Source organism: Bactrocera tryoni, chromosome 3 (assembly GCF_016617805.1).
Source record: "Bactrocera tryoni isolate S06 chromosome 3, CSIRO_BtryS06_freeze2, whole genome shotgun sequence".
In the NCBI taxonomy this organism is placed as follows: domain Eukaryota; kingdom Metazoa; phylum Arthropoda; class Insecta; order Diptera; family Tephritidae; genus Bactrocera; species Bactrocera tryoni.
In genome coordinates this window covers 35,066,547-35,210,725 of record NC_052501.1, presented here as the reverse complement: position 1 = coordinate 35,210,725, position 144,179 = coordinate 35,066,547, and the positions used below count along the sequence as shown (strand labels likewise).

Here is a 144,179-nt window from a genome sequence, read left to right as displayed (position 1 = left end):
GAAATCAAAAAAATTATGTTTATTAAGCTGCGCCACATTAAAAAAATGTAGAAAAATCGAAAATAAATAATTTTCGACACAATAAAATTTCAACTTTTTTTCATTTCAAAGCATGTAATTTCACGCAGGACAACGGCTGCGGGGTCAGCTAGTTGTATATAACTTTCTTTGAACTCGAAATTCAAATAATTCAAATTACAAAACTGTAATTATCTCCGTTCACTGCTTAGGAAGTCAATAATAACACTCAGCGACAATTTCAGTGCTAAAGTGTGAATATTGCTGTATTTGATCTTCTTAAGTAAATTTGCAAATATTCTAAATGTACGCTCTTCTAATAGCATATCATATGATCAAATTTGACTCGGACTAGTTCATTTAAACGGCGCGCAAACCGAATCATTAAAATTTTCTTTGGATTTTTTTGTCTCGTCAGACGTGGATTTATGAATATGACTTCGAATATGTCCAACAACCTCGCGAATGCCGTTCAAAAAATGAGCAGAAACCACGTCAAAGTCGGTCAAAAATGATTTTGATGCACCATCAATTCCTGCCACAGAACCAAATAGTTAATAAAAAATGCCACTTGGTCCTTTTGAGGAAGCGTTTTTTTTGTAAAAAAAAAATCGGATTAAAGGGCAGAAATATTGATTTTTCACCCCGATAGTGCGTTCTTTGTGCCTGACTGTTTGGTTAACCACGAATCGAAAGTTATCTTTCAGCCGCCGTATCCGGTTTGGCTCCCTGTAACTTTTTTTCTGTTTTCGAAGCTGAAAATCCGCTTCGGGGAACGCACATGAGGAGGCTCTGAAACCCATCCCAACCGACGCTAAGGAAAGTGAAGTGGAAAATTGTGTTAAGCGTTAAATATGTCTATTTAGTCGTGAGTCTATTTTAAAAATTTAAAATAAAATGCGAGAAATATTGGTTATTTTTGACAGTCCGGATTATGCTTAACAAGTTGGTACGTATGTATAGATGGACAATGGGCGTGACACTGCCCATTATCATCGTATATCTCAAAAACAATTTCACCAATTTTAGCACTATTTGGTGTGCGAGTTATACAAACATTTTTGTTGTACGCTATGAAGACGCCACGCCTACTTTAGTGATGCTTTCCCTTTACAGATCAAACATGAATGAAGTTATGAGTAACACTTTGCACAAAGAGTTATATATGTGTGTGATATCTCATCGTACGACCAAAAATTGTCGAAATCGAACTATAACATATCGCTTTGACATTAGCGTTGACCTTTGCAAATTGCTAGTGTACGAAATGTTCAGTCATACCCGAACTTAGCACTTCCGTACATGTTTCTTGTTGAATTTAATTTTTGGGGCCCCCTAGACAAATTACACTTTTCTCGCTCGTAATCCCACGCAAAGATTTATTTACATATACTGTTTTGTTATCAATATTTTATGAAGGCGTTTCTATTTTATAAATTTTCATTTACAGTACTTTTATTGTCTTCTGTCAGCCAAATGGATAATCATTATTTATTACACTCACCTACAGTAATGCTTTTGAGATTTTTCCGCATTTTTTACGCGCAAGCCTTCTTTTTATTTATTTTGTGTTCGCACTTCAACATTCTTGCCGATTACATTGGTGCGAAAACATAATTCCCAACTATCGATTTCATTTAACCACCTCACCAACATGTCAATTTACTTAGAATTGCTACTATTGATGTGATTATTTATACTTTCGAAGCTCGTTAGCTGCCAACTATTCGTATTCGTATTCGTAAAAGTGTTCGCAGAGAAGTATATTTAATGTAACGTAAATGCTCTCTTTACGAATCTTAAATGCAAATATCTATCGAATAATTTTTTTTTATACTCTTGTAACCTGTTTCTACAGAGTATTATAGTTTTGTTCGCCTAACGATTATATGTATCACCCAAAACTTATCAAGGTAGATATACGGATATACAATGTTGTATATATATAAATGATCAGATTGAAGAGAAAGATTGAAATCCGGGTGACTGTCTATTTGTCCGTCCGTCCGTCCGTGCAAGCTGTAACTTCAGTAAAAATTGAGATATCTTGATGAAACTGATACGCCAGTTCCTTAGTACAAAAAAAATTACGAGTTCGTAGATGAGCGTAATCGGACTACTGCCACGCCCACAAAAAGCCATTAACTGAAAACTATGAACTGCCATAACTAAGGACTAAATTAAGATATGTAAATGTAATTTGGCACTATGGGTGAAAAATTTTGAAAAAGTGGGTGTTGCCCCACCCTCTAATAAGTTGAATGCCAAATACGAATATCCCCTAACTACTAAAGCTACAACAACTAAATTTGCTGCGCTCGAATATTTTAAGAAGTCCTATCGACAGTGTTAAAATGGAGGAACCCGAAAGATAACCCCTCAGTAGATCGGAATCGATCTTCAGTAGTCGAATTCGAAAAAAATCGATTCTTGACATTCGAAAAATCGATTATTTTACGAGAAAACTCGATTTTCCTGTAGAATCGGAATCGAGTTTACCATCCCTACTGGCAGCCATCGCGTGCACATAGAATAACCTCCGCACAATAACCACCACAAAAAAATGATTTTTTCCCATGTAATTTATATGGAAAACAGAAAATTTGAAATAGGCACCTCTTAATATTAATATTAAGAGCACATCTTTTGAGTGACTTTCTTTTTCACATTTTCGAAAGTTTTTAGCCTGTTTTTCAGTTGAAAAAAAAGGTTGCCTCAGAATGACACACCCTAATGTATATATAAAATTGCTTGGATTCCGATTCTCTGGTTGACGTTTTGCACCTTAAAGAATTTCAATGGCCTTGATTGTTGCAAATTGCAAATAAAATATAGAGTATCGAAATGCAATCAAAGTTACATTAATATTTCACGACCAACGAATGTTTTTTTAAAGAAATTATGAAATTGGAGGAACACTTATATTTATTACACGGTATTGATATCAGACAAAAGCCGATTATATGAGATAAGGGATTGATTTCTTGTGTAATCGTTAGATTATTAATACAAGATTAAACTGGTCTATATGAAATATTAAAATCAAGACATAAGTGGGAAAACTAGGAGAAGATAGTCACGTTTACTTTTGATTATGAATGAAACTCGAAAAAATGTATTATTTGTGTATTTATTATGATTTGAGAACTTTATACAACTTTCTAGCCGGCAGATATGCGTTCGAATATTTTCGTAAAATGGTTATATATACCCAAGAGCTATTATATCTCAGAAGATATCAATGACATTGTGTTTTATAATAGATAATAAGATAAAAGAAGGATCTCTTTCAGTTTAAATGAGTTTATTTATGACATAAATGTTTTCACAAAGCACTATTGCCTTTTTCTGAATTAAAGTCGTTAAAACAAAAAATCACATTAAATTTGAATAATAAGCTACATCTTGGGGTGAAGTCGGAGAAATTGTCCGAAGACACCATTGCAGAAATTTTTTTCTAAAAATTGATAAATGTGGTAAACATCAGACTGTTGAAAATTTAGTACGAATAGTAAAAGCAAAACCAGATTCAAGAGCTGTACAAATACCAAAAGATATGACGGAGACTTCGGATCAGAAAAACCTTGCACAGAAGCAGTCTGCATGGACGAATCTCATGCAAAGACTTTTTTGTTCTGCAAAAACTTCTGTAAAAGCATTTTGTATACAGATGAAAGCAAATTCGAAATATTTGTATCGAAAAAAGCCCTTAAAATTTGGCTATCCAAACATGTATTCTTTGATGATAAATGTGTTACCAACGCCGTAAGGCACAGTGGAGAGTCGGGAATGGTCTGAGTCCACGATAAAAAAAAATTTGAATTATTTAAGCATTTCGAAAAATAATGTTGCTTCTGGCATTGAAAACTTAGGGGATTTGGATCTTTCAACATAACAACGGCCGAAACTTTTTTCATTTGACGAGATATTTTAAGGAAAGTGGGCTTGAAATATTTTCTAAGAAATTGTGCAGATCTCTATAGTAGGCACACAAACTGAACGATCGGAATTCTGTTTGTAAGGAGTCTGTTTTATTTGTGTAGTTGATTATAGCTTCGGTGCAATCGTAGTTAACGTTTTACATTTGATAATCAGTGAAAGGAATAAATTCAGTTTTTCCTCGGCATTTAATTTCGTATTGCAATTCATCAACAAAGTATCCGTTCATTAAAAAACTTAAGAAAACAGCAATCAGTATCGCTTCGGGTTTTCGTTATTTGGCAATATTCGTATATAAATTTACCATACATATGATCAAATATCCGTATTCTTATAAATTTTCAATATTCGTGTTCGGTTTCGATTTCGTTTACATAGCACTAACAATATGATACACATACGCATACAATATGATTCCATACGAATGATGCATTGCTCATTTCTTATCGCCAGTAACAGTCACTTGTTTACAAGTCACTCCACTCACAGCCCCCAAGCACTTAACTATTTCTACACTTGTGCTGCTACGCATCTCCAGTATACAGTGGCGTCCCTAGGGTGGGCGAAAGGGGCCGTCGCCTCAGGCGCAACGTCTTGGCAAAATGGTATTTGAAAACTACAATTCGGGCAAAAATTCCTGCAAATTGTGTCAAAAGTGTACAAGATATAGGGCGAAAATGGGTTTTTTCTATGGCTTTTAATAAGATGTCTTATAAATTTACTATCAATTTTCTCAAAAACCGTATTGTGAGAAGTTTGGAACTTCAGAATTTGCGTGGCTTCTAGTTCCTAAATTTGATATACTTAATATCGAAGGTATTTTGCAAAAATTCACTTTCGTTCGAACCACCTCATGAAACTTGTAGGTAGATAGATAAAGGGGGGTGGCAAAACATCCTTGGCCCCGCGCGCCCGAAGTTGTAGCTACGCCACTGCCAGCATAGCAGAGCTCATCCCACAAATGCTATTGTTCATATGCTTCCTTCGCAGCTACTTAAAACTTCTCTGATTTCGTGGTGTCCAAAACATGAATTACACACTCGGTCGCAAAAAAAAATCCAACTGACCGACCGACGTACAGGCGTACAGACGTCCACCCATCGGCAATAGCATCATTCATCTTTCGCATACAGATTGCCAGTCGAGTTGACAATTTACAAGCGCTTGCTGACCTGCAAAAAAGGAAAAAATACTATTTTAACAGCAACCGTAGTAGCCGTGTTAAATAAACGCGAAATCTCAGCGTCATGCCAAAAAACATAGAGAGGCTTACAATTATTTTTATAACTTTGTGCCCACTACTGAATATGCCTGCCACATATTTATTTAGCGACTCATTGTTTGCTTGCGAAGAAAAGCAACAATTTTCATTCTCGCCAATATGTCTTAGCCGCGCTTGTGCGATGGCCTTGAAAATGAGTTATGTGCGCAATTAATATCAACACTATCGCCATTTCAGCATTTTTTATTATGCTTACTTCGCTTGAAACTTTTTTCCACACGCACTTAAAAAAGCTGCTGTGTGCTTTGAGAATATCAAAAGTGTATTAAAAATTTTATTTGGCTATTTCGCGCAAATATAAAGGCAATCATCAACTTTTACTATTTGCAAAGCAAATCACTTTTATTATTTCACGATAACCCTGTTACTTCTCTAAATGCACTCTATTATACATACATACATATATTCTTTTAAATCATGTAAACATTTTTTTTTATTTCTTTGCGTGTCTTTTACGTTGAATAAGAGAGAAAGTAGAATGCGTGCTAAATAAAGATTGTTGACATCTTAGAGTTCTTGCGATTGATATTTTCCCATCATCTGCTCTCACCTTTAATTGTTTGAGGTTTATTTTTTGCTTTAACTTATCGTACCTGCCAGCCAAGGAAAGTGAGTCACACAAAGATTTCGATCGTCTAATAGAACGCGAATTGAAAAATGAACACGCTCCTATAATCATGTTAACACTTTGTCACTAAGATAAAATCACCGATCAGTTACCAGCGCGTAGTACCGAAGACGAAATTAATATTTAGAATTGAGTAAATACAGATGCCCGCCGCGTCTATGGAAGTCGTCTTCTTCTTCTTCATCTTTACTGGCGTAGACACCACTTAAGCGGTTAAAGCCGAGTTAACAATAGCGCGCCAGCCGTTTCTTCCTTTCGCTATTTGTCAAGTGCAGCCAGGTGCTTCTCCACTTGATCTCTGCAACGGAGTGGAGGACTTCTTCTTCCTTTGCTTCCACCGGCGGGTAATCGCAAACTTTTAAAGTTTTCATCCGCACAACACAACTTAGCCAGCGCAGCCGCTGTCTCTTGATTCGCTGAACTATGTCAATGTCGCCGTATATCTCGGGCAGCTCATCGTTCCATGATGACGGCGCAGCTGTTGAGGCCAATGATATCGATGACATCGGCGTACGTCAGCAATTGTAAACTCTTATAGAAGATAGTGCTTGCACGATAAAGTTCTGCAGCTCCAAGAGAAGATAGAAGAAGTCGCACAAAAGGGAGTCGCCTTGACTGAAACCTCGTTTGGCATCTAACGGCTCAGAAAGGTCCTTCCCGATCCTGATGAAGCTTTTGGTATTGTTCAACGTCAGCTTACACAGCCGTATTAGCTTTGCGCGGATACCACGTTGAGACATATCGGCAAAGAGACAATTAATTCCCTGTCGTGCAGACGAAGGTGGCTTTAAAATCGAAGAATAGATGGTGTGTGCCGTTGTTCCTTTCTTGGTTCGGATCTTTTCCCTGATTTGGCGTACGGTAAAGTCTAGTCGATGGTACATTTTCCAGGCGCAGACTGTGGTGTCCCCCATTTTTTTTGGATTGGGCAGAGCACACTTGGGTTCCAATCGTCAGGCATGCTTTCATCCGACCATATCGTACAAAGAAGCTTGAATCCCTCGGCCCCTGCTGCATTGTTGTTCTTCTCGCGGGTAATTCCTATTCAAACCTCATCATAGTCGAGCAATGTAACATCGATTGGGGAATCAGGTTCGGTATCTAAGGATATTACACTTTCACTGGAGTTCAGCAGGCTGGATAGTGTTCCCTCCATAACTACAGTATCCTCTGAGCATCTGGCACTAACTCAAGAGTATGTTCCGATATTGAAACCTTCCGTTAGTCGCCACATCTTTTTGTAGGGTTCTTAAGGTCTTCATATTTCCGCATCTCGGCCTATTTCTTTATTTGCGCCTCGCTTTCCTCTTCAGCTCTCGATATCTATCCCACCCCGCTCTTGTTGTAGTCGATCGCAACATAGGGAGGTAGGTTGTCCACTTTTTTCCACTGCGACACGACAATCCGCATCGTACCAGCTGTTCTTTCGACCTCTACGAAAACCAATGGTTTTGCTTCTAGCTGTACGTAAGGAGATTGAAATGCCGTCCCACCGTTCTCTTATACCGATGACTGCTCTCAGAGAGCAGGAGTGCAAGTCGAGTAGAAACCGTTTAGTTGTCGGTTGTGATTGTAGCTTCTTGACGTCGTACCTTTCCTGTGTTTGGTGACGAGCGTGCTTTGCTGTACAGAAGCGGGCGCGTTTCTTAGCTAAAACAAGTAAGATGGTCCGAGTCAATGTTAGATCCTCGAAGAATATCGATCGGGTTTTGAACCTTCGATCCGGAGACAGCCAAGTAGCTCGATAAATTTTATTGGAGAGGTTTCGTCATGTAGGCAGAATTTTCCAACTGTTGTAATAATGATGCCTTCTTTGCTCACTCTTGTGTTAAAATTGCCAAGCACAATTTTCCCATCCTGGTGAGCAGTCATTATAAACGTGTTCCAACCGCTCCTAAAGGCATCCTTCTCTTCCGTCGAGGCGGGAGCGCAAATCTGTGTTATGCTGAAAAGTTTTGCAGTGATGGACAAGGACCTCATTTGGGAGTGGTTTCTACATGGTGGGTCCTAAACCCTGCGCACAACCCCGCTAGGCTAGTAATGTAAAGTTTTATACACAATAAGATTTCAAATAATCCTTAAACAGAATATGTTGGAGTGACTCTGCTGAAGCTTCAGGCTCCACAGGGGTTGCTACATCTAACAAAAGGGTTGCTCACACTTCAAGGTGTAGACAAATAGGTGTGTTGAGATAAAAAAATACTTACTGGACATGTTAAGGTATACCACTTAATGGCCTCAGCGGAAAATACATAATCCATATAGCAAGTTAGGCAATTGCCTAAATCTCAAGATTTTTAAGGCAGAATTTTAACAAAGTTTCTTTACATACATACATATGTTATTTACTTTTATAGTCTTGCAAAATATTGTCACAGCTATACTCTGTTTTGTTCACCTATGTTATTTGTATCACCTAAAGCTTATCAAGATAGATAACGAGTTATGTATATACAAGTATAACTTATGACGAGAAGAGTTGAATTTCTAGTGACTGTCTGTGTATCTCAAAAAAACTTGGTACGAACCACTGCCACGATCACAAAATGGCACTAATCGAAAACCAATAAATTTTCATAACTAAGCTCCGCAATCAGATAAAAGACTCAACAAACAAACGTTTCCAAATTCCACAAATTAATCATGAAAACCCATTACATTCACCTAAATTGACAGTTTGGTGTGGTTTTTGATCTGGTGGAATCATCACTTAGAACTTCTTTCGAAATGAAACAGGTTACACCGTTGCTGTCAATAGAGAGCGGTATAGATCGCTGATAACAAACTTTTTATCGCCGGAATTGGAACAAGTTGATCTTGACAGCAACTGATTCCAACAAGACGGGGCTACCTGCCACACAGCATGTGCAACAAACTAATTATTGCGAAATAGATTTGGAGATTCGATTATTTCAAGAAATTGTGACATTGAATGGCCTCCAAGAAGTTGTGAATTAACATTTTCGAAGTCATTGGTCTTTGGCAATAAACCAGATTCTCTCCAAGCTTTAAAAGTCAATATTACATATGCTACTCATGACATATGACTTGATTTAACGGAAAAAGAACTCGAAAATTAGGTTGATCGAATTCGCTCCTACAAAAGAAGTCGAGAAGGCCATTTGAATGATGTTATATTCAGAACTTAATTGTATCGATTGTACTTTATATTAAATAAAAAACATTTGAATTCCCTTAACATAAGCGTGTTTTTTTAAGAAAGCACATCACTCGTATTGGAATAAATACAAATGGTTAAGGGATCGTGTCAGTGTGACCCTCCCAAAACTCACTGATTTTTTTATACTGCAATTAACTCATCAGTCCGATTTTATTTATAAATAAATACTTTTAAAACAAATAGATTTCTCGAAAATTTCACACTGAAACCATCCCTTAAGAATAAATTGCGAGACTTATCAAAACACATATTCCATATTCTGTCAAAAGTATCACTACGCATTATCGTGGTGAAGTAATATGTCTTCGGGCGTTGGTTTTTTGATTTCTTGGAAGACAACTGGCAAACAATTGGTTGTATACCACTCATAATTTACTGTTCTGTCTTGTTTTTCCCCCCCCAAAAATAGGCAACCATTTGCTGGCAAGTGCTTCGTGCGCGAATAACTTTTGTTGACTTCGGCTCATCTCTAAAAACTTATGCAGGCTCTTCACTTTAGGGCTCATACACAAACATCTACGATTCATCATCTTCATGATGTCATGGACGTGTTTTGAAGCATCGCTATCGTTTTTTTTTATTTATCCCGACTAATGGACACGAGCCTTTTTTTATTACCGATTAGTTATCTCATTTTAATGATGAGGTCACATGACGCACCTGCAATATTAGTCTGCCCACAGCAATAGTTCCCGGAACAACAACTGATTTTGGACGACCTTTACGAAATTCATCTTGGAGTGATCTACGACCTCGATTGAATTCACTATACCCTTGATCAAAAAGTACCTTAATGGAGCTTCTTAGCCAAAGAATTAATTAAGTTCATCGCATCGGACTGCTGCTAAGTTCATCTTCGTCTCAAGTTGTAAAGAAAAATCGCCGCAAATGTACGCGATTCAATTCCCTTTTTTCGCCGAGACGAATTTTTCAAGTTACTGTAAACAACATAAATAACGCTCTTATGTCAAAATATTCTGAGTATGCACAATATCAAAAATGTCATACGAAAAAGTTTTGAGTTGCCAAATTGCAACACTAGGGTGGCAAAAGCACGAAATATAAAAGGCGACCTACGTCTCTATTACAGATAATCAAATCGGAGGTTTGCAAATAGCTAAGCCGAAGATTACACTGATGAAAGGCACTTGTTGCTTGAAAATTTTTAAACGTTGGGCGAAATCGGAAAAGAACCACATCTACTTTCCATATAACAAAATTTTAAGTTCCATATGATTCTTTGATCGAGGTAATACTTTGCATGAATATTGTCTTTAAGATGTGCCACCTTATGACCAAAAATTGTCAAAATCGGATTACAACTATTCAAGCCGCCAGATAGCGAACATGTGTCCCATATGTCGAATATGGGTATAATGTGATCAATTTTCCCTTAGCCTTTTTTAGTACTCGTACTTATATAAATTAATTCCCGGGATTCACTATTGCAAGTTGCAAGATTATAAAATAATCGGTTACACCCGAACTTAGCTCTTCCTTACTTCCTTCCTCTTATATGTAGTTTCAAGCAAAAAAGGGCCGATCAAACTAGCTAACAGGATATGCGTACCGAATTGGTCTTAGTCACCATTCACGAAAAGCCCAAAGGTTATATTAACAATGGACACGGTAATATTGTGCAATAATCAATGATTGGACGAAGCCAGCCAAGAATCATCCAAGGTTTTCATGAATTTCACAAAATTGAATGTGACTCGTCACTCCTTTCGCAGTCATTTAATTCAACAAACTATTTATAAATGAGAGCGAAAAGAGGTACTGACTCAGAAGAAGACATCACAACATATGTTTGTACCATATGTTATATGCAAAAAAGCCGAAAGGGCGTTCAGTGACCCCAAACCAAACCAGATGAGTTAAAAAGCAACAGTAGCGAATAAAGTTAATGAAAAACGAAATATATAATAACAATACAACAACAAATTGAGAATGTCAGTGTCAACTTTGGTGGTAAAAATCCAGCGCACAGTAGAAAATTACAAACTAAAAACGGAAGTTGATGAATCAATAAAAACGCGACGATATTGTGGTCGGAAAATAAAAGCCGAAGACAAAACAAATGAAAATAAAAGTATCGAAATGCCTATTTAAGCCTTTAAAGGTAAACCGGTATGCAGTGGCCACAAGGTAAATAACTAAACCTAGATTTTTGGACAGCAAAGTACTAGTCTGCGTATGTACTAACGTAGGCGTGTGGTATGTGACAGTGAATTCAGCCAAATTTCGTGCGACAAGTCATGTGCTTGAATTGAAGAAGTAATCACTTTTAAAGACGGCTTAATTTTTTTTTACCAATACCTGAGTCTTAAGATATATTAATGATACTTAAATTACTAGACGCCAGGCTTTGCGAAATTTAATGAATCATTTCTTCTCTTTACCAACCATGGAAAAGACAACAATGATGCAACAAAAACAGCAAATGTATGTATCCCGCAATTATTTACTTAGTTTTGATTTTATTTACTCATTTACTCATTAAATTACACAGTAAGGCATAAACATAATTGAATAGAATTAAGGCATTGAAGAAAATACTATGACGCCCAAGCTTGTAACATGTCAACGACTTGATAGAAAAAATGTGGCAGCGAACGATTCGGCAGTAACCCAACAACAATAACGCCAAAAGCAAATAGTCTAATGTCAATTTAAACTCAATCAAATACTATTGGCAGCAAACAGTAGTCGCAGTCACCCGTTGAACCTTGCCGCCGGTCAAGATAAACGTACTCGTATGAGCACAAGCAAATTACGACAAGTGCACACACAGCCAAACCACTTCGGCGAAGGAAGTTCATTATTTGCTACAGCTCTGCCAAGTAGCGAAGCATTGTACCCACTATTTTGTACTTTGTATTAACGACAAGAATTTGTACAACTAATGAATATTATATATGTACGTACTTAAACGTATGTATGTATGTAAAAGTAGTGCATTGATTATTTAATCAATTTAATTAGTAACTTGCGTGTTTCACGAAGAAATTTCCAAATTCTGTTCTATAATGCAGCGGTTATAAAAGTAAGAACTAGTGTGTGAGAGACTAGAAAATGACTGCAGAAATATTGACGAGGCTTCAGCATTACTTGAGTCTCTAATTTAGAATTCAATTGTTTTGATGTCGAAGTTTTTAGCGCAACTGTATAAAGCACACATGGTTTCCTATCTTTGTACTACATATGTCTATACAAACTGTTTCGTTTGTAATTAATGTATATCGCTAATTTCACAATTATTTTGGGAATTTTCGACAGTATTTCAAATGCGAAATTGAAACATTCCCCAGCGGAGGCACGTAATTCATCAGTTGCACTATTCCATTGTAAAACTCACATATGTTTGAACTATTTCAGTTTAGTTATGTGCATATGTGAAATACTTAGCTTTGGCCTCTTCGACTGTCGGCCGCTTGCACGAATACACGAATACACGAAATTGGTTATTCACCTCATTCACCAACAGTAGCTTGCGTATGTCAAACTGACCACCAATTAAACACCACATTTATTGGACGGCATACATATGTTAGTGTGTGAATGACTGCATACTCGACTATTTATATATGCATAGTTCACGGGGTATCCGTTTGTCTGTCTGTCCGTTTGGTGACCTTAAGCTTAACGCTACACTTTACAACATCGACCAATTGGCCACGCAAATTTAACCAATTCATGCGTATTAATTGCCAAAGCGCCATTGACTGTGCACACAATCATCAAAATATAGCAACAACAACAACAAGCTAATGCTTCTAGTTACGAAGGTTTTAGACTTTTATTAAACAATTTTGTTTAGTATGTTTTTGTTGTAAATAGCAGCAATTCAAATTCACAACAACAATATTTGTGGAGAAAACGTGAGCAGCAAAACAAACGCTCTTAGATACATGGGTACTATATACACATACCCATGTAATATAACTTGCAAACCAGAGTTGATTTATTTCTTAGACAACTTCTCTCACTAGCTGTTACACAGTGCACTTAATTAGAGCGGGACAGTTTTCATGACTTTTTCACCAAACTCATGGAATAAAATGTTATTTCTTACTTTCTATCATGGCAAGTATACTTATAATAAGGCAGTATTTATTGTGATGCTTGCACACGAGAGCAGCTAAGTCCACGCTTTGAGCGCTCAGACTTTATGCGAGCACCATTTAAAAAGTTGTATACATACCGACCGTTTAACAATCAATCAATAACAAGAAATCAATTTTTATTATACTCTCGCAACAAAGTTGCTAAGGAGAGTATTATAGTTTTGTTCACATAACGGTTGTTTGTAAGTCCTAAAACTAAAAGAGTCAGATATAGGGTTATACATACCAAAGTGATCAGGGTGACGAGTAGAGTTGAAATCCGGATGTCTGTCTGTCCGTCCGTCCGTCCGTGCAAGCTGTAACTTGAGTAAAAATTGAGATATGATGGTTAGGTTTAGAAGGTTAAGTTCGAAGATGGGCAAATCGGCCAACTGCCACGCCCACAAAATGGCGAAAAACGAAAACCTATAAAGTGTCATAACTAAGCCATAAATAAAGATATTAAAGTGAAATTTGGCACAAATGATCGCATTAAGGAGGGGCATATTTGGACGTATTTTTTTGGAAAAGTGGGCGCGACCCCGCCCCCTACTAAGTTTTTTGTACATATCTCGGAAACTGCTATAGCTATGTCAACCAAACTCTATAGAGTCGTTTCCTTCAGGCGTTTCCATATACAGTTCAAAAATGGAAGAAATCGGATAATAACTACGCCCACCTCCCATACAAAGGTTATGTTGAAGATCACTAAAAGTGCGTTAACCGACTAACAAAAAACGTCAGAAACACTAAATTTTACGGAAAAAATGGCAGAAGGAAGTTGCACCCAGGCTTTTTTTTAAATTGAAAATGGGCGTGGCGTCGCTCACTTATAGACCAAAAACCATATCTCAGGAACTACTAATCTAATTAATTTTACAGCAAAATAAAAAAATATGTAAATGACGGATAATGAAATCTCGATTATCACTTTATCATGTGAGAGTATAATATGTTCGGTGACACTCGAACTTAGCTCTTCCTTACCTGTTTCCCATAGTTTGTTCAACCATCAGTTGTTTGTTACCTTTAAGACTTTTCGAAATATACTTATGTAGAGTTATGTATATATAAATGATCAGGGTTAAGAGTTACGTTGAATTCTGTGTGATTGTATGTGGGCAGAATCCGACCATTCCCACGCCCACAAGAGGTCCTTATAAGTAGATCAAAATCCAGGTAAAATCAACCGCCTCAGGAACTACGCAACCGATTTTTGTTGAGTCCAATTTTCGATGACTCGTTTGATTATTTCGTATGGTAACTGGCGAATGACAGGCGTGATGTTTTGTTCCCAGGCCTGAATCAACGTAGATTTGTCCGCATAGACTTTCAACATTACATATTCCTACTGGAAAAAGTCTAACGGTTTAAAATCACATAATCTTGGTGGGCAATCCAGCCCAAAACGTCACCGTCGCTTCAATTTCAGGCATCAAATAGTCAGTTATCATGGCATGAAATGGCAGCTCTTGAAATTTTTCAGGCTGCTCTTCGTCCCAAAAGCGGCAATTTTGCTTGTTTACATACCCATTGAGCCAGAAATGGGCTCGAAAACGTAGAATCTCCTTGGAACTTTTCAAGAGCTTATAGAGCGAAGCGATGTCGCTTGGGTAGGGCGAGCGGCTTCACTTCTTGCACAAGCTGTATTTTGTACTCTTTCAACTTAAGATCTTGACATAAAATGCGCCAAATCATTTCATACGTCAGTCCGACTTGCTGAGAACTGCGTCGCATCGACTGTCCACGGTCTTCGTGTACAATCTCCTCTACGGTTAATATGTATGTATATTTTCTTCACTGTGTACTGGACATGGTCTATTCGGTCGAGTGTTATGCAGTAATGAACGCTGGGCCTCAAAATGGGTGATGGGGTGCGAATAGTACCTCATTAGGACGATTATGTTGATCATAAGTTAAGCGCGCGAAACACATTCTTAACAGAACATGAACTTTCATAATTTAGTTGAACGATTTGTAAACGTTGTTGCTGGCTACTTCGATCACCTGTTATAAATCAAGAGCCAATGGGCAGGCTATCGAAATAAAACTTTGAAAACAAAGTCTATTTATCACGTCCAAAATAGTCGAAATCGTACTATAACTTTTCAAGTCCCGATATACCGAAAATATGGTCTCAATACCAAGAGATTACTTGTTACTGAAAATACTAGTCAATCTGTGAGGTACCTAAGGGAAAATCAGAGAGCGCCTTTTGCTCGAAATAATAAATCGAGTTGTCAAAAACATATCTAATAGAGATATTCTCAGACTTCTGTTTGAATGTATACCGTATATTTCACACAATGTGAGACATCTTAATAAATTAAGAGAGCGCCTTGCTCTAACAACAAAAAATATATCCAAGTATATTTCCTTTAAAAAGTTTCATGGTCCACCCTGTTGTTTCACATATCATAAATTACCGCTTTGCACTTACAAATAGCTCTGTTATGTTCATTTAAAGTTTTTTGAATATACAATTTTTGATGAATGATCTTAAGCCAAAATGTTGCGTTTTTTCTATATTTGTAATTGGCCGCCTGACCATTAGCAACGCCCCCAATCAAGGTCAAGCGTGCTTGCAAAAAATCAGCGTTTTGTCAGTTAAGTTAGCTTGGCCATTGGAGTATACCTTTCACCTTTAGTAGATACTTCGCTAAATTTGCAATAGTCTAATTGCTGATAAATAACAACTTTTAGCTGAAAAGGTTAAATTGTTCGGTTGTTCATCGATTTTTTAACACGCATAGTACGCTTTATTTGGTAATGAAGTTAACTGAAAAAGCTAATTCGGTATATTAAGTAGGCAAGTTCTTTCCAGAAAGAGTTTAATATTATTTCACATTTCCTCAATAATTAATAATCTAATACTGCTTTATTAATATTTTAATAATATAATGTTTATTAATAGTCTAAAATAGTATAATTAGTATGAAAAAATTGATAAATTAATTTTCACTTATTTAATTTTATTTGATTGAGAAAGAATATATAGGATTTTAAGACTAAAACAATTTGTATCCCTAAAGATTTGGCAGAAATAAGCTCAACCTATACAATACGATTATGATATTATACATATATTGAAAGAGATTTGTTAGAATAAACCAGATGAATAAATTGATTGCTCTAGTTCAATTAAATTAATAGAAGGGTTCCAAAATAAACAGACACTACCTCAATCTAACTTCAATTGATTATGACAGTGTTTTACATTTATACCAGTTGTTGGTTCGATTCGTCACAAAGTTTTACAAAGCTAAGACGGCTCGTATACAGTTCCCTATAAGAAGAGATTCATTTTATAAACTATTCAATTTGTCGTAAGGAAGGATAATTATACGAGTATATATAGTATATAACTAATAAACACTTCTTCCAGCCAAAGTCACATTAAAGACAATATTTGATGCACTAAAAGTATGGGGCTTTAATAAAAACTGTAATGGCAGATTCCTAAAGGCCTAACTATAATGTGCATAAGCTGCCGTATGTTACTGTCAAAAAATGAACGAAAAGCCTGTCAAATGCATAACGAACGCAGAGTAGACATTTGAATGACTATAATGTGCTTACATGCATAAGAAGAAAGTGTCAATAAGCAATTTGTGTTTTGGTTTTGTTTCGTTTGAATTTTGCAAAAATGAACAGAAAGTTAAAATATTTAAAAACAATAAAAATCCTTACGTCTGTTTTAGACGGAATACGCATATTGACAGAAATTGGTGATTACAAAAAAAAGAGTTCGGTCGTGTTCAGTGAGGGAAATAAACAGAAAGAGGAGGAAGGATGGTTTCTTTGTACGATTCCTGGAAATGAGAGAGGATTGACCACGCTGATTTTTTTATATACACGCGAATGACGCCACAAGTATATGGGCTTTTGCTTACTCTTGTTGAGCCCTTTTTACAAAAGAATTCGTTGAGGAAGCCTGTGCAACCGGGATGTCGATTAGCTTTGACATTACAGTAAGTTTGTTCATTTTAATATATTTTATTATCCTTATTTATTCATTTTTCTGTTTCTTAAAGATATTTGTCACAAGGAACTTCGTTCAATCGTTGGCATGGTCATTTCAACTGGGGAAGGAAACGGTTGGGCGCATTATTCTGGAGACAGCTGAAGTCCTTTTGGACAAAGTTAGGCGCTGTTTATGTATCTGAGCCTAATGAAGAAGATTTCAAGCAAATTTCTCAAGACTTCTGGGAACTGTGGAATATGCCCAACTGTGTTGGATCTATTGATGGGAAGCATATCGCTATTCGATGCCCACCTAAAAGCACGGTAGTCAATTTTTCTGCTACAAAAAATTTTTTTCACTATTGTATTATTAGCAGTGTGTGATCACCCCGATATCGGTTTACCTATATAGATATTGGTGCATACTTGGAAGTCAGAGTGATGTGGTGGTGAGGACTTTATAATTGTGCATTTGTATTTTTTTATTAATATTATTGTTTCTCTTTACATGTAAAAGGTATTTTTTCAAGTGAGTCGATTGGGAAAGAGGTTATTAGATCATAAACTCCCCATCCCTCCAGCAAAAAAACTTACCAAATACGCAACTAAAAACTCCACACTTCTTCGTTGGTGATGCTGCCTTTCCTTTAAGGACAAATTTAATGCGACCCATATCCTGGGAATGCTACCAAATGAAAAAGAGGTGTTTAATAAAAGGTTATCAAAAAGAGCTCGTCACACAATTGAAAACTCTTTTGGAATACTAGTAGCGCGTTGGCGAGTTTTACTAACAACATTACATTTATTTCCTGAAAATGCAGAAAAAATTGTTTTAGCGTGCGTTGCCTTACATAATTTTATTATGTTTAACAACATTAATGCATCTTCGTACAATATGTTGCAAGCAACTATGCTGATTGGGAGGACTCTAATGGTGATTTTCATGACGGTTTATGGCGTAGAGAAGTTGCAGAGTAATATCCCATCGATTATGCAATCTTCCAATTTGCATCATTACGGTGGAAGAAGTTCTTTGGAAATTAAGAAATAACTTATGCAGTTTTTTTAACACTTTTTAAAACATATTCCTACAAAATCACATATCTAACATCATTTCGAACTTGTTTTATTTCTTTTTTAATAAAACTAAATGGAGTTTTAATTAAATTCATTCAATTGTTTTTATTATAAATTAAAAGAAAAATACTTCAGGAACAATTACTCAAAAGAGTTCAGGTACATACATTTTATGCATCTTTTTATAATAAATATTTTTTGTTATTATAAATATAAAATATACTAAAAAAAATCAAGATAACTCCAAGCGTTTTTCAAAATATAAGAAATCATGTTGAATTCTTTTCAATCTCATTTTTGCCTATTTTCGCAGCGTAAGCGATATAATTCTGATATCATTTTTCTTGGAAACTGTCTTTGACCGACACTGGCGGAGTCTTGCATCAGACACAAAACCGTCGTCATAAAGGCCTCATCAGTTTCACTTCTTTCAGCCGGCGCCATATCTGCTTTTCTATGATTCCTCCAGTGTTGCGCCAAGTTCTGGTAGAGACTTTCAAGGGGAGAGACTTTTTTGTTTCTTCGGAGGTGGCGATGAAATTTCATTTACACTATCACACGTGAATGAATCAAGATAGAGTCTGCATTTTGCTTCTGCATTATCACGAGTGCTTTAGCACAATGAAAAAGTTATATTTAAAAACATTAAAATTTATACAAAGTACACCTACCGACATGCGAGATTGACGGAGTCTTTTAGAAACATCATGGGTTTTAAAAAACGCCATTCCTCTAAGTAGCTCATTCCGCTACCTGATGGAGCTTCTAACCTTTTTATTTCTTTACAGAAGCGCTCCCGGAGTAGCTTCCATCTATGTTTGCATTCTAGATCTTTTAATTGAAACAAACATAAAAAATATTTAATACAAAAATATATATTTCTATAACAGTGTTAATACATACCACTTTTACCGCATAGTTCTGCGATTGCTTTCCACGCTTTGTCTTTATTTACGCGATTGAAATAAAAGGCATTTTTTTTCTCGTACAAACATTTATATTTTTCCACACTCTCTATTAAATTTTGTATAAAACACTCGTCGTCCTCCATATTCAAATATACAATGATTTTATCTGTTGACAAAACACTCTTCTTCCTTTTCGTTTTCAAATTCAAAATGATGTATCAGTTGACAAAAAGCGAAAACAGCTAGAGGATTCCGTACGGGAAAGTGCGATCAGTTTCGCACTTTGCTTAAGCAAATGACATTTGGAAAAACTTAACGAAACTTGATGTAAAGTACATTATAGTTGCAACATACAATTTATTGTGTATTCGGACAGTTGCTTACGCTGGCTTAAGCTAGCTTATGCACATTATAGATTAGGCCTTAAGTTGTGGTAATGGTTGTCAAAAAAGTCTTGCGGTATTTTCGCTAGTTGGCGCTGAAAGCGCGTAGTTCTAGTTTTATTCGTCGCATCGGGCCATGCTATACCTTTTTGGAAAGCTCATTTTACGCGCTAACACGTGTTTGATTGATTGTCGTTTCTTGGAGCAAAATAAAGAGAAAATACGGCATATTTTACAGTATTACTACGATAAAGGCAAAAATGCATCTCAAGCCGCCAATAAAATTTGTGCTACGGCGGGATCCAATACAGTTTCAATTTCCACAGCACGACGATGGTTGCAACGTTTTCGTTCTGGTGTAGAGGTGGTCGAAGATGTGCCACGCTCCGGAAGGCCTGTCGTCGAAAATTGAGATAAAATCGCTGAATTGGTCGAAAGAGACCGGCATAGTAGCAGCCGTAGCATCGGTCAAGAGCTGGGCATGAGTCATCAAAAATTCATTTCAATTTCAATAAAAAAAATCAATAAAAATACCGCAAGACTTTTTTGACAACCCATTATTTTTGAAAATTTATACGCAAAGTATATTTCTTTAATCAGCCCCGCTTGAGTTAAACATTTTTTAACATCCACTTCCATTTGTTTTTTAAAAAACGTCGTTTAAACCAATCGCATAAACTAGAGAAACTTCAAACATTCTTGCATCCGGAAGTGTTGTTTTTTCTACACCTGAAAACACTCACGGAAGAAATCTAAAAACGAGGAGTGGGCTACAACTCTAACTGCTGCGTTTTGCGATCTTGCGATGACTAACCAAATATTTTTAGCACATGTTACGTACATACATACATGTGCTGATAATCCATCCCACAGATGAATAGCAAGAAATACTTTTCGAAAAATATTCAAACGAAAAAATCATTCACATTTCTGTCTGTTGTGTTGTAAATTGATAGGGGACTCAACATATGTTCATTTGAAAAAAAACCGCGAACTAATGTTGTTATTTTGACGGTCTTTTTTACAATTTGTTAAAACAAAAACAGCGTACGAATTTTCTTGTAGTCATGATTTTTACAATTGTCTAATCTGCATAAGATCGTGTAATTGCTCGTGTATCGGCACTAAAGCAAACAATCACATACTTAATAACTTAATTCCACTTAAAGATAATGTTCAACAATGGCACTAACAACAGCAACAAAAGCATTATTGCAAAAACAAAAGCGCGTCAGCTGCAAACACTTGTTCCGAACTGAACTTGGCTTGTGGAAATAAAGCGCCAAAGGCAAAGAAAACAATAACAACTGTAGAAAACAGTAATAAGAAATACTCTTCAGCACACTATTAGTAGTATAGTGGCAAGGTATTTAAAGGCATGAGCATTTTCGAGCCAGAAACAAATGCTCTTAAGTCTCTTCTGATTTTTGAAAATAAATCAAGAAACAGAAACGCGACGCACGACTTGTTGCAAACAATGCACTGCTGTAGAAATGGTAACAAAAATAACTGCAGAGGAGTAACAAGAGTGTAGCCGAGCCGATAGTTATGAAATCTATTCGAAATGGCGAAACAAACATAAACAAAATTGCCAAAAATAGATACATATATAGTAATTTAATGCAAAATTTTGTTGTCAGGAGAGCCATTTAACAGCATTCTTCATTTTCCCTAGTGAGGGTTATGAGAAGAAACAGAGCACATGTCTCCTCATACCAAAGGATATTCTTTCATGATCCGATTAGGATATAGTATACAGCGGGCGTAAGGTATGTAATATGTACATTATAGTATATTCTCAGTAAAGAATATTTATGGATCTATGGCACTCTATCTAAAGGTTCATATATCTGTCATGGTCTGACGCATCGTCCAGAGTTTCGCCGTCGATGACATCTTAATCGTTAGCACATAATTTATATTTTTATATGAACTTATGCAAACAAACAAATACATTATATTATATAATTATGAGCATGCATTCTAACTGAAAGACAATTACCAATTAATTTCGCCTTATAAGGGTAGCGGATTTAAAGTGTTATCCATACCCAGTGGCTGTCAGCAACTTTTCTTCTTTGGCATTTTCCAACTAACATCCACCAATATTCATTCGTTGTAATTGCTAAAGGTAATTTCTTTGAAAACGTCAAAGTTATTAAAAAACATTCGAATATTATCATATGCCCTATTCCTTACCAGGCTCCCATATGTATATTAAACTCCCATATCTATGTATGTTTAAGATTATATGTGACCTGGTCTACGAAAAGGGAGCTAACGTGCGAAAACTAGTTTTCTGGGAAACAGCTGTTAAAAATAAACAACTCGTTTCGTCAGTTTCTCGTTATCTCATTAATTGTTCTCCTTTTTTTGACACCTAAGCCCCCTTTCCGTAGACCGTAATAGACTGCATATGGAATGTACTGCCACCCGGTATCTATAGTAATATCTCCTATTATCACTGAGACCGATATCGTGATTATTTCTACTTGCAATTGGATCGCTATCAATGAATAAATGCTTTGGTGTCTCCGGCGCTAGGGCCTAGAACCGATAGTATTCTGTAAACCAGATCATTATATTTCTTGTCGGACCTCTTCTTCGCATTTGTAGCTAGGTTCCCTCAATATTAAAGCTTTTATATTGCATATGCACATAATATAAATCTGCTCGTACTCTCTAATGAGTTCAAGGTATGAGTACTAGTAGTAGTATATTATCTATTTCTAGCATTAATTTTAACAGAAAAACATATGGGAGTAAGAGCAAGCTTTCACTTAATTTTATCAAGTTTAGACACAGATACGCTATTATTTTTCTATTAGGTATGTGGGGACAGAGAGAATTCTTAATTCGACTCACCCGATTTTTCGCAAAGAGCCATATTATTATCGGATAGGAATTCTTTCTGAGATTCTATAATATATCTCACAGAATGACGGATATTTGCGATAATAAGTTCGCAATAGGAACTGGAGTCCTTATGACCTTATATCCTGGGAGCTTGTACATTTTTGGTCAAAAGCTGTTACACTTCAAATGCATTATTTGTGCAAAATTTTAGCTCAATACATATATTCGTGCTTCACTTGTATAAAAGAGGGTTACTATATGTGAGGTTATAGACCGATTTCGCCAATTTTCGGACTGCGAGATAGGAATGTCAAAAAAATTCATCTGGCCAATTTTGGTTGTTTAGATCCCGAGATATGGGTTTTCCCCTAAATGTGGGCGGTGTCACGCTCATCGATAAGCTTAAAGTTCTATTGTATGATCGCGGAAGTAAAATTTTTCGTTTCTGACGCATTTGTTTATTGATTTATCACGCTTTTAGTAGACGGGGTTATGATTCGATTTCCTCCGCATACTGTTTGTAGGAATTCGTATAGAGATTTGCATAAGCGAATTTAGTTGTTGTAGCTCTGGTGGTTTGGGAGCTATGTACATTTATTCTATTAGAGGGAGGGGTGTCCTTGCTACTGCAATCCCCTGTCCAAATTACATTCTTATACTTATCTTACTTAGTTATTGCATTTTTATTAATTTTCGATTAACAGCTTTTTGTGGTAGTGGAAGTGGTCCGATTACAGATCATTCTTGTCATAATGTACAAACTTGAGGATAAGTCCATATATAAATACGTCAGAGACATTAAAGTTCGCACCAGAAACTTGGTTCACAACATTATGTTTATATCCGTATATTACGCTGTGAGGACTAGTGAAGTCGGGCTATAACCACGCCTCCGTCCCACATTATCATAAGTTTAAGTTTCAAATAATTCTCTCATTATACCGTTTATACATTAAGAATATATCAATATGGGTATTAGAATTGAAGAAGCCCCCAAATACCGAACATATGTACCTCAAAACTATAAAAAAATGTGCCTTTATGTCAAAATCGAATCAGCGCTACCTACCTACATACCTACCCAATATACCCAATACAAGAATTTTGAATAAAATTTATTTAAAAAAACACTAAAATATACACATATCTGTTGTCTTCTAACATCGTAAAATGTAAATGGAAAGCACTCACTACATTTATATAAAATAGAGCAATTTCGCCACAAAAAAGTGCACATACATACGTAATCCGAAGCAGATATCTTCGCATCTCTACAAACACGCAAATTTTATTGCTACAGATTTAATGGTACTTATATATGTATACATTTGTAAATATTTATTGCTAGCTACCTACTGACGATTAATAAAAGGGGAATATTCTGAGGTTCAAATGACAACATTTTTGGCCGTTTTACTCCGCTCTGCGACATTTTATTTATTTGCTTTTTTGTGCAACTCGTTTTCGGGTTATGTAAATTTGGCCTATGTAAGGCGTTAGACTTAGATTCGCACACATAGAACTTAAAAACACTGTTGCTAACCGAGATCCGCTTGTGATGATAAAATCTGTCGCTACCAAAAGATTATTTCATTTGAAATGAAAAATTTAATTTTTTCTTTAAATTACAAGTGAGAATAAAAAGAAACAAAGAAATAAATTTTCTCATTACGATCATTAAATAAATTAGTGACAAACTGAAACGTATCTTGATTATGCAATCAGTCTACACCAAAAGATATATCTACTTAGTCTTGTCAAAAATTCTCTAACAAAGTGTACAATGAATACAGTGAAGGCGAATTTACAGAAAAAAGTGCCGTTATTATACTTTTACTAAATGTTAAGGGTTGTTTGCGTCATCAAAAACCAATTAAAATAGTTAGAAGTTTTGTTTATATAAAACCGTTATAAAACTTGGAAAACGGTACCTTAGCAAAAAACGAGGACGAGTTCGTAGATGGGCATAATCGGAGCACTGACGCGCACACAAAACGTCATACTACTAAATTAAGACCCAGCTGTGTGCTAAAAATGTTTACAAAATAACCAAATCGCTTAGAAGAAACTCCTTAAGTACCCTACTGAAAAATTAAAAATGGATAAAATGTAATGGTTGCTTTTATAGGAGCCGGGATCAAAATTAGTCGATGGTCGTGGCACCGCCCACATTTAAGTTAAATCCCATATCTTAAGACCTACTCCACTTATTTCAACCAAATTTGGTATGTAACATTATCTTGACATTCCTATATTCCAGGGCAAAAATGCCAAATCGGACAACAACCATGGCTACTCCTCATATAAAACAAGCTTGTATCTGAACTGCTAGTATTTGCTAGCTATCATGAAGAAGAAAACTTCAAATTATTCTCCCAAAGAGCGAAATAACGAAAGAGTTAAGAAACGATAAACTAGCAGGAAATCAAAATGTTACTTTTCACAATCTCTTCAGATCAACACTTGCAAATTAATCTATTTTTATAATTTTGCAACATATTGCTACAAAGCACCATACTTGTGCTTGTATAATAGTTTTGTTTCCTAACCGACGAGTGACTACCGTCCGTCCGTCTACGCAAGTTGTAGTTTGAGTAAGAATTGAGATATCTTAATGAAACTTGGTGCACGTATTAATTGGTCGCCATAAAACGAAAATATACAAAGTGGCATAACTTTGCACTAAATTAACATATAAACCTGTAATTTTGCAGAAGGGATCGCGGGACAGCTGTCGGCAAAAGCCTCGCCTTCTAATAGGTTTAATGTACATATCTCTTAGACCACTTGAGCTGTAATAGATAAATTTGCTCGAAACAGTGAGACTTTTACCGACAATGTGAAAATGGATGACATCGGATGATAATCCCGCCAAAAGCGCGAAAAATAGTTAACTAAATACGCCAGAGACATTAAATGTTATCGCTTAAATAAGAGGAATTTATACTAGCTTTGTCAAAATCGGACGATGGGCGTGGCACGTCATACTTTTAAGTAGAATCGCATACCTCAGGACCTGCTCGACTGATTCAATCAAATTCGGTGTGTAACATTCTTCTAACATTGTTGTAGTGCGCTTTCTTCCCATCAGAATTTTGAACTCCATTTGCATTCCTTCACTTTCTAGTATAAAAATGAAGACGCAGTCAATATCACGAGATAAAACTTTATTTCTAAAAAAATATAGGTCAATGTGTGAAACTGAAATGCAGAGCGAATTATTTCCTGATAATAGTAAATCTGTGATTTTGAATTTGGTCAATACTTTCTTTAGTCTCACATTTACCTGATATAAAAAGTTTCGAACTGCCAGGTGACTTTATACGGGATATATCAGCCAATATGTGTGCTATCTCATTGAACGACGGAGCGTGTTTTACGCATGACAGTGTATCTTTGTGCTGAAAATGGAAATAAATGGGCAAAACCTTAACCCAGCCCCCTTGTAACTACTATCAGGATGAAACTCTGGGAACGTTTTAGTTGTTAGAGGTATGTTAATAATATTTAATTTGGCAAAAATTGATAAAATCGAGTCAATAATACCCTCAACTCTCATATACTATGTATAATGATTTTCATTATATTTTCATTATTCAGAAAAGTTTTATACTGAATACGTGTCAGTAAGTATGTATGTATTATCCAAATAAAAAATTGCTTCAAAATATATTATCGAGTATATTCAATAACTGTCAAAATTAATTCGATCATTTCTTAGCCCCCAATACACTTGTATATACTTACACAGATGAACTCTCTAAATAATTAAGTTAATTAATCGCCTTAATTATATTAGGTATGACAAAAAAATGATAATTATTAAAATTTGAGAAATCAGAAAGAAATCATTAATTCTCACCATATCCCTAGCCCCAATCGTCAGGAATTATGTTTTTGAACTTAGTAAAGAAGAACATCTCTTATTTTAAAGAAAAGTTTGAAATTGATTGAAAATTCAATTATTATGCTTTAAACAGTTTTTTAATGTCCATATACATATGTCCGATAATTCGATTATGGTCTCAGAGTATTTTTCTCTGTATAAACAAAGAAGCTTTAAGGACCACCGAAATATCTAAGAACAGTTTCTTTGGCTAAACAAGCGCATATCTTCTATTCTTCTCTTGATATAATTTTTTTTGTCGTACCTTAAAAAGTGGAAAGCGCTTAGCACAGCTGAATATCTTTGGGAATTCAAGAGATCCCAAACACAACGCTTTCAAACAAATTTAGTAATTTGGTAGATTAACCAAACTATTTACACCACAAGAGCAACGCTTCAGCGCAACAACAACCAAATTATTAGGTGAAAAAATTGAAAAAAACAACAAGAACAAAATATATATAAGCAAAAAACAATCGCGGACGTGACAACTGTAATTTGCCTCTGATTGAATTTGACTCCCACACAGTTGAGAGAAATATTAATACTGAACCAAACATACAGACAAGCAAGTGCCGAACGATTCTGGGGAATTCCGTGCTTCGTCACAGATGCACAACAATGAAAGCAGCATCATAGCAAGGGGTAAGGGGACTGCAAATCAAATGCTCCAAAAAATTCACACATACTATATAGCCTGAACGCGAAAATTACTGCAAAATTAGCTAAGCTAATTAAATAAAATACAAAATGACGGCGCGGTAACATCATTGGCTTGGTCTGCGCAGAATATTTTAAATATAATTGTTGATCAAAACTCCGATGAGATCATTAATGGAAATGTAAATCGCAAACGGTCTGAAGCGACGTCAATATGAAAGAGCGTATATGCTGATTAGCTGAGAAAATAGTCAAGTGAAGATGAGCGAATAGCTGCGTGGACGCGCGTCATCAAATAAAGCAATACATGCGCTAAGAATAAACTGTCAAGGTAGGCAGGTAGGCCAAGCTCCGCTTCGCAAACTAACAAAAAATTTTATTAGAGTCACCGCACCCGCTACTCCACTTAAAATAAACTTCAAGTTGTTGTTGTGAATACTTAAAACGCTGTGCAAGAAACGTGCAGAGCGTAGCTTCGGCACGCGAGGCAGACACGAAGTGGTGCACAACAAAACAAACGAAGTAGAAGATAAATGCAAATTCATAAAAGCAAAACAAACGACATAAGAAACAAACTTGCCGTGGAGAACTATAAGCTTTTGCAGACGAGCGAACGAGAGAGCGAAGTAATACATAATTAAAATGGTAATAATTGGTAGCAGAAAATAGCAAAAACAAATATGACACACCATGTCAAAATGTAGAAGAATTCGAGCTTTATGTATTGTTGCTCTTCAAGCGTAAGCGCAGAGCTTTTCAGCCACTAACTCTACTAAGCGTTTTGCGATCAGCTGATCGTTTGGAGCGATTGGAGCGATCGAAGAGGGAATATTACTATCTATATTTGAAATAAGAAGGAGAAGTGGATTGGTAGCTCTCGCACCGGCTCTCTTGGTATACTTCAACCTTCACACTGCTTCAGCGACTCACACCATAGCGTAAATCAGAGTGCTTTGAATTCACCACAGTTGGCTTAGTGACTGGACTTTCTTGGCTCGGTTCAGATTCTACGCGGATTTGCAAGTGGTGTCTTGTACGCGAACGCACCGTTACTTTGTTAGTTAATTTTGATAGCTGTTGGCGAGCGGTTGCGCGCGCTCCACACAGGCAACAACAAGATCAGAAGCAAAACGACTTAGCTTATGACTAGCAATTAACGCTGTAGACCCCGCAACAAACAAATACTAACAGTGGGTGACAACTGAGGAAAACAATAACCAAAAAATCCGAAAACCGAAAACCGAAAATATACGTAAACAAAATTTGAACAAATAACTTGTTGATAACTAACTGTAGACGCTTGCGGCCGCGCAGTGGTAAACGCAAATATATCGATTGCGAATGCGAAAATATTTCTTATAATTGGAAAAATACTGGAAAATTTTGCAGCTGTCTCAAAAAAAAATTCAGCACAGTGTTTGTGAAAAAGTGAGTGTGAGTGATTTTTGTAAAAAATTACGAAAGCAACAATAAAGCTGAAAGCAAAGTGCTGGCCAAACTATAACTGAAACTTGGAACCCATAGTGAACTAAGACAAATTTCGTACTCAAAACTGTCGCCATTTAGACACGCAAAGTGACCACAGTAATAAAATTAGACTGTCAGCGTGCTCCACAGTGGACGTAAGTCAACAAATTTGAGACACAACAAAACCGAAAAACCAAGTTTTAGGCTGCAATATTTTTCTACGAGCAATTTCGCAAAATTATCGAAATTGGCTAAGTGCGAAGTGCGCTAAATACAAAATTTAACAATATAATTGGCGGAAACTCAAAATCAGAAGTACACTCAAACATTTTTGCAAAAAAACGCAAAAGTTCTGTGAGCATATGTTATATACATACATTTATTAAACGGCTTAGCTAAGCGTTACAAGCGCACAAAGCTACAAACAGCACAAAGTAAGTCTTACAAAAACGTATCATACTTGTATAAATTATGTCATCAGATACAATTCTGTATAATTTAATAAAAAAAGTAATAATAATATGCGAAAATACCTATTTGGAATTTATTAATTCATACTTATGGTATATTATATGAAGAATATATAGAAAACTCGTTAACAACGGCTGCACCGAGATTATACTACACCTCACAGGTACATTACTTATAGCAACTATATAAGTACCCATATAACTAAATCTGAAAACGTAACCGGCTAACGTTTTACATACAACGGAAAACATTTTGCTAGTTCCTTCTAGCCAATTTGTTTGAAATAAACAAATTTCACATCAAATTAAGGTATTTAAATTAGGAAAAAATATCGTCTATGGAGAAATTTATCTTAATTTTGATAGTCCATTTTGTATGGCAGCTACACATTGTGACAAAAAAGTACCCAGAAATTGTAATTAAAACACAAAGTATAATTATTCATCAATATTTATTTTGTCGCCTTCAAAGTAATCTTCACTAGATGTAATATACTTCTGCCAGCATCCCTCCGGAACAAATTCATGATGCACCAAACCACATATCGAAAAAAAAATTGATTTTTGAGCGGCATTGGCGTTGTTTTTTCCGGCTTTCCATTGTTTTTTTTTTCATTCATTCCGATGATTGTTGATTTTATTGCATATCAAATTCATAACTCCACGTCACATGGGCAGTTATAATGCACTTCTTGAATGTGGGATCAGAGTTCGCCCAAAGAGACCTGCTTACGATCGTAAAGAAAGAGCCATGTCTTAAACGATCTCTCAACCGTTTTCGTAGACGTGTGTTTCTGATAAAACTTAATCATTGTAAGCATTTTCTAACATTCACAACGATTCTGCACACGAAATTCAGTTAGAAATACTAAATTTTAGACAAATTCTTTGTTCGATATTTCTATCCATTGTAGAAATCGCAACGCACTACTGAGTTGCAACGGCTTAAGCAGCTGCTGTAAACTAACTGGTTGAAAGATCACTCTCGTTTCTTACATAGTAATTAAGGGCAGTCCTGACATTTTTTTGAAATATCATCTACGCGGGTAATTTAAATTACAATTTCCGGGTACGTTTTTGTCATAATATATACTACAGTGGTTCGATATATATAGATATTGAGGAAAACGTTTTAAAACTTTTCAGTACAAAATATAAAGTTTATTTTTAGTAACAAATTAGCATGTATATTATTTTTTTTTTATGAAATGAACTAGATGTGATAGTTTATATTTCAGGAGAATTTTTACAATAACATACCTAAAACAGCCCTCACTCTTATTTTTTGCCAGCACCTCTTCTCAAATTAAAGTCATTAATAAGTTTACATAGAGTGCGAAACAAATTCTTGTTTGCCTTTCACTTTTTCTTTTTATTTCAATCAGAGCGTTCGATTGAATTTGATATAAAATGGACCACCACCACCAAGTGTCGCATGGTGTCACCTAAAAACCCAGTAAGCCACTGTATGTGCTTTGAATTTGATTAAGAAAGAAGAAGAAGAAGAAGCTAATAAAATACTTAACAATTAGGAATGCAATACAAACACTAGCCGCAACTCAATTACAACTATACTATTTCTTTTGAGCTTTTTCTATAGTCTCATAACAAATTCATTAAATGTAAAATATGTTGAATAAATATATTTGTACTTAATTTGTTTTTCATGCTTCTTACACACATACACACAAACAACTTATTTCACTTTTTATTGCCTCCACTCGTTTGAGACACTGTTATGAGCGCACTTATGCCAGAGTGGGCAGTGTGCGGCGGTCAGCGAAGCGACCTTGACTTTACGCAAAAACAGTAAAGAAGTAACAACAATAAACAAGTTTATTGATTTACGCTTGTTAATTAAAAATTCTTAAACGATGAACAAAAGGCTTGAATTTGCGCTATTTTTATCCAGCACTTCCTTCAAATACTCACACTTTTTATGTAGACATACTTACATACATGTCTGGTTACATATGGTACATATGTATCTACTTACTTATTTACCGTACTTCACACGAGCGACCGCAAACAGTAATTGCCAGTTATAAAAAGCAAAGCAATGTGGTAGAAAAATAAATAAATAAAATATTAGCAATAAATTAGCGAACATTCACAACTGCTGGGGCAGAGACAGAGACGCGTTTGATTTGATTTCATGTGTTAGTGTATTTGAAGCTATTGAATCAAAGCAAATATCATCGCAGTTCAGCTTTGCTTGGACAGCAGCTCTGCGTTTGGTCTTTCGATTTTATATGTATGCATATCTGAATTCATGAATATATACTATACATACATATGTATGTATTTATCCATACCATACACAGTGAACTAGCACAGCACTTCGAGTGTGTAATTAACGTGTGCGCATGCACACAATTAGTCGCTAATTCGCATTGAACGTTTTATCTCTCGTCCATAGAATTTACATAGAAATTAAATGGAAGATCGGCGTGTGCACGCCCATTTTAAATTATGACCCCTGATGACACAGTTAGAGGCTAGCTTTACTAGCGGAGTTTCGTTGATTATGCTGATATATGTATATAGCATAATTGATGGCTATGAGTATCGTGGGACAAAACCTTTTATGTAAGATCTGTTGAATTACATACTATATTCTTGAAAATTTTATTTTATTTGACAAATATACTCGGCTGTTTTTTTAAATTTATAATTGCTGGAATGAAACAAACATTGTGGGAAAAAATTTTATAAATCACTCTCTCTGAACTCTGAAGAAGAAAAAAAATGTATTCAAACGAATACTAACTGTTAAATAGCTAGCAAAATTATAATCAAATTATTGAGAATTTTGTTCTAAGCGATTCTAAGTTATTGGCTTTTTCGCGATTTTTATTTTTAATGTTTTATATCTCTTGTTAACAACATTTTTAGTCTGTCCCAGTGAGTTTCGAATTTTTGTACATTAAATAAAACTATTAATGCAGGTTAGGTAAGGTTAGGTATAGGGTTGAACCACAATCAGTGGATCTCACACGGACAAATAAGTGCCCTTAACGTTACCCAATAACTCCCTACAGTACATCATCTCATTAGATTGACCTTACTACAAATTTATTAAGTTTATTAATATCAATCCCAGCCAATACGGTTGATATTGAGGTAATGGTCAAGTCTAATATCGAAGAAATTTGAAACTGTTTTGAGCGCATATTAAGTGAGCTCAAAGCCAGTATAGCCGTTCAGCTATCAGAGTACACACATCTCTAAAGGAAGCTGCAGTACGCTATGCCCGCTTCTTAGGTCTATATTGAAAAGCCTTCTGCTTGATGATCGGATTTCTGGTTTCCAACAAAGGGTTCCCTTTTCTTTCTGAATTTTCAGAGGACAAGAGCTTCCAATGGCAGACAGCATTGAGCCTCGATTTGGGACGACCATTAAGAGCTAATCGAAGTTTCTTGTCATAGTGAGATCAAGCACTTCTTCCATGCCTGCGACTACAATAGGGAGCTTCCAATGTTACTAATAAAAAGATGTCCAAGCTTCTCCAGACAGTGTTCCGTGAGTTCGCTCCCAAGCCGATAATGCCGCAAGCTTTCTTCCACCGTCTAGAATCTATAGGACTTTCATCCTCCTCTCCAAAGGACTATTCCATTCTATTCAATTCCATTCTATACCCATTTGCGCCTAAGTTTCCTTCTATTCTGTCCCTTCTGGAATCTGTGGAACATCCACCCAGGCATCGGAAGGAAGGATGCTAAGAGCGACTCTCTCAAACCTATAGCTGATGACACCCTTTGCGTCGGTGAGAGGTCCTATGGTCTCCTTTTTGAGAAGAACCAGCACCGACCGATATGTTTCGTTGCTTCTCTTGAGCCTTATGACCCTCCTGTCGTGAATTGGAGAAGACGAATTGTAGTACCGCCACATTTCTTCTATCTCCTCGGGGGTTAAGGGTTCGGGTGGAAGCCAGATACGAGCTCGAGTGCACAGTGGAAGATTCACCTCTAGTCTTGCTTCTTTCCAGACCTCCTACCTTCTACCACTTCCTTATACAACCAACCTTTAGTCAGCACTCCTGAACAGCTTGTATGCTATGGTGCCAACATGCATTATATGCACTCCGGGGTTTCCCTTGAACACCTTCATGAAAACTGCGGATAAAGCCGCCGCGACCCGCTTCCGTTCTTTGTGGGAGATAACCCCATCTTCCTTACTGTGATCACACACTTCCAGTTCTATTGTGGTGGTGCTCCTGTGCGAGGCTTCTTACCGAGGAAGGATTCCCCCTCAACCTAATGCAACTCACGAAAATATTCGGCAAATTCAGTTAATTTTTGACTTTAGGAACTCAAAACCAAATATAGGTAGTGGAAAAAGTATTTTCGTATTTCTAACCAAATTTTAACATATTTTTTTATATTTGTAATAATTAATAAATAAACAAATATGTATCATTTTGGTTGACCACTTTTTACCATTTTTCCGCTAAAGACATTATTCCATCAGTGTAAATCGAAATTTCGAGAACGGAAGCGAGCAAACCATTGTTGTGCTACACGAACTGATACGGCACCGTCTCTGTAAACTTCACAAATTTCATTTGTGGCTTACGTGGCACTCTTCCCTTTCTTATATAAAAATTTCAAAATATAGCAAATTTCTTCATTATTATCACTCATTTTTGAACAGCTATAACTTTTTCCATCTTCTCCGACATTAATTAAATGAAGCTTAAAACCTCACCTTTCCAACACTATATGGTATGCTACAATGTGATTCGTAGCACTGGAAGTATGCGCCTGCAACGACATCTATTGGCAAAATACGAAAAAACTTTTTCGACTGCCCAATATTACCAACTGGGAATTCGAATATAAAAAATATGTTGCATTTTAGCAACCACCTTACGATTTTAACGTTAATTCGCACGCATTGAAACACTAAAATTAAAATACCATAAAAGATTCGGCATGTCAATGCCAACGACTTACAGCGGCACAAAAATCGAATTAAATTGGTGAAAAAAACATACCAATCGTAAAGTCCGACATTAAAGAATTGCCACGATCACAAATTAGCAATGAAAAAGCGACACGAAACGAACGGAAGGAAGGAGGGCAGAAAGGAAACTTCTACAAGGATTTTTTTGTGTATTTTTATGCGTGCGATGAGCTGAACAAAACCGGTGTTCGGAATCTGAAGATATTTAAAAAGATAACAATTATGAAAATAAGATATCAGATAATTTCAAAATACTCAAGTTAAACTGCTGGTTTTATGGGTATATAAACTTAGAGCTAAATTTAAACTGAATCTGATTCTCAACCAGAAGAAACCTTAAATAGAGGAAATTTCACTATGTCCTCGAATATAGTAAAAGCAACTATGTCAATCTACAAAAAAAATGTATTCTTCTCTCTTCTAACACACCCTTAAAATAATTTCTTCCCTCAGAGTAGTTAAAGTTTATTTTAAATACTGTCATTTACATATATTTGGCTCAAATATTCTTTGCAGACACTACGTAAGGACAAACTTTTATTAAAATGACAAGTTGCATAACATTATGTTTGATTATGTAATGCAGTAAATTTTCTACAATAGATCTTAAACTTAAATTTGCAACCAATTGGCAATATATTTTATATGACACACATAATTAAAATAATAAAAATAAAAAAATAATTTCAAACGGCTTACAGGGTAAGTACCTATTAGAGGTGATTCATTTGGCCAAAAATATAAAAGTAAAATTTTATGTTTTTTAATTTGCACATACATTCAATTACATAAGCCAATTCCAGCATTAGAAATCTACATATTATATACGTCTTGTCAGAATGTATCTAGCAAAATAAACAAATTTGAAAGCCAATTAACGGAGCCGCGCTCGAGGGTTGACTTCTCGGTGCGCCCGCTGACTCACACGCCAAACAAATCGAAAATTTGACACAAGTCACGTTTGCCCACGCCAGCATTTGTCAGCGTTTAGCTTCCATTTTATCAAACAATTTAATTTTCCCGCAATAAAATCATTAACAAGGGGCAAACAAAGCCGACGTCGACACCAGCCATTAATGAATGACAGGAATGATGTACGCACCGTAATGTCAGGCTGCTGCCGCTATAGACAACATAATCATGAAGCAGGTCTAAGTCATGACAACAACGTGTGAATTCCCAGATTAATCTACATATGAAACTACCTGCTGCGAAACGCCAATCAGCGCGCCAGGGCAGGGAAAATCAAACGGAGGTACGCATCGTCGCAATGTGGGTGTGTATGTAGCGTACAAAAGTCCGTAAAACACCGAAAGCACGCACAAAGCCAGATAAAAGTAGGAGAAATCAAACGAATGCGTGAAATGTAAAAAAGCGCAGAAAAGCCGTCACATTTTATGTTGTCCATTAGTCGAGGTCTTTGGCCCCACGCACAAATACAATGATCATCCAGTATCTTAGCATAGTAATTGTTTAACTTTGAGATACTTTTGTTTTTAGTTTCATTTCTAATTTGCATTTCTTCGGACCATTCGCGTTGCTTTATACTTGGATCTGTTTTTCTATTGTTGTTTAAATAAATACGCAAATAAGCGTATGCTCCTTCCGATGCTCGCATATTAATTAAGCCAATTTCATTAAACATACAATCACACATGTACATAAGTTTGTACATGTCATGTCCAATAAGGCCCGCCCGCAGTTTGTTTTGCCTGGGAAGAATGTAGTCGAGTGAAATTCAAATTCATGTCTTTCACCGTCAGAACATTCGCAGAAATGCATAAATGTTAGAAATTTTACAGAATTCATAAATTCGACGATTATGTTGGTAAAATATACCGAACGGTATTCAAATGGGTGGGTTCACTGTTTTATTGACGATTGAAATATTCATAGGCGTAACTCTCATTAGTTAATCTACTTGAATATTAATTATAGACCATTCAAAAAGTAGTCAACAACTTTGGTTTGAGTTGGATATCAAAATTACTCCAATACTATCTAAATTTCTCTCGCAAAACTTTATGAAGCGCAAAAATTTTTCATGAGTGACGAAAACTTTAATACTTATAACTTATTTTGGTTACCTATTTTTATATTTTAAAGCATTGAATGTTCACTTGTACAATATTTTATAAGAGTATGTTTCCCTTAGATTAGGTTGCCTGATACCTCAGAGGGATCACACTTAGACTGTTATGTGCACTTATCCTACTCCTGTAATTAGATAGCAGATAGCAATACAACGCCCTGAGCCTATCCGCTTTTTCGTTTGGGTGTCTACATTTATAATATTCGTGGTATTTCTGGCTTGATCTGGCAAAAGCGAGACATTCGAGGAGATCAATACGCACAGTAATATGGCTGCCATTTTATCAGAGCTCATCGTTCCTCTTCCCTTCCTTACCTACTTCGAATGTATATGGGCAGAGAAAAGGCAGCCAGGGCTAGGCTCGATATCTAAGTATCGAGAGTGTCGGAGCCTAAGAGTCGTTATCGCGAACATACAACTTGCGGCTATGCCCATCGCTGGTTCCCTTATAGCCTTGATAGACGGCAGCGTTAACCCGGATTAACTGCGCACTTAATCAAATCCAAATTTGTAGGTGACAGACGGCAGCTATGCGAGTTTGAAACTCTCATAAACAGCTCATTGTCCTTTTTATAATATTTTCAATGAAAATTGATAGAAGATAAACATTACGGTTGTTAGCCGACCAATTTTTACCAAACCATTTTTTATTACAAAAGCATATCAACACATTATTTTTAAAACTGCATCATAACATAGAAGTTTTATTGATATTATATTGAGAATTTGATAAACAGCTGTCAGGGTTGCTTATATTTCATTCACAATAGATGAAAATTGGCCATTTTTAACAATGTTGCCAACAAAAATCTCACAAACTCCCTAAAATTTTGAGAGTTATTTTTGGTTTCAGCAACGGAGTTAGCTGTGGTAACTCCTGAATTAATCCCGAAAAATGCAATTAATCTGGTTTAACGCTGCCGTCTGTCAATGCTATTAGCATTTCCGAGTTATCTTTGTTACTCTTCCTGTAGGCTGTAAATTTGGTTGTATGCATGAATAAAATAACAATCAGCTGATAAATTTTATTCATTAAAATAACTACACAATGAAGAACGCAAGAAGTATAACAGCTAATTTTTAATGGAGCTTATCGTTAATGGAGTAGCCTACTACAAATATTAGATTGCCTTCTCATAGTTTTACCCATTTTTAAATTACTCTGCTGAACATGTTTTGTCTTTCCTTTTTTCGCAAGAAAAGATTACACAGAAATAAAATTTATCTCAAAAACCTTAAAAAATTATTACGATTGATTCAATAAATTTTTTTAAATCGATTCAGTTCTATTACCTTTCGGACAAACTCTATATAACACAAACGAAAAATTTCCATTTACTGTATATCAATGATTAGAGCTTAATTTTATATAGTATTTCTTATAACCGAATCAATCGGTGCACAAGCATTCAACTTAGATATCAAAATAAGCAAGTCGGAGTACTAACTAGCAGAAAGCAGGCTAATTATTTTCTCTAAATTTGTAAAAGTAAAACACGGTTAATTAAAAGCAAAACAAACGCAAATCATTGACATTACTTTCTGCAGTGGAGTGAATGCCAGCAGTCAATCAACGCGCTTACATACACTAGCCATGTATGTAAGTATTTTAATTAGTGTGTGCGACATTTTCGTCAAGTAATTACATATAGTACATATATACTTGTGGTTTTTTTCTCTTGATAAAAAATTAAACAAGCGCTTGTACCATTTACGTGTACATTTCTTTTTTCCTATTGAAATTGCAGTCGGCACAGAATGCACCGAATGTGAAGAAATATACAACTCTCCTCAGTCGAATAAGTTTCAATGGCTGCTTTTAAACCGTTTATTACTAATAGATTTATTACAGCGCAACAAAGTATTTATTATTTGTACCTGCGTTAACTTTTTTCAATTTCCGATTTTCATTTTCGTCAGATTTTTATAAAACTGCTTAGGTATACTTATATTAGCCTGACTATCTACTTTTTACTCATTATTTTTTCATCATTTTATTAATTATTTTTTTCTCACAAACACCTCCGCCTTTGATTCGGCACTAATTTCAATTTCTCTTTCTTCTTTCTATATTGTCCTCCATTTCGTGTCAGCATTTATTATGTAATACTATAACTAAATAATAATGACAGCTTGCTGATTGCATACAAAAAAATAGCTTGTAATGGTTAAAAAAATATGTTAAGCGCGAGCAAGTAATTGTAATCGGCTGCACAAGCAATATTAAGACATATACATGTATATATATATATTGTGTAATTTTGTTAAATATTTAACAAAAGTATGGTCAGGGTGGTTATTGAAAACCGAATAACCTGTAAAAGGTATTATAAAAATCCTTACTCTGAAATAAATTAGGCCTACGGTAACTGCCAATGAATATGATTCGCAAAATTAAATAAAGAAATTGTTTCGGATCGGTCAGTTATCATTGCAGCTATTTGTGATATCGACGGTTCCCACAAATGAGCAAGTTATTGCGAAGAAAAGTACGTGTGCCAAATTTCAGATCAATATCTCAAAATTTGAAGGATTAGTTCGCATATATACAGACAGACAAACGTGGCTAAATCGACTCAAACAATCACGCTCATCCTTTTAAGGGTATCCAACATTTCCTTATGGTTCGTGGTAACCTTGTTCAGGGTAAAAAAATAGTAAACACTTCTTATATATCGAGCCGTATGTAGACTTAAGCTGTTTAAAAAAAAAACAAGTAGTATATATGGATTTATTGACTTGATTATTTGCCGAAATGCAATGAGGCCCATAAAATTCTGCAGTTGATAACCGCATAAATCAAGATTCTCATAATTCATTTTTTTTTTTTGTGGAAACTTCACATTTTATATAACGGTAGTTATTTTAAGGTTTATTTTACGCACCAATTTTTTATATTTTATAAACAATTCTATTTTCAAATATTAAGCTAAAAGTTCAATTTATGACCACCCTAGTAGAAATTAATAATTTGTATGTTTGAGTTCTTCTTCAACCAAAATTATTTCATAATGGCTTCAATTTATAATAATACAAAGGAAGTTAAAAACTTGATTGTGTTGAAGTCTTCAAGTGCACAAGTTTGTCACTAGTGTCTTTGTTGCGAATAACTTCAAACTCAGCGTAAACTTACAGACCTACGAGTATTACATTTTCATGTTCGGTGTACTGATTCACATAAGTTGTACTCTATTGTACGTTGACCTATGCTTTACTTAAATTAATTACGTTATATTTTTTGTTTTCAAAGCTCTTTCAGTTATTTTTCGTTTTTATAAAATTTTATTTAAAGTTCCTTTGACTTTAGAGGAGCCTTTGATCAACTTTTCAACGAAGAATAAATATTTGATTGTGGACAAAATTTTATATTTCGAGCACAGTTGAAGTGAACTTTTATCAAAGATACCGCTATGATTACATAAAGGTCATTACTGTTGTATCAGTTATTTGATGTTAATAAACTATAAATTTTACACGCAAAGCTTCGATTTATGTTTATACGACTCTGCAAGCGAGCGTGTCACGTCAAAACTAATCAAAAATAATGTCAATTTTAAATACATACATATGTATGTTATATCAAAGTATTTTTGTTACTTTTAGGATTAGTTTGTCATGAAAAATATTAATTATTTCCAAAATGGAAGAGAGAGAAGAGAGAATTTGTTTAGTTTGAAAACCTCGTACCTTCCATTTTTATAATAATTTAATGCTTCAGATGTGTAGTAAGTATTTAAGCTTTCAAGTATTGTCTAACCGCGGCCAAAACCAATTATAATAAGTAGAAAAAAATATTTTGGCTTAAATCACGCATAATTAAAAAAAGTTCTGCAAAATTACACTAATTAAGCAAAATGAAACTAATCCTAATAAAAAAAGAAAAAAAATTAAACGAATTTATACATTTGAAAATCCGAATGCGGACTAAGCACAACAACAAAAAGAGCCCAACTAAAGAAGACCAAAGGCAAATACCACACGAATTACACAAAACTAGAATTTAAACCGAAAAACATCAAAGTGACAGCGGTCAATTTGCTCAGCATCACTCACTCAGCAATTAATAAAGTGCCAACACCGAAGGCAGGAATGGTTGTTCTGCCGCCAACCACAGCAATAACTACAATTGAGTGGTCATTTCAGCGGCAGAAGATGAGTGTATCCAAATACAAATGGATGCGCGTCACAGCTGAGCACACAAACGTGACAGATAAATGTGTGAAACGACCAAGCGATGAGCCCGCAAATAATTTGACAGTATACCTCCACGCGCTTTAAAGTGGTAAGCAAAGAAAAATCGGCATGCCAATACAAACAAAGCGTTGATAACAATTAAAATAAAGAGTGGAACGCTAAACACTCACTCACTCACTCACAGCTACCATAAAAATGGAGAAGCGGAAGTGTATGATATAACCATAAAAATAGCGCATACGCCCGGTGTGACGACTTCCACCAGGCACACACATTTGCAACGATGGCTGCACGCATATTTACATATGTAAGCATATGTAAGTGAGCTTGCTGAACCGCTGCCTCGCGCTTGCCTCACAAATGCCACTACTTCGACCATTTTCCGTTGGATTAATCCACTATAAAAAACAAAACAAAGTAATTGTTGCATTGAGGCCTAATTAATTTCCCCTTGTGCGGAGAATTTCTGCTGGCTATCAGACGTCAAACCGTGCGCGTCTCCTCGCTTTAGCGCATCACGTTGCAGTTTTCCAACGTCTGTGTGCTTGTTGCAAGTTGGCCCGTTTGGGATGCAGCAACAGCTACTTACAAGATTACGAACATGCATGAACATGGCAGGCGCAAAGATTATTGCGAAATTGTTATTACCATACAAAAGTGTAAACAGAAGCAAAAACAAGAGCAAAGGCGTGAGCGCGCAATATTGCGCAATCGCGCTGACGTGAAACCACACACGTACACATTTGAGCATTGCAGCGAGACTCATTTGGTGGCACTCGTTCGGCACACGCTGACATCACCCATTATATGTACATATGTGTGTGTGCAAATTGAAATTGTCTATTGGTATGCAGCTTATACTCTGCGCCAACAATTTCGCTTCCTGTCAGCCTATAAATCCGAAAGGAGACTAGGCGAACAAAAGGAAAAGTGGACACAGGCTACGGTTTGTGTTTACATACAGTTATGGTTATTTATTTATATAAAGAAGTATTTGCTAATGTTGCTTGTATACATACATACACACATTTCACATGGTCCAAAAAACTCGAATAAATATCATCCAGCGAAATATTTACTACTCTATATACTATATTATATATTTGACTTACACGAAACCTAATCACGAAACGTTTTTGCAATTAGCGACACAGTTATTTATCAGCTGGTGGGTAAACCTTTAAAAAACAATTGCAACAAAAAAAACTTCGAAAATTTGAGAAAATGCTTTATAATAAGCGTTTAATGCAAAAATTAAACTTGGGTATTTATCACTGCAAATATTCTTTATTTGAGGGCGCCACTAAAAATATCTATACTATCAGTTCGTTATAAAATGTCTTTTTAAATAAAATGGCTTCCTACTTACGATTCTTAATATACAATTTCTAAATAAAACTGTTAATTACCTTTTCTGATGCCACCTAAGAATTACCTTAAATCCACCCATGACTTCAGACTAGAACACCCCCCCTTAGATGCAATAATATCATAGTAATTTACTTAAAGATAAAAAGACTATACATAAATAAGGTACGCAGCTGATAGATTTATTTTGAGTACCGTGAGCATTATAATACATATTTTCTTATACAATCTGGGAATATTTTTTCTAAAATTTTTCATGCAATTCACTTTAATTTTAAATAAACACCGTTTACTTTAGTATGTTTTATTTTAATAGCGAATTTTTCAAATCATGGCCAAATGAGGGCAAAACACACCCAATAAGTTTGCGAGTGTTGCACAACACGCTAAATGATTTTCATGTGTGAAGTACACATATTCGTATATATCAATATATAAAGCTCTATAAAGCATTTGCTTTCAATTAGAATCGCTTGAAAAACCAAATTATTTTCAATTGATTGTTATGAACCAATATTAATTGATATGTTTATATGCAAGTAAAACTGTGTGCACAAAGCTGGCAATCTGGTCATAGTTTACTATCATCTAACATTATCGCTGACTAATATTTTTTGTTGAAGCACTTACTTGGCAAATAACAACCTCTACAAGCCATTAATACGAATAAAATAATTACAAGCATATGGCATAAATATACCTAAAGTTTATAATTAGCGTTGCGACCTTCACATATTCGACTAGACCGCAGAAGAATGCCGACTCCTTAATGATATTTTGTTTTATTGTATATCAGTCAGTACAGATTTTTTCTTATTCAACTGCTTTGTATTAAACATATTTACTGCTTTGCACGTAAGCAATCTGGTTCAATCTTTTAAATTTTGCCTTTGTATTTGGCATTTTTATTGAAGGTGTAATTGCGGTGCTTACCATAGAATGTAACGGCAACTAAACGTTCATTGAACAAGTCAATTGCTCTACAGAGGCGGTAAGTGGTCAAATGTGTTACTGATAATTGCCAAAGCGCTTATAAGGTAAGTCCACACCTTGGCACGTTGACCGAGTCGAATGTAGGTATAAATTTTGGGCTTCTTATTTCACTGCCAGTGCTCTAAAATTGTTCATCTGAAGCTAATTTATCTACATTGATTGAATTGCCGGATTTGTCTTTGCCTTTGTCATGATAGTTTTGGATTTCTGTGACCTTAAGAAAGGCCAGTAAATAAACTGAGATAAAAGCGAGTTCTTTAAACGTTTTCAAAATGTGAGCGAAATTTTCGGATATGAAGTTACCTTAAGAAATTAATAAATAAATTGATTTTGCCACGCCAGACCACATTTAGAGACAATAAATAATATGGAGCATATTTCGCAAGTCTGCTCGAGAGGGTAAAAATTCATTATAAACAATCGTTTTATATGAAGAATTATGGGTCGGCTACGGCTTTTTATAATGTTTTCATTTTCTTTGTGGCGAGTTAGGAATAGAGAAATCAAAGTGGCCAATAAACACAAGTTTTGTAGAACTATTATTGCCATACATGACATTATTGCCGCAAAGAGCTTTGAGTAAATAAGCATGCTGCATATTCAAATTAACACCGCATTATGTGAGCTAGAGGTGGTGCAAGAAATGGCCAACTAAAAGCATTTGTATAATGTGCACTCTTGCATTGATTGACGGCTTAGTATTATATTAAAAGCTTACCCATGTGACTATGTCATTATACCTGTAGAGCAAGTATTTGCATTTATCTACATAGAAACAAATGCAATTCACATACAAACATATATACTATATAATGTGTGCATGCTTTTGCTTATCAACAAGTGTCTTTACAAGTTTTTTAAGCATTGCATTTTTTATGTTTCTTGCTTTTTCAATTCTCAGTCTCTTTTAGTGTAATTTTTGCTGGGTGTTCACTTGCAAAGTTGCGACATTTAGCTTGCCTTTTTTATTTTTTTAATATGCATTTTCTTAGACAACATTTTTTTGGTTTCGAGCCCCGCCTGACTTGAAGTTTCAAAAGCAACAAATATGGTTGTTGTTGCCAAAAATTTGGCATATTTGTTATTATAGTTTTGGTTGGTATTTGGTGGTTATTTAAATTTAAAGCTCTGTTAGTTCAACTATGAGTAAGAATAATACAGTTTTTGTGAAAATGATTCATTATTCGCCAAGTAACGTACTTGCAATCCAAACTTCATACTCACATGCTGAATCATTGCATGACAAAATGAGACCAAGTATGTTAGCATTCATAATTAAATGAAACATATCGAGCTTTTCGAAGTGTCCTTGGACTGCAATGAGCTTTTCCAATTCGAAATAGCATTAAATGTTGAACTCATTATAAGCATACATGGCCAGTTGTGATTATAATTTTAATATATATTTATTTATTTTTATTATCTGTCAATAGTTAAACACGACAAAGCACATTCGATTTTAAATATTTTTCGGCGATAAAATATTTGTTTCAAATCAATTGGTCAATCTGAACAAATACATATACACACTGCCAAACTATAACCATCAAAGAAGTGAAAAATTGTGCTCTTTGCAATGCCTGCAGGAAAAGTGGAGAAATGAAAAATTCTTTAAGGTTCGCTTCAGCCATGCTGTACTCGGTTTAATACGTTTGTGATTACATTCAAAGTAATAATAAATTTATAGCTTATCTATATTACGCGATAAAATTTAAATAATTCTCTCAGAAAAAAATATAATTCCTACAAGAATAAAATGCACTTACATATTTTTATTTAAAATTAAATACAATTCCATTGCTATGAGAGACCGACTGTCACTGTCACTCATAAGTTTGTGCTAGCAGGTTGTCAGTTCATCAAGTATTGCGACCGGCTGTTGTGCAAAACAAAAATTCATTTTGCATTCCACCGACGAGTATACTGAAGGTGATAAAATTAATGTAAGTCGTTCTGCATTTTTGAGGTGCAAATATCTTGCTTCAGCTTTTTGGTTCAATATACATTAAGAGTGCTCATAAGTTGTTCTCTATTTATAAACATTACTGTAATCTTAGTGAACTCTCAAGGCTTTGAGCGCGATTACCATAAGAAGAAATTATGATATGAGTAAATTAAAAATGATTCTAGACGACATTCAACAAAAAGAAAGATCGTTTATTTTCACTTTTAGTCAATCCTGTTTTTATTGGCTTTTGACAAAATATTAACAACAAATGCACTCTGCTAAGGTTTTCTAATATAAATTTGGAGTTAAAGTATTACACATATGAAATGATCGGCAGCGTTCGGTTTGTATATCATTCCCTAAACACTGATTTACTGGTGCACTTCTGTTCAAATACATATTTATGCACATGATACATACATATATTGCCAATACATGTAAAACGTAAGCTAGTTGACTTCATTTTGTTCTTGCCACTAATATTTTGTTTTTGCTTTGAGTTGGCGTAAGCGGATCTGTGCGGTTCTAATCCCGTGAAACACACACACTTTTCAAATTACATTACAATAGAATATAAATTTTGAAAGCATAGCGTCTATACGTAAATCGATACGAATAAATTCGTTATGACGCGTTAAGCATACACATTCGTTATTCATAAAAATTGAGGTTAAAGGTTTACTTGCAAAATATATTCGAGTTTTATGCAGCTGTATGTCCGCCTTATATTGGAAAACTGGTTCCTATGATATACATAAATATGTGTTCGAAGTAAGGCCATATTTTTGGCGACCGGTGACTAAAGCATAATGTTTCATTTTCATGTTATTATTAATTTTGTTTTTGTAATGGCATGCGCCAGTTCCATGCTGTTTAAAATGCTGCAAAGTTTTTCTTTATAATGCTTTTGTTTTTTTATACTTGTGAGTAATAGCTTAAAGGGATTTAATTTGACAACTAAATATATGGTATAGCGACGCTTTTACGCTTAAATCTCTATATGTTCATACACATAAGTAATCTCTAAAAAGCACGCGTGCCAATTTTTATGAAAACTGAAAACTTGAAATGGTCGACTTATGATAAATGACTACTTACTGTTTTCTGCAACCAAGCGACAGAATCGGAATATAGGTTGAGAACAGGCGATCATTAAGTGGAAGGAAAAATCCCTAATTTTTATAAAATATGTAAAATGTTCTATATTGCAGTATATTCTACTAATAAAAACATACATATATCTATCCTTAACTAGCAATAGGCTTTTTCGATTTGCATTTCTCTACTTGCTAGCTTTATCGACACTCACTTGCTAAGAGCATTACGTTGTATTCAATATCAAATAACGACTTGAGAGCCTATATACATTGTAGTATATCATGTTTTTCATTTTTCCGGCGACTTGATTCTTATCCCATCTAGATTTTACTATATCAAGTTAATTAATTTTTTGTAATCAAGTATTCTTTGTAATTGACTATGATTGCTGTGTTTTTACACTCTCGCAACAAAGTTGCTAAGGAGAGTATTATAGTTTTGTTCACATAACGGTTGTTTGTAAGTCCTAAAACTAAAAGAGTCAGATATAGGGTTATATATACCAAAGTGATCAGAGTGACGAGTAGAGTTGAAATCCGGATGTCTGTCTGTCCGTCCGTCCGTCCGTCCGTGCAAGCTGTAGCTTGAGTAAAAATTGAGATATCATGATGAAACTTGGTACACGTATTTCTTGGCTCCATAAGAAGGCTAAGTTCGAAGATGGGCAAAATCGGCCAACTGCCACGCCCACAAAGTGGCGGAAACTTAAAACCTGTAAAGTGTCATAACTAAGCCATCAATAAAGATATTAAAGTCAAATTTGACACAAAGGTTCGCATTAGGGAGGGGCATATTTGAACGTAATTTTTTTGGAAAAGTGGGCGTGACCCCTCCCCCTACTAAGTTTTTTGTATCTCGGAAACTACTATAGCTATGTCAACCAAACCCTATAGAGTCGTTTCCTTCAGGCATTTCCATATACAGTTCAAAAATGGAAGAAATCGGATAATAACCTCTCCAACCTCCCATACAAAGGTTATGTTGGAAATCACTAAAAGTGCGTTAATCGACAGAAAAACTAAATTTTACGGAAAAAGTGGCAGAAGGAAGCTGCACCCAGGCTTTTTCTTAAAATTGAAAATGGGCGTGGCGTCGCCCACTTATGGACCAAAAACCATATCTCAGGAACTACTATACCGATTTCAATGAAATGCGGTACATAATATTTTCTTAACACCCTGATGACGGGTGATATGGGTGAAATCGGTTCACAACCACGCCTTCTTCCGATATAACGCTATTTTGAATTCCAGCTGATGCCTTCTCTGTATAAGATATACATTGGGAACCAATGATGATAGCGGAATAAAACTTTACACAAATACGGTATTTGAAAAATATGTAAATGACGGATAATGAAATCTCGATTATCACTTTATCATGCGAGAGTATAAAATGTTCGGTGACACCCGAACTTAGCTCTTCCTTACTTCTTTTTGTATATTCGCACCCTTCGAGTTTGGTGAAACAAAGAACACTAACATCTGTGGGTTAGTAATTTCTAGAAGAAGGCTTCATTTTTTCCCATCGACCACCTGTTTCTGCTATATTCGTTCTGTTTCCAATATGCAACTTTAATTTTATATTGTTAGTTGTAATGTTATATTGTTACCATATGGGATCAGAATTATAACCAAAAAATGTTCTTGTGTTCTCATACTTCATATTAATACAGATTCCAAGCCCCTTGCTTATGCACACTTAAATTCAAATTATAGCCATAAAAAGTTAACGTGTACTGCATTTCCACATTTTTAAATATTAAACACGTTTAGCGGCCAATTTGGATTTCCATCTTCTACTATTGTCATAAGAGACATCTTGTGATCACCTATTAAAAATCCATCAACACTTACATGCATCTGAAGTCAAGTTTTATTCCCATAGCTCTGCTGATTCTATTTATAGACAAGGCTATATGCGTATACCTTGGTGGCCCAGCGCCAGCAAATTAACCTCTACCCACTTACACACATTTAACGCAGTTTTTGCTAGCCACTCTTGAGAAGCGCATACAACACTGTATGCAGAGCGGGAATTGTGATATCCATAAAATTAAAGTGGAATTAAAGTGTTTTGTGCTGCCACAACCAATTTTGCGGCAAATGATTTTGTTGTTTAAATTAAAGTTGTGGCCACTTTTAATCAACTAATTGACATGACTCAGCAGCAGCAGAAGAGCACGAAAGCTTGGCAGGCGTGACGATGAAAAATATTTAATCTGCGCCTGCGCACACCTCTTTAGTGCAATTCTCATCACCTGCCAGCTGCCAAGTTATCCTTCTGGCTGACGGTTGGCAATAAAAACAAAACAAGAACTGCCACAAAGTAGGTGCTAAGATAACGTAACAAGAAACACATATGTACATATGTACATTGGTATGAATGCACAAATGTGCTCGAATGCGCACCGGTAAGTGTGTCAGTGCATAGCGGTTGAAATGAAAACGAAACTGTGGCGCAAGCGAATAAAGCAAACGTAGGCAAATTGAAAGAAAATATTTTTATAAAAAGCGAAAGGAACGTATGTATATGTTTGTGCTGGCATTTAACCATACAACGACCTTGCTACATCGGGCCACATACTATAAACGAGCAAAACACACTTACTTCATAATTGATTTATGTCTGTGCTCATGTGTAGTAAATATGTCGGCGAATTTGTAGCCATGTGTATATTTTATGCTTGTGCGTGAAACAGCTGTTTTAAGACCAGCACTTTTCGCACTCAAAAGCTCCGTACAACAAACTATTCCCACATTCTCTGAGTAACACTTTGGTGCATAAAAATCAATTGAAGCGTAAATATTGATAATTGAAATTAAATTTGTGGGTTCAATTTATATAAAGTTGAAATTAATTTTTTAATAATCTCAATAAATATCCAAGTTTTCTAACAATACTCAAAAAAGATGGAGAAAAATGCAAATGTTTTGGTTCACTGCAAACTGCAGGTCTTCAGATTGATGCTGAAAAGTAATATTCAGAATATTTAAAAAAATTAAAAAAAAAATCGCAAAGAAGATTTATTTATTCAAAAATCATCTGAAATGTATTTTCATTGAGATGGTTCCTGGTTACCAGAATTTGATTTTTGATAGTTGGATCTTTTTCTGAAACAATTAACAGCAGTCAGGTAACAGCCCTAAATTTGAAATAACATATGCGTTCATACCACAGATGATAACAAAAATGTATCGGGTGTGTAACACATAATTTAAAATAAATAGTACTTTACATAACTCAAAACTTCTTTTCGACTACCAATGATTACACCGGTCAACAAAAAAAATATTTTTTTTGGGGTTTCTGTTCTCATGTTTGAATTCTGATTCTAGACATTGAAAAACACTTAAATATTAATCTTTAGTTCTTTAAGTTTGCTTTGGGCTGATCTACATCGATAAGTATATTTGGGGTTTAATACGAGAGAGCTCATATGAGCATAAAAGAAATACAAAAAATATTCACTTTTAGACAGTAATTTCTTGTTATTTTACATTTATATATTATTGTTTATCACACATCTTGAATAAAAACGACGCTTGTGTCTAAAAAAAAGTTTTCTAATTAAAATCTAGAGTGAAATTGTAGAAAAAATATAAAAATCAACGAAAAATTGCTCTAATTTCTACGAAAGCAAACTTTAGCCGGAAAAAAAATTGTTCCTTATTTTTGTCATAGGAAAAACTAAAATTTAACCCAAAAATCGTGTTGATCGGTGTTATTGGCGTCAAGCAATCATCCTTCCTTCTCACCTTACTATAACTGATAAGTAATAAACCGCATACTTTCGACATCATATACTACATAGCTTCATCTATTTACTGTCTTAACTAACTGTAACCTAATTTTAACAAAAAATCGAATTCACTACTGCTCACCATTGTCACTTGACAGGCCCACCATATACATATGTATATATATTTTGCACGTACTAAAAGCACCCATGCTACTAATAATATGTCCTCTCTTCGCGACCTCAGGAGGAGACATTCAGGCATTCGACGTTCGGCATAACTGCACATTGCGTGGCGAAACACGCGCCCAACTAACTCAACCAGTCCAACAACGGCATTGGTGACCGACATCTATGTGAACTCACTTATGTATATGCGAGCGACCGACTGGCCGACTGAAGTAACCACGCGAATTACTTGTGTGAATAGTAGAGTGATTAGCACAGAAGTGCGCATGAACGCCGGCCAGCCGGTTCAACGCCACTCACTGCCAACCCAGCGAATACACGCATTAGTGTAATCACATAGATGCACACATTCCTGCTTGTTATGTGTAGCGTGGTATATTATTGCAACAACTCACCAACCTTGAAAGAGCTTATATAATTACACATATATATGGCAGTCGTAAATAGCCGCTGAATGAAGGGAAAATCAGTCTGAAATGAGGTAACAATGCAACAAAACTCAAACCAAAATAATGATAAGTATAATTTAGTGAAACGACAAAGTGAAAAAATTAAAAAAAATATGCCCTAGCTGGCATCAATCAAAGATTCTTGAACACAACATTTTATGTATGCGATTTTAAAGTACATACATATTTAGTATCATATATGCATATAATTTATTTTCATTAGTAAGTTGGTTAAAAATGTCATTAGCTTTCGAACGCTTAAAATTTAAAGTTGACAAACTTTAGAATAATGATCACCGCTCGAAAATGCATCGTTCTTTCACAGGCACCTCAAAATTGTTATTTTAATTTTATCCTCGCCATTATTTGTTGCTTCTTTTTAGTTTCGCTTTCTTGCGTCCCCGATTTACTTTTTTGGTTCCGCCCTCATTAAAAACTTGCTGACCCTTATTCCAGTACTAATTTGTAGCATTCGTGCCACTTTGTCTTTTCTCTGCATCTTTAACCTCCCTCTTTCTCAGCCATCGCCTTACTCCACATTGGCAGCTGTACATTGACCCGCATTTATCGGTTATTACGGCATCTCCTTCAGCGGCTTCCTGCATTCGATTGGTCGGTTTACGCAGCTTTCTATTTGCTTCAGGAAACATTCAGCCATCAGGAATCATTGCTCGCATGTGTTTGCGTGTATTGTGTTCGTAAGCAACGCAAGGTCATTGGGCTAAGGTAACAGCGCGGCAACAGCGCAAATGCGGCTGACTAAGAACATATAACCACAGTCTGACAGTCCACAATACGAACGTGAGCAGAAACAATTACAAGAAAACACCAATTCAATATACATTTACTTGGCACAATGAAACAAAAGATTGAAACTGTGTACTAAATATAGTTTTTATAGTGTCATTGCGTATGAATACGCTGTGCATCGGTGATTCCGAGTGCATTTGCGCCCCTGAAACGCCTGACATTGCACGAGTTAAAAGCAGCGGCCGCCACAACACAAAACAGAACAAAAGACTTAAACAGCGAACTTTAAGACATTTTACACACGATTTAAATGCAAAAATGTTATGCAGTTTTTAATTAACGAGTTCATTTAAGAACGAATTGGATTTCCGAATTCTTGCTTATCAGCTCATAAAATGAAATTCAGTTGTGGTCAAATTAGTGTTTTGGCTTATTGAAAAGCGATACATGTTGGGCGATGACACATTGTGAAAATTAATTAAAACAAAGAAAGATACCATCAGTAAAACAATATTGTTCTTGCCGCAGGATATCGCTTTGCAAAGTTTCGAAAACTATTCGCCAAATACCTTTGGGCCGAAAACATATTATTAAACGCCAGCAATAAAAATAATAAATGCTAGACATTTATTTGGTTTACTTGAAATGCGTAAATTTACATATATACTGAAATAGAAATACATATCATTTTCGAAACCACCAGTCACCAACGAATTTTCGGCTGTGTGAATTTTTTATGAGACTTCTTTACAAGGCTTCATTGCCACTTTGCTGCTGTTTCCACTATTGTATTGTAATCTGTCATTAGTAATTATGAAACGGCACTTGGCGCTTAAATTGTTGTACTTTCACTTTTCATGATCAGGGATTTTATTTTATTTTTTTTTTACAATTGTGTTTGTTCAAAAATTAATTACAAATTGTGTTGACATTTGTTATTTTAATAACTGAAATTCTCTTTCTTGTGAAGCAGTAGTTTGTATATTTGGCCCTTACTTTATCAATAATGGCTATAATAAATATTTGACTTGCTGACTTAATTCAAATTCATGGTTTTCTGATCCACAGTCCATTCTAATCCATAGATTATCGTCTGGCAAACAAATGCATAAACTGAAGCAATAATATCACAGAAGATTAAATCGGTTAAGTAAAACCAAAACTCAATTATATTTTTTTAAATGAGAAACAGCAGGGCTGATGAAAAATTGTTATCAAAATAGCGGAGAGTTGAAGCGATAAATACATAATTAAATGGTTCAACGATTTTTTTGTATTTAATGGAGTGTGAGTTTCCTCACTTCTTCAATGTGCATTTCAATAATTTTCAATAATTTCAATCGTAAATAACTTGCAGCAAAGGTCAAAGGTATCATTAAAACTTAAAATGCTAATCTGCTCTGAAATATGTGTCTCTATTTGTTTTTCTCTTTGCTTTTCTAAACATCATTAACTGAGAAGCTTTGGATTACATAATACTTTATTTTCACTCATTGGACTCATCCAATAATTCTACTCCACACCACATTCATAAAATTTCCGTTACAACCGCTGCCTAGCGTCTTTGTTGTCAGCTGCCTGCTGCTTTGCTGTTACTATTACCAATTCGCGTTATTCATCTTTTGTTTACTTCTAACTCTTGGTGTGTCCATTGTGCCAAAAGTTCACACCAAAATCCATAACATCATAGCTTCTTCGATTGTAATTATGTGCGCATCTCTGTCTCAGTTGGTTAGTAAATAAAACAAATCATCTGCTATTTTCACCATAGCACTCTCGGCCAGGCACATATGTCTTCAAATCGTACATTATGCACGAGTTGTACAGCAAAAGAGTGTGCTGAGTTTGCTGACGGCTTATGAGAAGCTATACATATAGAGAGTCATAATCGTGGTGGCGCATTGTGACTGAAATTGTTACGAAATTCGCGATTTTTAGCCATCTACTATAGTATATATGTTACTTTGATCATGATTACTCTTCTAGTTTCTAACTAGTTTAGATGTATAGTATTCTACTGTGAGGTACGATCTGTGCAACCAACATTGCATATTACAGAGAATCCAACAAGCAGATTCAACGATGTTATCTGTGCCAAATGTCACATCAAAATAAACACAAGTGTTTACTATACGATTGCCTTTCTAAATTACATAAAGTGCATTCGGCGAGTTTTACGATGATAGAAATTATTCAACAAAGAGTTGCAATAACATTCAGCATCTTGCAAAGGCCTTCGGTAATAATTGTTTGTCGCGAGCAAGTATTTTTTATTGCTACAAATTATTCAAAGACAAACCGAGTCTAGGACGGCCGTCAACATCAACTAATGACCAACACGTCAATAAAATATAGTAGTTGGTGTTTGGTAATCAACGACAGTCGGAGATCTTACTGGCATCGTTGGAATATCGGTAGAAAGCACGCGCTAAGAAAAGTAAAAGCAGGCGTCGCGTTAACGTCTATTAAATAATGCTTTCCGACTACCAGCATGTCATAAAACATATTGTTACTGGCGATGAGTCTTGGATCTACCCTTACGGCTCGGAAACAAACGATCAATCGGGCAAATATGGTGAAAAATATGAAGCCGAAAAACCACATCGAAGTAGGTCAAAAATCAAGGTTATGTTGACAGTTCTCTTCGATTATCGAGGTGTGGTGCTCTCCGAATTCCTTCCGACCAGTCAAATTGTTTACAATGAATACTATTTGTGTGTAATGCGTCGTTTGCGTGAAGCTATTCGTAAGAAGAGGCTGCAGTTATGGGCCGACAACTCTTGGATTTCGCGCCACGATAATGCACCGTCGCATACTGCATTGATTCTTCGTTTTTCGCCAATTTCACCAATATTGTGGCGCAGCCACTGTATTTGGCTGATTTAGCTCCGTGTGACTTCTGGCTATTTAGCAAACTCAAACGAACGCTCCGGGGAAACCGTTTTGAATCATTACAAACCATTAAACGTCATTTGCTAAGAGCATTAACGGCTATTCCGCAAATTTACTTTGAGAACTGTTTCGAGGATTGGAAAAAACGTTGGCACAAGGGTTTTGGGGCCAATGAGGACTACTTTGAGGGGGATGAAATATTTTTTGAAGAATAAATATAGAATTTTAAAATTATGAACAAATTCTTACTATTTTTTGATCACAGTATGCTATGGTAGACTGATCTGAAAAATTTCTCCGAAGATTGTGTGTCGAATTTCGTGAAGATATCTCATTAAATCAGCATGTCTAAATCAGCTCAGCTCGGCATGCTGATAACTTATATATAACTATATATACATATATAGTAATACCACATTTAAAAAAAATTTTATTAACTTTACTTTATTTTCACAACTACCATATTTTACTAAAATTTTGCTGTTCACATAAATTGTACTGATTTGCTCAGAAATATCCCAGTTTCATACCTGTGTATGAACGTACTTTTTTAAGTTTTTTTATTAATTATTTCACTTTTATTTATTCTCATTTTACATTCCAATTTATTATTTCATTTTTCATATTTTATTACCTAATCAATTTATTTAAAAGCAGCGATTCTGGTTCGAACTGCACTAGTTCCGAATTCTGTGGAGTTTAAAAATGACACTAGCATAGCAACACCGCATGTTGTTGATGTAATTGTAAGCACTATAGGATGAACGCGCTTACAGACACAAGCATTGATCGATTCGTGTCTGATGCATAACTGTAATTAAATATCGTAATTGATAATTTATAATTGGTAAATTGTAATTGCGATTTTTCACCGTCATTCGGCATTGTAATTGGTTTTATGCATCGCTAATTATGCGTGCAGCGCCCATTTGCTACTGAAACATTTGTTTTGCACTTTCAATTGATTTCTTGAGTGGCGCTTTGTCCATGCTACCACTGCGCTTGCGTAGTAAGCTGCGCGTTGTAGCAACATTTAAATGCGCACACACACGTACTTATATGCGCACAACTGATAGGTCTTTAGTGATTATTCATTGATTTCTTATTTTTATGCTTCTTTTTCGATTTATGCATTGCCAATGCTCTTGGTCACTCATCACATTGGCACCATTACGAGCGTTGCACACAAACATCACAATTCGCGCTTTAAATTGGGGCTGTGCAATGCTTTGATTCCTTGAATTGCAGCGCATTGCGGCGATAATGAAATAAAATTGCTTGCCAATTTTCGTTGCTTAATTTATTACTGTTTACATACGTGTTTTACAGCCGAGCGGCTTAGCGTATACAAAACGTTTCGTGAAAAGGTTGCTCTCACCTTGAAAGTGCTGTGGGGTAGGTGAGAAAAGCTCTTTGATTGATATTAATGAGTGCGCACATATTTTCATAACTGTCATACAATACATACATACATAGAAGACTGGTCCAGTCAATTAAGTAAATTTTGACTTGATTGACAAAATTTGTCTAATTTCAGTACTTTTTGAGGACTTAAAAAAATGTATAAATACATACATATATCACAAATCCGTATAGACATACATATAAGTAGTTCATATGATGTAGTTGTTATCTGGTGAGCAAACCAAAACTTTAGGGTATATCACTTGACATTTATAAAAGAAAAAGATGAAAGAATAGCTGACTTGCATCAGCTGGTTGTAAAAAAGTTACTAAACTTTACTAAATAATCACGGAAAAACTTTTGCCAAATCACTACTAAACAAGATAGTTACAAAACATTGCAAAAGCAAAGTTGTTTGCCATTTGCATACATTATTTTCTCCTCTCTCTCTCATGAATCTCCACAGAATTAAGGAATTTTCCTGAAAATTAAGTACAAGGTTTCTTCATCCCTTTTTCGGTTAAGCTGGAATAAATAGCATGGTTGAACAATTAAAATCAAGTCTGATCGAGTAGTAGCACAGAGCATCTTTAAAACTGACAGTGATCATGTATAGTTTTCGATCTAATAGGAGTACCAAGACTTTACACAATTTTAACAATTGAACACATGAACTGGAATGGAATCTTAGTACTTGTAAAACTCATCAGACTTGTTCAGTTGGATAGTTACCAACTGCTCAAGTTCTGCGATGGACGATGAAGAGCACAACATGCATAAATCATTTTGGAAAATATCAAAAATAATAAAAGTTTTGAACCGACTGGTATTAACAAAAAGAAAACATCAAAAAATATTTAAATAAAGAGAAATAGCAAAAGCCAGCCACTTAATTTTCTGCGATGTGATCATCACACCAAAAAATTTACACAGCAAGAAATACCAATAATCCGTGAATTCGCCGAAAATTTGAGAACAATACCAGTGAAGTAAAATCAACGGCACTCTCTCTCTCATCTGTATAATTATTGCTGTAGCGAACTGTTAGTTTTGCTTACTCATTCTTTTGCAGATTCTAGTTGCATGCTATGGCACTTTACATTAAAAACTTTCTTACTCAATCATGAGATTTTGTTAGTTGGGGATACTTATCGACAATTAGCCTATCCTTACCACTAACCACTTAAGTAAACTCTTAGCTTAATTATTTAAAAAGGATAATGGCCAATAAGAAACATTGTTTATTTTCGTCCTCTAGTCTAACATTTCGGATTTCGACGTTAGTTTATAACATTCATAACAAATCAAACGGAACATGTAACATAAAAAAATAGTGGAATAGCTACAGTGAGAAAGAGTTCAATCATAATTTGCGATTATCGCATGATATCCTTGTCAACAGCGCAATAAATATATGATGACAGTCTCGAATTCCACGCAAGTGTAGCCGCGAGCTTAAGTCTAGTAAATAAATATTGGCATTTGTGGAATAAATTTTTTTAATTTTCCTAAAAATTAAAAGTCCATTTTAAACACTAAAAGTAAAAAATAAGTAATCTCACTTGCGCCACAAAATCTCCTCTTACTGCAGTGCATACAAATCGTTCACACAAATTTTGATGTATCTTCACATAATTGTCTTCCAACGTAGAAAGTAATAGCTAAAGTGCCAGCTCCAAAAGCTTGTAAGATGTTACTAATTCCAGCAATGCATTTGGATCGATGTGCATGTGTGGTTAGTAGCGCTGCTTAATATACATAAATATGTGTAGGATTTCTTTCTTATTACTGAGTTTATAGAATTCGTGATGTGTGTGTGAAAATTTACACCACATAAGTATTAGTAGCAAAATATGTCGGAAGGAATCCAAAGGCTTTGGGGAAGAAATGAAAACTAAGATTTGGCACGTTTCGTTTCACATAGCTTTATTAGTGACCTGGACGCAGGTGCGCAGATGTAAATCTCTCAATGAGAAAAATGGAACGCCACCCTGAAATAATGCAAACGCGGGTGGGCGACGGTTCCTTAGAGGGGGGGTTTTTAGTGACCTGCAAGTGGCACATACCGCTGCTGTGACGATAGCACCGATGATGCGGAAGGCATTTTCCACCCCCTCACCCGCAAAAAAAAAAAAAAAATTAGTGTTAATTCTGATTTATATGAGTTCATTATCGAAACTACTTTTCAGTGGTCGCCTATCACAAAACAAGTTATAGTCATACGATTTTAGACATTAAGAATCACCAGTGAATAATTTACTAAGTTGCGCTATTGATTACGATTATAAGACCTACATATGTATGCACTTCCTCTCATGCAATTTTGATATACATACATACATGAATATTTAGATAAAAATACCATTGTTTCACTAGCTCAATTTAATACGAATGTGTTGGTATTGCTGACTTGCTCTGAGTGGAAGCTTGTTTTCGTAAGTCAATTTGTGCTGTAATTGATAGCTTACAGAAGTGGTTTGGTTTGATCCCAATGTCACTAAGAAGATATTGAGAATTATTTTTTTTTAGGTTAGTAGTACTGTCAACCACATTTATGTCAAATTTCATGTCAAAATATTCATTAGTGTTTAAGAGACGTGTCGTTTTGTGAGCTGCTTAAAGTGAGTTTTTCGTTTTTTGCGATGTCGAAATTTGTTGAGCAAAGAATTCGCATTAAATTTTGTTTACGGAATCAATTTTCAGCTGCGGATACGTTGAGGATGGTGCAGAAAGCCTTTGGTGATGAGGCTATGTCTAAAAAAAATGTTTACAAGTGGTATAGTGAGTTCCAAGCCGGCCGTGAACATGTCGAAGACGAAGAGCATCCAGGGCGACCATCAAACTCAACCGACGAAGCTCACGTTCAACAAGTCAAAGATTTGGTGTTGATAAACCGTCGATCAACAATTAGAGACCTTGCTGATGAAGTTGGCATATCGAAAGGCTCAGCCAATACCATTTTGAAGGATGTTTTGGGCCTCAAGCGCGTCAAATCTCGACTGGTACCGAAAACATTGAATTTTTTGGAAAAAAGGCGTCGCGTTGAAGTGTGTGAAACGATGCTTTCCGACTATCAGGGTGTCATGAAACGCATTATAACTGGCGATGAGATTTGGATCTATGCTTACGACCCCAAAACAACCGATCAATCGAGCGAATATCGTGCCAAAAGAGAGCCGAGACCACAAAAATCGTGCCAAAGTCGCTCAAAAATCAAGGTCATGTTGACTGTTTTCTTCGATTATCGTGGTGTTGTGCATTATGAATTCCTTCAAACCGGTCAAACAGTCAACAAAGAATATTATTTGAACGTTATGCGTCGTTTGCGTAACGCTATCCGCCTAAAAAGGCCGGAATTGGGGAAGGACAATTCTAGGTTTTTACACCACGATAATGCACCATCCCATACTCCCCTCGTAATTCGTGATCATTACGCCAAAAACTCAACCCATATCGTTCCGCAACCACCGTATTCACCTGATCTGGCGCCGTGCGACTTCTGGCTGTTCACCAAGCTCAAAAGATCGCTCCAGGGACACCGTTTTTATACGATAGAGGAGACTCAAGCCGCAGCGAAGACGGAACTGAAGGCCATCCCGGAAAGTGACTACAACCAGTGTTTCGAAGAGTGGAAAATCCATTGGCATAAGTACATTGCATCGGGAGGGGATTGCTTTGAAGGGGATGAAATTGATTTGGAAAAATAAATAAAGAATTTTCAAAATAAATACAATGTCACCATAATTTTTGGGCACATTACATGTTTCACATGTTAATTTTTGTACAAGAAAGAAACTGCAAACTGTTGTAAAACAAACATAAAATATTCTGTTTCATTTAGAAGTACGCTTCGGCATTTCAATGTCATTTCGTTGGTATATAACTACCTGCTTAGCGTTGTTTTCAAAGAGCCAATTTAATTTTCATTTGACGTTTTCCAGCGACTGGCAAATGGCTTTGTCATAAATGGTTCGATTTGAAAGCTGACTGCCTTAGCTATTGGCCAGTTTATTTCCAGGGCTTAGCAGCGCTCTCGGCAATCGCCAGCGTCACAAACGGAGTATACCACGCACTTTTGCTCTGATTACGTGCACCGCAAGCGAATTTTATGCACAAAACCATTCAAACCGTATTTCGTGTACTTGGATAAATTGTTGTTGTTGCTTATAAGCGTTGCTATGGTTTTGTGTTGAAAATTGCCATTCCATTGAAAGTACCTTTACAAAGGCAACAAATTGACACAATTAACAAAAAGCGACAAAATCATTAAAACAACAACAAAGTAAGCACGCATACAGTTGCAGTTAGTAACGCGTAACGAACTTTGCGTTCGTTGACAAATATACGCACATAAAAGTATACATATGTACATTAAGTTGCAATGTGAGGCAGCGCATGCTTTTCTTCAAATTAATATTCTGCATGATTTTCGGTTGTTAGAAATTCAACTTGTCTCATGTAGGCAAACGACTTGTGACACAAAAGACACAAATTTGAGCAAATTAGTTTACTATTTAAAGAAGTTGTCGTGAGTTGAATGGAATTTCAAGTATGCCAAGTTTTACAAAAAAATCTGCTTCTTTTTCCTCAAATGAAAGACGCACCATTTGAAAAGCGCCTTACGATAGGTTCTGCTCACTTGCCATCCTTTTTATCGAGTTAGACCCTTAATTAGCACCTAGGCTCTATAGCTTAGTTTTTCGAAGTTTAAAATAATTTAAAAACATCGTCTTTTAATCCACACTTGGTTTCAGTACTCCTTTGAGGAGCAAAAAATAAAAAATTAATTTAGGTTAATTAATTCAATTCACGTAAGTTAACTCTACTCGCTTTAAATTGTTTTTCAAATTTTTAAATCAAACGTTCTTTTTTAATATTTCATTCTATTCATTTATTTTAGAGAGCATATAAAAACTAAAAGATATGTGAGATAACTTTTGAGAGCTCATTTTCTAGTCTTGAGAAAGCAAGCAAATCGTCGCAAGTCGATTGCTTACGAGTAGATTAAAACAAATATGTATGTATGTGTGCGTAAAATGTGATTTCGTCAAACAGCTTGATATTGGAGTCTATCTTCGCCGTAGAATTTATATTTAATTTCAACTTATTTGCATAGCGATTATAATGTTTAAAATTTATTCGGTTATTTTATAAAACGTTTTCGAGCGATTATGTCAACAAGAAAATATAACTGAACTAGTCATACTTGATATTCATAAATTAAATAGATATTTTATAAAAAATTATTAAGAAGTATACTTATACTTAGCATTTGCACAACGAACTTGTTTTGAATTTTCGAAGACATGGCGCAACCAGTTCTACCACAAGATGCCAAGTAAGGCCACTGCAATTTGTATCGAACGATAATTTACGATTTGTGACGTTTGAATATAAATAATCAAGAAATAAGGAAGACAATTGTCAGAATGGAGCCAAAAATTAGATATAACTTCGAACTCTCCACTTTGGTGTTTTAATAAAATAATATTTTAGGAAGATTTTTTATCATTCGAATAAGTATCTAGTTTATTATGAGAACTATCTATTGCATTGAGTCGATCACTAAGTAATTTCATTTTTTTGATGCAATTTAAATACAATTTTTTTATTGTGTAAAACGTTATAGTATATTCTCCATTTTGATTCAATATCTTTTACCATCTCTCGGACAAGAGTTTGATTCCACGCTCATAAATTTTTTCCTTGCAGGAAAAAAACTGCTTCAAGTGGTTTTTGACGGCCTGATTTGAGTTGAAGGTTCTCCCGTCCAAAAAATTTTGCAGAGACCGCAACAAGTAATAGTCAGAGGGTGCCTTGTAAACAACCCACTTTACAATGCGCTTCAAAAATGCATCGACGAAGCAAGTTTCATTCTGTAAAAACATGTGGGACCCATATGTCAAGCTTAGAAATTCATCGTAGACGGTTCACGTGTCTGTGTTAAAATGTTTAGGCAATCTCTTGAGTTATTATTCGACGATTTGCATTGACCAACGAGTTTTTCATCCGCATCGGCTTCAAGACGTGGTGCATCCTCAAGATCGAAATTCTCGGAACAGAGTTTTGCAAAATTTTCATTGATGATCGGTCAACACATCTTCTCCATACACATCACATAACTTTCGCCTTGCCTGCACTGCTTTTGTACCCTTTGATAGTATAACAATAAAATATGCCGAAAATGTTGTTTTCGGTTTTCCATCTTCGATAGACCACCAAACAAGCCTTACTATGTCATCTGTTCAACCGATAAAGCGGTTAAGTGTGAAGTTATCTGCGAAAAAATTCAATAAGATCAGCTGCTCTAATAAAACGAAATTATTTAGTGAACCACCCAAAAAGTTGTATTGATTATCTTTTGAGGATCATGGCTCTAAGGCTATCAGCTTGATGTAAATTCTATCAGATAGTAATCCAATTATTTTTTCCATTTAGTCCTCAACAATTTTTGGGTATTTGTTTTTTAAATATCTAACGTGTATAAAAAAATAAGAAACCATTACATACACACAATTTTTCTATTAAAATAACCAAAAATTATAAAAACTGCATATGTAGAAATAAGCAAAGCCAATAATTTATATAAGAATTTTAACTTTAAATGTTTACAATCGTGCGCAAATTAGGTGATGCACTGTCTGCCACTCTCATTAACATACACGCCCATAAGCCGGAAAAATGATTGAATTCCACAGCTGCCTTTCATTCGAAAGCATAAAGCGTTAACTGAAAACAAAACGCTTTTATGACCAGCTTTGCATTGCATTCATTCCCTTTCTCTTTGCCTTCCAGCATGACTGCATTAACGAGTGCTTTCTGTTGATGGTGAGAAGTAGCTTCTATAAACACCTTCTTCGCCAGCTCGCATTGTTTAAAGAACCACTCGCCGTTTGATCAATATTCCGCAGCGCATCTGCTCGACAGGACTGTTACAATTCTCATGCCACAGAGTCGCTCAATGCGCGCCCGCAATCAAAAGACTCAAGCGCCAAACTAGTATGGTTTTCACACAATTCTACACGTAATTTGTTATTTTTAGCTTTTGTGGTACTGGCCATTTTTGTCACTTATATAATATGAAAAATGAAAAAAATATCGAGTTCATTAACCCAAAATCGACGCTTGATTATGTGGTAGTCATAATTTCTGTAATTAAGTGCGTTTATGCCTGGACAGCTGGCAAGTTAGCACTAACGGACATTGGTTGCTGCTGCCTACTTTACGGCGTCTTTTACATGTTGTTGATTTCTGTACATAATGGCTTTTAGATTTGTCATTTCTGTTTACTTTGCTTTTAATTGTTAAGGTTACTTCTTTTCTTTTCTCTTTGCATACTTCGTTTATTTGTGTGTGGGTGTTTTGCATGTAGAACGGCTAATGATTCTTGCTTTCGTACACATTTGGGCCAAGACTGCCCATTTGTGTAAGTAAATATTTGTGTTTCGCAAATGAGCTCAACCGAGATGAAATATGACCCCAATACATATTTACATTCCTCTTTTGGTTATAGAACTGTCATTTGTGATTAAAAAGTGGATTTGAAGTTTGAGTTTTATATTTGTATGTACCTTAAATGCAAATATGTATGTGTTGAGGATTAAATTAATTACAAATTTATGACAATTCATCGCAAATTAAAAGCGCTTCGCAAAGTTTATATATGTATACATATTATTCGTTCTAGTAACACAGTTACTTCTTCTTCTTTTCAGATATTTTGTGATTTAATTTAATCTCTCGAAAGACTGAAAAGCTACGGCTTTCACAAACGGCCACAAAATACTGCCACCACGCAAACGTAGTTCACAACAACAAAGTGTTAACAAAATGATTTCGCGTCGAAAAATTATATCGCGTTCCCTCGACAATCTAGACATGATACCAAATATCGAAGAGGAAGAGGATATATGGTATAACAAGGAGAAACTCTTTAGGGTAAGGATCAAATTTTTAAAATATCAAAATTTGTGTATTTAGGCATTGTTAATTTTTGCTAAATTTTCTGGTGTTTTCAACTGATCAAATCAAAAGTATTAATTATTTGTATTATTCAGGCCACCAAATACATACAATTCCACATCCAGATTAATCATTATTCTCATATAACAGTTTTCTTCAAAACTGCAAAAAATGTTCGTGCTTATCTTTAATAACTTTTACGGAAATAGATTATGATCGTTTTGCAAAAAAAAATAAAATTAATGAATTTTAAATATCCAGGAGTGGCGTCGACTTGATTTTTTTTTTCACAAACCACCTTCGAAAAAATAATTATATATTGGCAATTTTTCAAATATTTTGAAACAGTTTCTTTTTAAATCCACCCATTTAGGACCACATCAACGAAGTGCTCAGCAAATGGGAACAAATCGATGATGAGATTTGGGCGAAGGTAATAGTATTCGAAAAGAATCGACGAGTGGCCAAAGCTTATGCCAGATCTTCGGTTATCACCATAAACGGAGGGAAAAACGGCTTTGACGGTGTGAGGTTAGTATATTTTCTATTAATAGCAATCAATAAACTTAAAATAATAGTTTTTAATGAAATGTCTTTTCATCAGAATTGGTTTGAGTGGTTTTGAAAACCCTATGCGTGATGCGGATACGAAACTTGTCAAAAAGTCTGTTGGTGAAGGTTTCAAAATTAAAATGGATGATATTGGAAACATACTAATCAAACGTTATGGCAAGAGTAATGTCTTTGTACACAACACCTCAATGGTCAATGAGGAGACGGTCATTGGTGGCGATATACTTCAAATGCCTAACATGGGCCTGACGCCAGGCACATCTGCGAAGGTAAGTAAATGGCGCAAAATCGAAAAATGTATTACTAATTACTATAATTTTTGTTACAGCTGTTTGACATGCGTAAATATACGACTAACATAAATCGAGAGTTCTCACGTTCATATCCAGAGAGCAGACGTCTGGAACGTCAATGCTTGTCGGCCATATCGTTAGTCAAATCGAATAATAATCTAATCAATAATCCGCTTTGGATTCTGGTCATAAATATAGTCGCAATTGATATGCTAAAGAATCGCCTACAAGCACTCCCTAAATCGGTGGATGCGGTGGGTTCGCGTGTGCCAATAGCGGGAAGTGAAGATCCGTATTCGACCATTGAGAGTCAGGTCGGCCTTATTTATCCCACGCCTGCTGCCTCCGATGACTCAAATAATTCAAATAATTCGAATAACTCAAGCCAATCGAGCAAAGGACGCCGCAGTGTTTACAATACAGGATTCCTTGATGACAGTCCATATGTGCCAAAGGTAATTTCAAAAAATATTTCCACATACCAATTAATAGAGTTAAATGTTGTGCGCTATGAGATTGCCAGCATTTATTACACTAATGTCAGGTGACTAGATATCGACTAAAGTGCCCTGAACTTTGTCCTCAAACTCCTCGAGCGTTGCTGGTTAATTGGCGGAAACCCATATTTTATCATACCCCCATAGAAAATAATCTATGGGCGTTAAATCGCATGATCTTGATTGTCAATTGACTGGGACATTTCTCCAAACTTTACATGTAATATGTCTATATTTAGGCGTGAAACATTAGGCAGCGCACCGTCTTCTTGGAAATAGAGATCGTCCGGGTCGATTTCATTCAATTCTGGGGAAAAAAAATCAGTCAACATCGTGTTATAATGCTCGCTATTGATAATAACGGCATTTTCTACCCCATTTCGAAAGAAATAAGGCCTGGTGATGGCGAAAATTCGCATCAACCGGTCAATTTTAGAGGATGCAATTCCGTTAAATAAACTTAACAATTTGACTCACCCCAATAGCGTCTTTTTTTCTTCCATTTACGTATTTTAAGAATAAATTATCCATTTTCACTGTTTGTGTTCCAAATTAATTATCTTCTCCTAAGCTGCTTTGGCTTTGCGCCCGATTTATTCTACGAGTTAGCACGAAGGCATCGAACATGTATGTAAAACTCAGCTCTAAACAAATATTTCGCTAATTGTCGTGTTTTTAAAAAATGTTATATTTTTGACCGAAAATGCGGCAGTAAATTGTTTAAAAAAAAAGTGCAGAAATAACTAAAAATCTTAGGCAGTTTACTATCTCATGTTACGGTGAGGCCAAATGATGCTAAAAATGCTAATTTGGTTAGGAAGTTTTATCTTTCAACAATGAATTTATCACCCAAAAGTGCACTTTAACAAAAGTCGATTTTTGAAAACGACTACTTTAAATTTGAAAACTCTTAGGAATAGGCCGAAAGTCACTTTTAGAAGACACGCAAATTTGTAAAATTGAACACTTTAACTGCAATTGATCAGTTTAGATAACTCCCATTTTAAATTTTATTTGGATAAATGTCCCTAACTTTTACCATTAACTAAATAAAAATTGCTAAAATTATTTTCGGGCGTACTTGGGTTACACTTAGTAGGCATTGAATGTGAGGTACAAGGCAATGAATACAAATTTTTTTAACCAATTATTTTATGTATTGTATTTTCGGCATACTCCAACTACACTCTCGACCCGCCCGCGCACACACACATACACTTACATATATAACTTTACTGCACACGCACGCATACATACACAGTATAAAGTTGCATATTGGGAAATCAAAAATGTACTCTCTGGTTAAGGTGAAGATTTGATTACCACAACTAACGCTAACAACAACTCCGCCTAGAAAAAAGGTGAAAGCTCACTCCTCTTCCTTATTCTTCATACGTTTGGGTGTGTCTTATTAAATTTGTTCTCGACTTTCGTTGCAGCCCGATTATGAAGTCTACAACCAATCAGTGCCAATGCTCTCGTCGAAGCAGAAGAGCAAATGTGAATTACGTAAAAAACAAGATGATCCTTACTACTGCGGCTTACTTGCCCGCATACCGAATTTCATTAAATCTTCAAAAAAGACGCCCAATAAGAAGGAGGCGAAAATATCGCGGAAAATTTCAGCTTCGCAACAACAAATTGTCGAACCACAGCCAGCACAGCCGCTGCCCATTGCCACATTCCACCAGTATCCGGCTCACCAGCCACCATATTACCCATACAAACTACTGCATGCGCGACATCATAGACTCTCCCAATCGCAGCTGTCATTGTGGGATGCGCGCAGCCTGATTAGCGCACATGAATAGTAGTGGTGAGGTGGCTCGACACGGACGCATGGGATTATGGCAAATAAAACTAAGCAGTGTGCGTCGTTACAGCGTTAATCAAAGGCATTTCTTGTAAAGATGCATGTGATTTCTTCCTTTATCAATAAACTTAAGTGAATATGTAGTTGTAGTAATAAAATATCACTTTCTGCGCCAGAACGTTGATGCAAGCCGTGAATTAAAAACGGTGATTACGAAGTGATTACTTATTTGCAGTCCATTATTTTGCTTGTATGAATGTGCATATGTCTGCATACACGCAATATTAGTAAATATTACAATTTTAGTTATTTATAAGAAACATTTTAGTGAACTTGCTTCGTGTAAGTGTAGCACTATTGCGATATTGCCATAATTGTTTGATTTTTTGTAGCCGCTGACATATCAAACCTACTTAGATGCATACAAATAGCATATGTATGGTATGTGCACATAAATAGTTTTTTCTAAAATGAAGACTGAAATATGTCCTAGAAATATTCACACTATAAATATTACGCAAAAATCACTTTTTTACGTATGAAACAAATTAATAATTACATAATGAAATTTAAAATCTTCGTAATCAGAAAATTATTTAAGATAAGTGTGTGAAAATCTATCAAAGTAATGAATATTTATGTTTAAGTTAAGTTTACGCTCGTAGTATAACATTTAAGTATAGCACATACTAGATGGCATACTTATGAATAAGTACTTAAATGCCTAAAAAATGTCATTTTAAGTGTACGTGGTAATTTGATTTTAATTGGATTGTATATATGGATTATTCCAATGATTTTAAATTTATATTTCAAACAATTTGATAAGCCCAATTGTAATAAATATTTAACATAATACTCCGTACGAATTTCACAAATATTAAATTTTTATTTGATTTACAAAAAACGCATATGAACTTTAAATAAAAAATATCCTGGAAAAAACGTCCGAAAATGGATTATTCATTTAATACGTAACATCCGAATTGAACGCGTTTCTTCGGCTATGACAATGAAAACAAGCAATGAAGTGTTACGATTATGGGCAGCCGAGTATTATGCTTTATTCCTCCGCTATATTCGTTATTCTAGGTACACATTTTCCTTGGCAAAAAAGTAAGAACATTTCATAGATGGGCATAATCAGAGAACTGTCACGCGCACAAACCACCATTAAATGAAAACTTATAAAGTGCCATAACTAAGTACTAAATTAAGATATATAACTGTTATTTGACACAGGGGATCGCAGTGGCCATCTGTGGTCAAAACATTTCAAAAGTGCGCGTGGGCCCGCTCTCTAATAAGCTTAATGTACATGTCTCCTAAACTACCAAAGCTACAAATTTGCTGAGCGTAAATATTATAAAAACTTCTACCGATAGTGTGAAAATGGATGAAATCGGAAGTTAACCGCGCTCACTCCCCACATAACGGTACTGCTCAAAACTACTAAAAGCGAAATAAATCAATAACTAATTACGCCAGAGACATTAAATATCACCGCCGAGAGGGTATGGGTGGGCTGTATGGGAGCCAAGTTCACATACCTCGGGACCCGAACGACCGATTTTAACTAAAAATCAGTACGAGACATTCTTCTCATATTCCTATGTGTGAAAAAAGGCGTGATCACATAACCAGCAACACAGCACAGTTTGCCAGCATTCATCACATCGGTGGGCCGTTTAATATCATCAATTAGCGACTCGCGACAACCATACAAATTATAGAATTTACTCTTGGTCACCAAGCCGTTGACGTTGATGGCTGGCACACCGAGACGTCTCTCCTTCACCATTTCATATAAATTGTGTACACCGGTTGTAGTTTCTTCGCTCAAACCTTTGATGCCCTTCGGATACTGTGGGAACTTTGCATGCACTGAGTTAGTCAATTCACCACCATTATCGAGAATCAAGTTCAAGAGCTGGCCATCTGAGAACAGTAAGGTTTGTTCAATACACCATAAGCAGTCTTCATTCATCAGGTCAAACAAGTATAATGATCCTTTGAAGGGTAACACTCACCTAGTTTTCCTTTTCATCCTCCTCCCCGTGAACGCGAGGATGTCGTGAAGCTATTCAATAAGTATTTGTTGTGCAGCTGCTGAATCATTGAGTTCACTTGTTGAGTATTTTAAATATTTCAGTAAATTTGAAATTTGCTGCCTTTCAACCGAATATTGAACTAGATCGATGTGGACAATTCTATCCCACGCTGTCCAAGTCAACCCAATAAGCACTATTTTTTCAAAAAATACTCCTGAAATATTTTTAAAGTAATTTATATTTAAACATTTTATGCATGGTAAAACCATAAGTAAGCTTAACAAAGTAAATATAAGGTTTTTATTTTTCTTGTGTTTTAGTTCGAGTCGAACGCATCTCTCTTTACTTTTTTTTTACTAACGATATCTATAAATTTAAATATGTTGATTTGTACCTTTTGTAGGAATTCAAAACCAATTTTATGGTTTATATTCATTAGAATTGTCAATGTTTCGGTTAAAATCACAACAATGTTGGATTTCTTTATTACCGGAACAATTAAATTATCATTTTTATATATATAAATAGTTTCCCTGTTTGTTGGATTTTTCATAATAATTAATTTCCAAGTGTCCACTGTTTTCTGTGACGGCTTGTCGTAGTGTCCACTGTTTTCTGTGACGGCTTGTCGTTGCACTTCCACTTGGAAGCTATACGAAAGTGGTCGTCGAATGGAGTCCAAGTGACACCTAATGCCTTAACTTTGTTGTTAATTTCCTTGCTTAAGTCAAGTTGAATTTCTCTGTCTTCCTGAGGAATATTTTGTAAAAGGTTGAATCCATATTTATTTCAAGTTAATTTGATATTATCTAGATTATGTTCTTCTGTAACAGGATCGTCAATGTAAAAAATCTGCATTGATAATCTCCGCTACTTCTGGGTAATCATTTCTCTCCATTTCTGCAATTTTCTGTAAATATTTAACTGCTAAATAAGGTGCAGATGCAGTACCATACTAACTGTTTTAAGAGTGTATGTTGGCAGTATTTCGTTATCTTCATTGATATTTTTCATCTTTTCAGCGAATCCATATTTGCCTAAAAAAATCTTCGATGTCTGCTGTGAAGACATACCTATGTTTTCTAAATCTCTGTAAAATGGTAAATAAGTCTTCTTGGAACTTAGGTCCAGAATGCATTATTAAATTCAATGAAATTGTCTGGTCTGTTTTGCAGGATGCATTAAAAACTGCCCTTAATTTGGTAATTGTGCTTACTGGTTTAAATACACAGTGGTGTGGTAAATAATAGTTTAACTTAAGCATGTTAACATTTCTCATGTGATCATTATTTTTAAGTTTTTTTCCAGAAAAAGCAATCTTCTTTTTGCTTGTAAAGAAGAATCACCTAAATTTATATTTTCCTTTTTTAATGGAAGAGCTACAGAAATTTTAAAATTATTAAAAAAGTGCTCCTCTCAATGTGTTTCTTCTTCAGTTTTATTAACACATCTATTTTTAAGGGATTTTATTTTTCAAAACTTTTTTAGTTTATTATTTCGTTTTTGATATAAATATGTCACAACACCACAGTGCGCTAAATTGGAGCTTATGTTAGTTGATCCGTATATCAACCACCCAAACACACTGTTTTGTAGTTTGTAATTCATATTTTCAATAGTTATTTTTTCTTCTTTTATTAAATCAAAGAATATGTCCGCGCCTAATAGTAAGTTAATTTTACCTGGACCATTAAATGAAGGGTCGGCTAGTTTTATATTCTCTGGAATTTTTTTAACTTTAATGAATTTTGTGGGAACATGAGACACAATACTTTGTACCACAATGTTGTCTAAATTTGTTTCGAAAGGATCTATTGATGATTTTAAATGAAGGTTAACTCTTTCATTTGTATTTGTCTTGTTTTGACCAACTCCTTCAAAGGTCATAGATTCGCTCCTGGAAGGAAGTTTTACTTTATTTTTCAGTTCTTTGGTTATAAGGTCAACTTGAGACTCACTATCAAGTGCCTTTATTATTCTTCCATCACGACCTTTTATACCAACCATTGCTGTGGTTAGCAGGACATGTTTAGAATAATTTTTTAATCTCTCATTTTTAGTATTTTTAATCACTGTGCTTTTTGCTTTAAAGGATTTGTCTTTGTGGAGCCATAAATGATGGTTTCCTTGACATGTGAGGCAACTTTCGCCTTTACAGTCTTTTATATTGTGCCCTGTTTTAAGACATTTGGTGCATAATTTGTTTTTCATTGCTGCATCCCATTTGTCCTGTGTAGAAAGAGCTTTAAATTTATAACAATAAAATATATTGTGTAAAGTATTATATCCCATTATGCATTTAAGTTCTGCATTTTGAAATGTTGGTGATGTTTTTGAAGCTTGTGCTGCTTCTAGTGCATTCCCTTCATGATTTAAAAACGACTGTAGTGAATTTAAGGTAGGAATTTCCTTAGGATTTTTAAGGGAATTTTCATATCTAAGTCTTAAATTGTTGTTTAATTTTTGCAAAAGTGTATAATTTAATAAAGCTTGTAACAAATTATCTGCAGACAAACTCAGGCTTTCCAATGCTTGTGTACTTTCAAAAATTTTTTCTTGAAATTTTCGTACACTAGAAGCAGTCTCAGTCACTACTGGTGCATCTAAAATTTGTTTGAAATAAGTATTTGCTAGTAACCTTTTATTAGTAAATTTTTCATTAAGAAGGTTCCAAGCAACTGAAAAAATTGTCAAGGTTGAAGGCAGATTTGCAATACAACTTGCAGCCGATCCTCTTAATTTAGTTTTTAAAACACACATTTTATACGTGTCTGAAACATTTTGAGAGACTACGAGTTGCTTAAACAATTCTTTAAAAGTTTGCCACTGAACTTAATATCCTGAAAAAATAGGAATATCAACTTGAGGCAACGTAAAATTGGCAATATTTTTTTTATTAATAGATTTTAATTTGAGTTTGTAAAATCTATTTCTTAAATCATAGAATTTACTTGTTAACTCTTCATTTTCGTGCTGGCTAATAATTCAAGCACAATATCACGAGTTTTTTCTATAAGTCCCTCTATGCTGTCTAGAGAGCATATTTCGTTCGCAGTCTTCAATATTTTTTTCTAATTCTGTTAATAAGGATTAAAGCCTGCGAACTAAACCAGGATTTGGAAGGCATTCCATTTTCCTGGGAGCACTATTTTTTTGATTTATAGCAATCAATTCGCTTAACTTGGCGTACGCTGTCAAATAAAGCGTACCTACCGTCCGTTCTACGTCATTTTTAAAATAATTATCTTTTTTATTTTTGATTTTTGGGATCTTTGGACAATTCTAAATGGTTTCGTTGAAACTGTGTCCATTTTTTGTCCAAACTATCTTGGAGTTTTTCTTAACTTTTCCTAAATCTCTCATGGACTCATGGACTTAAAATGAAGTATTTGCAGTTCTTCTGCTAATTTAATTTGGTTCTCCATTTTCTATATCTTATTTACAATTGCAGCCGTTAAGAACTGTTCAGAAATCTGAACAACGCCACCTTACGACCAAAAACTGCCCAAGTACAACCAAAACTGTTAAACCACCTCGGTACCGAATATGTGGACCTCAGTACCTATAGTTAGATGTATAAGATATATAATTGAAATTCAGATAGAATTCATTTCTGACAATAGTTATTCTGTGCATTAAAAATTGGTTGAATCGTGTCAATATTTTGAGACCTTATACTTATACCTAATATAAAGATTTTCGAATTTGCAGATGACTTTATGCTGGATATATCCGCCAATATTTGAGATATCTCAATGAAAATTACGGAACATGTTTCACTCATATGAGTATATCTTTGTGCCTAAATCCTCCATATAACTGAAATCAGAATTTTCGACCTTAATGAAACCCAATGAACATGCTTTTAGTATGTGACATGATAATAGTTAATGGATAATTTCGGGTCGATACTACCCCAACTCCCATATACTACATACATATATTGATTTTCGTTTTTCTAACAAATCTTATTTATTTCGATCAGTTTATGAGTTATATAGAGTATCTGTATATATACAATTGCTGGGATTCCGATATTCTGGTCGACTTCATAATTACATTTTAAGGTTTCCCTGTCTTTGATTCCCCCAAGTTGCAAGAGTATAAAATGTTCGCTTGCACCCGAACTAAACTCTTCCTTACCTGTTGAAATTCTGATTTATTCATTTATCAATCAGTTGGAAATTTTATTTGACAAGTTAAAAATTACCGTCATTAAAAAAAAACACCTCGTGTTTGGTATGTATATCTTATTAACTTATAATATAAGTCATAGACTCACTTAACTTCTTTAATACATTTTGTTTGATATCCGAGATATTTATAATAAACTGTATAAAAAAATGAAATACAGCTCCCGAGCTTCATCGAAAAAAATTCAAAAATTGCGGGAGTTAAAATTTTCACTTTTCAAAAAAGATAAACTTGCACAAATTTTTTTTATATGAATATAAACTGTTTCTGCAAAGGATTTGTTCCAAAATTAATATGAAAATAGAAATACATATGTACATATGCATATCAAATAAAAATAGTATAGTAGTGGGTTAACACGTTGCCTAAAATGTTAAAATAAAGCATACAGATGTACTTATAGTCTCATTAATATTGTAATTAGCAAAGCTAAGTTTTTAAACTTTTGTAATTTGAGTAAAAATTTATGTAACTTGGTACACGTGTTCTTTGGATGCTAATGTCCAAAATGCCAAAACAAAATAGTATCGACGATTAACTGCTAGAACCAACCAAACAGCGAAATAGGTAGTTGCCAAAATGTCCGACTGGCGATGTTTTGGTAACAATCTACCATATAAGATGTGCAGGATTGTGCAGCAGACACTTTCCTAATTAGAGGCTTGCTCAGTCAAGAGCTGTAAATAAGAAGTTATAAACTCGAATAACTAGTAATAAGCGTTAAGTTTTTCGAATAAGAGGAATAAAGAGCAGGGTGCACGAATTTGGCAGGTGACATCACAAATATCAGAGATGTCCTTATAGATTTCGGAAGATGGGGAAGTGGATGAATTGAAAGATCATCTAGATTAAGAGGTTAGCTCAATTAGCTTATGTACATTAGTGCATGGAGTTCAGCACGAACATTCGGAGCTTTGCTGCCTTAGAATGTTCAAAAATTACGTTAACGGAAACTGTTTCGTATGTTCTGTCACGGAAAACTCTTGGGTGAACCAAAAAGTTAACAAAATCCATAATGCAGTAAAAAAATTCAGTTGGACGTAAACGCAAAGTTGAGGAAGATCGAACAAATGTCAATCAAGCAATCGTTAAGCTAAAGCGAGCCAGCCGAAGTGGCACGGACTGACTGTGAGTACGGGCGCATCTCATTTCATAATAGGATTTGATCTGGTTAATAAAGATCGCTAGCTGAGGCAAAGCTCCGTACCGCAATTGGACACTAAAGTTCTCGGTAAAGTAACGTATAAAGCCAGCCGTGTTATATAGTACAACTATAAGTATATTGGTGGAGTTTGTTGACGAAATCATAATAGGAATAGACTGTCTAGCAAATCAAGAAAAAACATGAACATAGCACTTATGTTAGTACAACGTTAAACGAGTGATAATAAAGCCAGAGCGAAATTATTGTGTAACTCAGAAGGAATTACTGGCGTTAGTAAAATACATTAAACATTTTTATACGGACCCGAAATTTTGAATCCGGTGAAGGTCTGTCAACTCGACAGAATTCTGCCGCTACAACAACAGCAACAGGTATACGCAATTCCTAGCAGGAGGCCGAAACCGTTTAGAATTAACGCCACCGGAGAAAGAAACGTTAAAGAAGTCAATAATATAAAAAAGACGAGATGAGGGATATACAAAATTATGTACATACATATGTACTCAAAAAATACTTCTAATTATAATACCACCAAATAAATAAAAAATGGTCAAACCTTCGCTTATATTTCACTAAGTCCAAAAGAACGTGCTCTATTGTACTTTTTAAAAACTGAAACATATTACTGTTGGATTTTTGTAGGTGATCGTTAAAAAGTATTTTGTTTGTGACAAAGCAACCCTGATATTTTAACCAGTTTCCGAACGATCCCTTTGCGAATTTGTAGGTTGCAATCCACGTTCCAATTCAACTGAATGTCACTTTCAAAATTTTCAAGGAATTGAACTGGTGATTTAAAGTAGGATTGTTTTCATAAAAGTTGATAGATTTATTTAAGTCAATAACGAAAATAAATTTGGCGCACATGAATATTGGTTAGCAAAATTTAAAATTTACAATTTTTTTGATATGGATAAATTTGTTACACGAATGCCATCTTGGCAAACGGTAACCTACACAAGTACGCTAAATCGATCCAGAAAAGAGCCCCAGGATAAAAATAAAGTTGTGAACAAGAAGCCATTGCGTGAAAGCCAACTACAAAAAATCGCAATCGATTTAAGTCCATCCTTGCAGAATAATCGGCGATTAAGCATACGAGACGAGCATTTATTGAAAATATTTGCCAGCAAACCTGATCAGCCATTAATGCCGTCAAAAGAAAATAGTGCATTGACCAGTAGTTCGCATTGTTCTTTTGAACGTTTTAATGACATAGCACACCCCACTGTTGACAATAACCAATTATTGTTTGTGGAAAAGCACAACTTGCGTAAGTACACCGCACTGAAAATAGAAGCAATGACTTTGTTTTCAATATTTTGAAAATAAAGACTGTCAAATATATTTTTCACACAAAAAAAATTCACAAAAAGCTATAAAACTAAATTTCATGTGTACTAAATTATTTATAATAAATGGTAAGCGAATTCCAAGTTCTGTTACCTTTTACGTTATCTGTGATGTGAGGTTTTCAATGGGTAGCACTGCTAAAATTTCGCGCTGTCATTTTCTGACAGTGCGAATGATAACAAAATGAAAAGAAAATGTGAAAAAATATTTTAAGTTCCTTAGTTTGTTGATCTCATTAAGTGTTTGTAATATAAATTTATCCTTCCTTTTGTTTCCTGTGCCCACTCTTCAACATGCGCATGCGTATTATCGCATTTCAAAACAACTCACAGGCGAATTGAGCGACTATGTGAGCAGTCCCGATGCTATGCCTCAACGAGAAAAGCTCCTTATTTCCCAATCGCCACCAGTAACATTTAATGAAGTAATTTATGAAGATATCGAAAACAATCCCGTAGAAATTGCAGCTGGTTCTCCTAACTCAAATATTGAACACATAACTAATACGCAAATAAACACAAATAATACAAAAGAAACTTCTAAACCAACAACATTTAGTAAAAATCCTCAAATGGCACGCATACAACGTGATCTCAACAGTCCTTCAGCATCATTGCGTGTCCGCGCGATCAGAGCTTTAAAGTATATAATTTGTGATCGAAGTTGCTTATATGTAATTTGAACGTTTTTTTATCATTAGAAATCCTGTAAATGATGGTTACACAAACTTTGATATCCCACATGAGGAACAAAACATTATCAGCTTAGAAGAATACCATCCATCTCCACCACCATCAATAGAGGAACTCATGCGCGACATTATAGTGTATGTTGAAGTGCGAACTGGCGAAGATAATCGATCAGAAGGAGTGAAGAAGGTTATTTCACAACTAGGTGCACGCGTAAATGACAAATTACTAAGGTATTCAAAGTTAATAAACTTATGATTTTTCAGTTATTATAATCTATCAATATTTTCAGAGGTACAACACATGTGATATTTAAAGATGGTTTGCTGTCCACGTACAAAAAAGCCAAAAACTGGAACATACCAGTTGTTTCGATTTTGTGGGTTGAAGCTTGCAAAAAAAAGCGGATGATATGCGATCCAAATGAGTTTCCAATATCAAATATAGATCGCTATGAAAACCCTGAACTCTACGAAAAAATGAAGGTAAGTCGATGTTTATTTCTCGAAGTACTAAATGCAAATGATTTATCATTACTATGAAGAAGATATTGCATACATTTATGACGAATAATAATAAGTATAAATGCAAACCGGTTTACTAGAAATATTTAAATGAATTAGTTGTCAGAAATGTGTCGTTGTTGCTACTGGTTTCGACTTATGTGTAATTGCTTTTAAATGTAATGTTGAGAGACTTGAAATGCTGTAATATTGGAATTAACTTGAAAAACGTGCACCATGCACTTAAAACTTTAAATTTAAAAGCTTGACATGAAATCCCCATAAGGAGAGAAATGAATTTTCTATAACAATAACACCTAACGACAATGAGAGATCCACAACAGAAAATGTATGTTGAATAATATTAGTGGTTGCATAGTTTACTGATTGCATTAAAATATTTTATTGAGAAGCAATTACATGTCACATGTACATTCATGGAAATAAAGATAGTATCGAGAAGTAATAACATATAATCCACTGGATTTCCTGAAACTAGAAGTATTAAATTAATTATTTGCATGGAATATTATGAAATTTCAAGTATTTGCAACTTTATGAGGTACTAGCTTGTACTCACGAACACATTTAAAATGAATTAGGCAAAAGAAAACACGTTAACTTTAAATCTCCGAAATGAAGAAATATAAAACTTTACCACAAAATACTGTTTAATGATAAGATATTAAGAGTTGTCATCGACGTCCTCTAACCAAGGGGTGTAGGAAAATTGAGAACAAGCAAAGAGATAATTAGAACCATAGTCTTGTTGTATGCAGGAAGGAATACTTTTTAAGTAAAAGTTTCAGCTGTTTCAATAGAGAATGTTTTAACATCCAGAACGTCTTATACGGGCATAATGTTATGGAGGTGTAAATGGCGTAGATTTTCTATTTGTAGAATACATCACTTGGCATTAGAAACTGTTTTTTCAGAAAGTTAGTGAAATATATTGTAATAATTCTTTAAATAGTATTTAATTTTTTTGCTTTGTCCGAAATTTAGCACTTAACAACACTATTAACTCTTTGCACCAAGTTGCTAAAGTATAACAACACTCTTCTCGTATCAGTTATTATTGTAACAGTTGCTGTTATCTTGTTAACAATATGTTAACATTAAAATATATGTAAATGTTTATTGGATAGTAGTAAGGCCCCAATAACAACAATCATAAATCAAATAATAGTCATTGTGCTTATATTTTATCATATCTTTATCTAAAAACTCCAATATATTTATAAAAAATTATACAAAATGAAGAACTGAGGAAACCCAAAGCAATGAAAGAAAGAAGGAAGAAAACTTTAAACAGACTTGCAAATGAAATATGTGCAAGCAGGATTAAATAGAGCTTGCATAGGCAGCGTATTGTTCACAAAACGATAACGTGAATATTTTACACGTTTATTTGTCTTTTTGAAGATAACTCAGTGCACGTATCTGCCTTTATCTGTGTACATCACAAATTATCGTGACATTTTAAATTTATCAGAATTTAATTTAGCTATCTTAACTGTTGTTGTTATATGTAGCTAATTACTTGCGTATAGTAACTGTTGAAAATATACGTTGATTGATTACCAACGTCTTGTTTGGCTTCCAGCGGAAATTGTTTACCACAATATTTCATCGCTACTGTGTATACATATAAACTATTTACACTCACAAATAAGTATGCCACCTTCACTTTAGGTAAATATATATTGTATATATTTTTTTTCTTCATTAAATTACTTAGTTTTTTCTCTGCTCAAAACATACTTAGAAACTAATTAAATTATACTGTATCTAACAAATAGTATTTTAATGAGATACATTAAAGTATTCCATTTAAGTAAAATGATGGTATTCGCTTTAATAACTTTTTGCGAGACAGAAATTTCTAAAACAATAGTGTTTACAAGAATTCTTATTTTCAGTAAATATTTACAAAAGTAATACTCAGTTGTCCGTTTTATGAGATTTTTTAAAAAGTACAAAATATTAATGCGTTAACTTTTTATGAAAATAGTGCTCGGCTATCGCAATTTTCATATTTAAGCGACTTAGCGAGCATTACAATCAATCACGCTGCTTAAATACATGTCAAAGTACATATATACACAATTACATCAGAACACACGCATTTACATCCGTAAATAGTCATTTAAAAAATAGATAGGCTTTTGTACCAAATCAATGTGACTGATCAAGCGATTGTTGTAGCTTTGTAAACGCAAAATATTGTACTTGTAGTTAATAATATAACAAATATAACAACGGCAGTAGAAGTAACATCAAGATAGGGTAACTTCAAGGCACATCATTATAAGGAACCCTGCTACCGTGCCCCAAGTGGCTATCGTTCCATTGCCACTGGCATGAGCTTCGGGCAATATGTCATCCGCAACAATATATATCATTGCGCCGGCTGCAAATGACAGTGCATATGGTAATATGAGATTGGCAAATGTCACTGCAACTGCACCCAAAATACCAAAAATCGGTTCCACCATACCAGACAGTTGACCATACCACAATGCGCGTGCCACGCTAAAGCCAGCTGCGTGTAAAGGCAGACTTACAGCGAGGCCCTCTGGAAAATTCTGAATTCCAATACCAATTGCTAAATTTCGAGCAGCTTCAAATGTGGAAGATTCAGTACTGCCTATTGCGCCGAAACTGACACCGACCGCCAGACCCTCGGGAATGTTATGTACGGTAATTGCAACAACCAGTAACATAATACGTTTCCATTGTGCCACTGCGTTTTCAAGGTTACGTTGACTATCTGTTGTATATGTACGCTGAGCTTCTAATTCGGCTGCGCTGTTTTTTTTGCGACGTCGTGGCTCAAGGTTGCCGTGTTGTGTACTCAAGCAATCAGAAAAACTATCCATGCTTTTTGTTACAGTGCGATCCAAAACACCTTGACTATTACGTATATCATCGATAGCAATATCAGCCTTATCCTTATTCGTTTGTGTCATCGAAATCATCATATTTGTGCTGTTGAGTCCAAGATACGACATAAGCCTATCACAACCATACACAAAGATGGCACCCAAAAGAAAACCACCAGAAACTGGCATAAAGGCGTAAACGCCATACAGATGTGAACTCTCTGCCATTTCTATGGCGGGATTTAAAAGTGACCAAAACGAAGCAGCAATCATGACACCAGCGGCGAAACCTAATGCAGCATCGAGTGACTTGCGTTGATTGCCGCGGACAAATATCACGCACGCTGCACCCGCAGCTGTTAATCCCCATGTAAAAAGTGTACCCAAAAGGGCTTGCATCACCGGTCCGTACCCAGGAATCATTATGAGGTCTTGCTACTCTATCTCAGCTTTTCTCTCTTTCAGGCAAAACAAATTACATTCAATGAGCGTTGCTTATCTATATAATGCGGAATACAAAAGTTTTTTAATTATTATTTCTCAATAGAAAAAAAGATGCAATCATATACATGCATACATGTGTATTTTTCTATGAAATACAAACGTTTGATTAATAATAGAAATATGCTTACCGAGAAAAATCACACGTAAGCCAGGTCACAACCTCTACTTAATGTTTACTTCCCTTGATTACTTTAGAAAATGCCACGTTCTAAGCGCTAATAGCCTTCAAAAGTAAATGCTACTTTGGGAAATCACCAAGTCGGCGTTTTTTACAATTAACCCACTGATTTATATTGAGATTTGCCAAGAAACGTAGCAAATAATTTTTGTATCTTTCTGCCGTACTATCGAATCCATTAACGTATTTTGTGGTGCAAAAACAGAACACAGTTTGCCAATATGACCAACGAGAGCTCCACAGATTGTTGCTCCAACTTCAAGCTACAACAAATGAATACAACACAAAGTGAGAGCGTTGGCGATTGTCAACTGTCAGAAGTCTGCTCGTTCTCTTGCTGCTTTTTATTTTCAGCTGCGGTCATATGCTGAAAGTGGCAGCAGATAAAACAGATATACGCATGGTTGCATTTACAAAGCAAAAATTTAGTGTGCATACAATACCGGTGTAATAGTAGGCAACAGTACCTATCGTCACCTAAAATGCAAAACAATTTTACGTGACGATAGGTACTAGGTATCATCAAAAAAATCGAAAATTAGTTTTTTTTTTTTGCTTACGATTCACTAAATCATAATGGGCTGTCAAAAAAGTCGTGCGGTATTTTTATTGAATTTTTTTTTTTTTTATTGAAATTGAAATGAATTTTTGATGACTCATGCCCAGCTCTTAACCGATGCTACGGCTGCTACTATGCCGCTCTCTTTCGACCAATTCAGCGATTTTATCGCAATTTTTGACGACAGGCCTTCCGGAGCGTGGCGCATCTTCGACCACCTCTACACCAGAACGAAAACGTTGAAACCATCGTTGTGCGGTTTAAATGGAAACTGAATCGGGTCCCGCCGTAGCACAAATTTTATTGGCGGCTTGAGATGCATTTTTGCCTTTATCGTAGTAGTACTGTAAAATATGCCGTATTTTCTCTTTATTTTGCTCCATGTTTGCGGCGCTATAACTCACGACAATCAATCAAACACGTGTTAGCGCGTGAAATGAGCTTTCCAAAAAGGTACAGCATGACCCGATGCGACGAATAAAACTAGAACTACGCGCTTTCAGCGCCAACTAGCGAAAATACCGCAAGACTTTTTTGACAACCCATATTTAATATGTATGTATGTATATGTAGCACATAATTTTCAGCTTCCGCGGTCAAATATGAGCAATATATAATCATTTTATAACCAAAACTCAACTTTTGAGTGGTTTTTATTATATCGTTTTTCCTTCTCCTGTAAGCTTATGAAAAGTGATTTTGCATTTAGGTGATAGTAAGTTTCAAAATTTTTTGATACACAAAATCCGGCAAAAAAACTTGAAGAGTAAAGTTAATTTTAATTTCATTATTAAGCATGTGTCTAAAAGCAGTCGGAACATTATAAATTTTTACTTATAAAATATTTTTGATCTAATATACCAGTTCGGACTCTAACATAATATAACTATGAGCGAGCCATTTTACTTCTCGTCCACTTTTTGTTTCAAGATTATTTTACAAATGATAATGAATGCTATATACATATATATTCATATATCAAAAGTTAAAAAAACAAAAACAAATAATATATATGTTTAATATTTAAATGCATGTACATATAACTTTAAAATTCAGCTAAAAAAGGATTCAATTTTAAATTCTTCACGGCAACCCTTACAAATGTCTGCAGCACAGCGATGAATAGAAGCAAAACAGAGTAAAACCTTACGCGTTATAACGATAAATAATTTAAATTTGATAATGTCAAGCAAAACGACTTGTGTCGCACGTACTTATATGTAAATAAATGCAAGCAAGAAGCGCTAGTTTGAATAGTACTTTTTATATCCATGGGCATGAATCAAAGTTGGTAACAGCAACAAAGCCACCTTCACAAATACTTAGGTTTAAAATATGACTATCATCATAAAGGAAAAAGTTGTTTATATACTTAATGCGTAAGGCTGTATGTATGTAGATATGTATACGTCTTTAAACTTATCTCATTTAAAAAGTAACACTGATTTAAATACATAGCTACGAGTACTTTGGTATCTTGAGTATTAGATTTGACACAGACAAATGATTAAAATATAACTACCAGTTGGCGGGTCCACGCCTATTGAGCCAAGAAATAAAGTGTCCATACATTTTTTTTCATTGCAAGATCTATATTTCAAAAGGGATCGAATAACTCTACTAAATGTCACTATTCTCAGCTAAGAATAAAATATTTCACATTTGTTACAAAATAACACTGTGCATTAGGGTACTTCATTTTTTGGTGATCACCTATCACCTGATAGAAAATAAAAGATTTTAAAATATTAGCTTAACTCGTTAAAAAAATTAAATTTCTCGTATAAACACACAATATTAGCCTAACTTGCTAAAAAACTAAATTTCTGATATAAATAACACACGTTTTTTTAATAAATTTTTTCAACATGTTGCAACAAATAAAATAATTGTGTTCAACTAACGGTTGTTAGTTTTAATTATACTGATTGTTGCTACTGAACAAGGCGGTATGACGCACTATTAGTAACCGGTAAGACATTCTTAATATCACAACAGAAAAGCGCAGTGACAGTTGCATCGCCAAGACATTGTGGCTACTTTATTAGATTAGAGTGGAACGATGCACAGGCATTCATAACAAACCGAATACATAAAAAAAGTTGCTAAGTGGTGGCTAGAAGAACGGAATGCCAACTGAATGAAAGGACACTCTAACCCCATATTAACCGATATTGATAACACAACCATCGGAGGCTGTGAAGAAGGAATGAGAGTATATTTCCACTGAAAGATGTCCTAAATAAAAATTTTATAAAAATCAAAATACAATATCCAATTTAAAAACAGAAATAGAATCATTTTACTAACTTTTTTAGATTTTTTTTTTTGTTTTTTGTTTTATATACTGTTATAGCTTTTGTAATATAAAATATTCTTTTTTCAAAAAAGTGATAAAGCATTATTTTACATTTGGGCCCAACTAAGAATTTGACCGCAGCTGTATATATGTAAATGATCATGCTGAATGGACGAGTTGAATTCCTGTAAATGTTTGTCCATCCATTCATTAAAGCGATAACTGGAGTAAAATATTTATACAAATATAATCATCAAACTGCTGTAGAGGAATTAGTTAACACCTCCTTATACAGTGTTAAAATTAGTAAAATTCAGATGTGCGGAAGTGATAAAAAAACTATGGACTTGGAACAAAATATTAGTAAATCCTATTATTTACCATTGTTTCCAAAAAGTTGCATATGTTTTGTCCACGTAATTTTAGAGTTGAAATCAAAATGGTATTCTTATTTTTTTTTATGAATGAAATTTTTTTGTTTCAAAACGTTAAATAAACGTAAAATACCAAATTTTAATAATTTCATATTCAATCGACGGTCTGCAAAGGTTATTGGTAAAATATATACACTTTTTCTAAACTAATGTATTAGTTGCATATGTTATGGCCACCACTGTATGTCAATGTCGTCGTATATCTCATACAGCTCATCGTTCCATCGACTGCGATATTCGCCGTGGCCAACGCGCAAAGGACCATAAATCTTCCGCAGAACCTTTCTCTCGAAAGCTCGTAACGTCGACTCATCAGATGTTGTCATCATCCATGCCTCTGCACCATATAACAGGACTGGAATAATGAGTGACTTATAGAGTTTTGTGTTTGTTCGTCGAGAGAGAACTTTACTTCTCAATTGCCTACTCAGGACGAAGTAGCACCTGTTGGCAATAGATATTCTGCGTTGAATTTCGAAGCTGACGTTGTTGTTGGTGTTGATGCTGGTTCCAAGATAGACGAAATTATCTACAACTTCAAAGTTATGACTGTCAACAGTGACGTGGGAGCCTAGTCACGATTGCGACGACTGTTTGCTTGATGACAGGAGATATTTCCTCTTGCCCTCGTTCACCACCTGTCCCATTTGCTTCGCTGTCTTATCCACTCTGGAGCAAGCAGAACTAACGACGCGGTTGTTAAGGCCAATGATATCAATATCATCGGCATACGCTAGCAGCTGTACACTCTTATAGAAGATGTTACCTTTTCTGTGCAGCTCGAATTATTTTGTCCAGAGTTAGGTTGAAGAAGTAAAGGGAGTCGCCTTGTCTGAAACCTCGTTTGGTACCGAACGGCTCGAAGAAGTTCTTCCCGATCCTGATAAGTTTTTGGTGTTGCTCAACGTCAGTTTACACAGCCGTATTAGTTTTGCGGGGATACCAAATTCAGACATCGCGGCATAAAGGCAGATCCTTTTCATGCTGTCAAAAGCAGCTTTTAAATCGACGAAGAGGTGGTGCGTGTCGATCCTCTTTTCACCTAGCCCTATTCAACTCTCGGTATCTATCCCATCCCGCTCGTGTTGTGGTCGATCGTAACGTTGCGAGGTAGCCAGTCTACTTTCTCTCCGCTGTGACACGGAACTCCTCATCGTACCAGCTGTTCTTTTGCATTTTTCGAAAACCAATGCTTTCGGTTGTCTGTTGTGATTGCAGCTTCTAGACGCTGAACATTCCTTAAGTTTTTTTTTTTGCTGCACACAGGCGGGTGCGTATCTTGGCTGCAACAAAAAAGCGGTCCGAGTAGATGTTAGGACCTCGGAGCGTACACTGGAGACGTGTCTTCCGTCTATCACAACATGATTGATCTGGTTGGTGGTTTTTCGATCCGGAGACAGCCATATAACTATATTTCGGGCCCCTGCGAAGTTGATCAGCCTCAACCCATTTGGGAAGCCTATAACTCACTACTCGACAAATATAAAAATTCAATTTTCAAGTTTGGTAGTCAACATTGTTTGGAAACTCTTATGTTACACTGTGAGCAGAGATAAAACCGGATTACAACTACTTCCTATATGTACATACATACATTACAGTATTTAAGTCGAGATAGAATAATGCTCTCAAGGTACAGAGGTACGTCTTGTCATATCTAAAAATTTATAACTTATCCAGGGGGTTTACCTGGATACCACATACATATGTGAAACTGAGATCCTACGGCTGATTTTTTACCAAAAATATCGCTCAATCTGTAAGACATAACAACAAAACTTAGGCCCCTACTATATATGTACATACATAATAAAAAAAATGTCCAACTTCCGGTTGTTTATATATCATAAATATCGCTCAATATGTGTGTTATCTTAATGAATTTCAGAGAGTACCTCATTCTAGTAATAATCAGAGGTGTTGTGGAATCTGATAGTTGTCGGAATCAGAATTGAAGCCGATCAAAAAAAGTAGTAGGTGTAATGAATTCAGATATTATTGGTTTAATATTCAAAACAGAATTTTGCTATCAGAAACAAAGCAAAGCTCACAGATTTGAAATGTAAGTTAAGAAATCAACTTATTTTATTATTTCGAATTAAATTATCTTTGTTTCTATAGGGGAAAACATAAGTATAGAACACAAAATGTCTTAATTATTGAGTTTTTGAAAAAAAAATACGGATATTTAAAGATATTGGGTTTACAAAACGTAATAAACATAATTTAACACCCAGATGCGTCTTTATTCATTCGATAAATGCTATCTCTTAAAATCTTTCTTTAATTCGGAACCCATTAAAAACTTTAATATGTAGAATTGCTTCCAAATGTATTCATTTGCAAGTTTTGCCACATTAGTAAAAAGCTCCTTCGAATATTGGTTTTGCGTATGTTCGAAAAGACGAAAACGCAAACAGATTCTGTGACACCATTGAAAATCAGAATTGGTTTGCAATTCTGACAGCTAAGCAATTCTGTCTTGGATTCCCTAACACCCATGAATAAGTCTTGAATTCCTAAACGGATTAAGTCGTATCAATACTACCCATACTACAAAAAGAAATTAAAAAATACATTTATAGATATTTTAATTATTTATTGATTTAAAATGATATTTGCTCAGTAAATATTAGAGTGACTTCTGAAATATTATATGAAATATTATTTAATGTCAAAATAATTTTAATTTAACAAGTAAAGAAAGGCTATGCTCGGGGGTAACCGAACATGTTATACTCTTACAACTTGACAGGACCGAAGCTAGGAAAATACCTTAAGGTGCAAAACCAGACGATCCGAATACAAGCAATTATATATCAATTCATACACTGACTGCCATATTAGGCATAAGGTTTGTTAGAGGAACGAAAATAATTACATATATATACACTATATGAAAATTTGAGTAATTATTAGGTATATAGGATATAGTACTATTGGTTATTTCCCTGATACTTTTCATGTATAGTTTAGTTCAACCGTCATTTTCCGTTCAAAAGGGAAACGTTGTTGACAAGTTTTGATTCGAAATTTTACTTTTTAAACAAATTTACGTCGAGTGTCCGTATTATTTCTGCCACCAGCGTATGTGTGTACATATGTACATACTTATGTATGTATACTCCTAATTACTTTACATAAGTTAACAAGAGAGGAAAAAACGAAATAAGATATCTTCATCCAATACAGACGATTAGGCCGAGAAATCACGTCAAAGCAGGTTATGGTGCACTCTCCGAATTCCTTCCGTCCGCCCAAACTGTCATTAAAGAATACTATTTGAGTATTATGCGTCGTTAGCGTGAAGCTATTTGTAAAAAGAGGCCGGAATTATGGACCAACACTCTTGGATTTTACAGTACGACAATGCACGGTTGCAAAATAAATTGATTCTTCGTGATTTTGTAGCCAAAAATTCAGCCAATACCGTGCCGCAACCATCGTGTTCGCCTAATTTAGCTCTGTGTGATTTCTGGCTATTCAGCAAACTCAAACGACCACTTCCTGGGAAACCGTTTTGAGTCAATGGAAGCTATACCAGTTTTTTTCGATAGTTTTTCTTTGCAAAAATATTCTGTGAAATCGGCAAGGTCCTATCTTGAATAGTTTTTGGATGGCATCATTCTAAAGAGAGAGGTACAAACATATATGTATAAGTTAAACCTTAAACGCGTTTTTCTCGAAACGACATTTTTCAAAGTTGCTGACATCGTAACTCAACGAGAAATTAACTGATCGACTTCAAATTAAAACCTAAGTATTGTTGAATATGTCGGGGATTTCGTTCGTTGATTATTCTGTGGAGGATTTGCTTGTTGATAACTCCATATCACTTCACACTTTTGTACTTTACTATAACTCAATAACTTCACTTTTTATTTTCACTACACGAGCACTGCAAGTTCTGCTCCTATCAAGATCCCTTCTTGAACTGATTCTGCGAGGACATAGCGCCCCTTCATTGCTCTAAAAATAGCTAACGGTTCCTGAGTCTTTTCACTCTGTTTGCAGAATACGACCAGACCTCACTCAGTAACAGTTTCTCTAGTCCTGTTACTATGCTTATTTGCGCATTTACATTATATAGTACCGTAATATATGCTGCCAATGCGTCGCCTACTTATAATATCGTTCTGCCACATACAGTTGCCTACGAAATATTTGCGCTACAACATATGCATTTACAGTGACATACAAAATACAAGCATAAGCGCTCCGACAAACACATTTACCATACAATAACCTACAATCTTTTTGATAGCTGAAAATATGTATTATGTTCAAAGACGTTCGAAACATTCAAACTAGTCCTTCCTTTTAAAAAAAATAACGAAAATCGCCTAATTTTTCATGCGTTACACTAATACATATGTACTACATAATATGTATATATAGCCCCTTAAAGGCTATTCCGAAAATTTAACAACTGTTTCCAAGATTGGAAAAAACATTGGCACATGTGTATTTGGGCCAAGGGGGATTACTTTGAGGGGGACAACATAGATTTTGAAGAATAAGTGAAGAATTTTAAAAGTATGCACAAAGTCTTACTATTTTTGCTCATAGTAGTACATATCACTAATTTGAAAATGTTTGTAAAGCTTAGGCATTCCTTACTTGTTTTTTGTAGAAATGGTTAACAAAGTCTTTCGACTCGTTTCACCTTTGTTAATTTTAATTAACATAACTTTTAGCGTGTCATAAAAATTGTTACTTCCTATCAAGAAACTTTAAATTTTATACTCGTATGCATTATAGAAGTCAATTTTTCACAACTTATCTGAAGAACCAATCAATATTTAATACAACCTACCAAAAACGAATAACCCGAATTAAGTATATTATAGAACATTTACATAATTACCTTATTCAAATCACAAATTCAGAATAAAGCTTTTAGCTAAAGCTAGAGGCGACAAGGCATGTGTCTTAATATTAATATATTAGAAGTAAACAAAATCCACAAAAAGAAATTGAGGCGCAAAAAATTTTATAATCTTTTTATAGTAAAGGTTCTCTAAAATGTGAAACATTTCAATATCATTCAAATTTCTTATTTCAGCGCCACAAATCCATGCAGCCGGACTCAGAATGCAATAAACGCATTCGACTGAGACAGGGTACACCTAAAGACTCTACACCAAAGACTGTAACGGTAACCAAAACACCTTCGGCTATAAATAATACGCCCAAATCTAGTAGAAAACAGGTAAATGCACTTGATTCACAAAAGCTAAGTAGTCAATCCATAAACTTTCCATTGTTTGTTATTGTTTAATGTTGTTTTCGTTTGTTTACGTCACAATTCAACAGAGTGATATAAGTCAATACTTCAGAAAGTTAACCAATGCTAACAGCACACCTATGACTGATAACAATAGTTTGCCTGGGTCAACAATATCGATAACGAAAGCTGATATCCCTGAGTCACCTGCTACGCAACTATTAAATAGGTAAGTTTTATTGTTATAACATGTACATATATATGTACATAATGTACGAGGTGTGTTAAAAAAATAACGGACGTTTTCTAAAAAAAAAATATTTATTCATTTGGCTACATTAATGATGGCATTTTCAAAATGGTTGCAATTCTATATTATGCACTTATGCCAGCGTTTCTTCCAATTATCGAAACTCTTCTCAACCTCGATTTTTGCGATAACCCTCACCTCTTTCAGTGATGCACTTTCAAACTTACAAACTTTCAGAGCTGTAGTGTTTTCGTCCATTCGGACGACATGGAGAAAGAATAACTACCAGCGCGTTTGTTGAGGCCAATGATATCGATGTTATCAGAGTACGCCAAGAGTTGTACACTTTTATAGAATATAGTACCTTCCCTATTTAGTTCTGTAGCTCGAATTATTTTCTCCAAGAGCGTATTGAAGAAGTCGCACGAAAGGGAGCATTGTCTGAAACCTCGTTTGGTATCGAACGGCTCGGAGTGGTCCTTTACGATCCTGACGCAGCGTTCGGTATTGCTCAACGTCAGTTTACACAGGATACCAGGGATACCAAATTCAGAGATCACGGCAAACAGGCAGCCCCTTTTCGTGCTGTAAGAAGCAGCTTTAAAATCTACGAAGAGGTGGTATATGTCGATCCTCTTTTCACGGGTCTTTTCGAAGATTTGGCGTATTATGAATATCTGGTCAGTTGTACAATTAGATTTTCCATGCCTAAAGCCACACTGATAAGGTCCAATCAGTTTGTTGACGTGTTGACGGTGGGCTTTAGTCTTTCACACAATACGCTCGATAGAACCTTATATGCGATGTTGTGGAGACTTGTCCCACGGTAGTCAGCGCAGGATGTAGGGACTCCCTTTTTGTAGATAGGGCAGAACACACTTAAATTCCAATCGTTGGGCATGCTTTCATCCGACCATATTCTACAAAGAAACTGAAGCATGCTCCTTATCAGTTCTTCGCTTTCGTATTTAAATAGCTCGGCCGGCAATCCATCAGCCCCTACAGCTTTATTGTTCTTCAAGCGGGTAATTGCAATTCGTACTTCTTCATGGTCAGGCAATGGAATGGCTGCTCCATTGTTATCGATTGGGGAATCGTGTTCGCCTTCTCCTGGCGTTATACTTTCTCTACCATTCAGCAAGCTGGAGAAGTGTTCCCTCCATAATTTTAGTATGCTCTGGGCATCGGTTACCTGATGACCTCTGAGGGTTCTACAAGAGTATGCCCCAGTCTTGAAACCTTCTGTTAGTCATCGCATCTTTTCGTAGAATAAGCAATGAATACATCTGAAATTTGTATTGTACTTCAGGAGCATGTGTATCGACATAAATTTGTTTTATAATTGGGCTTACAAAACTCGCAAAATTTTAATTTTAAAATTCCCAATTTTTTTTAGCAGACATCTTATATTTCTGTCCAAGCAATTTTTGCTATATTTAAACTCATAAAAAGTTTTTCTATGCTCTAAGGCAAGGTGGGCGTTAAAGTTATATTAAACTTTTTTGAAAAGAAAAGCAAAATAAATAAGTACTCGATATTAAAGAATAGGACGAATTCAACTTATTCTCAATGTCGTGTCACATTTTAAGGTGTTTTATGCTTTTATACTCGCAATTAAACATCTCGGTTATGAAGCAAAATAAATATAATAAAGAAGCTAAGTGTGTCTACGACCTATAATATACTCGTACATAAGTTAATAAAATGCCAAATATTAACCTTTTCATTTGCCACATTTTGTATTTAAAAATGCAAACAAATGTCACTTAATGCATGGGCTATATGAAAACCTACTAAATGAAACCCAATACTTGTAATTAATAGCTTACTTAATAATAACTTTTTTAAGAATGATGCACAACCATTTCAAATTTGAGGGAGTGTTTTCAATCTAAATATCGTAATATGTATATTTTTATCAGAAACATATAAAAAAACTCTGAGGTAAAAAATATAAATAATTAATTTCATTTTTTTTTCAGAATTGAGAGCAAGTCATTTACACCACTTCAACCGAGAAAGTGTCAAAGTGCTGCCAACTCAACAACTTTAGAAGTTGTTATGTCTTTAAAACCTTCTAAAAGTGGTGATGTATTGGAGCACACTAGTGTATCAGGTGAATCAGGGAAAAACTTAGAATTTACTCCTACTGAGCCGAGGTACGCTAAAAAAAAAGTTGTTCCTTCGGTATCTCCAAGAAAACGTATTCCTCACCGACGTACCAGTGTTCAGATGCCTGTAACGCAAAGTACAAGTGCTTATTCGCTACAGTTGACTGAGACTGATACGTCCGGACGTGTTACGCGTCGTCGAAGCTCAATACATACTGCTGTTAACATGAGCTTAAGTAGAATAGACCCAAATACACCTGTTTCAAAATCGGATGTCAATTACTCAACATTTAGTCCAATACACGAAGAAAATAGAGAAGGCACGACTATGTCAAATGCTAATAACGCAGCTAATCAGCAAAGTCCACGTGGCGAGAAAACTCGCCTAAAAGGCCGACGCACAATATTTTCTTATAAAACGCCCGAGATCTCACCCCAAAAGAAAACGAAAACGCCGAGTCGACGCACACTATATACACCAAAACCCATAGAGGAATCCATATCTCAATTGGAAATATTAAAAACAAACGATTCATCAAAAGTACTAGACGAAAGCTTATTACGATTTGCTCTAACGCCAACAACTCTATTAAATAGTAAAAGTAGCTCACAAGAAAATCTAAATAAAACCGATCCCGAGGTGGGTTCATTACTTGAAGATCATTCATCTACTATGGTGTTTAGTTCTACGCGCCTACCCAGCACCAATCGAAGACGTACGCTATTCGACGTTTCCATGGACATAATACAACAACGCCTACACAATATAAATAATTCTGCAAGACGATCGGTGGCAAAAGAATTAACTTACCATGATCAAAGTCCGAATGTGGTTTCATCTAAAATTAATTTAGATTCGACAGTAGCAAAGGACACAAGTAAGATTGATCGCGAAAGCTATTCACAAATTACCCCAATAGTACCTGCCATTGAAAATACAATTTCCACGATCAAAACTGTTACAAAACGCAAATTATTTGTGCCAAATGATACTTCACTGATTTTATCTGCCAACCCCTCAGGATCAGTTAAGAAGAGCCCAAATGAAGCACGCGTAAAGCGTAGGCGAACCATGACAGCACAACCGAAAGAAAAGCGAGTAATGACAAAATCACGCAACAATATCACCGCTAATACAAAGTCACGATCAGAAGTTATTATCCCACCTTTGTCGACAGCACAGGTGTCGAATTTAACCAAAAGTGTCGCGCAGTCAGTGCCTACGTTAAGGAATAAATTAGACGATAGTGAAAATGGAGAAACATTGAAGATGTCGTCTACATCCCTACCTGCGACAGCGGTAAACACCAAAATAAGTGCATCGAGTACTACATTAAATGCGACCAGCGCTGCGAATGTACCAGTATCACAAGCTTTTATTTTGAAGAACGAGGCCCATGTGATGACGGCTGCACCGCTACCAAAATTAAAAGGATCTTTTATGAGCATAATTTCAAGTAATACATCTGATACCACAGTCAAGCAACAATTGCAACAAGATATGGGAGTAGATGAAAACATCGCAATAAATACTCCGTCCCTTACCACGGTATTATCACAAGCTTCTACTGCGCCGTCTATAGCTACTGAAAATCCGAAAGTGCTATCTACATTGGACTCAACTCTTCTCCCAACGAATCAAACAGCACCAAAAGTCGTTAAAAAATCACAAATGAGTGAAACACCAGACAAAGCGAAGGATGCAGTTGAAGTTGGAGCGTCCGGTTGTACGCTAATATCAAAAAATGCACCCGGTGGCAACAAAAAATGGCCATATATTGTATGCACGAACATGCACCGGGAGCAGATCAAAGTTATGCGCGAGGTTCGTAAACAACGATAATTTTTTCTCAATTTTGTTTGTCAATTTCCATGCTTCTTCTCATTGCGCTGGCGCTGGCGTAACTTTAGTATGATTTATTTGTTTAAAATTTTTTTTGCGCTTTTCCGTTTTTTAATTAAATTTTAGTTTACGATTAATATTTGATTTATGCTTTTACTTTTTTGAGTTAAATAGTTTCTCTTATAATTTTACTTGTAAGTTGTTGAATTAGTTTTGCTCTTGATGAATAGTGGTTTTGATTAGCTAAAAGTATCTCACAAAATTGTACGAGTAGAATTAATTTAGTCTATTTTTTAACAATACTGTATACAAACATTTGTACATTGACTGATAGTACACATCTAAAAAATATTATGAATTTAAAAAAACTACAACATTTACGAAATAAATGACATGTACAAGAAAACCATTTTATTTTTATTTATATCATTATTTTTATATATGTATATATTTTGCTGGATTTACAGTTGATTCTAACACTTTTGTATTAATTATATATTTGTAAGATGACACTAATAATTTTAGATGGATAGACAGAAAATAAACAAGGCTCAAGTTTTATTGAAATTTTTCTTGACGTCCTACAAATGAAAATTAATTTGCACGTATAATTCCTTCGAGTAAAGTTTGGTTTATTTTACTTTTAAAACCTTTTTTTTTTCTTTTCCTTCTTATCATTTCAATTTCTATTGATTGTTTTTACGTTAACAAATCTTTATTTTATTAAGTTGTATTTAGTGTGCATATTTTGTTTTACATTTCCATCAAATACTGTACTCTCCTCAAAATATTTTCTGTACAAACTACTTTTCTTTACTTCTAAAAGTAAGGCTCCTCAATATGTAAAAGTGAAGTACAAGTTTGAAATATACTTGTTACAATACTACACTCAGATTTGAGGGTTATTTTTTAATTACTATAAGAGTTTATTTTTTTTTAGAACTAATTATGCCCTCAAACGAATGCAAAACAATTGAGTACATTTTTACTAAAATTTATGCATATATCATTTACTGGTGTTTTCCTAAAATTGTTTTTATATTATGAGTGCGGTTGAGCCCAGGGGACATACCTTGAAACTATTGATCATAATTTATGATCATTACCACGTTGGTATTTCCTTTTCTATACCATTATTCAGTGAATAACCATGATTAAGCTACGGCGTTCCGCTCTTCTCCCATGTCTTTTATATCGTCCAACGTTGATTTGAGAACAAAACATTTTTCAATTTCAATACCATACAATCAATGTAAGCATATACAATCTCCCGTCAGACTTTGAAATATTTTGTTGAAAATATTTCTATTTAGATAACATTTGTTGGAACACCTATTTGGAAGGTCGTATTTAAAATGTTCAAAACATAAATTTATTCAGCAAATTCGAACAAATTGCTACGAATTCTGATGTGACCAAAGACTGTTAGCTCTGAAGCATTCCTAAATATTTTTTAGGGATTTACAATAATTCAAAATTTTAGATTGACCACCTCAACTGAGTTTGGAGCAGTAAAGACTGTTAAACTCTTCATAAAAGAAACTCCATGAATATACTCACCAGTACAAAGGGAACTCGGTAAATGGTTCAATTATGTATTATTATGTTTAGAAACATAACAATTCCTTTCGTGCTTTTTAGCATTAGTAAGTATTCCAATTATACGTACATATGTACATGCATACATATTTATGTACATATGTATATAAATTTGAATTACTGTACGGTAACAGTCTTGAGAACTAATTTATGACAGTAATTAATATCTCATATATTCTCAAATACATACATACGCATAAACTTGCGTTATTTAATCGGAATTCCTCATTTAATTGCTTATATTCATACCTTGGTTCAACATATAGGCAATTGCTGAACTTGGTGGTCTTCAACTGAATCACTGCGTTAACGACGATACCACACACGTGGTGAGTTACGAGCCGCGTAGGACGTTGAATTTATTAAGAGGACTAATACGCGGCCTGTGGATACTAGACTACAAATGGGTGCTGGACTCACTGAAAGCTGGCTGTTGGTTAAATGAGGAAGAATATGAATTAAGAGTGTTTTCACGCGCCATTGAGGTAAATACAAAATGTAAAAGCAATAAATAAATAACCTCTTATTATAACATAAAATATGAATTATTCTAGATATGTCGCACAGAACGACAGGCTTTCGGCAATACATACAAATGTGAACTATTTGCGGATTTAGGTACATTTTATATATCTTCGCGCTGCGGCCCGATCTCAAAAGAAAATCTAAAGGAGTTAATTGAACTGTGCGGCGGCAAAGTAGTAGATCATCGCAAACGTGCCAAATACATACTCGGTGATCCACACAAAACACTGGAAGATAAAGTCTATGTAACTCCATTTTGGGTATTAGATAGCATAACACATATGCAAGTGATGCGTCAGCAAAAGTATACCTATGTTACCAACACAGTTGTTAAAGCGCAGCCACCATTACCGCAAGTAAATGTTGCGCCTGCTGTTTCTACGCCACCTGTTGTATCTGGCTGAGCATTTATAAATATTTATAAACAATATAGTAATGTGACAATCATATATTTGCTCGTTTCGACGCAGAATTAGTTTTCCATATTGCAATCTTAGCACATAGTATTTTAGTTAATAAAATAGTATCTAATAATTATGCTTTTTTTAATTAAATAAAATTGTAGTCAGAATGAAAAACTATTATTTAAAATTGTATTTCAAAAATTTCTAGTGGATATATAATTACTTAATTCTATTTCTGATTTGTATGTTTTCGGACCTAGCATTGTCCACAATGCGCATAAAGTAATATTCATTCAAAGCTTAAACGAACGACCAGTCAATTCAAGCCTTAAGGGGCTATACCAGTGTGACGCATGAAAAATTAGGCGATTTTCGTGATTTTTTTTTTGAAAGAAAGTACTAGATTGAATGTTTCGACGTTCTATGGACATAATAAAGTATATTTTTAGCTATATTAAAATCTTTTTAGCTATATTAAAATCTTTTTTTTACAAAAATATTGAAAAATAATGGAGTTATGTGCTGTCTGCGGAAGTGCCGAAAAAAAGTGCCTCAACTGCATGATTCCGCTCGAATGAGTAGCTGAAATAAAAAAATTCAAAATGTTTATTAAACTTAAATATATTTTCTATGCAATGAACTACGTCTTTGAAAAATATCAAAAATTAAGAAAATGGCGTAATTTTGAAAAAAATGGTCGTTTATTACGAGAAAAATGGTCGTTTTTTACGGAAAAAATTGCCGTTTTTTTAATGCCAAATTGACAATTTTCAACTAATCAAAAAGATTGTAGTCCATTGTATAGCAAATGTATTCAACTATACCCAGTTTTAATTTGAAGTCGATCGGTAAATTTCTCGTTGAGTTATGATGTCAGCAATTTTGAAAAATGTTCGCGTTTAAAGTTTCACTTATGTATATATGTTTGCACCTCTGAGCGGTCGCTGTTTAGAACGCTGCCATTCAAAAACTAATTCAATATACGACCTTGCCGATTTCACAGGATATTTTTGAATATATAAACTATCGAAAAAGCAAAAAAATTTTTTTTGCAAGTGTCACACTGGTATAGCCCCTTAAAGATACTGCCAACATGTGAATTTTATCTAATTAGAACAGATTGCTGCCAATAACACAAAGACCTCATTCCAATTCCGTATACATGGGGCTGTTGTAGTTTCAATCACTGCGGTAGTACACAAGAGTCCTTATATTTATTAAAACTATTTTGACTCATGTAACCGTCCATTTTGGATGAGTTCCAAATTCATGTTGCCTTTATTATTGTGTATATATGTATATTTAAAAATAAACGGATTAACTACTAAAGGTAACCTCTTTGGAGCATTTTAGTTGACGTACCAAATGGAAAGTTTTTTAAAGGATTAATTCGGTAGTTTTATTTATTAAAAAAAACTTAAATACCGAAACGATTTTATTCTTCTTCTTAATTGGCGTAGACACCGCTTATGCGATTATAGCCGAGTTAACAAAAGCGCGCCAGTCGTTTCTTCTTTTCGCTACATGGCGCCAATTGGATATTCCAAGCGTAGCCAGGTCCTTCTCCACCTGGTCCTTCCAACGGAGTGGAGGTCTTCCTCTTCCTCTGCTCCCCCCGGCGGGTACTGCGTCGAATACTTTCAGAGCTGGAGTGATTTCGTCCATTCGGACAATATGACCTAGGCAGCGTAGCCGCTGTCTTTTAATTCGCTGAACTATGTCAATGTCTCCTACAGCTCATCGTTCCATCGAATGCGATATTCGCCGTGGCCAACGTGCCATAAATCTTTCGCAGAACTTTTCTTTCGAAAACTCGCAACGTCGACACATCAGTTGTTGTCATGGTCCAGGCCTCTGCACCATATAGCAGGACGCGAATTATGAGTGACTTATAGAGTTTGGTTTTTGTTCGTCGAGAGAGGATTTTTTTTTCACAATAGACCAAAGGTCGCGGTGCATTCCTCATATTAATAAATCGAGGACTTTGCTTCTCAATTGCCTACTCCGAAGTAACACCAGTTGGCAAGAGTTATCCTGCGTTCCAGGCTGACATTGTTGGTGGTGTTTACGCTGGTTCCCAAATATACGAAACTATCTACAACTTCAAAGTTATGACTGTCAACACTGACGTGGGAGCCAAGACGCGAGTGCGACGACTGTTTGTTTGATGACAGGAGATATTTCGTCTTGCCCTCGTTCACTGCCAGACCCATTTGCTTTGCTTCCTTGTCCAGTCTGGAGAAAGCAGAACTATCGGCGCGGATGTTGAGGCCGATGATATCAATATCATCGGCATACGCCAGCAGCTGTACACTCTTATAAAAGATTGTACCTGCTCGATTAAGTTCTGCAGCGCGAATTATTTTCTCCAGTAGCAGGTCATGGGGTCATGTGTAGATCGCCATTCACTTGGGAGTGGCCAGAAACGATTCTTTTACATAAGGATCAAGCAGCTCACGACTTCCGGTCTTTGACCAAGTATCCTCTGGGTAGCCTAAGAACATCCGTTTGAAGGCGAAACATCCCCTACATAGGGTTGGCGCTGGGTTTGGGACCCGCCACGTAAAAAAACACCCCAGTGAAAAGACGCAACAAGTCTCGGATGAGTGACCCCCCTTTTGATGACGACCATGACAAACGAAATAAGGACTACGATATTAGGGCATGCACCTGGAATGTCGGTAACGATTTTAGGCTACAAAAATTTTGCTACTGTATGGGATGATAAAATTGCATAAGGGCTACGTCTGACTTACGAGGTGACCAGTTATCGACACCCCTAATTCTTATACATTACTCTGTTACTGTTACATCAACAATTAAGCTCCCATACTCCGGTTTGTTTTGCATATTACTATTAAACCTAAACCAAACTGGGGAATAGATTTGTTCGGACAACCACACATCAAAATTAAAAAAAAAAAAAACCTTTTCCAAAGCAGTTTTTAATACGTTTTCTTTTTTACCATCCATCATAGTGGGACGTTTATTAAATTTTATTCAACTTTGTTAGGTTTACAATACTTTTCTGGGCATCGTTTTATCTGTTTTGTGATCGTTGGTTGTAAGGTGTTTCGTTTTATATAAAACTGCGTCTTCGTATTTGTACTCTATGTTACTGTTAAAATGTACTGTTGAAATTAAATGCAATGCCATTGTTCAATCAGGAAGTAAAATAAAAAGGAAAGGAAGGGAGCACCAACTCAATAATACTGCCAACCAAAAAAAAAATATATTTAACTAAAAAGAACTAAACAAATATTCCAATTCCCTTCACTGTATAAATAGAATACAATCCGATTAATTTTTTTTTGTTTTTTTTTTTTTCTTTATAAAAAAAGAATACAAAATTGTGGTTTTATTTTTTTAAATAGTGGTTCAATTTATATTATGCTTTTGAATGTTCTTAAGAAAAGCAATAGTATTGTGCTTTAAACGCTACAGAGAAGAGATGGAATGAATTCCAACAAATAATTAAACATTAAAAGTAATTATAAAACTAAAGATACAAATGCTGATTTGCTTAAAAAGATGTTTCGTATTTCTGCCGTCTTGTGTAGGTGTAATGGCTATTGTGCATGTTTATGTGTTTGTGCCTACCACATTGTATATATTTTGACAGCGCCGAAGGCACACTTTCGTTTCCTACGAAACTCTTTCCGATGGAAGCAATGGAACTTTTGATTAATCATTAATGTTAAATTCAGTTGGAACACCGCTCCGTTTTCCTTACTGTTGCTGTTGGTTTGACTATTGTTACTATCGTACTTGGAATTTATCAAGCTGTTGTTGTTGCTATTGATTTTGTTTATTAATAACTGTTGGTCTTTATCGTCGTTAGTACGCAGCTACTTCTTGCCCTTGGTGGCCTTTTCGGCGGCCTTGGTTACTTTACCACCGGAGGCATCCTTGAAGTTCACACTCTTGATGACACCGACAGCAACAGTCTGTCTCATATCACGCACAGCGAAACGACCCAATGGGGGGAATTCTTGGAAAGATTCAACACACAATGGCTTGGAGGGCACCAAGTTAACGATGGCAGCATCACCAGATTTGATGAATTTGGGGTTCTCTTCGGTGGTCTTACCGGAACGGCGATCAACCTTTTCTTTAATTTCAGCGAACTTGCAGGCAATGTGAGCGGTGTGGCAATCCAACACTGGAGTGTAGCCGTTGGCAATTTGACCAGGGTGGTTCAACACAATAACCTGGGCGGTGAAATCAGCAGCACCCTTAGGGGGGCTTGCCTTAGAATCACCAGCGACATAACCACGACGCAATTCCTTAACGGAAACGTTCTTAACGTTGAAACCAACGTTGTCACCGGGAACAGCCTCTGGCAAAGCTTCGTGGTGCATTTCGACGGACTTAACTTCAGTGGTGATGTTCGCTGGGGCGAAAACAACAACCATACCGGGTTTCAGTACACCAGTTTCAACACGACCGACTGGTACTGTTCCAATGCCACCAATTTTGTACACATCCTGGAGTGGCAGACGGAGGGCCTTGTCGGTTGGGCGAGATGGGGGCAAAATAGCATCAAGAGCATCGATAAGTGTCTTGCCTTCAGCATTACCTTCCTTACGTTCGACCTTCCATCCCTTGAACCATGGCATGTTGGTGGATGCTTCCAACATGTTATCACCATGCCAGCCAGAGATTGGCACGAATGCAACAGCAGCTGGGTTGTAACCGATCTTCTTGATATATGAGGATACTTCCTTCTTGATTTCCTCATAACGAGCCTCACTGTATGGTGGTTCAGACGAATCCATCTTGTTGACACCAACGATCAGTTGTTTCACACCAAGGGTGAAAGCAAGAAGAGCATGCTCACGAGTCTGGCCGTTCTTGGAGATACCGGCTTCGAATTCACCAGTACCAGCGGCGACAATCAACACAGCACAATCAGCCTGTGAGGTACCAGTGATCATGTTTTTAATGAAATCTCTGTGGCCAGGGGCGTCGATGATGGTGACGTAGTATTTGGAGGTTTCAAACTTCCACAAGGCGATATCGATGGTGATACCACGCTCACGTTCGGCCTTCAATTTATCCAAAACCCAGGCGTACTTGAAGGAACCCTTGCCCATTTCCTGAGCTTCCTTCTCGAACTTCTCAATTGTACGCTTGTCGATACCACCGCATTTGTAGATCAAGTGACCGGTGGTGGTCGACTTTCCAGAATCGACGTGTCCAATAACGACGATATTAATATGAACCTTCTCCTTACCCATTTTCCTTTTTTATGAGCTAATGCAACATAAAAACATTGGGAAGTGGAATGTTACATTCGTGGTTGGGTGTTTCATTGGACGATAAGCAGGTTTTCAGGTGAAAAGGATGAAAATAAAAGTAGGGGAAAACATATAATTCGTTAGCAAAGTGTGATGGAATTTTAAAGTTAATTGTTGAATATGCTAAATAATCAAGAAAAAATTTTATTTATTTCAAACGCAATTTGCAAATTTATTGTTTTCAAATATAAATAACAATTTCCGTTTAAGATTAGCGACAGCATCAAAAAAGCAATGGTGTGAGGGGGGGAAAACCGACAATATTAAGTTTCCGGCGTCAACACGAATGCTTTCGTTTTACTGTGCAACATAACCTCAATCGGACAACGTGGTCTTTCACATGTCGCTACACATGCCAGAAATTGAGGTTATTTTGCCATGCTTGCTTTGGAATTCTGATTCAACTTTAAATGTGTTAAGACGTATTACATTAGAAAAAGTATGCGAGGGCAAATCATGCAACAATTAAAAATATATAGTCATAAAATTTTGCAAATTGGTCTCTGTTTTAAATTTATGTATTCGTTTCCTAGCTTTTATCAGTGCTTTTTTTGGTATTTTTTTTATCGTCAAAGATACTCAGTAGCAGAACTGATAGAAGTCATCATAAAAAAAACACTAGGAAAAGATTACATTTATATTTTAAAGTACTCATTCGATTAACAAATGTGCATCAGGAAGAATTTGATTAACCATTTTAGAAAAGATAATACGAAGTTTTTCCATTTGTGCTTATTTATTAACATACAAATTGAAGAATGCCGGTTTAAATAAACGAAAGGTGGGATGAAAAAATGGCGACTTCGGTTCGTAACTATTGCTTCGGCTAAATAAAAATTGCCAGTAATCCACGACTACATCCCGACTCTTCACATTTTCTGGCATGGCGGCCATCTTGGAAACAAAAATCGTTCCACTTTACGAAAACCCCGACCGGCTTTTAATCTTAACTTTTGCGTTTAACAACTATAATACATACATTTTCATGCCAAACTTTTGAAAATGCATTATAGTAACTTACTACGAAATGTGGCACTTCTCATGTTTAAGCAACCTATATAAAAACAACCACAGTTCAATGGTCGCCATTTTGTAATTTTCAGTAATAGAGAAATATATGTACGGAACTCCTAACCCTCGTCGATGACTTTAATTGGTACATATATGTGCGCAATTTCATACGCAACACGATTTTATTACTAAGTGCATTTGAATTTCACAATTTCATCACCTATATAATACAAAATGGGCGTTGTCGACATCAAAGTAGTGGTACAATTTCACGATTTTCGTAAAATTGCAGCACATTTTAATGCCACGTGTTTAAATTTTTTTTTTTTTTTTACCACTTTTACTTCACTACTTGACAAACGCACTCTTTGTTGCTGTGTAAACCTATTGCACACCGATTTACGATTCCTAATTTTAAAAGAAATTATCTCCCATATTAAATGCACAACTATTCTTTTGTTTACTAATAAACAATCAAATATTTTTGCACCATCCACCAATCCAGATACACATTTGTTAAATAGAATGCACTTCACTTCATTTGTATCAAAATTATAACTTACTTTTCAAATAAACTGAATCGAGAAATCACTGAAGTCTATGCTGATCCGCCAACAGACTTGAACAAAGTGAACGAGAAACTCGTCGTGAACGAAAGATATGCCTCCCTTCGTCTTTCCAGTGCCACGTTGATGACAGGGTTGACTTGCTACTTTTTTCCATATAATTCGCATTATTTTTGGTAGTGAAGTTCATCAATATTCAGATTTATAAGATTTACATTTAAGGGATTTAAAAACTGTCATAACCCATGATAAAGTCATACATTTTTAGGCTTGCTTAATAAAATTGTTGCTGGATATCATACAAAAATTAGTTACGCAATTGCAATTCTCAACGCGCTGTTTTCGGTTCGTTATAACTATAACTTTATGAGACTATATGAAACCCATAAATATATATTTTTGTACCAATCAAAAACATTAATATGCTTGAAAACATTTTTCAATAATTAAGGGTAATACAATAATAGAGAAAATAAAATGCTTGAGTGGAGATTGAAAAAATGTAAATCTATTAAGCACATCCAAATATTACTTCTCTATTTAAAAGAGAAAAAATTACGTAGTAGCAACATGTAATATGTAATATGGTATCTTAAGAATACATTTTTTATAAATAAATAAGTAATACATATTTTTGCTAAACTGTATGACCAGCTTCATTGCTACATACATATGCAATGAAGTTCTTAAACTGAATTACAGCAATAAATAGCAACAGTGAATTTAATACACTTTCCCTGGAAAATTTACAGACTTTACTGTGCAATCCTGGAGATAAGTTTCCGGTATTTCTATTCTGACATACATTTTTGCGAAATTTTTTTAGATAACTCGCCCTGCAAGTTTGGTATCGATAAAATCATAAGTTTGTTACGCAGAGCGCTACCAGAACTGATTTTCTTAGGGTGTCTACAGAGTGGACGCGAATTAAGGAATATATTCCTTATAATATTATTTTATCAAAATATCCTTAACAAAAAATATCAAAACAACCTAATCTCAGAACAAAGGAAATGTATCTAATACCATGTTCAGACCGAAAATTTAAAAGATTAGATTATACTTAAGCATTTCATAACCCAACAGTGTTCTCACCGCCGTTAGAAAGATCAAAAAACAGCTGTTATTGTCATTCAAGAACTCACATCGCTTAATATTTATCAAAAGAAAAGATTGTCATATAGTATTTTGAAATAAAAAGACGGCTTTTTTAAATATTTTGCATATAATAGAAATAATGGATGCATTTTTTCATTTGTTAAGTCGATTTTCAGATGAAATTAGATTCATTGCTTTAAAAAAATTTGTTTGTTTACATTTTTTCCCCTTTGTAGTGTCTAAATCAGCTGTGATAATGTAACAGATTTCCAGTGCTGACAAGTAGATTGCGCAAAGTCAGAGTCGCACAGAGAGATTTAGCGTGGATCAGTTTCAAATCATTTCAATGAAGTGATTTGGAACTGTCATTTTTGTATGGCGAAATCTTGATAAATTTTTAAGATTAGTGGGATAATCCATTCAACAGCCGAAATCGTGTGATTAAGTGTCGGTCTGAACATGGTATAAGCAACAAAATATTTTATTTCAACAAACTAGTAATAAGTAAACACATTAGTTAATATAAATAGCAGGAAGAGCCATGTAAAAGTTAGTCTTAAGAGTATTAATAAGGAGGGCACTTCTCGATGCAGCTCAAAAATTTATCTTTTGTAAAAATTAACTTGCTTGAAGCCGAGCCGAGCGCATAGCTTTAAAACTTTGTGCTTACATTTTCAAACGAAATCGTACAGGCACTGCAGAGTGCTGCTCAGAGCAATTGTAAATAGTACAAATTAAGGGGAATTTCTTTTTTGTGCATTTTTTATTTGAAATGTGCTAATATTTTGTGAATTATCAATGCAATTAGAAGTGCTTAATAAAGACGTTTTTATAGGCAAATTAGCTTTTCTTTGATAACCACGCTTGTGTAAAGCATGATTTTATCCGGCCAAGATCTGTTTTTTAGGAAATCTAACCTCTTTGGGATCGGTGAGTTCTAAATTAAGTTTGTCGTCATGAAGGGTTGCTCCGCATCCTTCCTCAGTTAGCTGCAATACATGCAGGGGATGGAGCCATTTTTTTTTTAGATCGCCGAAAAAACAGCCCTTGGTCGGATGAAAACCGAGTCAATTCCGGTGCGTAGAACCGGCTGTCGTGGGAATTGTGGATGGAGGGAGCCATATTAAGACATGCTCAGGTCTTATGACACACTGGGAGTGGACCACGGGTAACGTGGCCTCATGCTGTCAACGCACTACTGCGACATTAGCCTCTACGACTGTACAATCTGCACAAAGTCGCCAACCAATATTACGGTGCGACGACGTCCCTGTAACAATCCCCACCTACACGGTGCCCCCTCATCCCCAGGACCACCCACGGACACTCGCGACAAAATAGAGTTCTAAAATTCAAATGCAATGGATTCCAAAGTAAGATCGAGAAGATAGTTAGGAAACGTGTATCGATAGCTGCGGTCCAAGAAACCAAGTAAAACAGCCGCTCAGATCTTCTGAGTTATGCAGGTTTCAAAGTCCTACGTAAGGATCGCGAGTGAGACAATGGTGGAGGGAAAACAATATGCAATATCGTTCTGTCGATGGCGATATCGACCGCAGTAATACTACAAGATATCCCCCGAACATAGGTGCGCTACTTAGTGGTGAAAACCGTTTGATATTAGGCGACTTTAACGCGCATCACGATTCCTGCATGCCAAATTATCATAGGGAGATGCAGCTGGTGGAACAGATAGACGATTCGAATTCTGCACAACGAATAACAAAGTCCTCGCCAGAATTATAGGCACCCATAATAGCTCGACCGATATTATCATCGGTAGTAGTGGTCCGATAAATAACACAACATAACCTATGGCTTATAACTCTCGCATCTGCCCCTAATTATCTCGATCGAGAAACCTCCCGACTTTATTTCTGTGGACAGCCGTACCTTCGTTAATTTTAACAAAACAAACTAACTACGGATATAATCGCCAGGTGATCGCAGCTGCTATTTCTCGCTTCATCCCGGCTGGAAGAATGCGACCCTTACGCCTTGTCTATCCTTGTGATCCCCGTATAAGGGTTCTCGATTTGGAGAACCTTTTTACCGGCGTCAGTAAGGTTTAGACTACTGTCAAGGCTTTGTTTAACCCGAAGAAACATGATGACCGAGTTAAAATTAAATTCAATGAATAGGCCTCTTCGGTCCCGAAGAAGTACGCGAGCTATTTTAGCCAGCAATTTACACTACACCCTTCGGTAGACAAAGCCAAAGGATGTGTTATCCGACGGCTGCGCTAAATGCCAAAAGACTACGCACCACTTACTTTCACCGATGAGGAGATTCGGAGTGTCATCAATAAAGTATAACCCTCCAAATCCATTGGCCCTGATGATAAAGCACCTTCGCCGACGGGAGTAAGTTTCCTCACCAAAGTCCTCAATCTGTTGCTGACTACTCTTCAAATACCCGATGTGTGGAAAATCGGCCCCTGCTGAAACCTGGGAATCCCGCCCACAAAGGGAAGTTCTATGGCCCGATAACTCTCCTTTCCCCAGTAGTGAAGACACTTTAGGCCTTGCTACTCCCGACGCCTAGATAGTTCATAGTCTTAACCAATAACTACCCTGCGAGAGGACGTAGCGTGGGCTTGTCAAAAGCCTTTGGCACTGAGAAATTGAGAAGAATCAAAAAAATGGTTACGTAGAGTGGCGTCCTCTCCCCATTGCTGTTTAATTTCTATATTTCGAAGTTCTCTCAACCACCAGAGGGAATTTCTATCACCACGATAATGACGTTGGGCAATGGAATCGATGACATGTTCTCAAAAGTAAACGGGTATCTCTCCGACCTTTCTCGCTGTACGGAGCCTAAGTCTCTGCTCCACTAAATCCACGGCAACCATATTCAAAACTGAGCGAAGGAGTACAGACTTGACCTTAATATTGCAGTCGATGGCGTGAAAATTTGGAAGCTGTGAAACGCAGACGAGGAAGCTGCAGACATGTCAGATCACTACACTCCGGATTACAATAGGATCCCTCTTTCATTCGTTAGTTGACTGTCGACGCGGATAGACATGCGTGCGCATCGTTCTGATTTAGAAGTGTTTTTTCTGCGATATTTTGCGATTCTCTTTTGTGCGGTAATTTGTTTACGCGTTTTAGCTGGCACCGTTATTGCCTGGCGCGTGTACGTAGCGGTCGGTTAAATTGTTTGTGCGATCGTTGGGTGTGAGGGTTATTGCGAGTGATTTGTGCGGGTACACATTCTTTGTACAATTTTGTGTACTGACTCGGCGTAATATACGGGTGAGTAGTCTTTTTTTATTACTACCAATATACGGGCAACGTGGTCATGCACGTTGTTGTTATTGGCGGAAGCTTCACACGGTTCCAGTGTAGCACCGTGTTGTTGGCATTCTTGCTGACTGGCCTGCCTGCCAGTAGTTCTGTGCTGAGCATCTGGCGTTTAGTTGGCTCAGTGTAAGGAGAATCTGGACAGGATTGCCCAAAGGGTGCAAGCATCTGTCCAGCGTTGGAGATTGCGACTCTTGTGAGGACCAACGGTCGTAATAGCGAAATGTTTAGCCAACGATCAGTTTGACTGAAAGGATTGTCGGGAAGCGAGATTCCTCCTGGACGGAAAAGGAGGACGAAGACCCTCGCTGGAAGCGGAGAATCCGCCACTTCTACGGTGGTGGATGATTCCACGACGGGTGGTGAGGGGGAAGCGATGGGAGCGTTAAGGTCCCCACCGCGGAGTAAGCCGAGTTTGGGGTCGCCGCGTCAAGAGGGCGGAAGTTGTGGCAGACACTCCTCTTCGGCGCCGAGCAAGTCAATGCCGGCTCCGTCGGCACCGATGCCTGCGCCTCCAGCACCTGTGCTGGAAGCAATCACACAGGTGACGCCGAAGCCTGTGGAGACGTAGTCGGTCGCTGTCAGGAGTAACGGGCCTGAAACTTCCTCTAAGGAGGTAATTAAAAAAGTGGTCAAGGAAGTGGATCTCTCACGTGGGTCCACGAAGTCAAACCAATTAAGGGAGGTGGTTATTCGCACTCTCTCTGTTTTAGAGAAGGAGAGAGTGGCGAATAACAAGAAATTCGAGGAGGTGGGGTTGGACGTGACTGTCAACCGGAAGTTGGGTCGTCGGGTGGTGATCCAGGGGGTCCATACGGAGAATCCCCATCAAGAATTCATGGAGGAACTACTCCGGCTGAACCTCCAGGATTTCAGCCCGGTCTGCCCTATCTATTGTGGCATTGTTGAGGGCGCCCTCGCCAGACACTGAAGGGTGGAATCATCCAGCTCAACTGTCAGGGCTCTTATGCCGAGATGTGCGAGTTGGGGGGTTGCATGGTTGTGGGTGGGTGTGGTATCGCTCTACTCCAGGACCCTACGCCACCAAAGGGGTGGTTCGGGGTCTTCCTAGAGGTTTTAAGGTCTTCACGGACCTTAGAGCTAACGCCGCAATAGTTGTGAATGATCCACGCTACAATTGCGTAGTTGTGGATTCTTCACAACTGGGTGTATGTGTAGCTGTAGAAGCAGAGTTCGCAGGTTGATTGTCGCTAGTTTATATTGTAAATATTGCGAGGCCCTAGAGCCCTACCTGGACTACATGGATAAGCTCCTACTACTTGCGAGTTGTAGCCCATTTATCCTTGGGCTGGATGCGAATGCCTCGTCCGCGATGTGGTTTAGTAAGGTATCCCGGCATTCGTCTGGATACCAAAGCCACAGTCAAGGCGATGCATTAGGCGAATGGGTGGTGGCTAATAGCATCCACATTTTGAATGAGCCGAGCGAATGGTATACGTTCGATGGACCTGTGGGCGTGAGCAACATTGACGTGACGCGTGGGAATGAGGCAGCAAGTAGGGCTTTCAGCGTTAGATGGGAGGTTAAGGGAGCGTGGGGATTGAGTGATCATCAGGGCCAACCAAAATATGCACGAAAAATGCAGTTTTAAGCGCTTAGATATGCACTAAAAAAGGCTGAAATATGCTCGCAAATATGCACAATAAAAAAAGTATTCAATTAATCAAAAAATTTTGTTTTATTTGTTTTAATTTTCATTGTTGTTAAAAAGAGAAAAATTGCAATGCACAATTAAATGTTGCTTCAAACTTCCAAATAAAAGCGATCGTCGTTTTTCATTTAACAACGTGGTGTAAACGGAAAAAGATCTTTCAACGTCCACTGAAGTCACTGGACAGTATTTAAAATTAGCAACTTCCAACGGTGTTAAAGAATCGATGAAGTTATCATTTTCCTTCGAGTTATTGAAAATAATTCTTTTAATTTTGCATAAAGACGTGTAGCCTTCATTTCTTTTTAGAACTGCATTTAATTTGTGCAAAAAGCGTTTATCCTCGATTTGTGTTAATGATTGATTTACAACTTCCATGGCGTCAATACCTTTTTGCAAAGATCAAAAGGCCTATCTTTGCAGCTTTTCAATCCCTGCACAAAGGCAAACAAAGTTTGATTTGATAAAAATAAGTTCATTTTTCAGGTTCTTATTTTTTAATATTTCTTTAGTTAGACAAATAACGTCTGAGTCGTCATTGCTGAGTTTATTAATTGCTGAATCTACGTCATATAAATGATCGCAATAATATTCAGCCGCATCAATCCATGTACCCCTCCTAGTTATACGAGGTTGTGGGGGTAGTTTCAACTCTGGAAAGTCTGCCCTGAATTGACGGCGTCGAGACGGTGCCTTAAAACAAAAAATATTATTGGTAAATATTTACTTAATTTGTTCAAATTGAGGTGATACCTTGCAATAGATTGATTTCACATTCGAAATAAGTGCATTGACATCTGTAAATTCGAGTCGTACGAACTCCGCTATTCTATGTACGCCATGGGCGAAGCATGTGCAATGCAACATCTTTGGGTACAACGTCTTCATAGCCTTCATGGTTGATAACATGTACGTCGCCGCATCCGTAACCGCAAATAATACTCTGTTGTACTGAATACTTTTAAAAAAGTAAAATTAGCATATAAAACTCCTCTTAATACAGCGATGATGCTTGCTTGTTTGCCTATATGTCGCACCGTCTCAACGGATGCGATGCAGGTTTTATTAGGTGCACCCCCTCTTGACCTGATTGTCATACAGCGTGCTGTTTCATTCAGGTTAAGAAGGGATTTGAGTGTGTCATTGCTGCGAAATGATTGGATTTCCGACGATGATGTGCAGAGGGAGGGATATCTGGGGAGCAAGAAGCTTCTAGATGATAGGGTTAGGTGTAAGTGGCAAGAACGTTGGGACAATAGTCCTAACGGCCGAGTGACGTACAAGTACATTCGGGACGTTGGGTTCGTTGAGGATAACCCAGACTTAAGATTCTGTCTGAGTCTGGGTTTTCTGCTGACGGGGCATGGGCCTCTGAATGCATTTTTGCATCAGAGGCACCTATCGGATACGTCGGGGTGTTTTTGTGGGGCGGGGTTAGAAAATTGGTGGCATTTAATTGCAGAGTGCTCGATGTACTCGGACATTAAGGATCTGGGTGGTATGGGGATTAGCTGGACTGATGGACGATTAGATGTTAGTGGTATGATCTCCACTAGTCGGAATACTGAACAGTTAGGGTCATTTGCGCGTGAATTGTTTAAGCGGCGAAGGCGGTTATCTGGGAATTAGGCTTAGTTTTTGTATAAGCGGTGTGCGTATGTGATGTATGTAAGGGGCCGACCCCTGGCAACCAGTCCAGAGCAGTATGGAAGCTCAACTGGTAGTAGTTTCGGCTACGAGGTCTGACCGGAGACTTAATTCTGCTACCACACCGAGCAAGAGCCCTTGGAGGTAACTCCAACCTGCTCATGCGGACTGGCTCCTCGCGGAGTATCGTGGTGGTTGTGGTTAAAACCCAAATGCGGGAAGAACTGGCCTTGTCAGTTGAATGTGGAGTTGCATTGCAACCGGGTGCCGGGCCCAAAGCACTGCAGAGGTTTTAGATGGGTCTCGAACCCTACCAAGGTGGTTAGTGTGTCCATTCCACACTGCCAATTGGTACTGAAAATGCTTAGCATTCTCAGGGCGCTGATCAAAGCATTGATTTGATCCGCCGTGCTTTTGAGCGCCGTGGGGTAAGGCTGTCGTCAGCAGGTACCCACGTTAAACACACCGGACGTTGATGTCTCGCATAGAACACTTGCACAGTGAGGGTCGTATGCTGCCAGTTAAGGAGCATAATGAACTCCTCTCCAAACAGTTACGCCTTTTAGGAGCATCAAGAGGTCCTTCCTCAACTGCGTCGACGATTTGAAACAATACGTCAAACCACAACCCATTGCAGACGTGGAGCTCGAGTTGCATCTTGCGCAGCTTCATTCTGGATATAGTAGCACGTTAAACTCCTACTTATCCAGAATCGACCCTGACATATCAAACATACATATGTGCAATGTACTACTAGTTCCCGCATTATCTGAACTTTACCACCCCAACGGGGACTAGATAAACGTTACAACAAAAAGGAAGCAACCATCTATTTTTGCATACGATTAAAATCGACTTTAGGCTCGGCTCGGCTTTCAACGTCTATTCTGCAGGCATCCTTTATGACGAATTCACAAACTTCGTTCTGGATACTGTAGCAGATTAAACTCCTACTTATCCAGAATAGACCCTGACATACCCGACGTATGTCCTGCATGCAACGAGTCTCCGCATGACACTGACCACCTCTTTGCATGCCCCATAAACCCCACCCATCTAACACCCTCCTCCCTTTGGTCCGACCCCGTCGAAACAGCACGTTTCTTGGGCCTACCGTTAGATGACATCGACGACAACACAAATGACATTTACCATCCCAACGGGGATTGAATTTCCGTTAAAACAACAACAACGAATTCACAAAATTAACCAAACTCCTTTGTACATGTGATGGCTCATGCTCATGCTTTTTTATTGGAAACACGTGCAAGCCATTTTTTCAAACGATTGGAAAGCTTAGTTTAGAAATACCGCGTTGCCTTTGAAAGAGTGCGCAATAATTAAAATTACAATTTTAGCATATTAGAAACGAAATAAAGGGGAAAATATCTCCAAACGACCTTTGTTTCCGAAGAATGAAAAAATGTTGAAAATTTTCCAATATCAGAGCTAATAAACAGATTTTTGTACGGTATGATTATGCTTATTTTTATCATTCAAGTTGAAATTTCTTTTCTTATTTTCATGTCATAATATTTGTACAAAGTTTGATACCTTAAACTGAGATGTAACCTTTCAAATCCTATGGTTTATTTTGAATTCTCATATTTAATCATTCATCGTTTTGCATATTTTAATGACTTCTACCAAAAACATAGAGAACATTTGAATACCCTCTCGAATGGTACAAGAAATTATTTTAAGTGATAAATATGTTTAATGGTTGGACATTGTTTATTTGCTTGTAATATCCTTAACCCATTACATTAATAAACTACATGAACTGGATCTAAGCAAGTGAAAGGGAACTAAGCGTAAATCGACCAAATTTGTAAATTCAAAATGATTCCCCAAAAACATTTCCTGCTTATCGATCCAAACATATTTTAAAGAAAGGTAAGTCCTAAAATTGCCTCATATTTTATTGTATCCCTACAAATGCGTGTAATTTAGTATAATGCGAAAAAAGCAAAGTATTTCAAAAAATATATTAACACACACCTTAAAATAAATATAAACAAAATTTTAAACTAGAAAATCAAAGAAGTTACGTCGTTTCCAAACAGTAATTTCCATGATACTGGAACAATTAGCTTTATGGATTTATCTTCTACTTCCAATCGTAAAAAGCTCGAACACAAATCGTTTAGTTCTCGGATTATGAGCGTAGCATCCGTCGAATTATCGCCTTCGAGAACATACCGAAAAAGCAACATTACAGGAACTTGTTTTTCTTCTAATAAGCGATATAATTGTAAGCCGTTGCCTCCACCAAACACTGTATTTCCTTTGAATTCCATCCATTTTACGTTAGCTAATTGAGTTTCATGATTTTCACGAAAGCTATTGGAAACGCAGTATTCATATGGCGAAGTACCTATTTCACGTTTCTCGAAACCGAAACTTGCGCTGAGTATTACCACTCTCTCAGCAGGACGTACTAACTCCGCTATGTAATTATGTAGACTCTGTGAATGACGTGATATGAGAGGAGTTCGAAATTGAAAAACGACCAATTTATTGGCAGTACATTCATATATTTCACAAGCAGCGACCCTTTCTTCCGGATCATGTTGGTAAGCTGATGGGCCAAAAACAGGAATCAATGCTGGATGCATAAGATTTCCCACTCGTCGCATTTTTTTCGATGCTATCAACAAATCACAAGCCAGTTGTGCCGCATTTCCCACACATATACTGGGTATTATTATCGTGTATCCTTCAAGGTTCAAAGAATTTCTATCCTTTAATTGCAACATATTAAAACCAATATAAATTAACTTGAAAGCAAGAACTAAATCTACATCAAATATGATAGTAATGCAGCTTTGTTCGTTTTGACAAAAAAAAAAAACAATAACAAAATTGTGGAGATGCCACATGGTTTCAACAATTCTAACGACAAGCAAAAGTTAATGGTATACTAACTTTATTGCTGCAGTTATTGTCTAGAGACTCTATATTGCTTATGGAAAATAATACACTCAGTCCTTTTTTACGCGATCTCTTTTTACGCTATTTCACTTTAACGTAGTTATTTTTGCAGCGCAAATTCCTTTTTTTACGCGGATTTCTCACTTTAACGCCATTGCTTTTTTTCGTTTTTTGCTTGGTCTTAAACTTGCAGCAGAATTGGAAAATTATTTTGTAGCAAATGATATTGATGCCGAACGTGCACGAATTTTTCAAAAAGAATTGAGTCTCTGCATGTTAAGATATAAAGAACTTACTTCTTACTATTGATTCTGACACAAATTCTAGTGATATCAGTGCCGGCCATCAAAATAAGCGGCTAATACCATGTTCAGACCGACACTTAATCACACGATTTCGGCTGTTGAATGGATTATCCCACTAATCTTAAAAATTTATCAAAATTTCGCCATACAAAAATGACAGTTCCAAATCACTTCATTGAAATGATTTCAAACTGATCCACGCTAAATCTCTCTGTGCGACTCTGATTTTGCGCAATCTACTTGTCAGCACTGGAAATCTGTTACATTATCACAGCTGATTTAGACACTAGAAAGGGGAAAAAATGTAAGCAAACAAATTTTTTTTAAAGCAATGAATCTAACTTCACCTGAAAATCGACTTAACAAATGAAAAAATGCATCCATTATTTCTATTATATGTAAAATATTAAAAAAAGACGGCTGTTATTTGAAAATACTATATGACAATCTTTCCTTTTGATAAATATTAAGCGATGTGAATTCTTGAATGACAATAACAGCTGTTTTTTGAAATGCTTAAATGTAATCTAATCTTTTCAATTTTCGGTCTGAACATGGTATAAGAATAATTTTCACTACGGATAATGTCAGCGATTAAACAGCATTCAACGGTTTTTTTTAATAAATCTACCTATTTTCTATTTTCTTCTCTTCTATATATGGTTTTTGTTTTGTATTTTTTATGTTGTTATGAATGAATAAATCATAAGTCTGAGATTTGAAACTTATTGTAATGTTTTTGAATATTTTTTTGCGCGTATATTTTGTTATACGCGAGATTTTTTATATTCGGAACCAATTCGTTAGTTAATATTGGAAAACTAACCATTTTTACGCGATTTTTTTTTACGCGATTAGTGGCAGAACCAAAAATTGCGTAAAAATGAAGTGCGGAACACATAGAGCGCGACAGACTGCAGTAGCACGATAGTGAACTGAAAACGTCGTTGTGCATCTTACTACATGTACATTTGTGAAAAGCAACAACAACACAATGGCCGGCATGCACACAAAACAACGCAGTTGTCCATTTTGCATGTACACAATTTCGTTGTGGCCATACTAATTCCTTTCACTTAATGAAATTTTAATATTTTGTTAAAAGTGAAATTGTTTTTGCAAATAATAAGTAAATAGGTAAATATTTTTGCTTTAAATTATCAATTGTTATTACAAATGATATAATAGAGCTATTTTATTGTTTTATTTGTAAAATAACGTCAAGTTTGTTAGAGTTGTGAATAATTTTACATTTTACATATTAGTGGCATCACCACTCTACCTCATCTCTCTATCTTCCATTCTACTGTTGCGTACTGTCGTTGGCAAATATAGGAGGATATTGAAAGTGTTAACACAATGACTGCGACAGACTGCAAACTACATCTGTCAAATATTAAAATACACACGTTCTTAAGGGCAGTGTTATTTTGACAGCTGCACGACTACACGACTGCAGGCCGACAGTTGTCGTTCTCGCTAACTTCAATATCCTCCTATTTTTGCCAACGACAGTAGAGTTGACAGTAGAATGGAAGACAGCAAGAGGAGGTAGAGTGGTGATGCCACTAATATGTAAAATGTAAAATTATTCACAGCTCTAACAAACTTGACGTTATTTTACAAATAAAAGCATAAAATAGCTATATTATAGCTCTATTATATCATTTGTAATAACAATTGATAATTTAAAGCAAAAATATTTACCTATTTACTTATTTTTTGCATAAAAAATTTCATTTTGAACAAACTATTAAAATTTCATTGAAGTGAAAGGAATTAGTATGGCCACAACGAAATTGTGTACAAACAAAATGGACAACTGCGTTGTTTTGTGTACATGGCGGCCATTGTGTTGTTGTTGCTTCTAAAAATGTACATGTAGTAAGATGAACAACGACGTTTTCAGTTCACTGTCGTGCTGCTGCAGTCTGTCGCAGTCATTGTGTTTACACTTTGAAGTTAGCGAGAACGACAACTGTCGGCCTGCAGTCGTGTAGTCGTGCAGCTGTCAAAATAACAGTGTCCTTAAGGACGTGTGTATTTTAATATTTGACAGATGTAGTTTGCAGTCTGTCGCGCTCTATGTGTTCAGCCAGAGAACATAAAAGTATAGAGAAGCAGAGAATTTAAAAGTATACTTTTAGAAGCAGAGAATTTAAAAGTATACTTTTAAGTTCTCTGCTTCAACCACCACTTACATGGAATAATCCTGAAAATACAAAAAAAATGGTATTAATGCAGGGTGAAATGAAATGAAACAGAAAAAATGTTTTGTTTAAATTTAAAAATTACTGATTTGCTAAAAGAACTTAATATATTCTGAATAACCGATTTGGGCCATGACGTTTTATATTTAGAATGTTTTACTTATATAATAAATTTTAAGGTTCCTGTAATGTATTATTGAGGAATTTTTCATTTAATATTTAAAAAACACATAAAATAGCCGTATTTCCATTCATAATTTTAATTTTTCTAATATCCAAGATAAACGCAATTTCTCTACAAAGCTTCAGCCAATCAGAGCCGGCCAACACAAATCAATCAAAATAAAGTTGCCATATCTATAGAGAGGATACAAAGTTTTCCTTTTTAATATATCTTAATATTATTATTAAGAATTTAAAAAAATTAATTTAGATTATTTTTGCATTGCGGTGTCACATGTTAAATATTATTTTCTTTGAAAGGTTCGAGTTAAAGGCCAAAGCTTGTTGTATGGCAGCACCTGTCTTTACAAATGTACAACTCTACACTGCTAAAGAAATCAATTAATTTGCATTCATCATCCGAAGCCGGTAGATGATTTTGTGGTTGATCGTATTACCGAAAAGTATTATTTTACTTAGACCGATTAGCAAATTCAAGATTCATTAAAAGTTGTGATTGCATAAATAATAAACTAGGCGCCGATTATAAGAGATTTGTAATGCATCGACTACTAGTGGTACTTTGCATTTCCGTGGCACTAGTTGCTGGCGCTGAGCAAGATGTGCTGGAATTGACGGATGACAACTTCAATTCTGTGTTGAAGCAACATGAAACTACATTAGTTATGTTTTATGCACCATGGTAAGTTATAAGTTTTAGAAACAAAATTACAAAAAGTATATTATTGATACATAAATTGCCAAGACAATAATAACACGTCATCGCTACTGGAAGCCATTTTAATTTTGCTCGGTAAAATTTTTCATCTCGCTCGTACTTTCCTCAACAAATAAAAGAGAAAAGGCTCATTTTAAGCCACGTTGATTGATTATAACTTAAAACTGTGTATAAAAATATGTATATGGTACATTTAGCTTCCTTAAAGAAACTTTGGGGTGTGTCATGATTTTTTTGTTTTAAGAACTATTATTTTAAATTTTAGTTTGTATACGTTTACATATATTTCCTATGTCCGACTGAAAAAGCTCCTAATCTGCACCTTGTTTAGGGTAAATTTGGAATTTTTATATGCATGTGTATGTTCAAACATGTAACAATATTTGAATGAAACCTTAATTAAAATTTGTAAAATATTACCATATTCAATGAGTTTTTATGTGTTAACAGCGTCTTACGGTCTCACACCCTGAATCTCATAGAAAAAAACACCGTAGAAATGTCTAAAGCATGTACCACACTTAGTGGCGATAAGAAGTACATGTGGTACATAAGGCTTCATTGTATTTTTAACCGCGTTAAACGTTTTGCCTTAAATACTTTACACACATCAGATAAGATTATTTTTTGTTTGAAAACTTTTAATTTGTAATTTTGAGGAAGCGTTGATGTTATCAAATTTTTTCAATTTGTTTTATTTTTAGGTGTGGACATTGTAAGAGATTAAAACCCGAGTATGCCAAAGCTGCGGAGCTCGTAAAGGGAGACGACCCTCCAATAACTTTGGCGAAGGTATGTTTGTGGATAAACTAATTTAACTATACAATTTGAGATATTTATGTATTATCTAAATTATTAAGGTTGATTGCACAGAAGCCGGTAAAGAAACTTGCGGTAAATTCTCTGTTAGCGGCTATCCAACCCTTAAGATTTTCCGTGGTGATTCAGTTTCACAAGATTATAGTGGACCACGAGAAGCAAGTGGAATTGTGAAATACATGAGAGCTCAAGTTGGACCAGCTTCCAGAAATATTAAATCGGTTGATGAAATTAATAAATTCCTAGACACCAAGGATACAACGATATTTGGCTTCTTCGAAGACCCAGATGTAGCCCTTGCTAAACTGTTCGTCAAATTCGCTGATAAGAATAGAGAGAAATATCGTTTTGGTCATAGTAATGACCCTGATGTACTCGCTAAATATGGAGAAACGTAAGTGAACCCACGAAAAAGAATATTCTAAAACGAAGATTAATCTAAATTAGAAGACTTATTCAAATATTACTTTTGATCAGATGTATATTTTTTGTAACTTTATAAAAAATAAACTTCTTTAATTATACTATATTTTTAAAACGAAATAATTTAACAATTTCTTTTATATACACAATGCGCAGAGAAAAGATTGTGCTCTTCCGTGCACCACATTTGGCGAACAAATTTGAGGAAACGAACGTTCAGTTCGAGGGATCATCGGAATCTGAATTAAGTACATTCGTGAAGGAGAATTTGTAAGTTGTATAATGTTTGTGCTTTCTATTTACTAAATAATGATGATTTTAAAACTTCCACAGCCATGGTTTGGTAGGTCATCGTACCCAGGATACTATTCGCGATTTTAAAAATCCACTTATAGTTGCGTACTATTCTGTTGATTATGTAAAGAATCCTAAAGGAACAAATTATTGGCGTAATCGCGTTCTCAAAGTGGCGAAGGAATTCACTAACAAAGCAACATTCGCTATTAGCGCAAAAGATGATTTCCAACATGAACTAAATGAATATGGCTATGACTTTGTTGGAGACAAGCCCGTCATTTTAGCCCGCGATGAAAAGAATCTCAAATATGCTCTGAAGGAGGAATTTTCGGTCGAAAATCTACGAGATTTTGTTGAAAAATTACTTGATGGAGAACTTGAGCCTTACGTGAAGTCCGAGCCTATTCCAGAAAACAATAATGCCCCCGTAAAAATTGCTGTTGCCAAAAACTTCGACGAAGTAGTCATTAATAACAATAAAGATACGTTGGTAGAATTTTATGCACCTTGGTGTGGGCATTGCAAGAAATTGGCACCAGTATTTGATGAAGTTGCCGAGAAATTGCAGAATGAAGAAGTAGAACTTGTTAAAATGGATGCCACTGCCAACGATGTTCCACCAGAGTTCAATGTTCGTGGATTCCCAACACTTTTCTGGCTGCCCAAAAATCAAAAAGACAAACCAGTTGCTTACAACGAAGGACGTGAGGTCGACGACTTCATTAAGTACATCGCCAAACACGCTACCAATGAACTCAATGAATTTGACCGCAGTGGCAAATCGAAGAAAACAGAACTCTAAATGTATGCGGAAATTTGTTGAAATTTCATTTTGAGAGCTTAAAAACGCTGCATATTTTGTCACCACTGACATGTTCAAACTTTTCCATTACATAAATTTAAACATTCTCATGTTAAGTTCGGCATATACTACAGCGCTTGAAAATCTATAAACTTTCGTTAAAGCGTATAATAAATAGTGATAAAATTAACTTTTTTATTTGAATAAAATATACTGATAGGAAAGAAATAAAATGTGGTCTTATTTTGTATGAAAAGTATTTAATTTATTCACATATTTTACGTATGTATCACGTCTGTTACAAAGTATCATTTTAATTTCATTTACTATTTTTACTGTTGTTTTTAGGGTTCATTAACTCAATGTAGTAGTCTGGTAGAAATGAATATTCGTTCTTCCCTCGCAAGAATTCATACGTTACAGTACCGCGTTTGGAGTTGAAGTAAAAGTCGTAAACAGTATACGGGCAATTTACTTCAGACATTAGTGATTTTACGTAATTCAAAAAATCTATCAAAAATGTCGCACATACATTTGGTGTCCATTCGTTCTGAAAATATAAAATTTTAAATATTAAATTTATATCAATTCCTTAATTAGTTCTTGATACCTACTATTCCTTGCTTTGGTAAAGATCGTACTTCAACGTGTTCGATGCGTTCAACTTGTCCCTGCTCATTCCGTAGGCCCAAATATATATCTTGAATACCTACCAAAAATGATTGGCACCACCAATTACGAGTTTTATGACGTTTGTAAGACTGAATTTGATTTTTATTTAGGTTTCTTTGACGTACTTTTACTTCGACAAATTTTAATTTTTCTAAATATGTTGGGTTATCATCACTAAAAAAATAAATCCTATATCTAAAAACAACATAAATAAATATTTTTACTTACAGCAATATCGGTTGCTCACTTTCAATGCCATCCATTTCAGCACCGTATAGTACATCCAGACTCCCAATTTTTGTTGTAAAAACACACGAAAATTCGCTGCATTCGTCGACTGGTGCACTTGTGTCCGGCTCCAGAAACGGCGATTCTGTGAAGAGTAGGATTATTTAATTTATAGAATTGGCTTAACTACGCACCTGTCAGACAATGTTGTTCAAATTTGAAACCCCATGATGCAAATGTACGCTGTTGTTCGGTCTCTTGAGAACGCTGAAACTTATCACTATCAGTGTCCCGTTTCCAAAGATAAAATGTGCCATTAAATCGTGTTACAACTATTGACCAATCACCTCGATATTCATATGGAGTGCACATCAACAAACGTAAAAGCCCTCGCCAGCACACGAATTCAGCAACAAGACATTTTTTGTCTTCGCAAGCAGGGAAAGACCTTGTTAAATGATCACGATTATCAAAGATAAATTTTAATAAGTGGTCAAGCCCTTCTTCTTGTACTGTTTCTGGTTTTTTGATAGCTGAACTAAGACCTTCATTTAAGTCAAGAGGAAATTTTTGAGCTGACGGCGGTCTGTAGTAACGCAGTTGTTGAGCATTAGGTTCATATTCTCGCAAAACTCCACCTACGATGCTAAAATATCCAATAGGCTGGGGTTTCTTGAACGGGGGAAAGGGTATGATTTCATTACGATTTGGTCTTACACTCAAGCCTGCATTTCCCTTGGAAAACATCGTTTCGGTGGATTCAGAAATGAACAATTCTCTTTGCGAAAATTTTAAACTTACTCGCGTAAAATCTAAATTCAACAATCTACGCATATGGGTATAAAGTTGCCAGCTTGCTGGATTTTATTGTTTGGTGATTTAGCGCAAGTTTTTATAGTCTTCAAAATACGTTGTAAAATCAACATATGATTTCGTAGTTTGTGTTATTTTTAATGCTTTATTTTGGATTCGAAACTAGAAATTAATATTTTAGAAAACTAAGTAAGGTTAAGAGAAATCTAAGACTTCTATATAATATACATATTACCATATCGTCAAGATTTTTAACCTTACTGCATGGAGAGTCTCCAGAAAGATCCCGTACTATAGCAGCAAGATGAACTTTACTACGGGCAAGTAGTTCAGAAAATCGCCAGCGTTCTATCTAGGTCAAAAGGATCTCGGAGGCGCACAGGACCGGGACGTTGACCATCAACATCCATTGGTACAATTCTAGAACTCTAGACGCCAATGGAGATCCAACTATTCTCCTTTCCAATGTGAGGGGGACAAGGGTTCTTCCTTGGGTTGAATCATTTTAGCATTTTTGAGGTTTACAGCCATTTCGATTTGTCTAGGCACCCAAACGAGTCTCATGCTGAAGTAGCTTGTTGCTATTTCTAGTGAGTCCATACACTCCTTCATTAGCTTTGAGTGCCCAGTTGGCGAGCTCAGCGCCATTATTGCTGATTTGCTGTCAGAGAGAATGTTCATCTCTCTGAAAGATGCTGCCTTCGTAACAGTATGTAAGTATGTCTTATGTCTACCGGCTTCTTAGTAGCAGTCACTTCTACCTGAAGGACACTATAGTGGTCTGGTAACCTAAAGGTAAGATTGGCGGAGAGCTTCTTACAGAAAACTTCCCTGAAGAAGCACGGCACAGCTTACATATAATAGACATTTTTGAAAAATTACTTACAGAAAAGGTAAAGGACTAGGTTATTTTACCCTTCGTCCGTCTGTCTGTATAAGTATATACGAACTAGTCCCTCAGTTTTTAAAATATCGTTTTGAAATTTTACAAATGTCATTTTCTCTACAAGAAGCTGCTCATTTGTCGGAACTGCCGATATCGGACCACTATAACATATAGCTGCCATATAAACTGAACGATCGGAATCAAGTTCTTGAATAGAAAGATTTCACATTTGACAATGTATCTTCACAAAAGTTGGCACAGATTATTTTTTAGGGCAACAATGTAATATCTGAAGAAATTGTTCAGATCGGCTTACTATAGCATATAGCTGCCATACAAACTGAACGATCGGAAAAAAGTTCTTATATATAAAACTTTTGCATTTAACAAGATATATTCACGAAATTTGGTACAGATTATTTTCTAAAGTAACAATGTAAGCTCCGAAGAAATTGTTCAGATCGGTTAACTATAGCATATATCTGCCATACAAGCTGAACGATCGGAATCAAGTTCTTGAATGGAAAGATTTCACATTTGACAATGTATCTTCACAAAAGTTGGCACAGATTATTTTCTAAAGCAACAATGTAATCTCCGAAGAAATTGTTCAGATCGGTTAACTATAGCATATAGCTGCCATACAAACCGAACGATCGGAGTCAAGGGCTTGAGATGGAAAACTTTCGCATTTGACGTGGTACTTTACGAAATTTGCCATGGATTACTTCTTCTTAACTGGCGCAGACACCGCTTACGCGTTTATAGCGCACAACCCTATGTAGGGGATATTTCGCCTTCTCACTTTAGCTCGCCTTCAAACGGATGTTCTTAGGCTACCCAGAGGATACTTGGTCAAAGACCGGAAGTAGTGAGCTGCTTGAGTCATATGTAAAAGAATCGTTTCTGGCCACTCCCAAGAGAATGGCGATCAGAGAACTTTCCTCACTTGCGTGAACTTCTACACATGACTCCATCCTCCATCCTCCATGGATTACTGCTTAAGGTAATAATATAATCTCCGAAAAAATTTTTCAGATCAGATTACTATAGCATATAGCTTTCATATAAACTGAACACATAGTTACTAAAAGAAATGCACCTGTGAAGGGTATATTAGCTTCGCTGCAGCCGATGTTAACGTTTTTTCTTGTTTATTTCACACAATTAATAGTAAGATCATTAAATAACCTTGAAATCAATATACAATGTCATCTTTAAAATAAAATATCTGAAATTTGAATTATCTGGTGAAGATAGAAAATATCCTCAAAATACACCGTCAAATCTTCATATAGTGATATAATTATATACATACATATATAGTACATCCAATGCAAGTATCATATTAAAGATAACAAGCGTTCTCAATCAGTAATATACCCATATACGAATGCATTTTTCAAGTTTCATTAATATTGTTATTAACAAAGCAGAATATTTTCGTAATTATTTGACGAGTGCGGTTATGATTTAACAAAACTAGACAAAAGTTTTCAAAACTTCGCTTACCGTTTATAAGTATGTTTATTAATAATGGGGAATGTATTTATGTACATGTAATTTGTTCATAAAAGGTAACTGCTATGAAACATTCTCCAGCAAGTGAGGACTTCCTTAACTGCTATTTTTTATTTATTTCGAACAATTTGTATACTCTCGCAATATCTTACACACGAATACCTTCGGCCTTGTAGCTCTTAAAATTAGCTGAGATAGATATTGGAGTATACATATATGATTGTGTATATGGCACAAACCATATCTTTCCAAACCATCCTAAACAAATTGGTAACGTAAAACTTAGTCATTCCTTCCTTGTTGTATATGTAAAATTGTATTTGTATTAAGAATAGACCTGGTTTTAGACATAAAGGATTTTCTTTAAGCTGTTTGTTAAATCATCGTTCATTTTATCTTTTTTTAAGTAATAAGTACATTTTCTCCTTATATCATATAATACTAAACATATTTATAGACTTTGCACATAGCGTCGCACAAACTTTGTTTTGTGTATGCATATGTATCTTACAATAAATAGAATAAGTATAACACTAGCTGCATAACCCACTACAAGAGCTGCACGCTTACGTCTACGCCATCTTTGGTAATCGTGCCAGGTAGTGAAGCGATTTCTATATTCAAATTGTAATTCAAAACTACTTCGGCGAGGAAAAAAGGAAAGATAGAAGTCTTCTAACAAGTGACGGATCAGTTCATTATCTTCGACTAGTAGCGGCTCCAAATTATCATTAATGCAGTTGAATTTTCTAAATGTATGCCATATATATTTTACTATTCTAAAGAAACTAGCATTTTTTTACTCACCGTGGGTTTCGTCGTATTTTGTCAAACCCATCTACAACATCGGTGATGTTAGATGTTAACATCATAAAATTGTTATGGATAGCTCTTTTTGGAATTATGTTAAATTTGTATTTGCTTCGGGTAGCGAAATTTGTTTCTAAGGCTTCCGCCAGCAAACGACATTGTTCGACCAACTCTCGTGTTATAGTCGGCTATAAATACGTATGGATGATTATTGTTTGAAAATTAAATATAATTTAATTTAGCAACACTCACCACAGTTGAATCTTCGTAACGTTCATACACCAAAGTTGTATATTCATTATGTATTTTATGTGAAACCATATCTAGATCGCGAGAGCAGTTGCTTACAACTTCTTCGAAGAAACGAACTGCTGACCAGTCCAGTGGAAGAGGATACATACGTGCCAAAAAAGTTCGCACCTCACGATCTGACCATGTGTGTGAGTCGTCAGTATCGAACTCGTCAAACACTTCACCTACTGTTAAAGTTGTTGTTTCACTCATAAGAAACGAGTAATATATAAAAGCAAATTGTAAGTCATTTGTTGAGCGAAACCGATTAGACAAAGTAACGTCTACCTCTGTTAAAAATTTTTGCTGCATGGCATATATTATATTACGATCTAGCAAGAATCCAACATGCGCTAGCACGTTACGAGCTTTGAATCCATAGAAACGATTCAACAACATGTTCGTATATATTAACGAATGAGAATATATATCTTTACTGGATTCATTTTTCGATGTTTTCTCTACGCTTTTTTCCAATCGTACCATATTTTTTTGTAAAGTGTCGGTTGATAGTACTGGGTCATTGGCGTGACTATTTGACTTAAGTTGACTATTATAGTTGTCGACAATACGTCTAAGTTCTGCAAGAGTACTCAGATTTTTATGTAATACTAGTTCTCGGAAGTGTAAGCCGTTGCGTTGAGCAGAATATTTTCTGTTACGAAACTTTTTTCGTAAAGGAAAATGTCTTATTTCTATGTGCGTTGTTGAGTTTAAAAGCGATTGGGTAATTAATTTTACATTCTTATTTACATCAACCTGCTGCTCCATCGTATTTTCTTCACTTTTGTCTGATCCGAATGTGTTACAATCGCCTCCGTCATATTGGCATTTGGCAATATTACAATGCCGGTCGCATGCCCCATCACCGATGTATGTCCAAGGGCAGTCTTCCGCACAATCGGGTACCATCCAAGCTTGATAAATGCGCACACCTTCTGAGTTAGTATAAAGGTCTTCTGGGTATAATGGGGCACCAAGAAAAATGTCGTCATTCAAATAGAGAAAACGTTGAGAGAGATGCGGTATACGATGAATGAAAGTTTCAATAGCAGAGCTTGAAAATGTAGGTAGGAGTTCTGGTTTTGAAGTAAGTAGTTCGTGCGGAACGACCGTAACCTTTTCAAAACTAAGATCAAGCCAATATGGAATTTGTCCATTAGTTACGATGTAAACATGCCGTACCCAAGGTGCATACATTTCTAGAGATCGCAATGAATAGCGAAGCTCATTTTTGTCATCGAATCTTGCCGGATCATAATTTGGATTATAACGCCTTGCTGAATCAATAAACATAGGATCAGATCCATTAACCCAAGTATAAACTACGTCAATGGGTTCACAATACGTGTAACTCGATTTTTTTTTCTTGAAATAAAAATCATTTATTGGCGCATTAATTTAATGTAAATATAATATTACTTACTCTGACAAAAAACATTAAAGCGAGTACTATTGCAGTAAATATAATCAACAATCGCCTTCGTCGTAATCTTTTCCAATTATTTTTTAACATTCGACCCCACTTCCTCTGAATACGCATATTGAATAATTCGGAATTCAAAACATTTCGCGCATCCTTATTTGTTTACATCACCATATATCTAATAGAATTCTATTTGTAATTTATATATACTCTTTAAAATTTTCTGATTACACTTCCTTTGCATTTGTAATCAAAGGACCAATATACATATATATATAAATATATATGATTTCAACACTCTCTTCTACGGCTGATAACACACAAAGTTGCCAGAATCTAAAACGAAGTTTTGTTTTTTCATTTATTTTAGAGTATTGGGTTAAAATAGTACTTTGGCTGTTGCCAAATAATACCTTTTTCCCTGTGTTGAGTTGGGGTGAAAAACTGTGCTGCATATATTGATGGAAAGTAAAATTTTCGCAGTTGAAGTTCAAAACAAACCCAATTGCGTATTTTGAATATTTGCCAAGTAAACAAATAAAATATTTAAAGAGAATTTGCCAGTATGCCAAACTTGCCAAACTTGCCAATATGAACGGCGCTGGCCCTGGTTAAAAGTATAATATTCATTAATAAATCAGGTACTTTTTTATCTTGATCTTAAAACTGTTATTGATTATCAAGTTGTTTGTAGTCTATATCACGGCTGTTAATTTAAATCAATTTTGATAAATAGTTTGTGTGATTAATTTAAAAGCAAGTTCTTGATTGTGTTATAGCATTGAACGCCGGAAGCCGTTGAACGCCGGGTGTGTAATGTAGTTAATTCAGAAGTTAAGGTGGCCGTACACGACACACGAGGTTTACTCGTGTATGGGCTTGTGTGCGAAATGTTTGATTTTTACGCTCGGTGTGCACACATGTGTGTCGTGTATGGCGCTGTGTGCACAAAAATTCTCATTTCTCTCGCGTCGCCGAACATAATGGCAAGTGTTAACGGGGGAGCTTGCTTTAGAGGCTTCAAAAAATCGATTTTAAAAAAAGTGGTTTTTGACCAAAAAAAATTTACTTTATGTTGTTTAAAAATATGTTCAAGCTTGACTTTACTTACTTTTTTATTTTTAATAGAAGATAATTTATTGCCAAAGATAATAAACTTTGCTCCAATTTCATACGACGTTAATTTTTTTTCAATCCTGCCTGCCAATTAAGAAAAAACGTAGAAATGAAAAACCTAGAAATCGCGCATCACAGCTTTCTGCCCAAGCGCTAATATATCTGCTAGAAGCTCGGTCACTATTTCCTTTCTAGCTTCGAAATTATTTCGAATTCCAATTTATAACTTTGGGGACATATTCTTAGATATTTTTTAAAGAGATTTAAGCAAAAAAAAGATTCGTTCGTTTGAAGCTTCTAAAGCAGGCTCCCCCGTAAATAAAGATTTCGTATCAGAATTTATTGATCTTATAAAAAATTAAGTGGCAATTTGGCAAACGAAAAGTGATAAATATAAAAATAAAATTGAGAAAAATAAAAGTTGGAATAACTTATTAACGAAATAGAAAGAAATAGATAAAAGTGCTACATTAGAAATAAATTCCAAGAAATGTTCACTGTGTGAAGAACAAACGCAAAATAGATTTGTATGTCGTGTATGGCGAAACGGTTTCATACAGAGCGAACGCACATGTGTGTCGTGTATGTACGTCATTACCACCCTTAAAATTTTAGAGAGTTAACTGCATTTTCGTTGGCAACATTGTTAAAAAGGACCAATTTGAATCTATTGTAAATGAAAAACAGGCACACTGACAGATATTTTTCAAATTTTCAATAATAAAAAAAAAAGATTTTTTATGTTTTGATGTTATGTTATGATGCAGTTTTAAAAATAACGTGTTTGATATTTTTTTATAATAAAAAGTGGTTTCGTAAAAATTGGTTGGCTATCAACTGCAATGTTTATCTTCTATCCATTTTCATTGAAAATATTATAAAAATGACAATCAGCTATTTACGAGAGTTTCAAACTCGCATAACTGCCTTCTGTCACCTACAAATTTGTATCTGATAAAGCGCGCAGTTAATCCGGATTAACGCTGCCTTCTGTCAATGCTATAACAGCTGCCTTAAAATATAAACAGGAATTATGTGCAACTCTGCATGTCACGAGTTCGAGTATCGTTTCGAAATTCAGAAATTCGAAGGTATGTTCAATTCGAATATATCACATGACTGTCATACGCAGCTACAAAGAATTTTGCATTTTGACAGGGCAATTTTCATGGGAAGGTGAAAACTGTTGAATTTTTGCCATTAATTCCCTTATAATTTCGTTAAGTTTCGGTTAGATTGCATTTTAATTTAATATTAATTGCATTAACTTTATTTGGCGTAAATCGTATACGAGGGGAAAAAACGAAAATGAAGATTGCCTTACTAACGTTGTTCATAATTGGAGTTGCATCCGCATCGGACTCCATTGTTTTAGTTTTGGCACCAGTGTATGAATTCAACATCTTTGCTAAACATTGCTCTGTTTAACTCATATCTTTATAGTGAACCAATTCCTGCACTAACTAGAGTAGATAATGAAAGTTTCACTCGCATTGCAAAACCACTTGTTAAAGACCACATGATTGCTGTTTTCCAGGAAGATGATGTAAGTATCCTTTTAGATAATAATTTCAATATATTTTTATGAGTCATATGTACTTTAGTTATCATTCAACGATTTTCTGTGTAAGAGTAACCGATCTGAACAACAGTCATGTTATTCTCACCTTCAAAACATCACGCCCAGCACTTTTTACATGAGAGTCGATAGCCCTGTAAAAGTATTGGAAAAGTTAGATCCTAATTACGAGGTAATTACTATCTCTAGAAGCGGAAAGCTTGAAATACCACTAAAGTGCAAAGCGGGAAAAGTAGTATTTTTGCGATTCAGTGACGAAACTGGTTTAAATCGCGAGGAAACTTTGGAGACACATGGTATATTTTATACTTCGCTCTATTATATAATTATTTATATAGATTTGTTATTTTTTCAGACATTGCCATTTCGAATGTAATGAAACAAGTATCTTGTCCAACTGTATTTATGTATACATCATCTCCTGCAAAAGATGTGACAGTTAAACGCTCTCGGCGTGCACTGTCCGTGGGGGAGACTGCAGCACCAAAAGGTGGTATTATATTCACTGATACCAAATTCCAAATTTTCTATACAACGTTGGCAGTAAAAATTGGTAGTAACCCAACAAAATCAATTACTGTAAGCAGTATGACAATCGATGATCACAATACCACCGACTTTACTGTCACACTCAGTAGCAGTGATGCAGCTGACGTGATCACATTTGACATTGAGTTACAGAAGGGTTACTACTACATGAAAGAGTTGACATACAATAAGGATACAGTGTTCCGCACAAATGATATAAATGCACCTCCAGCCTTCTCTTACTTTTGCGGTAATTTAACTGTTTATTCAGCAGCCGGTGATCAACTCCTTTGGAACTCTGTCCAGTTCCAAGCACCTTTCGGTAGTGCCGTTACGACTGTAAATACAAACTATTTTGAATTTGGTGAATCGTGGAATTGTGTAGGTTTCGTTACACATGCCATTCTTGCTGGTCTATTCGTGTCCGCAATTTTGCTTGCAATACTTTTCGTTGGTATTTGCTGGATGATGGATATCAATACCATGGATCGATTTGATGATCCTAAAGGCAAAACGATCACAATAAATACAAACGAGTAGTTAAACTGCTGATCAACTGTCAACAATTTTTTTTTGCACTGTCAGTTGCGCACATTTCATTCCCCTTTATTCTATTTTAACATGTTATAGCAACCTATTAGTCACAGTCTTTGCTTGTAATGTATTTTTGATTACTGTATTACTTGAATCAAATTAAAAAAATCTTCCATTATCATACTAATAACAATATAAATTGGGAATTAGAATTACAGTAATGTTAAAGTTATTCTCCATAGTAGCATTGAAATATTCGTTTGATATCCTTACTAAAATCATGAGGATTTGTTTAGTTCAAATACAAGTTTCCTTCACAATTTCCATTAAATTTACTCCATCTCTTTACTCAGCATCGACCACATTTGATTTCGCATATGTGTGTTTGTGGGAATTGTGGATTAGACTTATATCCTTATGTACATATATATATTTTTTGATTCATTTGGAATGTTTACAAATATTCAATATCTTTATGAGGGACATAAAGTGTTTACGTATGTGCCTTAAAACAAAGTGGCTAAGTGCTGTGTGGTGCAAACATATTAAGTGTGTGAATATGTTTGCTCCTTAATATATCAACGACGTGGTGTGTTTTCGATTAAGAAATGTATACATATACATATGATAATATATTTTAAATGTTCATGTATTATACGTTAAGCACAAAGCGAAAATGTTAAACAATATAGTAAATTACAATAAAGTTGTTCTCTTTGTTGATAAATATTTGCATTCTTTCAACTTTCAACATGGAATGTGCTCTTGTTTTTATGACTAATGCATTTCTTATCCGTACCAACATCCCATGATTCTCACCGAAAATATCCGGTAAATTATGTGGAAGCTTTTAAGAATTTAGTAAATCAAATGTGGAGATGTCTTGAATTACAGTCCACAAACTGTTTTGTTTTGCAAAAGAAAAATCTCGCTTTGGCATCAAAAGTAATTCACATGGGCTACTTGGGAACAACGATGTCGCTAAATACCCAGATAACGGTACAGTCTAGCAATGGAAGTGAATAGGAGGGTGAAAAATCTAGAATTAGTGTGTTATTAGTCGAAAATTTCCTCGGTAACTATAGAGTAACAAATTATGAAGATATTTTTCAAAATATACTGACAAGTTTTTATAATCTCTGAGCAAGTCTCATTCGACTATGTTGTTGTTGTTTTAACGGAAATTCAATCCCCGTTGGGATGGTAAATGTCATTTGTGTTGTCGTCGATGTCATCTAACGGAAGACCCAGGAAACCTGCTGTTTCGACGGGGTCGGACCAAAGGGAGGAGGGTGTTAGATGAGTAGGGTTCGTAGGGCATGCAAAGAGGTGGTCAGTGTTATGCGGAGACTCGTTGCATGCAGGACATACATTCGGTATGTCAGGGTCTATTCTGGATAAGTAGGAGTTTAACCTGCTACAGTATCCAGAACGAAATTGCGCAAGAGTCACACGCGTTTCTCGCGGCTGGAGCTCTTCGTCTGCTATGGGTGGTGGTTTGACTCCAAGAACGCCATTCACGGGAAGGGAGTCGGTGAAGGTGTTGATGGCTCCGCTGTGAATGGCGGTCAGTACCTGCCGAAAGTTAGTTGCGTCCGAAGTCCAGTCGGCGTACTGTACGACGTCGTCGACGTAGTCCAGGAATGACCTTTTGATGCTCCTAGGAGGCGGTTCCTCTCCAAGCAGATGGCTGCAGGGGTGATTTCTGCGAAAGCATCCCAGTAGGAATTGCCTGGAGAAGAGTTCATTATGCTCCTTAACTAGGAGCATAAGCGTCTCACTGTGGAGGTGTTCAACGGGAGACATCAAAAGACATCCCGTAGTGGTCCGGAGTGCAGTGTTTTGACAGGTCTGAAGTTTCCTCATCTGCGTGCCACTGCATCCAGGCGACCATATGGGTGCTGCGTAATTGAGGACCAGCCGGCCGATTGCCTATTATGTTCCCAACAACGTTTCTTTGTCTTTTCCCCATGTGCTGCCGGCTAGCGACTTGAGGATTTTGTTGTGGCTCTGTACCTTGGCGATAATCGCGGTGGTATGAGGAGAGAAGGAGCATAGGCTGTCGAATGTTACGCCTAAAATCTTAGGATTATTCACAGTCGGAATTTTGACGCCGTCGACTGCAATATTAAGCTCTAGTCTATACTCCTTCGTCCAGTTTTTGAATATGGTCGCTGTGGATTTGCTGGGGGAAAGTGTGAAATTTCGTGCAGTGAGGAAACGAGAAAGGTCGGAGAGGTAGCTGTTTACCTTCGAACACATGCCATCGAGATGTAGAAATTAAACAGTAGCGGGGAGAGGACACCACCCTGCGGAACCCTCTGTTTAATTCTTCTCAGTTTAGATGTTTCACCTCGAAATAGTACGGATGACTGGCGACCGCTCAAATAGTTCATGGTCCACCTCTTTAGCCCTGGAGGCAGCGTAGTTGTTTCAATGTTCTGCAGTAGCGTTGTGTGATTGACCGTGTCAAAAGCTTTTGACAGGTCCAACGCTACGACGATCGTTCTTTCGCAGGGTGGTTTCTGGTTGAGGCCACGAACTATCCAAGCGTTTAAGACGCTAAGTGCTGCGGTGGTGCTGTGCACTTTTCGGAATCCATGCTGGTGGCTGACTATGCTCAGGTGGTGAATGAAGGTCGGGAGTAGCAAGGCCTCAAGTGTCTTCACTACTGGTGAGAGGAAAGTTATTGGTCGATAAGATTCCCCTTTGTTGGCGGGTTTCCCAGGTTTCAGTAGTGGGACCACTCTTTCCATTTTACTACTTGATGACTTTTTCTGCACTGCCAGAGACTGTTTTTTCTAAATTTATTTATGAAATTATGGTGTCAAATTTGCATTGCTTTAAATATTATGGAATTATGCAATAGACTATAGCAGTTACTGTGATTATGCTCTAAAATTTAAACTTTAACAAAAGAAATTAAGACATAAGCGAGTTAAGGAAAGTATTCCTTATAGTAGTATCTTATCAAAATAACCATAAATCTTTTGCAGAAACTTTCTCTCGGAAACTCGTTATATCGACTCATCAGATGCTGTCACCGTCCATGCCTCTGCACCATATAGCAGGACGGGAATAATGTGTGACTTATAGCGTTTGGTTTTGTTCGTCGAGAGAGGACTTTACTTCTCAATTGCCCACTCAGTCTAAAGTAGTACTTGCTGACAAGAGTTATTCTGCGTTGGATTTCTAGGCTTTCATTGTTGTTGTTGTTAATGCAGGTCCCAAGATAGATATTATCTACAACTTCGAAGTTATGAGTTATGACTGCCAACAGTGACGTGGGAGCCTAGTCGCGAGTGCGACGACTGTTTGTTTGATGACAGGAGAAATTTCGTCTTGCCCTCGTTAACTGCCAGACCCATTTCCTTTGCCTCCTTATCCATTCGGGAGAAAGCAAAACTAACGGCGCGGATGTTCTGGCCAATGATATCAACATCATCGGGATACGCCAGCAACTATCCACTCTTATAGAAGATTGTAACTGCTCGATTAAGTTCTGCATCTCGAATTATTCTCTCCAGCAGCAGGCCGCCTCGTCTGAAACCTCGTTTGGTATCGAACGGCTCGGAGAGGTCCTTCCCGATCCTGACGGAGCTTTTAGTATTGCTCAACGTCAGTTTACACAGCTGTTTTAGTTTTGCGGGGATACCAAATTCAGACATTGAGGCATAAAGGCAATTACTTTTCGTGCTGTCAAAAGCAGCTTTGAAATTGACGAAGAGGTGGCATGTGTCGATTCTCTTTTCACGGGTCTTTTGAAAGATTTGACGCATGGTGAATATCTGGTCGGTTGTTCATTTTTCAGGCCTAAAGCCACACTGATATGTTCCAATCAGTTTGTTGACGGTGCGCTTTAATCTTTCACACAATACGCTCAATAGAAGCTTATATGCGATGTTTAGGAGAATTATCCCACGGTAGTTGGCGGAGATTGTGGGGTCTCCCTTTTTTGGACTGGGCAGAGCACACTTAAATTCCATTCGTTGGGTATGCTTTCGTCCGATCATATTTTACAAAGAAGCTGATGCGTGCTCCTTATTAGTTCTTCGCCGCCGTATTTGAATAGCTCGGCCGGCAACCCATCGGCCCCGCCGCTTTGTTGTTTGCTAATCGAACTTCTTCATAATCGGGCAATAGAACATCTGCTTCATCGTCATAGATTGAGGAATCGGGTTCGCCTTCTCCTGGCGTTATGCTTTCGCTGCCATTCAGCAGGCTGGAGAAATGTTCCCCCCATAATTTTAATATGCTCTAGGCATCGGTTACTAGATCACCCCGAGGGGTTCTACAAGGGTATGCTCCGGTCTTCAAACCTTCTTTTCGAAGAATTTTCGAGCATTAGCTCTGTCGGCCAGCTTGTCAAGCTCTTCATACTCACGCATTGCAGCCTCTCTCTTTTTCTCTCTCGGTATCTATCCCATCTCGCACGTGTAGTTGTCGATGATAACGTTGCGAGGTAGGCAGTCTGTTTTCTCTCCGCTACTCCTCATCGTACCAGCTGTTATTTTGCATTGTCCGAAAACCAATGGTTTCGTTTTCAGCTGTACGTAAGGAGCTCGAAATTCCGTCCCACAGTTCCCTTATACTGAGTTGTTGATGCGTGCTCTCAGAGAGCAAGAGTGCAAGCCGAGTAATCGTTCGGCTGTCTGTTGTGATTGCAGCTTCTCGACGTCGAACCTTCTTTGTGTTTGTTGGCGTGCGTTTTTTGCTGCACAGAGGCCGGTGCGAACCTTCGCTGCAACAAGATAGTGGGCCAAATACGATTTTACCATCGTGGCGGGGGCAGCTGTCATAGGTGCGCTCTAAGCGTTCATAAAAGACATCTTTGGTCACATCGTCCTTCTCTTCCGTAGGGGCGTGAGAGCAAATCACCGATATGTTGCAGAACTTCGCTTTGATGCGGATCGTGGCTAGAAGGGGGTGAATGACAGCACTCGGCGACGGAGTCGCTTTCCTACCACGAATCCCACATTGAATTTGCGCTCCTTTATATGGCCACTTGTTCCGGCGGTGATGTCAGCATTCACTCTAACGAGGATATCAACTAGCTGGGCAGCGGCACCTTCCCAATTAAGGAACTGGACTCTCCAGGTGCATTCTCTTAAATCGTTATCCTTAGTGCGTTTGCACTCTCATCCGAGGCTGTTTGTGTTTTTCATTTGGGGCGAGTTTTACGTGGCCCTCTGGAGAGGATCTTTCGCCTTCTCACTTCAGCTCACCTTCAAACGGATGTTTTTTGGAAGGATACTTGGTCTAGGATCGGAATCGTGAGGTGCTTGAGCCATATGTAAAAGAATCGTTTCTGGCCACTCCCAAGTGAATGACAATCAGAGAACATTCCTCACTTGCGTGAACTTCTACACATGACTCGATCCTTTAACGAAGGCACAACTGGGTGTAAAACTTAATATATTAATATATTAAAAGTGAGGACGGGTTCGTAGTTGCGCGTAATCGGACTACTGCCACACCCACAAAACGCCATTAAACGTAAACCTATAGAAAGCCATAACTTATCTGTGGACTAAAATTTTCGAAAAAGTGGGCGTGTCCACGCCTTCTAAAATGTTTAATATACATATCCCCAAACTATTAAAGCTACAAAAACTAGATTCGCCTAGGGAAAATATTAGAAGAACTCCTAAAGCGCGATAAATCAATAACTATTATAAATAACCCAGAGACATTAAGTTTTAGCCCCGAGATGGTATAAGAGGGCTTTATAGAAGCCGGGGTCAAAATTGGAGAAGGCGTGGGACCGCCCACTTTTAGGTAAAATCATATATCTCGGGACTCGGGCGCTACCGATTTCAATCAAATTCGGTTACTGACATTCTTATCTAACAGTGTGAAAATTTGAAAAATTGTCCTACAACAATTTGCGTGATTCGTTCACTTGCCAGTATACAAATCAGGAAGAAATTAATATAACGAGATAAAAATGTTTAGCATTTCATCGTGCCGAGACGCGTTTGCTGTCCTTTTTAGTGGTCTCCGCTTTACTTTCACGCAATTCAGCATATATCCATTTCCGTCTTCTCTAGTGCTTTTATTGCACTTGAGAGACGCATTGTCAAAAACCTATTTTATTGTTTATAATATTTTCTCTACTACTACAGAGTTTATCCGGAAAGTAATAGGACTGAGTTGATTTAAAAAATTTCTTAAACCAATCGACCAAACAGTTCTCTAAAAACTTTCAAAATAGGCTCCTTCTGCGTCGACGCAGCGCTGTTAGCGTTGAAGCGTGAGCATTGAAGGCTCTTTGGCTCGGGATGATATTCGTCACCTGTGATTACGTTATTCAAAAGTTTCTGGTCGTCAGTGAGCACTTTTGGGACCATCTTCGCGCACACCTTGCGCATGTTCAAGTGCTCGTCACAATGTAATGAACCACAGATTGATAAATTAACCATCTGGGCAATTAAACGAATATTTAGTCGACGGTCTGAGCTTAAAACTTTGCGCAATGAGTCACATTGCCGGTGTTTGTCGAAGGTCGTAGGTCGAAGGTCGTAGGTCTCCCAGCACGGTCTTCGTTAGCGACCTCTTCACGGACCTCCAAAAAGGTCTGGTGCCACCAAAACACACCACTTCTTGCTAAAGCAACATCTGGGTAAGCCTGCTTGATCAAACGTCTCTGGCGCAGATTTACCGAGTTTTACACAGAATTTAATCGCGTACAGTCGCGGCGGAAGAAAATCAGTCCTATTACTTTCCGAACAAACCCTGTATTTTGTTTCGCTGACCTAATTTCCTTTTTATAAGATATTCGGTTTCCGGTACAATTTTTTTTAAGGCCTACGACAAGTCAGATCTGTCTTCTAGTGGGCAACTGTAGTGCTCCTCATCAATAATAAACTGCCAGTCTGCTCTGCAATCCGTTAACTGTCATAAAGCTACTTAACTGATCTTTCCTTCTTATGTTTGACCCTAGAGTATCCTTAAAGACATCCCAATTTGTGTTTCTTGGATGCACAACGGCGAAAAGTTCCTGAGCTCTGGAAATCTCATGTTGTTGCAAGTTCATCTGTACAACTTCTGTGTGGGTGACTGTTACAAGATGGGCTCTACAGGGTCCGGCACTCGAAGTAACCAATTAAAAAAGCCATAAATTAGGTTGGAAAATTATTTTTATTTATTTTAAAGTACAAAACGTGTGAAAATAATCATAAATTCAGGACCAATTCACTTTTGCCTTAACTATGGCCTTGAGACTCACGGACAATGGCTTTCTTCAGCATCTCGAAACTGGTGTATTTTTTACTTCGGACCTTGCTCTCCAAAATGGCCCAGAGAGAATAATCCATTGGATTCGCATCTGGTGAATTCGAGAGCCATTATGTGGTCGTAATGAAGTTCGGAACGTTGTTTTTCAGCCATTCCAGGTTCACCCGCGTTTTGTGAGACGGTGCTGAGTCTAGTTGAATCGTCTCTAGCGAAATGTTTGTTTGCCCACGGCTTCAAAGCAGCCTTTAGAACACTCCCGATAATATGTCGCATTTACTTTGACGCCAGGCTCGATGAAAACAATTGGAGAGCGCCTATCTGGAGGGTGTTGCCTCCTGGTGGCCAACCGATGACTTAGATTCTCGTATGAATGGTCGGTCAAGTAAACTCTATCGAATTGCTCAATTGCAGCAACTGCTTCGCTCTCTCAAGTCTTACTTGTTGCTGCTTCGCTGTGAGATCATGGGCCTTTTGGAACTTGTAAGGCTTGACCTTGAGCTCATTTTTCAATATGCGTCGGATGCTGCGGTCGGATATTTTTAGTTCTTTAGCCATTTGATTGGCACTTCGTTGTGGATTTCGCTCAAGTCGCTTCTTCACTTTCCGAACCATCTCACGTGACGTTGCAGTCTTTTGATGACCACCTCCATGGCGTTTTGCGATGCAACCAGTATCATTGTAACGAGTGATGGTGCGATAAACAAAAACTTTATTCACATTAAGGTGTTTGAGCTCACGAACAATTGCTGGCTGTGATTTTCCAGCTAAATATAAAGCAATCACACTATTACGTCTGAGTTCCATCGCTGATCACTTTTATTTGCGTTCACTTTTGGCAAAACGCTTTTGTACACTTGTGAACAATACTCCGAACTGTCATTCAGCAAATTTATAAACAGCTAATTCCAGTGCTACAGCTGCGCGAATGGTCTGAAGTTGGTTACAGTGCCGGTTCGAGTGCCGGACCCTGTATGACGAACAGGTGTTATACCAGCATTCTGTCCATGCAACCCCTCTTGCTTGGCGGGTAGCTCTCCAAGACGCCAGCTGGGAAGTTCGTTTTAAGTTCCTCCTGCAACAGCCGCATTATGGATCGGCTTGGCTGCCATAGTCCTTAGCTCCAAAGTCTCATTACTAAAGCACCAAGGCAACAGTTCTGTGGAGTATTGCGCCTCAGTCATATATGTTCTCAGCAAGATTAGTTAATACAGCTTTGGTGGTTTGTGACATATGTAAGTATATGAAACCTATTAAGGTTCGGAGCCACGCCCTCTATTTAAAAATTTTTAAACCACAGATGCCTATCTCTACTGTGATTCGCCATATAAAATTACGGTTATGCATCTTAATTTTAGGCTTCGTTAAAACATTTTATAGGTTTTCAATGTTTTGTACATATATGTACAAGGTGATTTCCAAAGTAAACAGGACTTAAAAAAACAGAACAAATGGTTTTTTCGGCAAAATCAATTTATTTTATTCAAAATAGTCTCATTCTGTTTCAATACAGCTTTTTGCACGGTCCAAAAGCATGACGAACGAGTGTTTTAGCTCGTTGGCCGGTATGGCCGCCAGCATAACGCTTTCCTTTTAAGGACAAATGCATTTTTTCGAAAAGGAAGAAGTCGCACGGTGCCATATCAGATGAATACGGGGAGTGGTTAATGGTTAAAATGTGAATTTTGACTTCTTTAATGATGTCCTTCAAATGTTGGATTCTGAGCAATTTTTGGTCGTCAGTCAATTTGTGCGGAACAAACCGTGAACCGATAAATCGATGTTTTGGAGATGTTCAATGCCATTTCCATGAATTTCAATGATGATTTCAGCTGATTTTTGATGAATTCACGCATAGTTTCGATGGAATATCCGGTGATTACGGATTTTGATTGGCCCACATGTTGATCATCAGTTATGTTCTCACGACCACTTTGAAAACGTTGAAACCACTAGTGCACTCTGCTACGGGATAGGCAATCTTCGCAATAAACTTGTTTCATCACTTGAAACGTTTCGGTTAAAGTTTTATCAATTTTAAAACAAAATTTAATGTTGGCTTTTTGTACGAAGCTCATTTCCCCGCCAACCACGGCTACCCTTTTTTGTCAAATATTTCAATACAACTAGACATTTTTTTTCTATGCACTAACACCAACGCACATTTTCCTGTTATTTTTGGTTTACCTAAATGCGATGAAAAATAGTTTCTTTCATTTTTTGATTTATTTGAATGAGTGCGAAGGAGAAAACATAATTGTCAATAGTGCCAAAAGAAAATCACAAAGAGGGTAATAAAAAAACGATTGAAAGACGCATGTCATTCGTGTTCGTACCATCGTAAAGGAGGTTCGTACAACAAGAACAAGGAAGTAAATTTTATGTGATTTTTTTTTTTTTTAATAATTTGCAAATAATTACTTCATTTGTTTTTATAGCATTGGAAATCAGAATGAATTGGAAATAGCAGCAGCAGCAATGTCATCAGAAGCAGCAAATATCAATTGTTAAGTATGTGAAAAAAGTGTGTGTTGTTTGAAATTGGATTGCGCAGTCCAATATAATACGTAAAAATAATTACATAGTACATAAGTATGTATGTTATCCATTTAAGGCGGTCTGCACAATCCAATATAATAAGTGAAAACAAATGTTTGTTTTATACATATTTAAAATGATCAAATAATATTTATCTTTTCTTTCAGATGTTATTATTATTTTTATTTAATTATTCTTTCTTTTCGGATTTTATCACTATTTTTATTTAATTAATATTTTCTTTCAGGGTAAATTCTATTTGTATTTAATATATTTTATTTTTTCAGATAATATCAATCTTTTCTTTCAGATATTATTATGATTTTATACAATTAATCTTTCTTTTTCGTTTAGATTTTACAAATGCATTGTAATTATTACTTATTTTCAGGCATTAATAACCTTTATTTTGTTTCAATCTTTTTTCAGATATTTGGCTTTTATTTTCAGGTATTAATATGCTTTTCTTTAATAAATCTTTTTTTTAGATTTTAATTATTTTTTTAAATTAAATATATTTTTATTTATATAAATTATAATAAATTTTATGTAAATATGTAAAAAATAAAATAAAATACAAAGTTTAAAATTTGAAAAGTTTTGTATGAAATTTTAAAAATATTTTAAATTAGGAATCAAAAAATGCAACCCGGCATCAGCTGTTTAAAAAGAGAAAATGCAACCCAGCATCAGCCGTCGATTGGGGATATTAGAGCAGGACAGATATACTTTTTTTATGATGATTGAGCACAACAGAGATGTGTGATCACATGTATACGTATGTACGTGTTATGGGAAAAGTGGGTAGAATCTTCACGCGGCCTATGGCAATCTACCCACTTTACTAACTACAGTTTCACTGATTTTTTAACCGCTCATTCTTGGCAGGGTTTCACACCGATAACACCAACATACTGACACTTAAAACGCAATAACTTCACTTCCAATGCATGAAATGTCATGTCATTGTCTCTCTGGACAATCGATAAAGATAGCAGATTCTAATGCACCAGTCGACATATTGATGGTGCCACCAGGGGGTGTTAGATTCAAAAAGTCCTGTTTACTTCGGAAAGCACCTTGTATGTCAGATTCAGTATTTATAGTTAAATTATAAATATTTATATAAAAATCCATCTAATTAATATTAGTGCTGTGGGAAAATACCCATAGACCTTACAGATTTCAGTATATTTCGGCATAACGTCAGCTATAGCTACTGATGCCTTTATATTCGTTATCTGATGGCTTGTAATACTATGATACAATTTTTATAATTTTGGACAAGATATGCCAATATTTGATGCTTGATTTATATATAAGAATGGAACTTTTCACTGTGATATACATATGTATAGGTTTAGTCTGATAATCATAATATAAGAATTTCAAGAATACTATGTAACAAATTTCGTTCATATTGATCGATAGTTGCTGATGTAATAATAATGAACGCCTGGTAACATTTTATAGTAATATTGGAAAAAATGTACGAAATGGAGAATCATAGTGGCTTAGTGAAATTATAAAGCATATTTAAAACAAAATAAACGAGAAAAAACGTTAACTTCGGCTGCACCGAAGCTAATACTCGTATACCCTTCACAGATTACATTGGTGCCTTAGAAAATAATTTATACCAAATGCAAAAGTTTTCCATACCAGCATTTGATTTCGATCATTCAGTTTGTATGGCAGCTATATGCTATAGTAAGCCGATCTGAACAATTTCTTCAGATATTAAATTATTTTTACAAACAATAACTCATACCAAATTTTGGTGAAGATACATTGTCAAATGTGAAAGTTTTCCATAGAAGAATTCGATTCCGATCGTTCAGTTTGTATGGTAGCTATATGCTATCGCTAACCGATCTGACCAATTTCTTCGGAGATTACATTGTTGCCTTAGAAAATAACCAAATTTGGTGAAGATACATTGTCGATTGTGAAAGCTTTCCTTACAAGAACTTGATTCCGATCGTTCAGTTTATATGGCAGCTATATGTTATAGTGGTCCGATATCGGCCGTTCCGACAAATGAGAAGCTTCTTGAAGAGAAAATGACGTTCGCAAAATTTCAAAAGGATATCTTAAAAACTGAGGGACTAGTTCGTATATATACAGACAGACGGACGGACATGGCAAAAACGACTCAGCTCAACATACTGATCATTTATATATATACTTTATAGGGTCTCCGACGCTTCCCTCTGGGTGTTACAAACTTCGTGACAAACTTAATATACCCTGGTTCAGGGTATAAAAATTGGGAAATCATCAAAATAGTCCTGTCTGCCCTGGGATTGAATACTCAAAGAGGTCATTATGCGAAAACCTATTTATGACGTTCAAAATGATCGCGTCGATTTGAAGCTTTCTACTATGAAGACAAGTAAGCCAATGGCAACAAAAATACATAATTTGGTTTCTCTTTTGGAACTCTGTTTTCTTTTTTTTAATTTTTTTTTTAACTCTGTGCAAGAGTGTGTTATCGCAAACATTGATATGCAATAACCGAATCTGTACACAAAAATTTTGATCAAGAGCTATCTTTGTGATATTTCAATAACTCTTATATAATGGTTGACGTCTATCTTCTGTGTTTAATTCCACCGTCTTCATAAAATTATATGTCAACTTTAGATATTATTGAATATTGGAGGCGGCAATACCAGAGTACGCTTAGTGAAATTCAAATTCGACAGTTCGTCACACTACGCCAGTTGAAGTCCTTAGATTCCGTAAGATGGGTACCAAATAAGGGTATACTCAAATGTAATGTAAAAGGTATGTGTAGATGCAGTTGAATATGTAAGTTAACGAGCCTGTAGCCGACTAACTTTTTAAAGTAACAACAATGGTGTGGACAGCTTTTGAACTTAATTCAATACACGAAAAAGTTAGAAAAGGAAAAAATAAAAATACAATTGTGAAGTGTAAGGAACACTAAGTAAGAATTATAAACTTTTAGGAATGATAACTTTGACAGATATAAAAGGGTGATGCAGAAGAGTAAGGAATGAATGTATCCTGTTTGAAAAAAAAAAGACATTAACTTGATCTGCTTGGTCAAACTTTCAATATCCCAAATAGACAACCTCAACACCTCTCGGACTTTGAGATTATAATCTTTATTATTCAACTGATCAGGTAGTAAATTTTGCACCCGTCCCTTTCTTAACAAGAAGCTACTCATTTCGGACCACTATAATTAGTGTCCTTATTTAGAAAACTTTTTTATTTTTTTTTGGCAAAAGTATAATTTCCGACGAACTTTTTAAGCTCCTACTCTTGCATATACATATATAGCTGATATACAAATTAAAATTAAATTCTTTTATGGAAATTTGCTTGTTTGTGATAATTGTTTTCTATCAGATAAACTAGTTTGCACGTTAAGTCGGCAGTTTGATAAATATATCTATTTTGAATTTCAGGTATATTATACTTGGAGAGGGCTTGATGTTTGGAAGCAGATTTTGGGCTTTAATAGTAAAGTATAATTTTTAATTTTTTTAGTATACATATTAATCAGAGTTTATAATATCCATTATTAATTGCATATCAAAGCTACGCAATTTCTCATATATCTTAAAATAACTTCCGCTCTCAACTGTTTGGTACATATGTAGGTCCATCAGCTGCTTCTTCACTGCAAGAAATTTCACGGGTGTAAATTTGCTTTCTTTTCTGACTTGTGAATTCTCTGTACTTCGTTTGCACCTTGCTTTTCGAATTTTAACATTTTTCGGCCTGTTTCATTTGGACATCGTTTGCTCTTATCGCGCTGAAAAGTTTTCCGGTTTCCGGTTGTGAACCCTTTTCCATTTGCGCCTTCATCTTGAATCTGTCAGTTTGCAGTCATACAATGACGTGTCTTTATCGCTATGTTGTCATACACACACACTCAAACATATGTAAGTATAGACGAAGCTAACATTTGGGACATTTCAACTCGTTTTCCTACAGTCGCATAGTGTGTAGTTTCATTACGTCGCGTTGGAAAATATTACAATTACAATAAATATAATTGCCATAATATAAATAAGTGATATTTTCCGAATAATCTTTTTTATAGGATTTTAGGAAAAAACTTGGCAATCTAAAAAGGTAATTTACTAATTTGATTTTTAATCTTTAGCAGTGGTGGACTTAAGCTCTGGGCAAGGTCTGATAAGTTGCAATTTTTGGTCAACAAAATTTTATAATTTCTGATTTACAATTGTTGTTGTAACATAATTTTTACTTTTTAAAATATAACTATTATTGTAATTATAGGTAAAAAACAAGGCAAAGAAATGTGCTAAGTTCGGGTGTAACCGAATATTTTATTCTCTTACAACTTGCAAAGAATGAAAGCTCCGGAAATTACTTCAGCCGCTGGTAAAGTTTTATATTAAATAAATCAGGAACCGCTATTTTCGGGTGAAACCGAACATTTCATAATCTTATAACTTGTAAGGACTAAAGTCAGGGGAATGCCTCAACCAGAGATTCGGAATCCAAGCAATTTTATATGTATGTATGTATATTTGATAAAAGGTCTGTTAGAGTAAACCCTACACTTCCCCTATTCCCAATAAAATAATTTAACGATTTTTTTCAACTGACTTTAAACAACTTATGTATGTTGGTAAATGTGTCGGATGTTTTATTGAAATTAAGTGTACACTGTTTGGTATCCTCATATCTCATAAAATAGTGATTTCCGACCATCCGGTTGACCTTCTCCTTACATAACCATACTGTTAAATTTAGCCGGCTTTATTCTTTGAAAATTGCGAGAGTATAAAATGATCGGTTGAACTTAGCCCTTCATTGCTTGTAAAAGGCGTATATTATAAGTTATTTAATATAAAACAAGTTCGGAAAGGATAAGTTCGGGTGTAACCAAACATTTTATACTCCTGGAACTTGCAAGAATCAAAGTCAGGGAAAAACCTTAAGGTATAAAACGTCGACCAGAGAATCAAAATCCAACCAATTTTATATATACATATACTCTATATAACTGATACACTGGCCGACAAACTCGGCATAAGTTTGTTAGAAAAACGTACCTCGCGTACAATCACCAATCATATGAAAGTCAGCCGGATGTTTGAAAATTCTGGTGATGGTTATTATCGGGCTGGATCAAGTTTTGCTCAAATTTATCCATTTTTGACCCAAAGATACACTGTCATGTTTAAAATACGCTTTCCTAATTTCACTAAGATAACTGAAATATTGGTTGATATATCCAGCATAAAGTCACCTGGAAGTTCGAAAATCTTTATACAATATTAGGTATACGGAGGCTAAGGGAAGTATTGGTCCGATTTAACCCATTTATGACAGACAGACATACCATTGTCAGAGAAGTACTATCCTTGAATTTCAATTATATATCTCACATATTGACCGATATTTTCGGTCAAATGCCGAGTGAAAGGGTTTTCATCCGATTTAATAAATTTTCACACAAACGGTAGGAGTTCTTATAATAACTGCACTTAGCAAATTTGGTTATTGTAGCTTTAGTACTTTAAGAGATATGTACATTAACCTTATTAGAGGGCGGGGTCAAGACCACTTTTTAAAAATTTGTTTTTCCCAGATGCACCTTGCTACTGCGATCCCCTGTGCCAAATTACAGTTTTATATTTTAATTTAGTAGTTAGTTATGACACTTTATAGGTTTGCGGTTAATGGATTTGTGGGCGTGGCAGTGGTCCGATTACGCCCATCTGCGAACTCGTAATTTTTTGTACTAAGGAACCTGTATACCAAGTTTCATCAATATATCTCAATTTTTACTTATAGCTTGCACGGACGGACGGACAGACAGACAGACACTCACCCGGATTTCAACTTTTCTCATTACCCTGATCATTTAGATATATGTATATAAC

At 35.9% G+C, this 144,179-nt stretch overlaps 11 protein-coding genes and 1 non-coding gene across 13 annotated transcripts; 4 read left to right on the top strand and 8 right to left on the bottom strand.

Annotated features, from left to right (window-relative positions):
- Positions 1-27,983: 27,983 nt before the first annotated feature.
- On the top strand, positions 27,984-66,869 carry LOC120772740. Its single transcript, XM_040101501.1, has 6 exons — positions 27,984-28,788; positions 62,622-62,844; positions 63,242-63,399; positions 63,473-63,710; positions 63,770-64,189; positions 65,671-66,869. Exons 2-6 carry the CDS (start codon positions 62,737-62,739, stop codon positions 66,040-66,042), a joined length of 1,296 nt encoding a protein of 431 aa, XP_039957435.1. The 5' UTR covers positions 27,984-28,788; positions 62,622-62,736; the 3' UTR covers positions 66,043-66,869.
- A 7,357-nt stretch (positions 66,870-74,226) lies between these two features.
- On the top strand, positions 74,227-95,197 carry LOC120769998. Its single transcript, XM_040097087.1, has 9 exons — positions 74,227-74,727; positions 75,140-75,449; positions 75,508-75,729; positions 75,789-75,981; positions 87,924-88,070; positions 88,175-88,314; positions 90,318-92,271; positions 94,155-94,373; positions 94,443-95,197. The coding sequence occupies exons 1-9, from the start codon at positions 74,364-74,366 to the stop codon at positions 94,815-94,817; spliced, it is 3,924 nt and encodes a 1,307-aa protein (XP_039953021.1). The 5' UTR covers positions 74,227-74,363; the 3' UTR covers positions 94,818-95,197.
- LOC120769999 (zinc transporter ZIP11) lies at positions 78,166-79,897 on the bottom strand. Its single transcript, XM_040097089.1, has 2 exons — positions 79,517-79,897; positions 78,166-79,383 (listed from the first exon to the last, which is right to left on the bottom strand). The coding sequence occupies exon 2, from the start codon at positions 79,305-79,307 to the stop codon at positions 78,279-78,281; it is 1,029 nt and encodes a 342-aa protein (XP_039953023.1). The 5' UTR covers positions 79,308-79,383; positions 79,517-79,897; the 3' UTR covers positions 78,166-78,278.
- Positions 95,198-98,167: 2,970 nt separating the features above from the next.
- Positions 98,168-101,789, bottom strand: LOC120772763 (elongation factor 1-alpha 1). The gene is made up of 2 exons (XM_040101536.1): positions 101,692-101,789; positions 98,168-100,073 (listed from the first exon to the last, which is right to left on the bottom strand). The coding sequence occupies exon 2, from the start codon at positions 100,055-100,057 to the stop codon at positions 98,666-98,668; it is 1,392 nt and encodes a 463-aa protein (XP_039957470.1). The 5' UTR covers positions 100,058-100,073; positions 101,692-101,789; the 3' UTR covers positions 98,168-98,665.
- On the bottom strand, positions 100,654-100,730 carry LOC120773144. Its single transcript, XR_005705127.1, has one exon. It is a non-coding gene; the product is annotated as a small nucleolar RNA snR61/Z1/Z11 (small nucleolar RNA).
- Positions 101,790-107,781: 5,992 nt separating the features above from the next.
- Positions 107,782-108,854, bottom strand: LOC120772109. Its single transcript, XM_040100519.1, has 2 exons — positions 108,523-108,854; positions 107,782-108,462 (listed from the first exon to the last, which is right to left on the bottom strand). Exons 1-2 carry the CDS (start codon positions 108,676-108,678, stop codon positions 108,181-108,183), a joined length of 438 nt encoding a protein of 145 aa, XP_039956453.1. The 5' UTR covers positions 108,679-108,854; the 3' UTR covers positions 107,782-108,180.
- Positions 108,855-111,127: 2,273 nt separating this feature from the next.
- On the bottom strand, positions 111,128-112,260 carry LOC120772473 (proteasome assembly chaperone 2). The gene has a single exon (XM_040101113.1). The coding sequence runs from the start codon at positions 112,173-112,175 to the stop codon at positions 111,447-111,449; it is 729 nt and encodes a 242-aa protein (XP_039957047.1). The 5' UTR covers positions 112,176-112,260; the 3' UTR covers positions 111,128-111,446.
- Positions 112,261-115,435: 3,175 nt separating this feature from the next.
- Positions 115,436-118,339, top strand: LOC120770885 (protein disulfide-isomerase A3). Its single transcript, XM_040098527.1, has 5 exons — positions 115,436-115,730; positions 116,471-116,558; positions 116,627-116,979; positions 117,165-117,278; positions 117,342-118,339. Exons 1-5 carry the CDS (start codon positions 115,588-115,590, stop codon positions 118,105-118,107), a joined length of 1,464 nt encoding a protein of 487 aa, XP_039954461.1. The 5' UTR covers positions 115,436-115,587; the 3' UTR covers positions 118,108-118,339.
- An 8-nt stretch (positions 118,340-118,347) lies between these two features.
- On the bottom strand, positions 118,348-120,733 carry LOC120770887 (decapping nuclease DXO homolog). 2 transcript variants are annotated; one of them, XM_040098529.1, is made up of 4 exons: positions 119,202-119,974; positions 119,008-119,152; positions 118,722-118,953; positions 118,348-118,657 (listed from the first exon to the last, which is right to left on the bottom strand). In XM_040098529.1, the coding sequence occupies exons 1-4, from the start codon at positions 119,839-119,841 to the stop codon at positions 118,427-118,429; spliced, it is 1,248 nt and encodes a 415-aa protein (XP_039954463.1). In that variant the 5' UTR covers positions 119,842-119,974; the 3' UTR covers positions 118,348-118,426. The 2 variants fall into 2 exon arrangements, with proteins under 2 accessions (XP_039954463.1, XP_039954464.1); XM_040098530.1 differs by having other exon boundaries at positions 118,491-118,657; positions 118,718-118,953; positions 119,202-120,733.
- Positions 120,734-121,821: 1,088 nt separating this feature from the next.
- Positions 121,822-125,021, bottom strand: LOC120771910 (N-acetylglucosamine-1-phosphotransferase subunits alpha/beta). The gene is made up of 4 exons (XM_040100196.1): positions 124,755-125,021; positions 123,290-124,696; positions 123,035-123,225; positions 121,822-122,976 (listed from the first exon to the last, which is right to left on the bottom strand). Exons 1-4 carry the CDS (start codon positions 124,869-124,871, stop codon positions 122,679-122,681), a joined length of 2,013 nt encoding a protein of 670 aa, XP_039956130.1. The 5' UTR covers positions 124,872-125,021; the 3' UTR covers positions 121,822-122,678.
- A 1,991-nt stretch (positions 125,022-127,012) lies between these two features.
- On the top strand, positions 127,013-128,710 carry LOC120771775 (V-type proton ATPase subunit S1). Its single transcript, XM_040099966.1, has 4 exons — positions 127,013-127,258; positions 127,314-127,416; positions 127,475-127,745; positions 127,805-128,710. The coding sequence occupies exons 1-4, from the start codon at positions 127,179-127,181 to the stop codon at positions 128,515-128,517; spliced, it is 1,167 nt and encodes a 388-aa protein (XP_039955900.1). The 5' UTR covers positions 127,013-127,178; the 3' UTR covers positions 128,518-128,710.
- A 1,499-nt stretch (positions 128,711-130,209) lies between these two features.
- On the bottom strand, positions 130,210-130,776 carry LOC120770086 (the record flags this gene model as incomplete). The annotated part of the gene is given in 1 exon segment (XM_040097234.1): positions 130,210-130,776. A coding segment is annotated over 1 exon segment (567 nt), but the record flags the coding sequence as incomplete, so codon positions are not given.
- Between the last annotated feature and the right edge of the window lie 13,403 nt (positions 130,777-144,179).

What these genes read in the sequence shown, in the direction of transcription:
- LOC120772740 (XM_040101501.1), top strand. Translation starts at nt 62,737, where the DNA reads ATGATTTCGCGTCGAAAAATTATATCGCGTTCCCTCGACAATCTAGAC. An exon ending in CGCCAGGCACATCTGCGAAG is followed by an intron (nt 63,711 to 63,769) that starts GTAAGTAAATGG and finishes TTTTTGTTACAG; the next exon opens with CTGTTTGACATGCGTAAATA. An exon ending in ACAGTCCATATGTGCCAAAG is followed by an intron (nt 64,190 to 65,670) that starts GTAATTTCAAAA and finishes CTTTCGTTGCAG; the next exon opens with CCCGATTATGAAGTCTACAA.
- LOC120769998 (XM_040097087.1), top strand. Translation starts at nt 74,364, where the DNA reads ATGGATAAATTTGTTACACGAATGCCATCTTGGCAAACGGTAACCTAC. An exon ending in AACTCTACGAAAAAATGAAG is followed by an intron (nt 75,982 to 87,923) that starts GTAAGTCGATGT and finishes TTCTTATTTCAG; the next exon opens with CGCCACAAATCCATGCAGCC. An exon ending in CCAAATCTAGTAGAAAACAG is followed by an intron (nt 88,071 to 88,174) that starts GTAAATGCACTT and finishes ACAATTCAACAG; the next exon opens with AGTGATATAAGTCAATACTT.
- LOC120769999 (XM_040097089.1), bottom strand. Translation starts at nt 79,307, where the DNA reads ATGATTCCTGGGTACGGACCGGTGATGCAAGCCCTTTTGGGTACACTT.
- LOC120772763 (XM_040101536.1), bottom strand. Translation starts at nt 100,057, where the DNA reads ATGGGTAAGGAGAAGGTTCATATTAATATCGTCGTTATTGGACACGTC.
- LOC120772109 (XM_040100519.1), bottom strand. Translation starts at nt 108,678, where the DNA reads ATGTTATCAACCATGAAGGCTATGAAGACGTTGTACCCAAAGATGTTG. An exon ending in TGAAATCAATCTATTGCAAG is followed by an intron (nt 108,463 to 108,522) that starts GTATCACCTCAA and finishes TTTTGTTTTAAG; the next exon opens with GCACCGTCTCGACGCCGTCA.
- LOC120772473 (XM_040101113.1), bottom strand. Translation starts at nt 112,175, where the DNA reads ATGTTGCAATTAAAGGATAGAAATTCTTTGAACCTTGAAGGATACACG.
- LOC120770885 (XM_040098527.1), top strand. Translation starts at nt 115,588, where the DNA reads ATGCATCGACTACTAGTGGTACTTTGCATTTCCGTGGCACTAGTTGCT. An exon ending in GTTATGTTTTATGCACCATG is followed by an intron (nt 115,731 to 116,470) that starts GTAAGTTATAAG and finishes TTTTATTTTTAG; the next exon opens with GTGTGGACATTGTAAGAGAT. An exon ending in CTCGCTAAATATGGAGAAAC is followed by an intron (nt 116,980 to 117,164) that starts GTAAGTGAACCC and finishes CACAATGCGCAG; the next exon opens with AGAAAAGATTGTGCTCTTCC.
- LOC120770887 (XM_040098529.1), bottom strand. Translation starts at nt 119,841, where the DNA reads ATGCGTAGATTGTTGAATTTAGATTTTACGCGAGTAAGTTTAAAATTT. An exon ending in TGAACAACATTGTCTGACAG is followed by an intron (nt 119,153 to 119,201) that starts GTGCGTAGTTAA and finishes TACTCTTCACAG; the next exon opens with AATCGCCGTTTCTGGAGCCG. An exon ending in CTTTACCAAAGCAAGGAATA is followed by an intron (nt 118,658 to 118,721) that starts GTAGGTATCAAG and finishes TTATATTTTCAG; the next exon opens with AACGAATGGACACCAAATGT.
- LOC120771910 (XM_040100196.1), bottom strand. Translation starts at nt 124,871, where the DNA reads ATGCGTATTCAGAGGAAGTGGGGTCGAATGTTAAAAAATAATTGGAAA. An exon ending in CTTTAATGTTTTTTGTCAGA is followed by an intron (nt 124,697 to 124,754) that starts GTAAGTAATATT and finishes TTTTATTTCAAG; the next exon opens with AAAAAAAAATCGAGTTACAC. An exon ending in AAAATACGACGAAACCCACG is followed by an intron (nt 122,977 to 123,034) that starts GTGAGTAAAAAA and finishes GCATACATTTAG; the next exon opens with AAAATTCAACTGCATTAATG.
- LOC120771775 (XM_040099966.1), top strand. Translation starts at nt 127,179, where the DNA reads ATGAAGATTGCCTTACTAACGTTGTTCATAATTGGAGTTGCATCCGCA. An exon ending in GTTTTAGTTTTGGCACCAGT is followed by an intron (nt 127,259 to 127,313) that starts GTATGAATTCAA and finishes ATATCTTTATAG; the next exon opens with TGAACCAATTCCTGCACTAA. An exon ending in GGAAACTTTGGAGACACATG is followed by an intron (nt 127,746 to 127,804) that starts GTATATTTTATA and finishes TTATTTTTTCAG; the next exon opens with ACATTGCCATTTCGAATGTA.